The 144,179-nt window shown below is 37.8% G+C and overlaps 2 protein-coding genes across 16 annotated transcripts; one reads left to right on the top strand and one right to left on the bottom strand.

Moving 5' to 3' along the window:
• The first annotated feature begins 23,487 nt into the window (after positions 1 to 23,487).
• Positions 23,488 to 131,721, top strand: EPB41L2 (erythrocyte membrane protein band 4.1 like 2). Of its 15 annotated transcripts, none has more exons than XM_086745859.1 (24): positions 23,488 to 23,572; positions 27,449 to 27,530; positions 67,678 to 68,162; positions 69,527 to 69,736; positions 79,454 to 79,558; positions 85,967 to 86,009; positions 92,188 to 92,263; positions 93,770 to 93,988; positions 94,449 to 94,536; positions 96,158 to 96,310; positions 97,508 to 97,605; positions 101,807 to 101,979; positions 105,771 to 105,949; positions 110,425 to 110,487; positions 113,224 to 113,370; positions 114,750 to 114,854; positions 117,645 to 117,794; positions 118,875 to 118,928; positions 119,137 to 119,697; positions 121,605 to 121,727; positions 122,213 to 122,311; positions 124,445 to 124,525; positions 127,684 to 127,814; positions 130,496 to 131,721. In XM_086745859.1, exons 3-23 carry the CDS (start codon positions 67,692 to 67,694, stop codon positions 127,789 to 127,791), a joined length of 3,306 nt encoding a protein of 1,101 aa, XP_086601985.1. In that variant the 5' UTR covers positions 23,488 to 23,572; positions 27,449 to 27,530; positions 67,678 to 67,691; the 3' UTR covers positions 127,792 to 127,814; positions 130,496 to 131,721. The 15 variants fall into 15 exon arrangements, with proteins under 15 accessions (XP_086601985.1, XP_086601989.1, XP_086601994.1 ...); XM_086745860.1 differs by having other exon boundaries at positions 23,514 to 23,534; XM_086745861.1 differs by lacking the exon at positions 23,488 to 23,572 and adding an exon at positions 24,465 to 24,522.
• Positions 131,722 to 139,552: 7,831 nt separating this feature from the next.
• SMLR1 (small leucine rich protein 1) lies at positions 139,553 to 143,687 on the bottom strand. The gene is made up of 2 exons (XM_010123466.2): positions 143,496 to 143,687; positions 139,553 to 140,263 (listed from the first exon to the last, which is right to left on the bottom strand). Exons 1-2 carry the CDS (start codon positions 143,626 to 143,628, stop codon positions 140,067 to 140,069), a joined length of 330 nt encoding a protein of 109 aa, XP_010121768.2. The 5' UTR covers positions 143,629 to 143,687; the 3' UTR covers positions 139,553 to 140,066.
• Between the last annotated feature and the right edge of the window lie 492 nt (positions 143,688 to 144,179).

Here is a 144,179-nt window from a genome sequence, read left to right as displayed (position 1 = left end):
ATATTATTCCAGATGTGGGTGGGGGAAATACGTATTTACTGACTAAACTGAAAAATCTTGATTCTCAGCTGCCTATCTATCTGTTGTGTTTCTTGCTCTTCTCTCCCCTCTTGCTCTTCTTTCTGTCTCTCCCTTCAGCCACAAGCTTCTTTTTTAGCTCTGGCTTCCTCACCTGCCCAAGCTCCAGGTATTGCACACACATACCATGTGTTTGTCATTGCTGTGCAGGCTTCGTGTCTGGTCTTGCATCTTTTTTTGTCTTTTAACTATGGACTTTTGTAAAGTTAGGGTGTCTAAGGAATAGGGACAGTATTTTTTATGCACATTTGCAGAGCATGAAGTCCAATTTAAAAACCCCCAAATCTTAGCCTTTTATTGCCAGAACATGGTACAGTCCTTCCTGAAGTTCAGATCATCCTCTTACCTCTGCATACATTTCTGGTGCGGGCCTGCCTTTCTCCCTAAGAGCAGCTGAGACATTAGTTCCCAAGAGCTTCTGCCAGTCTAAGATGTGAATGTACTTACCCTGGGACTCTTCACCACTCAAAAAAGACAGGGGCTTCTCTGGAGGGCAATTGTAATTCCCATAATAGGTAAGAGTTGTTCTACAGATGCTCTTCGCTCTCCATGGACAACAGAGATGACCAGGACAACTAGGCTTGTGTCCTGCTTAGGCACATCAGTTAGAAGCCTCAGGTTGGGTGAAATGGATCAAGGCCTGAATTTTGTGATCGCCTGGTTCAGAATTAGGAATAAAGCTTTCTGCTCTGACCCAATATTTCAGGCTCTATCAAAGCTTCTTGGAGCTCAGACAATCATATTCAACATCTGCTCTCTAACTGGAAACACTTGTGTCAAAACAGCATTTCTCAAATGCTATACTAGCCCTCATCCAGTTGGAAGAACCTGGTGATGGCTATGGCTAACACTGCAAAGCTCAAGTGCTCAGAAAACTTCACGCAGTGTAGGTTTTGGGACTCTGCCAAGTTAGAGCCTTCCTAGGAAGAAATAATTAAGCACTGTTTTTTTTATGTTTCACATTAATTTTGAAATTTATTTACCCCTGGTGTTGCTAGGCCTAACTGTGCAAACAATCCCACCCACTGCTTTCAGATCAGTGATCTCTTAAGATGTCTGTTTATATTTAACCAGAAGTGTAAAACAAAAAAAAAAAACAAAACAAAACAAAAAAAAACCAAAAAGAACCCAGTGATGTTCAAAATACCTCTCCTGTGAGCTATTCAGGGAAACAGTAACTTATTGTTTAAAGGAGAAAAGGGTCCCTGACCTAAACAGAAATGAGAGATCTCAGTTCTAACATCATTTTGGCTGCCATTCACCTGAAGCAATGTGATCTGGCATCCAGTTTCCGTCCCTGAAATCTCTTACAGTTATTGAGTCAGTCTGTACGTATTGCTCTGAGGGTATTTGCCATCTCTTTGCTGATGGTAGAGTTTCCTGATCCTCTTCTTGAGGCTCAGGGCTTTAATGTATCAAGTCACAAGGGTGAACCATTTAAAGCTCCCTTATTTACAGTCATTATTTTAATTTACTTTAAGTGAAAGACTTCCCTTGCATGCATATTCTAGTATTATGTCAAAGCATGAAAAAGGAAACAAATACAATTAAACAAAAACACCTAAACACAGTCTGGTTAATGGGGAAAGAGATACATTTTACTTCTCCAGCTTAGCACATTGGTAGGTCTTTAATAGTCAATCTCTTACAGTTCCTATTCAATCCTGCAGGCTTTTTTGCTGAGACACTTTCAATTCACATTCACTCATACCATAGAACTAAATATGCTGCAATAACTGAAAGGGAGGAAACCATTTACATTTCCACTGGTAAATCTGACTTTCAGCCCAGCTTAGAAGAGTGTTTTCAGCACCCCTATTGAAAGGGGTCATTTTATCAGGCATCCAGTCTGTTTCCATAAGCCAGCGTGTGCCCATTACCATGTGTCTGTGAAAGTGGACTAACAGCTGTTTAATACAGTTAGCATAAAGTGAGGAGAGGGTGGGGAAAGTCATCTCCCCAGGGCTCCAGAAGAACTGTAGTTCATTTTGTCTGATCACAGCAGCTATTTGGTCTTACCACAAGAACTTGGAGCCATGTAGGAGAGAAAAAAAAGTCTTATTTTTAATCAGTTTCTGGGTGATTTTCATTTTAAGAGTAGAATGCACCAGACTTGTTTCTATGTAAGAAAATCAATCTACAGGTTAAAAGTCATGAAAGGTGGCTTACACATGTTTTGAAACACTGAAAGGAAGGAGGTCAGGAGAACATTAAAATGCACTCTGTCAAGAACTCTACTTTTGGTGGGCAGCCACAGTATCAATGAATTTTTTGACACATAATTCATACTCAGTTCAAAATATTTCAGTATCAGATATACCTGCGTTCAGTTTTGACCAAGCAGTATGACAACTTCCCATGTAACATAGCATTGTGACATGACTGCTGTCTTTCTTTCTAATTTGCACTGGTTCCTAAAAACTTAATCATCATTATTTTGACCAAAATAGATAAGCATCAAAATTGCAAATAGTAGGCAAATTGAAAATAGCAGACAAACAGTACTGTGGGACATGTAGTTGTCTTTCTGCTGTGTCTTGGCACAGTGGTATCTACAATCCTAAGAATAGCCTTCCTCACAGAGTAGCTGTCTGAGACAGGTAAGCTGCATGGAGATTTTCAAAAAAAGGTGAAATCATACCCAGAAAAATGTTGCTTTATGCTTTTGAGACAGTTAGGAAGGCAATAATATGATCACTCACTTGAGGGGCATTCAGTGAAAGAACTCATGTTTTCCTGCAGTGGTACAATATGGCCAGGACTTGTTCCCTTAATTGAAGAGGAGCAGGGCCAGCAGAATAAGGGGGGAAAGAAGCAAACTGAATTGCCGAAGGAAATTCTGAGTTGCACTTTTGTCAAATCTATGTGTGGATCTACAGCAGATGTTACCAATTATGTACTATATTTGGAGGACTCCAGTGACTCATGGGAAGTACCACTAATGGCAGTTGACTTGTCATATCCATGTCATTAGAATGATAATTAGGGAGATTTCAGAGCAAGTGAAAGTGATTAAATGGAGCTCCCTGACTTCCCATGAGAACTGGCAACCTAAGGGGCCTTTATCCCTTTGATAATAGGTCTGTATGTACTTGATTTTCTAAATGTTGTATGTCTTACTCATTCAGTTTCAGGCTCAGTCAATATGCTGTTTATATTTGCCATCCATTTTTTTCCAAACTTGCATGTTCTACAGTCCAGTTTCTGCCTTACAGCTGAAATTGTTTTCACCCAAGTCTCAAATTACCCAAGTCTCAGAAAAAAGGCTCCATCATTATTCTTAGTGGCTAATATGGTTGGATTTCTCTCGCTGAATCTTGTCTCACTTGGTTTATTTATGACAACGTTGACTTATGATTCTCCTATTTTTCAGCATTGCCTTTGAAGGAGGATTTGTCTTACTCCCTTCACCCCTTTCTGTATACCCTTCATTTCTTACCCTCTTTCTAAAGCACAAATTACCATCTTTATCAAAATCACTCCCAGGTCTTTCTCTCCCTCATATGTGTTTCCTTCTTTCCAAATAAAGATCTCGGTCTGTCTTTGACTGTCAATCTGCCTATGGATGTCTGGCTTTCAGCCCATGTGCAACATCATTAAATGCAGTTCATCCTCTCTCTCTCTCCCTCCATACTCCTTCAGTCATCAGAGGTCACAGCTTCCTGCCAATCAATTAGTACCTATCACACAGGCATTATGTTGGTGTCAAACCTCTCAAAGCTTTTCTCTCAATCTGTCATAAATTGTGTTATGCAGAAGTTAACTTTTTATCTAAGATATAGTCTTGTCACTGCATCCTGTAATGCTGACTATTGAAATTCTTGTCCAGATCTTCACCTTATGTCTCAAGTACTGAAACATCTTTTTTTTTTTTTTTGTGGCCTTGACAAATATAATTTAATTCCCCTACCCAGTAATTTAGAAAGTCTTTGGAAAGGTTTTTTTTTCCAGAATTTCAACTTTGACAACATCCCCTATCTTTAAAGTCTTTCACAGCTTCTGTATTTTAGCAAACAACGTAGGTGTCATGACTTCCATTCTTTATGGTTGATGCCTGCCTTACTTATCTTTTAATTCTGAGAAGGTTGATTTCTTTTTCTGAAATAATTTCTAAGCAGGAGCTATCAGTTGTGCCTGCATAGCTCAAGAAAAGCACAGTCCAGATCTTAACAACCAGTCGTGGGTACTGGAAGCTGCGTGGCTGCATTACCGTGGCCGTACATCTGGATGAATATGTTGTGCCTCTCAGCTGGGTAAAGAGCCCAAAGAAAATACTGAACTAATGAATTTGTTCTGCTTCCAGTGCCATGTTAACTCATTCAGAAGCAGCTCAAATATCTATGCACATCATTACGTTAATACTGTGCAGACACAGAATCCATCTTTTTCTGTTTGGACAAACTTTGTTGTTAGCACCAGCAAAACTACTTTGTTGTTCTCCTTTAAATTGTTATTTGCTATGCTATTACCAGAAAAAAATCCCAAACAACAACAACAATAATCCTTGCAACTGCTGAGCTAGTAATGCACTAAGACAATCTTCTAAGCCGTTTAATGCTTGTCTTATGGCTCCCTTGTTTATATCCCAGCCTATCTATCTCAGATGGAGCTTGTTTTCTTTAAAACAAACAAACAAAAAAACAAACCCAACACGCAACAATAAAAATCTGTCTAATGAAAACTGGACAAGAAAACTCCTTGTTTGTGTGATAAGTACTATCAGTTCAAGCCTTAGCAAAAGAGCCAATATCCCTTTGTAAACCTTTATTTTAAAATCACATTTTAAATTATTAGTACATCACTTCAAAAAGATCCCACAAGAATACTAGTAAATCATATGTTGTATTAGACACATCTTCCTGTAAATACTTACTCCTGATTCTTTTAAAGTATTATTAAAGTTTACTTTTCTCCAAGTATATTTCCTAATGTTGATTTCTGAGTGACTTATTTCATCCTATACTGTTGAAAACGATCCAGTTTAATTACATTAGATGACATGTATGTTGGTGGAAGTCCAGGATGTAAAGCTGTAATAAAATCTGTACCAGAAGGAATCATCCAAAGAATGAGAAAGTCCTTTAAAATTTATTTAAATCTGCTTTTTTGAAAGTGACATTTTTACAGTCTTGCCCTGATTTCCACCATAAAGAAGGAACTGTGTATATTGTCTCTCTACAATGAGGACACTAGAATATTTAATTAGTTCTTTGCAGGCAAAAGGGGCATATGCTTACTGTGATTATGCTGGACACAGATTTGTGTGTGTGTGTGATTCTCCTGTTGCCGGCAAAAGGTGGGTAAATCTCCCTGCTTGTTGCTAAACAGTTACTACGAGACTGCTAACATACTGACAGGAGATGGTAGGTTTTGGAATACCAGGGTAATTTCTGTCAAAAATACTGTCCCCTTAGGATCAGAAAAAAAAACCCAAACACTGTTGCTGTTGTGTTCCTGTTTTCCACCATAGACTGTACATGCCCAACAATGAGTAAAAGTTGAGCACAAATACATTTAACTGAGTTACCTTATTACAGTTTCTTGACTATATTGAAATAGCTGGGTATAAACCAGAAAGTAAAATATCTAAATAAGTTCTTTGGAAAATGTATGTAATGTATTTTTCCTTATTAAAACCTACATTGTGCTAGCTTTTACATGCCTTGTTGATAAGTGTTCACTGTGAGGGTTGCTCTACTCTCCTTACTCAGGGAAAAGGAATTTTTTGCCAGAATTAGGACTTCATGAGCAGGTCCTGTACATTGTGAACCAACACATGGAAAGTCATCAGGAACTGGCTGAACATTGTGCACAGAGGCTGACAATTCTCTTTTTCTCTCCTTGTATATCCTGCCAGCACCTGATTTTTTTTCTTATGTATCTGAAAATTATATTTTAATGCTGCCAAACTGTTTACATATCACTGTCTGCACTGTTAGTGCCAATTTTATGGAAAATAGGTCACAATCTGTATTAATTAACACTGGTTTAAAAAAAAAATCACACCAGTAAAGTTTAAATACTTGCATAAAATATTTGCCTAAAATATGAATGTAAATGTAGACACACAGTAGAATTAAACATTTTTTCTATCCTAGCTAATTTCTGAAAAGATGAGGAGAGTTAAGTCTGGAGCAATATTAATTTTGTCTTTTGGTCCTTTAATAATTCTTTTCCCATAGTTATGATTGGAATTTGTAATGGCAGGGGAGATTCTACCCACAGATAATGTTTCACAGGTTTTACTGCTACCCTAGCACAGAGTCACAACTATTGGAGTTTATTCAGTGCCAAGATGTTGAATTCATGGGATATTTTACTCCTGATGTCGGTAGGGCCTGGATTCTTGCCCTTGTGCTGTGGCTGCACAGGATGAAATTCTATCCACTCTGCAGTAAAAGACAAACTTTCTACTATCTTCAGTCAGGACAGAATTTCACACTTCAGTGGTAACTCAAAATTAATTCCCATTTGGTAGCAGAACCAGTTTAAGACTCATCTCCTAGATCCTTTCCACACTGCAGCTGTGCACATTTGCCCCTGCACCACTAAAGTGGAAGAGATGAGAATGAGAACATTGGAAAAAAATCAATTAACAATACCTTAAAAATTTTAATTTGGAGGTTTTTTCAGCCCCAGTCATTTTAATGAGCCACCTTACCCTAGGGTCCACAGACAGCTCTGTTCACGCGGCTGATGGCGAATGCAAAGCACAATGCAGATTTGATCAGATTTGGAGTAGTAGAACAGAGCCCAGCAACCTGACTTGACTTCAGCTGGCTTTGCTGACAAAGGCAGCGCTACGTGGATCCACAGCCTTTATGTGTAAAGTAGCTTGTACACAATTGGAAAAGAGACACTGTTCTTTTCGTGATATATGGAGAAGAAAGAGAAGTTGAAATTTTAAGTAAGAAGATGGTGCTTGTTGGGTTTTTACTTATTACACTCCTTGGCTATCATGGACAACATAACCAATGATCAGAGAACTATGGTCAAAAGTACTGAGAATATAAAATATTAAAAAATATATTGGACGTGATTTGATCGCCTGGTTTCCTAAGGCACATGTGACAGTGCTGTCAGTCATTGCCCTTTAGCTTTTGAAGTCAGTGACCAATTTCAGCCATATGTGCAAGGGGATAGTGCTCTTAAAGACAATTAACGTCTTATAAGCTTTGTACAAAAACCCCCCACAGTTGGCTAGAAGAGAAAGGAAAATAATTCTTTAGCAGAGGGAAAGGTAGGCTCAGCTCCACTACTGTCCTTTCTGCAGGTTAGCTGCAGTCCATGCTCTCTTTTGTGCAGGGCAGGTGCCACAGAAGGCAGAGGAGGACCTGAGACTCCTGCAGTGGGGAAGGAGATTTCAGGACCACATGACACAGATCTTTAGCAAATCAGACTCTATGAGTTGTGCTGATCAGTGAAACATTTGTTGTTTCCTCAGTAATGGCTACTGAACTTCTCTGACATGAGCACAGTTGAAAGCCCACTAGCTCAGGATTCTTTGTCAATGGAAAGGAACAATTTAATTTTCATTATGAGGTAAAAATAAAACCATTAAAAAAGAAGTAAAGACATAACTTCCTAAACAGCTTGAAGGAAACAGGAGAAAAGACCTCCCTTTTTTTCTGCTTCTTTCTTTACCGGATACAGGGCTCCCAGTGCCCCGGAGCCTAACACCTATGAATGAGTGGAATCTCATAGCCCATTTTTAATTACCGCCTTTATCTGCACTTCTGCAAAACAAACACACAAATTAAAAAGCCTAAAGCTGGGCTTGCACAGGGAAAACCTAGGTGTTCGCAGGACTGAATTCACCACACTTCTCCTCTCTGCTCTGTTTCTCTTTTCTTCATTCTGACTTTTGAATCTACCCTGATGCCCTCATCTGACACAGCAACTACATCAGGGAGAGAGAAAACAGGATAGGCTTTCACTTTTGTCTGGCAGCACAAGCTTGCATTCTGTGCTTTGGAGGTTTTCAGAGGCTCTTTATTCCATGTAATGTTCCTGGAGTGGAGAAGCGTATCTTTTGTTCTTCCTTATAAAGGGATATTTTTATACACAAAGATATACAGTACACTGAATTACAAGAGTTTTTATGTATTGGATTGTGAGGCTTTAACACAGAAATTTCTGATGATTCTTTAATTCCGTCTTATCCAAAGCATTTAACTTCGAAACCTTTCAAGCATAGATGAATCAAAGCCCCAGAATCCATTCAACACATCGACAAATTGTAGTGACATCAAAAAGAATGAGACTCTTAATTTAAACAGATTTCACTCCTAGCATGCTAAACATGCAGCCGCGTATACGTGCTAAGCTGTATGAGCTCGGTGTACATATGTATGTCTTTATAAACTTGCAAGTAATTAAAATGAGGGAGGACAGACGTATATCTTCTCTGCAAACAGAAATAATTATTTTATGTTTATGCCTCTCTCTTGTTGTTTTAAACATAGCTTACGCATTTTTGCTGCAAAACACTACATCCAAAGTGTTGAAGTCTGTATAGGTTTTCTGATTCCTTTAATATCGTTTCCATATTAGATAGCCAGATGGTGGAGAGCGATAATACTCTGTACTAATCACTTAGGAAGTCTACAAAGTGGTGCTTTGAGATTTAGACCCACAGCTACTGCCATCACTCTTTTGATGGGAAGCTGCAGATACTATTCCAACCAATTGAATGTTTTTAAATATATCAACACTGAACAAATTATCTAAACAGGAAAAAGACTGATAAATACCATTCAGTGCTAATGAACAGAGGGTGTTGTCCAAAGGAAATATTGTTTTTACAATTATCAGAAATCAACATGATATTATGCAATAGTATGTATACACATCTGAAAAAATATTTTTGATTCTCTATAGCCATCACAAATAGGAGAGAGCTGTGTATTGCTAAGTTACTTTACAAAGAAAAAGAAAAACTAAGAAGCAGAATAATTATCTCAATTAGTTCCTTAGTGCTTGATTTTTAATTCCACACTGATCTTCTGTTCTGCCAATTTTAAGATTTTCTCTTTCTGACAGATTAATCAGCAGAAACCTTTTTCCTATAGCAATATCCATTTATATACAGGAATACATTTTTGGTTTGTGTTTATTGAAAGTGTTTGTTGAAAGTACTTGGTTTCCTTTCTGAACAATGCATTGTTGATCTGTGGGATGCATTTTATAGGCATGAAATGTCAGATGTGCCCTTTCCTAATGTCATAGATTTTTTCATATGCCTTATTGCTGTGATTTCTACATAAAAAAGGGAAAATATTTTTACCTTTATTGTTAAGCCCTTTATAAAAGCCCACACTGCAGGCTCCACTCCAGGCTGGCAAGCAGAAGCTCTGGAAAAAGAGACTGAGGCAGCACTAATCAGCACTCAAATATGATAAGCAAGCAGACTAAACATGTAAACAAGTCCTGTGCTGAGTGCTTTGTTTTGGTGGCACCGATTGTCATTTCAGTAGAGGAACAAACAACCCACTTCAGTCTATCTGGCTTACTAATTGTAGAGCACTTTAAATGGCAAGGAGAAACACAAAATGATGTTAAGCAGAAAGGTTTGTAATCCACTTCTCAGGACTGGGCTGCTCTAGCAACAATTTTCAAATAGCAGTAATGTTTTACTCTGTCCTTAGGGTAAAATGAGCATCTTCTTTGTCCTAATATTTCTACAGCATTGTACTAATGTTGCAAAGATGGTGGACTTCATAGAATCTACCTACTCAGCATTATTTTTTCAGCACTACTGAAAAAATATTTGCTCAGCATTTCTGAAAATCAGGCTGTTTAATGCTTGAGAACAGAAAACTAAAGATAAAGTCATTATTTAAAAAATAATATTATATCTTCTTATTTCAATGTGTATTTCTCCTCTTATTATGGCTAGTAAAAATAATGTTTTGAATGCCACTATTAAATTGCTAATTTTAATTAGATTTTTTCTCTTATCTTAAATCCCTTACTCTGTATTAGAGGATGTATCATTGCAGATTCATTAGTTATATTACCATGCAATGCGGTATTTCACGATGCTGTCCAATCAGCTTGAAGCCAGAAAGCCTGATTTTAACCTTGAATGACTTCATGGAGTTATTCTTAATACATGCTAATATATTAAAAAAACAAACACTGGGTCATAAATTGTATAAAACTGGCACTCAGCGCATACTACTGTTAGAGTATGCAGTTGTGAAATATACGTGAGAAATAAAGAAAGCAATAAGGAATGTCTTTAAAATGAGGATGGTGCAGGCACTTGGAGAGGAAGAACATGTAAACAAGTGGTGGAAAAGAACAGATGTGTGCTGTTTAGACACACAGGCAACTGGCCTGAGGGAAGTTTGGATTATTGAGCTAACATGGCAAAGGTTCTGTTCACATTTAAATCATAAGAGGTTTTGTGCATGTTGTATGAAGAGTGTTCCTGCTACTTCTCTAAAGAAATATGTCATTTCTTAGGGTACGCCACAGTCATACATATAGCCAATGTTCACTTTGCCTAGAAATTTCCTCAGAAATGCTAGTAAATGCTGCATCTAGTACAAAAATTCAACTGAGATGCAAGTTAAATAAGCCTCTCCAAGATTGCCTCAAGTCAACAGGAAAAAAAAAGCTTCAGTAAGGATAATAACATAAATAGGTGTTACTGGTTTCGCTTCCACAGATACAGCATCCCCATATTAAACCTTTACATTTTTCAGAGAGTAGAGAATACAGTTCAGTGCTGTCATTATTGAATGCAGGTGGTCCTGGATATACTTTTTATTTGTGAGACCAGCTTCCCATGAGAGTTTCACCATAAAAGAAACAACTGATGGAGTAGGAAGAGGAGAAGAAAGAGAGAGGTAGCATCTCCAGACACTCAGATGGAAGTAGTCCAGAGATGCACAGACCACAAAACTCATCTGACTTTCCTGCCTTCCCAGAAGTTACAGTCCTAGTAAAAAAAATAAAATGGACCAAAGAGGAAACTTACAATTTCATCCACACTAGGAGAGAAGAAAGACATTTTGTTTGGTTCTATTTTAAGTCTGTTTGTAAAAAATCATACATAAAGTATGGCAAGCCACCAGAGTACCTAGAGATGGAGAGAATCTATTATATAGGCGTAGCAGCAATTTGTCCATAGTGAAATTAGTGTTAGAGCTGAAGACTGTACAGCAATAGTCAGTAGTACATTGTCACAAAAACTACTCTTCCATATGACTCAGGCTTGCACTCTCTCACTAGCATCAGAATCTTCCCTACCCCTTGTCCCTGCCACATTTTATCACTCTGTTGAAGCTTTAACAGAGAATAAGGATTAAATACAGGGTCCTGCAGCAAGTCAAGACAGGGAAAGGAAGAGAGGGAAGAGGAGGCAGATGAGACAGGTGATGCTGAGTGAGGTGCAAGTTTTAAAAGGAAAAAATGTTTTCTGTAGGGTGGCCTGGCAGGGCCCTGAAGCAGCGGACGGACAAGACTTTCCCCAGCAACTCCAGCTATAGTATTTTCTCCTCTTAAAGAAGGAGAACTTAAGAGGATTTGTTGTTTGCGAGGTATGCAGAACTGTTTGTGTGCGTCTCCATGTGCTGTTAGCAGACTCTTAGGAAGGCATTTGATGACTCTTTCTCCCTGCATGGTCACCCCCCTGTCCTTCCGCAGCCTCCCATCACTCCTCTCTGGGTCTTGCACTTCACACCGCACTGCTTGGCTCCAGCCTTTCGTACTGAACAAGAGAAAACAGTTCAGTGCTGCCATCCTTCTGTAGGGCCTGCGGGTATATTTTGCATTTGTGATGGTGGCTTCCCATGGCAGCTATGCAGAGTAAGACTGTGGACTGATGGAGTGGAAGGAGGGGGAGAGGGGCCACCACCACCCTGGATGCTGGTCACCTGGCACAATAAGACCAGAAGAAGGTCGAGGAGCCCGGCAAAGGACTCTCACAATGCTCCTGATCTTGCCTACAGTAACTTGCCTCTGTCTCACCGCAGAAAAGTGGAGGAAAAGAGACAGTATGATGGTGATGGCTAGCGAAGAGACCCAATAAAACATGAGATTAAAGGAACTCAGTGTGTCCTGTAAATTGCTCCTCCTTTTGAATTAGTCAGGACCACTTTTCAGCAGAGCCACACTTGACAGAGGACTACTAGGAGGCCTTACAAAAACAGAGTGAATGAAGCCTGCAGGAGCGGGGAGGCTGAGACTGTCAGGCTTCCTGTAGGATAGAGGCTGACTGATTTTTCTTTTTTTTTTTTTTTTTTGAGAGAGAGAGGGAGAATAAGTAATGCTGCTAGGCTGGAAGCCAAGCCACTAGAAAAGAGTTGTGGTGCAAAGGGGAATCCAGGCAAAGTCCCTGAACACCTCCGCCTCCTGACAGATTTGTGAGGGGCTGCCATTGTGCAAAGGAACGGCTGAATGCGCCTAGAGATATTTAACTTCCTTTTGCAAGGCTGTGAAAAACTTTAGCTGTAAGGTAAGCATGCAGTATGCTGTATAAAACTCTACCATAAAGTAAGCATAACATTATTTATACATCTTTTTTTTTATAGCTGTCCTAAACAAGGTTCACAGTCCATGAGATTACAGACCAATGCTTGCCACGAGTTAAATTGCATAGGGTCTGCAAACAGTGTATAAATACGCTATATGATACAGCAGAACGTCACTAATCCACAATAACGCAGGGAAGCCCCGGTGCAGATTAGTGGTGTTTGTGGATTACGGCCTGGGAGGGCATTTGAGGGGAAGTCAGCCATGTCTCACTCCAGACTCCCCTCTCAGTAGCGCGGTGAGTCAGGGACAGGAGCTGCGAGGGGCTCCGCTGCAATGCTGGGCTCCAAAGGATGCGACAAGCAACACCGGTTCTGCGATCCCTTCTTTTTCAAAAGTTGTAGTGGGCCTACACCGAACAGAGAATGCACTCCTGGTCTCCCTTGCATCAGTTTAAACATGTAGTACGCACCTGCTGTGCAGACACGTGAAATCAATTAAAGTGAGGTTACTTTGTGCATATGGAATCAGCAAGAAATTCTAACCACAGCTTGCATGGATATGGGTTGGTGTGTGTGCAAGTCAGACCCTGAATGTAAAAATTAGTTTCTGAGACTTTCTGGGCAAAACAGTAGTGATGTAAACAAATACATTGTGTTACTAAGACTCTTTGATATTTTTATACATAATGGCTATTTCCACTCACTCAAAGGACAAAAACGCTGCCTAATTCACATTAATCTAAAACTGCATATGGGATGACCATGTTTCTGACTAATGATACAACTGGTCACATAAATTTTTAACAGTGCAGGACGCTTTTACTTGTATAGAACTGAAATACTGCTGAATGTCATGTGGATAATAATCAAAGTTAGTATCATGAGAAAATATCAGTACATTAACCATTTTGATTAAACATGTTATAAATATATGCAATATTAAAGAATTTGAAATTGAATAACTGGGCCCAACATTTATATTTGTTGCCATTTCTTCCTTTCAAGAAAAAAAAAATGAATAATCCATATTGAGAAAAGAAGAGTGTGAAGCTTTTGGCTTTGGGTCAAGCAAATTTTAAGTTATCTGAAAATCAGGATATTAATCATTTTTGACACAAGGAATCACAGATGTCTTGGCAAGGTCATGGCTATACATGGTATGCTTTTTTAATGCTAAAAAATGACCTGAGGCAAACACTTGAGGTAGATAATTTTAAAGAGATTAGCTCTTCATGATGCACATTTTCCCCTCAGCACTCTGTAAGCTCAAACAATGAGTCTGTGCATTTTGAGTTTATTGACCTTTGTGAATATAGTACTTGAAAACTGGTAACAGATTTCTTTGAAAATCAATGCCAACTGTGAAGCTGTTTGTTATCCACTGTTTTTTTTCTTGAGTGTGATTAATAAAAAAAAAAATCATATGAGTGAAATTGTAAAAAAAAAAAAAATTAATTCCATTCTTTCTGGGAAAAGCAAAATGTAAAAGAGATGGATGTTGTATCTAGATCTCTCAGATATATATACTAATGTAATTCATCACAGACCAAGAAAACTTCTAATAAACAATCCTGATCTTTCCGTGAGAAAAAAAAAACCACTGTGTGGAAATGTAATGTAATGGACAGCTGCCCATAGGGTAGTACAAAACAACCAGCAAGTTAATTTGCTTCTTCAACTTATTTCAATCTAAGCTCTCAAAGGTAAAAGAGTTGACTCACATTGCTGGGCCATACTTCAGTGTAAAACATACAGGATAGAATTCAGGCCCATTGCTGTCAAGAGAGGTTGGTTTTTAATGATGCAGTGAAACTTGGATTTGACCTTTGTTTCTCTTATTACCATTAAAGTCTTACATGGAATAGTGAGAATTAAAGGCATCAACAAAAGTACCAATTTTTCTTTAAAATATATTTTTCTGACACTTATTCTGACGGCAGCACACAGGGCCTTTTCTCAAGGAATTTTCTATAAAGGTATCCAAGCCTAAGTGGCTGCACAGGAAATCTCTTGGGGGCAAAACTAGTTTCTAGTTCTGCAGACAGACAAAAAATATGAACTATGTACCTAAAGGTCTGCAGTTCCGAGGTCTTAGCAACCTTGGGGCAATCAATACAAACATTAAAACCCAGTTATAGGGTAACTTGTCAATAGCCAGGTTCCCCGAATCAGCCATGGTTGCAGTATAGATGGGGCCCCACAAACTATTCAAAGAAAACATTGCAAAAGCTGCTTGCAAAGAAAACATTGCAAATGCTTTAATGATTGCATTAACAGCATTATCTAACACATAATCGATGCTGTGATTGACAACTTTGCAAATCAGATTAGCTTTCCGTCTGCGTGTGAGAGTAGCGTGGCTAGGAATGGAAAATTGCGTGGGCCCCAATTTGTGGCAGATGAACAACAGTCAAAGGTATAAACCAGAAAATCACTGATATTGCAGATTAGTTGTAACAACTAAAACCCAGAGCATATTAAAATCACCCCTGTGATTTTATTCACAACTTGCATCCCATCGCTGCAATGCTGCTCGCATACAGTGAAGGGAAGTTCCCACCCAGTGACATCATAGTTTGGCTACAGCCAGCTACATATTTTTAAAGAGGTCCTGTTTGTTCCATAACTGAACTCTTCACCTTTTGATTATATGTTTTGTTGAGGGGTTAAAGGGAAAAAGGCTGCTAGTAAGTTTGCTTAAACTTGGCGTTCACAAGCTCAGACTTGGGTGGGCTGCATTCCCTCCTCTGGTCACACCCTACCTGAAATCCTTGTATGTTAAATCACGTGAGTAGTTCAGCCTTGATGATTGGGTCATACCCTGGGAAGCAAGTTCAGAGATACTAGAAATGTGTGCTTACAAAAACACACACAATTGTAGAAAAATATGTGGATAAACTAAGAGAGGAGCATTGGGAATGTACTGAGAAAAAGCAGTTATTTGGAAGAAAAAATTATCTCTCAGTCATGATGAAGTGTCACAAAATATACATAACATGCTACACTTCCAGTGCCACATTTTTATGAATAAAAATAAAAGCCCTGCTAATCAGGAAACTTTAAATTATTTTTTCATACTAACACCAACCTGAATATTCCTTTCTTCTTCAGCTGCTACAGATGCATCCCCTATTAATTATATTTTCTTTGCTCTGTGAAGGGCTCACACAAACATCACACAAGCACAGTCACATCCTGAGGGCTAGAATGAAGAAGTTGGGTTGTCACACAAGTACTGGTGTGAGAAAGAGGTATTTCTGTAAATATCTGGATCTTTGTAGCAGTGGAGTGAGTTATCGGTAAGCTTGAAATACTGGAGAAGTTTTATGTCACAGTCAAGTGAAGTGGATTTATTATTACAGTTACAGACACACAGCATCTTTGTGTTTTCCATAGTAGCAATCTCCAAGATGGGATCAGTAGGCAATTTTCTAATGGTCTGTAGATAATTAATAGCATGTTAGTGCTGCTTCCTTGCTTCCAGATACTTGGAGGATTAGCCAGGAAAAGTCAGGAATCTTATTTAAGCACTTGGAATGGGACAGAAATAAGCATCTTAGCTGCCTCTTGTATGCACTGTCCTCGCAGAGAAAGTGAAGGCCAGAACCACAACTGGAACAGTTAGGAACGACTAGGTATTTTCTTAGTTTTCTTTTCTTTTCCATTGGAGCAGTTGCTGTGGCTGTCCCTGTTTGTTCCAGAAATAAAACAGGAGGTGACCCACACCACCAGGATTCTGTGGTCCTCACTACAGCCTGCAGAAACCTGCTTTAGAGGATCCACAGCACATACTCCAAGAAGAGAAGCAGAGCAGATGCTGGATATGTTTTATTTTGAAAATGTTTTAGCTTTCACGGAATAGGTAGGTGGTTGGATATGGTGTCAATTTTGTGTTTTTCCCACTTTACAATTTTAACTTTTTGCCATTGGAAAATTTCAAAACTTAGCAGGAAAATAAAGTCAGTGAGTGGTAGAAACTGAAAACATTTTAGAAAGCAATAGGGAAAGTAAAGGAATGTTCTGTTCAAAGCTCTTGCAGGAATTAGACTTTATTCCTTTACAAGTATTCTGATACATACTCTGATTTGTCTTTCTTGGAGTAATGAGACCAAGACTCCCACACAGAGTTGTGGGATTAACACGTAATTCATCTAATTAACCAAGGCCATTTTCTCTCATTGCGCAATCTGTCACGTTGCAATGCTCTTTCCAAAGCATAGTGAATAGTTTGGCTTCCTACCCTAGGACACTGTAATACGAAAACTTCTGTAAAGAATAATGGTGAGTCTGCTCCTACGAGGTGTTAAGTTTATAATGAGTTACAATCAGCCTCAGTTTCTTTGAATTTAGCTGAGTAGTAAGGTTGCCCACAGCTTGACTTCAGGTTCTTTAGCTGGATGATTCTAGGAATACGTTTGACAGATACTATGCTGGTGACATAAATGTCCATTTTACCATTGAGGATAATGGGACCAGGGTGGGACCTTAGCCTTTTGGGCACAGCTCTAATGGGACTCCAATATAAATAAAAAACATCCCTCCCAGCCTACATTTTTTTCCAAGATTTTATTTATCAGCCCCATGAAAATGCCTTTCAAACATGGTAATTAGCCATAGCTTTTGTCAGCTAAATGAGAGCCCTCTCTCACACAACCCCATCCACTCGCTCTGAAATTGCAAACTAAAAGTCAGACTAAGAAAATCTTTACCCTCAGGAGGAAAACAGATCAGCATCATCAGCATGGCCCTCAGATGTTTTATAGCAACAATTCTTAAAGAAGGATTAGAGATCAGAGCTTATAGAGGCACACAGGAATCTCCTGATGAGGCGATAGCACCTATGCACAACGCTGCACAAAGAACATGTAGGCTCCTTCCTTAAATTATCTTAATGGGATAGCTACAGGATGTGCCTCTGCAAGTTAGATGATTATTATTACTATTATTATTAATGCACAAGTAACCATTTTATCTAATCCTTTTCACACTAACATTGATATCGTAGACAGATAGGATTTTCTTCCAATCCTTTCGTTTATATTCAGCTGTTTTGGCCTCTTTACAAGGTGTTCATTCTCTCATTCCAAATGCTTTTCACTTTATGGCCTTACACCTGGAAGTTGCACTTAGTGTGTATGTGCCAAGTTTATCCATCACAGCCTTTGACTTGATGAAGACAAGCTGTCTCCAGCCAGAGTCCAGAAACTTTCATCAGTACTTAACAGACATTGTGTAAGAATTTAGAATTATCAGCTTTGCAATCGAAATCCCAGATATGCAGCAATCATGTTTTTACTAAGTTAAAAAGACATGCATCCTTTGCTTTTCTTAAAATTACTGTTTTCCCTACAGTTGGTATGGTGGAGCTGTAAAATAAGTAAACTATTTTCTTTCTTAATGGCTTTCATCCTCTACTTTATTGCCACACAATAATGTTTCAACTACATTTCTTGTGGCACAACTGATTTCGAGCCCTGGTTGGCCTGCCAGGTTGGATCTTTCCGTCTGTTGTGGATGTTTGCTCTACAAACAAAATCTAGGTCTTCAGCAACACTTGCCACTTACCCATGCCAATATTTGTTATCCGCTTCACTACCCAGTCTGTAGCAATGCCAAGCAGCAACATCAAGAGAATACAGGCTTTTCACATCAGCAGTCACTTTGAACTCCTAGTTGTTTTTTGCTGTTCAGGGGAATTTATGTTGTGGCATTGATTTTGACACTTACAACACTACAGAATCAAACAAATGGGGAATCTAAAGATAAAAGACAAATATCACCTATGGGTATCAATTTCACGACCAACACATGGTATATTTCCCATGCGATCCTCCCCCTCCCCCTTATCTCCAGCTGAATAGAGAGTTTCAATTCATTGCTTTTACCTTACATCACATACAGCTCATCTTCTGGACTTGTTATTTGGTGTTTTGCCTTTAACACTCCTAACTCTACAACTTCTATTGCTATAAAAGGTGCAAAGGCCCTTCAGGTGTGCCTTTTCTTCCAGAGATAAATGCAAGATTCTTTTCTTTCATGGCATGGTCTGACAATCAACATCTCCTTCTGCAGAGGCTACATGTCCTAACGTGAGGACAATCCTCAAGTCAGTATAGCAGTAACCAGGAAGAATCTTAGCAATTCAGAAGGTGCACTCGCAAGAAAGAGTACTTTAACCAGTAGTGTCTGCAAGATTGGAATCTTAGTAATTCCAGAAGCCCACAATTACATTTATCAGCTCATAGTTACCATATAAGAGCTGTCAGAGTGGGATTGCTGCATTTGTCCTCCCTGTCAGCACCACAGCTGGGATGTGAGAAAACTCGGATGTGAGAAAACAACAATGCTACAGCAATATAACTTGTCTCTTGTTTTGGGCTGTGTCTGATGTGTCAAAACGTGAGGCCAGAGAGAGTCCACTGCACTCTTCTACTGCCAGAAACACAAAGCAGAATCACACATTGAAAAGTACCCAATGGGAAGGGCCATTCCTTGACCAGCAATCAAATGTAGAAGCAACATCCACTCCTGCGATGCCGAAGGGCACCTTTTACATTTCATGCACGTGTATTAATCATGTAACCCTGAGATGCTGCATACAAATCAGATTACTGGGCATAGGAAACCTTGTGTGCCAACAGGTTGAAAATACTGCCTATGAAGAGGGTCTTGATTGATAGTGCAAGTGTATTGCATTAAAATTTCAGGTACAATGAACTTCTTTTCCTAGTGCACATTTTTATGCCATAGCACGTTTTCTATTAATTATGGAAGATATTTTCACATGCTTTCTCAATGCCTTGGAACCTTAGTGGGTGCCAGCAGACAGACCTCTGGACAAAAAAGGAGATACATTTCCTTTCCAGAGAGTAGCCTTCTAGAAGCTTACTCCCATCTATAAGAAAACTTTATGGAAGAAGGAAAGAGATACTATTTCAGGACCAGTTCCTAAACCACTCAGGATTTTACGCATTAAAAAACACATACTAAATAACTGAATACCTAAAGTTAAAGTAAGTAAAAATTAAGTTTAACAGTAGTTATATTATTGTAGTAGGAATAGATTATGCAGTTTCATTGTGTTTGCTTCAGCCACTCCTTGGAACTTTTTTCATTTGTTTCTTCTTCAAAATATCTAAAATTGAGAAATCTTTACATACAAGAAGGCAGCGTGAGTATTTTTCCTTATGCCTTGTTTCCTTCTAACATCAAATGGTTTACAATTGGAAATGAGTATTTTTCCCCTCATTTATTTTCTTCTGTAACGATGCTGATGGCTGATGGCTGTGCCGCCAGGCTGATGTGGACCCTTCGCAGGATGAACGCTGTAAAGGGGGAGTTGCATTAGTGTCATTTAGGTAAAGCCAGGAAGCCTGCTGGCGCAAGAGTTGAGGAAACAGCCATTTTGTCTACAGATTTATAACCTGTACAGACAGCAGCTCCAATATGAGGTTTAAAATTTGCTGTGCTTACATTCAGTTGCATTGCTGCAGTCTTTATTTCAGTTAAACAGTGCTTCGGTTGGATTAGCACTTTCAAGAAATTTTACATATTGAGTGCAACAACAGATGGGTAGCAGTTCTAATCACTGTAGCACCTACACAAAATTTAGATATAAACTCAGAAAAGTGGAAAGAGGGTGAAGGAGAATATTTAAAACTGGATTAGTGGCATTTCTAGTGCAAGAGCATCAGCAATACATCTCCTAAAAATTATCAGACTATGAAAGTCACCACCTGATGTACTGTAGACAGAATGACATCTATTTCATTTGGCTTCCACAGATGTTTCATTCCTCTGCTTATGAAATTGTCTACATCCTTCTACTTCTTAGGCCATGCATGTCCCACAGTAAAATAATTAAGGAAAAGCATACACCAAAAATTGTGTTACATTTTTTATTTTCTAAACATAGCTTTTCAAACCAATGAAACTGCTAGACAATTTACTTTTCAAAAATTGTACATCAGAGGAGGAGAAAAGTTCGTCATAAGGCAGCAGATTTTTCCGGAAACAAATAGCCTAAAACCAGTGTAAGAAGCATCAGCGTAAATAAACCTCTTTTGGGGACACTGTTAACTGTGGTTTTCAACAGAGGTGTCTGAGCCTCTCTGAGGAAAGCAGCAAAAAGAGGCAAGTCTGAAGCAGTGTCTTTTAAGATCTTCCTTAATTTTCTAATCTAGGGAAATTTCACTACAGGCATTTCCACTGGTTTTAGCAACATTTGGAACCTTATTGTAGACAAGATTGTTGCAGGCGCAGCTGTTTTTAGTACTGCGCCAATTAAAACTTGCTCAGGCCAAAGGTATTACATACTGGCAGCCACACAAGTGCTAGCAATAAGAAAAAGCAGTTTGGATGTTGCAAACTCTGGTAGCCTCAGAAAGCTGCATAGACCAAGTGTTTCCCTTTCTGTCTGTAAATTAAGCCTTTAAAAGTAGTAGTTACTGTTTTTAGGTGCTGTATTATTTTCTTGAGGAATTGGGGCATATTCTGCTATTACTCCTTCATGCTTAGAGATGTTAAAGCATCTGAGGAATGAAACAGAGAAGATCATACACAGAGTTTTAGAGACTGTGCTGCATATAAAAAGCATCTAGAGGTAAAACACTAACCCAGTTCGTATTGTACTAATTGTAGTACCTGCTATATCAAAGAAAGAGCCACAGTGACTGGTCTTCCTGAAAAAGAAAAATGATACTACATCTCCTCTTTGAAAGAGTTAAAGGTTTTTTTTAATGCTGTTTTTGAATGTGGAGCAAGAGATACTAAAAATACTTCATTACCTTTAATTAAATTATACACTGTAATAAATAAAACATGAAGGTTACAACGAGCAATATAGCTAGTAAGAATTAAAACTGCTTGTGCACATGCATTATAATTCCTTCTTTAATTATTGGTCCCTAACCTCTTTCACTGGATGCAGAATGAACAATGCTGAATTAAGCACAGATATCTAATACTGCTTGCTCTCTATTCATTGCCGACTCATTGCTTCTCTGTGTGCCTACATTAATTTCCTTTAGCAGCCCTCCCATGAGCTGCAGGGTTGCTTTTAGTTCGGAAGCACTAAGATTAAATAAAAGATATTCATCAGTGTCTAACAGGACTTGATTTCTCGGTCTTACACATTACAAAATATTTACAGAATATTTATGGTATATTGCCTGTTGACTTCATTTTCAGTAGTAAGCTACTCTAAATGAGATCTCAGCATCTGAAGATTGGCATTGTGGAAACACATGCCTCAATCCCTTCCCAAAATCAGATTCAGGCGATGTGGCACACGGCATCACAGAATTTTTTGATAAACTTAGTATCTTACAATTTCTTTATAATTCCGTAAAGAACATTCAGCAGTCTCAGGCATGATCCTGCTCTTTCCCCCCCTCCCATTCTAATTTTCCTCGAAATGGCACAGGAATTACATAGAAAATAACTTTTACTGCACAGCTCTGCTCCGAACTAGAAAAATCTGTTCTGTGAGCTAAAAAACGCATGGCTTAGTGTGCATATGAGGGTGAGGTGGGAAGTCTGTAGTTAACTTTAGGTTATAATGTATAGAAGGGATGAACTGAAGTTGTATAGGCAACATACACTGTGTGCTGGATTTTGCAAATTCAGTATGACTGCATGTAATGTAAACAATTTTCTTAATAAGAAAAGAAAAATATCAAAGCTAAAAAAAGGCCTTGTTTTCTTAACCACACTGTTGTTTTGGTTTTTTTTTTTCTTTTGGTTGGGCTTTGGTTTTTTTACATCTGTTAATACTGCATTTCTCTCCCTGCTTTTTCTTTCCTTCTTGTACCTATATGCACAAATTGCAGGCCAGAGTATCACCTCTTGGTCCAAGATTTGACATACATTTTGTATGCTGGAAGAAAAGTTATACAGAGAATGAAATGGCTAATACATGGTTTAAAGGAGAGCCCAAAGAGCTCGGGTAAGAGAGTTGCCCTTAGGTGGGGAAGGTGCCAAGGGCAGACTCACCACAGCACTCCTGAGGCCTGCAGCTTGTGCAGATGCCCTTGCACTCCATCAGTGCAAGGTTTTTCACACCCAGGCCTTTCAGCAGTCAGCATCCGCAAAGGCATCCAAAAGATCTTTAACAAAGCAGGGAACATCCCCCATCAAAACTGTAGATCATTTGAAAATTCAACTTGTAAGGAGGTCTCCAGCCCAACCTCCTGCGTGGTCAAGGCTGTGTCCACTCGGGTGTGGAACACCCCTGAGGAACCCCCTCCATTGCCCGAACTGTCCTCAGCATGAAAAACCTTTTCCTTACACCCGGCCTGAACCTCTCATTTCATCTCACGCCCGTTGTCCCTCAGCCTTCCACCGTGCCTGGCTGCCTCCTTTCCACCACCTCCCCCACGGGTGCTGTCAACCCCCCAGCGCCATCTCTTCCCCAGGCTGAACCAACAAAGCAGGGAAGCTCCGGCCCGGGCACCCCGGGGCCCCCGCTGAGCCCGCTCCAGCCCCTCCGCGTCCTTCCCGCGTGGGAGGCCCGGCTGGAGGCAGCGGCAGCGCTGAGCCCAGAGGGAAAACCGCCGCCCTCCAGCTGCCGCTGAGCTCCCGCCCCACCACCACCACCGCCGCCCTCCTCCGCAGCCCGGGAGGAGCTCATTCCACCGTAACGCCAACGGATCACGAGCCTGCCAGCAGACACCGCCGCCAGAGCCGCTGCGGGGACAGCCGCACGTACCAACCCGCACGGCCGCAACCCCGCACCTCTGATGGGCAGCGGCCGTTGGAGGTGGCCCGAGGCGGGGGCGAAGCTGCCCGCTTTGACGATTGACGGCTGCCCCGGCCAATGGAAGTGGGGCGGGCAGCCGGCGGGCCGGCTGAGGAGGAGACCGGGGTGGGGCGCGGGGGGGAGCGGGGCGCGGATTGGTCGGGGGGCGTGGCCGGCGGGGGTTTCTCCCGGGCTGGGCTGACGGCCGCGGCTGGGGAACTTCAATTTGGTGTGTGAGCGTGAGTCGCGGCGGCGGTCGTTTGGGCGGCAGGTACCGCTGGGAGCGGGTCTTTGGGGGAGTGTGGCCCGCCGCGAGGCCTCCGGCCGGCGGTGGGGAGCGGGGAGGGTGCCGGGCAACTGCGGGGCGGGGCGGGGAGGGACGGGGGAACGGTGACGGTGCGCCGAAGGGCCGCTTTACCCCGAACCCGTCGGCGTCTTCCCCAGCTCCGCTTGGCCCCGTCCGCCGCGGGATGTGGAGGCCGCGGGTGGGGCCGGGCCGAGCCGGGCGTTTGTCTTATGGGCAGAGCTGCCGCTTCCCTCCCGACCCCGAGCGGCTGCTGGGCGGGAGGTCGGGGGCTGTCAGCGCCGGGGCCGGCCGTGGGAGGAGCGGGGACGGCAGGGGGCGGCAGCGGCCCCGAGGAAGCGTGTCCGGAGTGGTGGCCGCGGCGGGGGGGAGCCTCTTCCCTTCTGCTCGGGCGGGCAGGGGTCTGTGAGGGGGCTGGCTCCTCCCTCCTGGCCGCGGCGGTCCGGGCGCTGCTCCCAGGGAGGGGGGCCGTGCGGAGCGGCTCCTCGCCCCTCAGTTTCAAATCTCGGTGGCGGGGCTTTGCCCGCAGCCGCCGCCCCACGGAGGGGGAAGGGGGGCCGACTCGTCCGGAGCCGCGGGCGACCCGGGCCGTGCTCCCCCGGCGGGGGCTGGCCCCGCGTCCCCTGCGTTTCTGGGTCTCCTGCTTCCTGGTCTGAGGCTGCGAGGCGAGCGAGAGGGGTAATTTTTCCCCAAAAATCTCTCCCGGTTTCTGTGGGTGACTGTCCCGCACCCGTCGTATGAATAGTGCGCGGGCAGAGGAGATTTTCAAATCTTTTTCCCTCTAGGGCACCAGTCCTTATTCTGATAACTTCATCTGTTTGCATCTTGGGCTGTTTCTTTCTTTCAGCTGTCAGTGAGCGACTGCAGCAAAATAAGCTAAATAAGATGCTGCACTGAAGCTGTTGATCAATCATTAGGTAGGGAATGAAATTGAGGGAGAGTGTGCATCCCGAATTTCCTTTCTCTTCAGGATTCGAATAAAAATCAGTGTAGAATTCTATTGTATGCTTTTTATCTGCTATTTTTAAAAAATAGACTACATTTCAAGATATGATGACCTGGCCTCTGTGTGAACATTACACACTGACGTCTTCTTTAAAAAATAAGATGTTATTTATAAATTAAAGTCCAAAGTTCTTTTCCTATTATTGTTCCTTTGTAAGGCTTTGACTACAGTACTGTGAAGTCTGAATGGTCTCAAAACAGCTATTAACACTGTGGTAACACTTTTAGTGCAGCATTTTGCCACAGGTGAAGATCCCACTGAGTTGAAGTTAATCCCTTTTGATGTTAATAGTATTGTGCATGCATGTGTATGACTAGAATGGATTTAAAGGAGGTTGCTGCATGCATGTGTATGACTAGAATGGATTTAAAGGAGGTTGCTGTATGAGTGACTGCTGATTGACATAAAGGGAGTTGGTCTGAGGGTTTGTCATCGTAGTGGTTAAGATTTCCAGAAACTGCTTCTGAAATAAATCACTGCCAGGGAACAAGTAATAGCCAACTAGAGTGTAAACTTCAGGTGCTTTGATACCAGTAACAAGTAGCAAACAGTTCAATTAGGATGTTTTTTCCTTCTTGTAAAGCTGTCTAAGACCCATTTTTAATTAAAAACACATAATTTATAGCTTTTTCATTGACATATAGTGCTTTTCTTAGCTTTACTGCCTCATTTTCCTGTCTGCTAGCATGGGTGCTTCCAGAGTGTTAGAGAAATGCGACAAGCACATAGTTCTGTAAAACTTAGCCTTCAGCAAATTCTCATAAACTTGAATGTTTCCAGACCTGGAGAGTTTGAAGTGCTTCTTCAATAGGAACTATCAATAAAATAAACCAGCATCCTTTGGTGTGATATTTTAAAGTTTCAAACAGCAGATAAATTCAGTCTCAAAGCTACAGAGCCAAGTGGTTATAGAACAGACCCAGTTCAAAATCTGTTTCATGGCATCCTGAGTTACACAGGAATGGCCCTGAAAGGGTATTCAGACGAAGCGTTCTGCTTCAGCTGCTGCTCCTCTCCCTTCCAACAAGTTTCCATTTCTGCTTGCCATGCTGTTTTCTATCTGGTATTAACCTCCATGGTGGGAGGCTGAGCTGCTCTGTCTTGCTTAAATTGCAGTGTTCTGCTGAGTTTGATTATCTTTCAGCTTAGAATATGATCTTCCATGTTTTCAGAGGTTATGGATCTTAAAGTTTATATCAACAGATTGTACCCATGGCAGATGAGCTTGCATTGTAACAGTGTCATTTAGAATGATCTAGAGAAGACTTTGAAAAATATACATATTCTGTGCGCACACATGTTGAAAATGGAGAAGAGGGAGAGTTCAAACTTCTTAACAGCCAGGGCCACGTGGAATAGACTTCCAGGCTTCATTCCTTTGGAATGAAACTTTTGTTCCACTTCTAATTGCAGCAATTGCAGTCAATTCATAAGAAATTTCTAGTTTTATTACCTCTCTTTGATATAACTTGAAAAGTGGGAGCAAAGGCATCTCTCTGAAGCCAGTCTGAGTTGTTGATGTCTGTTAATGGGATTTCAGTGACAAGACTGTGGACTGAATAGCTCCTGTTGAGAGAGGATAACCTGAAGAATAATTGTATTACTGTATCCAGCATGATCTGAATAGTTTAATAAGTGTGTATATAGGCAAAATACGCATTTTGCATGTGGCCACCTCCCGAGTCATCCATTTAAGGATGAAGAACATGGGTCACAGGTGGAGAATGGGAAAGTATTCTGGGAAGTACAGACATTTAAAGGAGGTACTGTGAGTTGTGACGAGTGATAATTTAAACATAAGTTCTCTTTAAGTTGCTATTAAAAAAATCAAACTAGATATATAAACAATGTAAAATGTGTGACAAGGTAATAAAATCTTTCTGTAGTTGGTGCTTATGGGATTCCTTTTTGAATTCTGCATTCACTTTTGGCATTAAACTTTAGAAAGTTGATAATAATAACCTGAAATGATTTAAAAAGTTACAAGAACTGGGAAGCATATTTCGGTACAAAAGATTGATCTATTTAAGGATTCAAAAGGGAGGGAACAAAATTAAATGGTGATCAATGTACCTGTAATGTGGATGAGAGCAGGTAATAGTGGCTTTGGAAGGATTTGGTGGTAGGAAAAGGATTTAAAGGGTTTACATTTTTAATAGTTATGTCTGTAGTATGAAAGAGTACAAGTTTTCTACATTTTAGTTTGCCATGTGTAAATTCCAGTAGGGTAAAAATGATTTTACCAAAGGTTATCGTGTATTTGCCATTAGATATTTTTAAAGCAAGATTGAATGCTTTCCTGAGAAAGACGTACTAATTCAAACGGCAGTTTCATTTGGGATCTGATCTTAAGTTGAGAGGGAGCGAGAACAGGGAAGGTGGGCTTTCTTTCTTGTTGCAGGCAAAATTAACCCAAGAAAAGCAGTGCTGGAAAACTGTCGGTTGTATACTCGCACAGTGGCTGGACACAAGAAAGGGGATGGGAGCAAGAAAAGGGGATGTGGGAGTGTGTGATTGTGTTATAGCCTGGGTTATATGAGAAGTCAAACTGCATCATCTTTCTGGCCTTCTAACTTGAAAGAAAAGACTCCTGTTGACTTTAAAAGCATTAGACTTTGTAATAAACCTCCACATTTCTATTTTTTTTAAAAGAGATTAAATCAAAGTGCAAGTTAAATGATTGTGTATTTTTCTTTTCCTATTTGGAAGGAATGTTCACATCCTAAAAAAGATATTTCTTATTTAAACACAGGTCAACTTTGCTTATCTGGTTTTTTTTATTCACTTGGTGAGATAATTTTTGGTGTCATTTGACTCTAAATTTAACTCTCTTGTAGGTAAAGAAGATACTGTGCTGTTATCCTGTTGTCATAGGTGATTGCATTTTACTAATCTTCAAGACTTGTATTGGAGTTAAAGGTAACTTGTGTTTTTGTTTGTTTTTTTTTTAATATCAGAAAATTCACGATAGGAATGTACTAAATAGGCAGAGTTCTGTGTTCCGTTTCTCAAATATTTTTGCTGTTGATGTGATAAATGTATATGGTTTAAGTTTTTGTTTTTGTAATATTTGTAGTTTTATACAAGAAAGAACATACAGTACTGATACAGTAAATACTTTGATGTGTAGCATATTCTTACATTCTTAATTAAAAAGTTTATGATATAAAATCTTCTGTGAAGGTAATTTTACTAGTGACTTGTTTCCTCCATAGACTTCACTTTGTCTTTGAGTACTTTGTAAAGTTTTACAGACTAAGTGAAGGCCATATCAACAGAATATTGCTTATTTTCTGTTGGGTAGTAAAAAAATAGCCACTCTGTTTGGCTAGTGAAATGATAAAAGTATGTTTTGTTTATGGTATGAGGTTAGACTTGCATGTAATGCAAGTGGGATATCTCAGCAAGAATACATGCCTCTTTATTTTAACAGACTTGGGGAAGAAAAAGTTTGTTTCCATGGCAGTAGTGTCTGATGTTTTAGTGGCACTGGGCGAACACTGCGTTACAGCAACTCTGCAACTGCTGCTACCTGCCCAGCAAGCTATATAGGCATTGTTGACTATAATGTTGAATAGCACTCTGTAATTTCAGTTTTACAGCTTGTGGCTTAGTTTCTTAATTTTATGTTCTTTATGTTGTTTCTTACATCTGACATACTACCTTGAAAATAGAAACAATCAGAAGAAATCCATGGACTTGATAGGTGAAACTTTGAACCACAACAAAACAAAACTCATCCTCTTTCCTTTCTCAATTCTCTTCACCTTTTTGCCTTCTACACTCGTGTACCCTGGGTTTTTTCCTAGTTCTGGAAGAAAGCTGAGTTTGGATCTTTGCTCATTCTTACAAGAGTAGAGGACTCATAAAGGAGAATTTCAGATGCCTACCGTTTGCTCTACACACTGCATCTTCCTTTGATGATGGCATGATGTTTCATGACTGGACTCAAGTATGAGATGCTTTGAAGGCCTCACTTAGATGCTTTGAAGGCCTCACTTAGATGCTTTGAAGGCCTCACTTCTGTTAAATCAGCCTCTTGTATAAAGTCTGGCTGGCTCTGAGTATTCTCAGAAGCAGGTAGTAGTGTTTTGTTGGAGTGGTGTTTTTGGTGGTTTGTTTTTGTTTGTTTGGGTTTTTATCTGATGGAGATAAGGTACTACTGCTGTTCATCTATGTAGTGCTTTTATTAAGAGTAGCTTGGCTCTTCAGATACCTTGTGAAGGAGCATTGCAAGAGGACCCTCTCTTTAAAACTGGAGACTTCTTTGTCAGTGTCTAGGGTGTTAACTGAGTGTTTTACTTGATATTATGTCTAGCATGGTGCTCGTATTTGTCTGTGTCTTGGTTTCTTCTCCCTGGATTCTTTCTGAAGAGGGTGATAGAGCCTGTCTTTTATCTTACTTTGCTGTTACTAAGTGATGCACTGTGTGTGCTCTGTAAGGCCATTTTTAGAAGATGCTGGCATTGAATAGTAAAATAGGGTTAACTAAGGACAGTTTAAAGGGAACTATAGATTGCCTTGATGCTCTGCGTTTGACTCTTCCCTTTTGCTTCTAACATTGTCTATGCGGTTTTCTGTTTGCTAAGCAGTAGTTCTGGAGAACTGCTCTGCAGGAAAAGATGTTCAGTTACCAGAAAATAAAAATAGACTCTAAAAAAGAAATGTGGATTCTCTGAAAGGTCAGTTTCATCTTAAATTGCTTGCACTGATGACAAAGCAGAGTTTAACCAAATATTGTTGTTGAATGACCCTGTAATTAGTAGTGTTGTACAGCTAAATGTAACACCAGATTTTACTGTAAATTACTACTATCCCATTACTGTGGCTTGAGAAGTATTGACTATAACTGTGGTATTCTTTTTAGTGGTCTGGATAAGAATTTGACTACAACATTTTAAGAACATAGTTCTTGTATTTTTAATAACATTCTTTACTACATATTTAAAATGTATGATGTGATCTCTTACCACAATGGAAAATTAGAACAGCTTTTTCTAATTTGAAGTACTCAGTAATCCTGTATATGGGATTTAAAATATATATTCTTATTGCAAGCTTTTGAGTTGGTAATAGGCAGACCTTTAAATTCTGATTGACTCAGCATGTATTCGACTTCTGAAAATCAAATCAAAATTAAAATTTGATGATAAAAACATGCTCTTGAGTTTCTCATTTGTTGAAACATTTTTATTGCATCCAGTTACTCACAAAAACAAGGATTCATTAATAAAATATTTTAGAATATACTGAGTATGTCCTGCAAACTCCTTTGAATTTAAACATTTCCAATTTGGATCTGAAAGTTTTTGTTCAATTTCCCAACACAGTGTCTTGTACTTTGTAGATGCTACTTGTGAACAAACTATTGCTATTTCCTTAGTTGAAAGAAGCTGTTTTATCCCATTTGGCTTACTCTTTTAGAAGTTATACTTAAATGCTGTACTGTAACTGCTGTTGTTCCATCACCAGTCAATTAAAGAAATGTGGCAAAACAGCAAGCCTCATTGTGCTCCTCTTAGAGGACTGGTTTCTTTTTCTTGTATGGCTTTTTGGGTACCTTTCCTGCTAGGATATTGCATTATTGGACCATGAATTTGAAGCAAATACAATGTCTGAAGGAAAAGAGTAGGGAGGGGAAAACCCACAACCAAAACTCAAAAAATGTTGTAGCATAAACTTCATACTTGAGTCCGTGTTTGGTCTTAAGGCTGCTTTGTCCTCTCTGTAGTAAACACTTTTGTATTGCAGTAATCTTTGACAAGATGTTAGCTACATAATGGTCCAAGGCAGCTGCTCGGATCCAGCCTGGGATTGCCAGATATTAATACTGCTACTCCTTTACAAGCCCCAATTGCAAGTGATTTTAGTATTAAACCTGTTTTGGACCTCTAGTTATATCATGTTAATTGACTTAAGCTGTTGGATATTTGGGCTCACTTTCACAGTATGCTTTCTGTACTCTTTATGTGCTTGAGGATGTGTCTTACAGAAAGCTGTTAATGTTTAATGAGATCTGTGCACTTACAGATTTACTTATTTTTCCTCCCCCCCTCCCTGCCTTTAAGTATGATCTTTGCTTACAACATGAGACCATTTAACTTTTTCTGAATATATTGAACTATTTTCATTCAGAAGGGTAAGATACATTTCTAAAGATCGAAATGTATATTCTCAGTCTTTTATTGCTTAATTCCATTCAGCAGAAAAGGTGAAACACATAGCATATTAAAACATAACCTTTTTTTTTGGTCACAGTTTAATTCAGTCCCAGTGCCGTTTCAGAAAGTAAGAATTCTATTTAAGTTCCGTGAGATAACTGCAGAATAGAATAATGACTTACAGCAGAGATCAAATACTTGAGATACTGGGGGAGGGGGGAGTTCACACTATTACCAGCACATTGTTCTTGTACTGTAGCAGAAATGAAACTATATGTAAGTGAATTTGGGAATACTTCAGTTGTGTGTTGTAGGTGAGAAAATGCTCGGAGAAAAGGTGCCTTGTCCATAAAAATGCTCTGTAAAATGACTTACATTGCCAGAGTGATCTATGGTTAAAAACCTCATCCAAACACAAGATTAGATCTTACCACAGAATACAGCAGTGAATAACAGCATTCTGACCTGTGGAGAGTGCCGGTGTGATATATTCCAATAATCAAGTTTTAAGAACGCATATATAACAAATTTAACTGGGTATTCCTGCTTTTGGAAGATGTGAAGGGACTGAAGACAAACTTCTTTGCCACTGCCCCCATACATACCCACGCACATTTGTTCTAGCAAACTTAGTAAAAGATACATAACCCTACATTTACTTTCATCCTCAGACCATTAAAAGCTCAATAATCCTGACAGAATATTTGGAGTCTTAACTAGAGATCAGGTATTAAGTGTGAGACATCTTTCTGGAGGAAAAGTTTGTGCAGTTTTTGCTTTGATATGAAAGGATGATGCTAGAATCATAGAATGGCTAGAGTTGGAAGGGACCTTCAAAGGTCATCTAGTCCAACCCCCCTGCAAGGAGCAGGGACATCCCTGTCTAGATCAGGTTGCTCAGAGCCTCATCCAGCCTGGCCTTGAATGTTTCCAGGGATGGGGCATCCACCACCTCTCTGGGCAACCTGGTCCAGTGTTCTACAACTCTCATTGTAAAAAATTTTTTCCTAATAGCCAATCTAAATCTACCTCCCTCTATTTTAAAACCATTACCCCTTGTCCTATCACAACAGGCCCTACTGAACAGCCTCTCCCCATCTTTCCTGTAGGCCCCCTTGAGGTACTGGAAGACTGCTATCAGGTCTCCGCGGAGCCTCCTCTTCTCCAGGCTGAACAGCCCCTACTCTCTCTCAGCCTGTCCTCATAAGAGAGGTGCTCCAGCCCTCTGATCATCTTTGTGGCCCTCCTCTGGACCTTCTCCAACTGGTCCATGTCCTTCTTGTGTTGGGGGCTCCAGAACTGGACACAGTTCTCCAGGTGGGGTAATACAGAAGCTGCATTACTTCTTGTCTCTGTATGTAATATGGACTTCTGTTCCTTCTGTTTCAGAAAACATGCCAACTTGTTTGAAAGTCTAAATGATTTGTCTCTTTATCTTGGGGAATCATGAGACTTGAAGTACTGGGCTAACAATGAAAAATGTTTTTTTTTTTTGGTTTTTTTTTTTTACTGCCTGCAAATGGATATTTTCAAAAGCCAATGTGGAAAACACAAAATATGCTCTCTATATATTGGGAGCAGATCCACCTCAACCATTTTTTGCTTTTATAAAAAGGCAGCTTCCTAGCATTTTTCAGACCTTTTTTTTTTTAGTTTTTCTTGATTTTTTTTTTTTAGTATTTTTTTTCAGTCTCTTAATTTGCATTTCAAGTCAACACCTACTATGAAGATGGTTGGTTTACTATAAATTTCCGCAGCTGTTGGTGCTGTTTTAGAATACGTTATATGCCTTAGATAAAGAACAAGCCATACACAATATGTAGCAGTGTTAACTTTGGGTCCAGATGAAAACAATTTTTATTGGCTGAACTGGTTAGTTACTGTCATGAGCCCTAATTTTCTGGCTTGACTTGTATCTGTAAAATGTTGAATGATGTAGGAAGATTAATTTGCCTGGTGAAGTACACGTTTTGTTTTTGGGTTTGTGTTTTTTTTTTTTGTGGTTTTTTTTTTTTTGTTTTTAAATCTAAGAAGCTAGTATGTTGCAGTTTATATGTCAAGCTTATTGAAGGTAAAATCAACCTGCTGCTTCCGCGTACTACTGAATGATCTTTGCTTGCTTGCAAAGGATACTCAGTGAAAATCTGTGGATGCTTCCTGTTCAAAAGCTCACGGGGATGTTCTTGCTTTACTTATATTAAAAACAAGTCAGTTTTTCTTTGACTTTTTCGGTTAAATGTTTTAAGACTCCATGTAAGTAGTTACATTAGAGAGACTTTTCTGGAAGTGTTAGTTTTCAAGTTCTAAATAGGTTTTTCTGTTGTGTTGTTCCCAAGGTTAACAACAATATATGATCCTAGGTAGAAAGATCTGTAAATAAGCAGTTAAATTAATTGCACAAGACATAACACAATATATTTTCTAATTTTGTTACACAAATGTGAAAATTGATGATTTTGTGCAGTTAAGTCTTTTTTCCTAGATGCATTCAGATATAGTATTGTTCTCCAATAGTTCAGGAATGTAACTGGTATTTGATTAATTGTGTGGAAATTGGTGTTGTAGAGGCTTGAGTAATTTTCTCACATGACAGAAAAATGTTAGTTTGATTCCTGTATGGAAATAAAGTTGGAAAGCTTTGCAGTGCATAATTTTTATAAAATGAAAGAGAAAAAAATAATAAAATAGCAACTTTGACATCTTTTAACCCAAAACTTCATAAGTGTTAAATATTCTTATTAGAACAGCACAGTTCTGCTACAATGGGAATTCCACCTGTAATGTTTTTCTAGCTGTTTGTTTGCTATTGTCTTGTTTGCAGTTGTCTTTAATGTAAGACAAACCATGCTTTTGCATTGGATATTTGCAAGCTTAAAATTAGTTATTTCTACTTTTCAGTAGCATAAAACAAAATTACAGAAATTTGTTTTCTCTAAACATAGTTTTGCAGAGCCTTATTAGTCTGAAATGGTATGTGGACTACGATGGTATGGAGGGAAAATGTACAACTGTGTAGGAGTGAATTTGAGCTGGAGATACTTGAGACATTTCTGACTATGATTCATTATTTCTTTGGTTTGGTGAGCTTAGAGAGTATGGTATGACTGCTGTACCTTTTGATCATATGTATCTTGTGTGTACAAACTTTTGAAGAGCAAATTTGGCCACAAACTGGATTGTATTTTTTTTTTTCTTTAATAAGCTCAAATTTAGTATTGAAGTAGTGATACCAGTGGGCAACTCTGTGTCCATGGATCATTCAAGGATAGTACTTCTGAACTATTGCTCCTATCACGGCACCTTTAAAACAAGAATGTACTTAGAGATGCTTTTAAAGTTGGAGGCTGAGTATCAGCAGTCTGTATTGTGGTTCCCGTAAGCAACTGAAATTGGGTTTTCATTTATAGCAGTAGATATACTGTTGTGAGTATAATTTCTTTTGTCTCCCCTCCATTTCAGCTTATCCTCTAAAGGCATAGATCCTCGTATTTTCTCTCCCCTTCATCCTTTCAGCTCCAAGCCCTTTGTAACCTTCTCCTCCCCACTTCATTTTCTTCTGTTCTCTTGTCTTTTTTTTTTTGGTCTCCCTTTTGAATTAACTGTAAAGCAAACATTACTGTTGTTTACAAAGTCCTGTACTACTGAAGAACTGAAGAGGGCTTTTGCTCTGCTAGTCATTGCTAAAGAAACATTTGTAATGAGTTGAGAGTGCTCTGATGGTGATACACTGCAAAGGTATGCAAAACTTTTTGTCTCTGCTGTGAGAAGTAAAATGTCACCTGATCCACCGCTGGGATTTTTAAATGCTACCATACTTAAGTATGAAAGGCTGCTTGTTGCTTTATATGAAGGTAATAGCATTCAGGGGTTTAGTGGAAATTAAAGCAGCCTTTTCAGTATTTTTTGTTTAAAAATGGGCAACATAACTATGGCTGCAAATGAGATAATCCAATATAGGCCTTACATAAACATTATTACAGTATAAAGCCTCTTCTCTTGCAACATCAAACTAATCTGAATATGCTCTTATGCAGCATTTCTAACTTTGTTTTGAAAACAGTTGATGCTCCTTTCACTCTGCTAGACTGAGGGAGATGCCTTGTTATCTTTTGAGGAATATCTTCCTTTGCATGAAAAACCTTTCCATTTACTGACCTGTCTCTATGCTTGTAAAGCACTGCCACAAGCGACGCTTACTTTTCAAGAGTATGCAGTCATTCACATGACAAAACTGTCTTTGCTGATACCCTGAAGGGCTAAAATATTCTGCAAAAGTTTTATCAACGAGTGCTTTTCAGCCAAGAGGGCATGTGTACTGTAATCAGTTTTCCAGTTTGATCCTCTGATTTGGTTGTAGTAACTTTTTTGAATCATTTGTATGCTTTGTTGTTTTGCTGTTTTTCTTCAAATCAGACTTGCAAATTTTAGTGTAGAAGTTTTGAGGAACCAAGCAGAAAGATCAAGCTCTTTAAATTCTTAGCTTTCTCTTGCACAGGGAGAAATAATAGCAAAAGTCTCTGATGCATGTGGAGAGCATAGGTACAAGGAGGAATCTAAAGTTGCATAGGTTTTTTTTTTCCCCTGGGTTTTTTTTTCCCCTCTGTTTTGTTTGGTTGGTGTTGTTTTTGTTTTGGTTTGTTTTTTTTTTTTTGTTGTTCCAAATTCACTTGGAGTTTTTTGTTCTGCAGCCTTTTGTACTCTATTAAGATAAGCTCTACTTATTCCACCTGATGGGTAAATGCTGCTAGTCTTTTTCTTCTTACAGCTAGTGGGCTTCATAGCTGTTTGTCTAGCATCACAGTGCAAATGGCGATATTCAAAGGTCTGACTAGCAGCTAGTTCTTGAATAGCATAAAGTAGAAAAAGTGAGAAGTAAAGAGACTTGCAGTGTGATGTAAAGCAATGACTATGCATTATTGTGGTTTTGTGCTCACAAGATATTTCAGTCAGCATAGCAATGTATGATCAGGAGGATGCTGATTTGTTTCCCGTGGATGGTTTTATTTCCTCTTATGTAGGGAATTTTAACTTAAACATTTAACTCTGTCTATAAAATTAAATATGTCTAAAACCTTCACTGACTGTTTTTGCTGTTGACTTAAATTTAAAGAATGTGTAAGAAATACAGGAGTATTAATTAGCAGAACTAATCTACTTATGATAGACTGTCATTGTCTACACTAATATATTTTTAAACTGTGTGACTTCGCAATTAAAAGTTATTGCATCAAAATGGCTAGCTATAGTGACTTTCTAAAATTGCTGCCAGCAGTTTGCACAAGAGAGGGTGTTGAAATATAGCAGTTGACAGGCAGACAAAAAGTACCTTTTTGGGAAGAATTTGTTGTAGTGAAAATTACAATTATTTTACCCCAAAATGCAAAGACAGATGCATTAAGAGATTTCTGGATTTTTTTCTAATTTTTTTTGATGGTCTTATGAGTATTGTGTCTGTTTTGTTCTGTAGCTTACATAAGCATTAGGAGACTAGAGTGTTATTAAATATGAGGTATCTCCTGACCTTTCAGAAAAGGTTGAGATGCCATTATGAGTTCTAAATCAGATCTGCTGAGTTCTTGTAATAAGATACCAAAGACTCTTAATTTTTTTCTTTTCCCCATAGAGTGTCAAGAGAGTTGTAACTTGATTTATGCTTTTGTTTTCTCTTCTTCAAGTCAAGAAACTTAATTAAGGAGCTTAAGCTCTACACAGGCTGCAAATGAACTTCTCTGATGTGTTTTATGATAGATATCTCTAACGCAGCTTACTGAACTTGGTATGTTCTTCAAAAGAAAAAAAATATGGAAGTTGTTATAGTCAGTCCCCTGGGTGAGACCAAAGTGCTTTACATATTGTCTGTATGTGAAGATGTCTGTGTCTAAACTATCACTGCAGCTTTGAAACTGTCCATTAGTGCTCAGATTGGAAGTAGATGGACTACCCCGCTGTGAGTAAATGTGACCTTTTGATTCAGGATGTGACGCTTCTGTTTACATATACAGTGGTTGTGCTCCCTGCTTCCAGTCTGAGAGTTCGCCATGCCCAACAAAGTAAACTGAAACAAATTCTGTGCCCTTGTGACAGGGGTACAGAAGTGATGCCATGAGTTATTCATAGTGTGAGGAATTGGTGGTGCCAGAATTCCAAGATGACTGTCTAAAGCTTTGTTTTCTCAGACTTGTCAGCTGCAACAGTTGAGGTACATTGATAACCAGTGTGAACTAACAGAGTTTGAATACTTGCAAAACCATAATGAATATTTGACTAAAATTGTCGAACTAGCAGTGCAGGAGATAAAATTCATCTGCATCAAACCTCTCTGCATTATCAGAGAATACCTGCAGCAGGCAGAGCCTTTTGATTTGTCCCCGTTGCCTCATATCCTTTCACTAGGTACCACTGTGTAGAGCCTGGCTCTGTTTTCTTTACTACTCCTATCAGGTATTCATACTCTGTGATAAGATCCCTTGACCCCAGGCCTTCTCTTTCCCAGGCTAAACAATCCCAGCTTTCTCAGCCTCTCCTCATATGGCAGATGCTGCAAGCTTTGAACCATCTTTGCTGGACTTGCTCCAGTATGTCCTCAACTCTCTTCTACTGAGTAGCCTAAAACTGGATGAACCTGCATAATGTGCAGCAGGGACATGATGCCAGAAAACAGTCTACTGTGAATCCATAGGCATCTGTTGGGTATGGGAAAGGGTCCTACTGGTTTGTCTAGTAATGCTCTCTTGTATGTTGTCTTTGTACATTCTGCCAGTAATTACTTTGGCACTCCTTATAAGAACACAGATTTGATTCTGAAGACCAGCTTCTAGGCTTGTATCAGGTGTTTCAGATGGTAGTAATAGGGTAGGAGAGGATTAGTCAAAAGAGGATCAATATAGAGAATGGGTTTTACTTTTAAGTATGTATGTGTATGTACATATATGATTTATAAGCTAATGGTTAAAAATAAAGTCACATGATGTAGCTTCTAAAGCAAAGGCAAGAGATTTCTTCCGGTTTGTTTTGCTTTGATCATTATTTATTTGTACAAATATGTCTTGAGAAGACGTCAGATGGGGCTTAAACTCTGTAAGGTGCAGTTGTTAGACTTGGGGCAGTTACAGAAATCTTACAACTGGGAGACAGAAGGTAGTATTTCCAATTTCAGTTGAGAATTCTGATTTACTTTAGCAGGCTTTTTTCCCTCTCTGAAAACTTTTGCCTACTTTTTGCTTCAAGAATAGTTAATACCTCTGGTAAAACTGAGTATTTGTAGACTGCCTTTTGCTGTCAGGCAAGTCTTGCTGCTATACAAATGCCCTCTCTGTTGTTGACTTTTGTTCCAAAAACCATGTCAACTGTTTTGCTGTATCCTCTGTAAGCTTTTAAGTTAACTCAGCTAAATGTATTTTATTTAGCAACTGAAATCTCTGACTGCTTGTTGTGAGTAAAAGGTCTTATTTCCTCCTTTTTTTTTTTTTTTTGCAAATAGGAAAAGATGTTAACTAGCAGGAAAATGTTGCAAATTAGGGAAAATAGAATCACGATCGTTACCTTAGTAACACTTAAGTCGTTTGCTAGGCATCTTTCAGTACATGTACAACTCTTCTCTGTTAGACCTAAATGACAGCTGCTGCTTCTTCTTTGGAAGCTTTATTATGAAAGTAAGAATTTTCTTAAATGCGATAAGATTATTTTTGATGCAGGGTTTTAACATAGTTATTAATACCTCCTTCACATTTGTTCTTCAAGAAGTTCTTTCGAATTTATTGTTAGCTACCCTTAGTTTTTCCTTAACAAAGACTCTTTTGAAATCCTAGCCTTGGTTTGTCTAGTTTTTTACTAGTATCACTTATATGGAATTAAACTAAATTTATTACTAGAATATTGCCATACTGTAGCAATGAAACAGAGTGCCTCAGCACTGTAATGGTGTCTGATTCCCTGACCCATGTATTTTGCTTTTCTACTTACTAGCTTTTTGTTACCTTTTTAAGCATTAGAAGCTATCTATCAACCTATATGTATCTTGTGTTTTAATTAACACCTGTGGCAATGGAAAGTTCGTAGCAAACTTCCTTTCTCCTGATTTTTAACCAAGGGCATGCCATGACTCAAGTGCAAAACCCATAGTCCTTCACAGGTATTTCTTCACTGTTTCAGACCAGGAGAGAATCTACTAGTAGACCACACAGTAGAGTGGGCCTGGCAACAACTGATAAATAAATCTATCCCTCCAATGTGTTTTGAAGTGTTTAATGAGTAGCAGGAGATAAAGACTGTGTTAGATTCCAAAGCTTGTCCTGGTGGTTGTAGTCTGGATTGTTAAGAAAACACATAATATGCTTGATCAAATGAAGCTGAGTATTCCAGACAGAGAATTAATTGAGCTTCTTTTAAATGCAGAAGCTGTGCAGTCTCTTTTTCTGTGACCTTAAACACATGGGAAAGAAGATAGTTTCTAAGCAAAGGGAAAAGGAAATTGTCTCATATTTATTAAATCCTTTTCCTATCAGGAAGTATGCATCAGGATTATATGTTTGGCAAGCAAGAGTACATATTTTGGCACATACTTCTCTCTTTGTAACTTTAACAGCCTGCCAGCATTGCAGGCAACACTAGCAGCAGTCTGTGTCCCAGACAGTTTTGATTATAAATCCCAGTGCCTGCAGTGGGGAAGAAAGCTCCATGGGGATGGGTACTATTTGATCTCCTTGGCTCCTTTTTCTTCCCTACTGCACTGTCAAAAGAGAGGCTAAGGAATAGCTGGAGAAGGCAAGACGATGGTCATGCTGGTAGTAAACCCTCTCTGCATCCTAGTTAAATATCCTGTGAATATTGTCTAAATTTGAGGATGTTCCAGGCTTGTTGTGATGGAACCAGTGGTCTGCAATCTAATTGTATCTGAAAGATCTTCTACAAACCATTGTTTGAGTGCACCAGCCCCCAGAATTACAAATGGCATTGCCTACACAGGCATTCCAGAAATTTTGTATGCAGCCTTTTCTTGCTTATCAAAGGCAAAGTTGATAGTTTTTTCCAATTTTTAGGTATATGGCTAAAACTTTTTTTTAAGTTCCTCTGGGGCCAAACAGTGTTGTAAACTTTAGTCCTCAGTCAGTGATCAGATGTGTATTGATAACTGTGCCATTTGATGCGACAGCGGCTTCCTCATTTGCAGAAGAAAAAGGGCAAAAATAGTTGAGCATAGTTATGTTTTCTGTGAAGACTTTGTGTAATAGTGATGACTATGCTATTAAAATACGTCATTTAGAATAGCTAAGCTAGAACTTCTGAAGCGTGAAGAGAGGCAAATGATGAGAGTAGATGCACTTGTATGGGAAAGATTCTGAGGGAAAGACTGAATGTCCAGTATCATCTGATTTTTCAAGCAGAGTTTAGTACCTTTTTATGCCTTTTTTTTTTTTTGTTAAGAAACCCCAAATTGTTAATATAAATATGTTTAATAAGGTAGCTAGTGTGTTAACACAGTTTGAGTATTTTATGCAAACTTGTTATTCTTCTAAACTGTTTGAATAGAATACAGTTCTGAAATGTTATGGGAACATTCCATCTACAAATACATTTTATCATCACTCTGGAATGAATATGAAATGGAATAACATATGTCTTTTCAATGTATGTCTTCAAGCAAATTTTATTTTATTTAAAACTTGCTTTAAAATGTGTAAAGCTTGCATCTTAAAATCTAGTATATTCCCTTTAATGTTAGTTATTTGGGGAACTGGAGACAAATGTGTAAGCAATATTTTGTATAACTTGTTTGACTGTAAACTGCTTTTATGGACCAGCTAAATACATATTCTGTTTTTGATTAAAATGTGGTGGGGTTTTTTAAGAAATATTTTTAAAGCCAATTGGTTTTTTCAAATACTAAGGAAGTTTTTAGATTTTGAACAGCATCGTAACATAAAATGGAAACTTATCTACTAGTATTCTTTTTAACTTCCTGTAAGCTATATATTGTGGTATATTTTTGTGGCATGTAAACTTCCAATCTACATATTTAGATTTGCAAAATATTTGATAATTACAAATTGTTGGTACTCTTTGCTCAATTTTATCACATATCTGTTAGTCTGTGGTTTGATCTCAAATGTAGGTTTTTAAGCCTGCAACGAGGAAAACTGAAGCTACAAAGAGTAAGACCTTTGATTACTGTGCATATAGAAGCTACTCTCCATGACTTAAAGGAATTGAATTAACACAACAATATATTTGTTTTTCTTCAAGGGAGCACTAAGGTGTTGCCAATAAAAGGACTGTTGAAATAACTGTAGTGTCTTCCATAGTTTCAGTTATACCTACCACATGCCAAGTGTTTTGTATCTTATTGGATAAGACAAAAAATACTATTACTACTTGCCTTAACCATATCATATAGTTCATTCATTTAGTTGATATTACTTAGCAGAAAAGGATTATTATTTTTATGCTATAAAGACAATAGAGACTTAATCTGCAAAATCAACAAACAGAAAGGTTTGATTACATGTTATAATTCCTTTGGCAGCAGTTCTCATTTAGGAAACTTCTGCCACTATATGTGCTTTCTCTGTATCCCCCCTTCCCCTTCCACACAAGAGACTGCTGCTTCAACTTTCTCCACACGTCCTATGAAGACATACATATTGTCCCTTGTTTATTTTAGTTAGCTGTTTAGGTAGCTTCTCCCTAAACCAGGTATGTGAAATAGTTCATTTCAGACATCAGTTGGGAAGATACATCTTAAACCAAAATTATAATGAGTAATTGTAGCCTTACTAGATGGTACCTAACATTCTTCTTCCAAGTATGGAACTGATGTTCATTCAATTTGTTAAATTTTAATTTGGCGTGCACTGCAATGAAAAGCTGAATGAAAGAGCACTGTAAATTTTTCTTTTAGAGGTATCAGTGCAAGATTTAACTGGATGGATATAATAGTTTAAAAAATGGTGCTATCAGTGCAGTAATACACCTGATTGGTGTTCATGAGTGAAAGTAACAATGCTTCTTACTTTAATAACACACAAAAATAACTTGTAAATTATTTTCAAAAATATTTTCAACGTGTGGCATAATTCAGACTAAACTGCAAAGCTCTTAATGACTGACAGATTGTGGAGAATAGTGGAGAATAGTTTTTAACCACTTAAGAATGAATGTATGGTGGAGAAGTCCTAGCAAGTTATAGATACTGCAGATACCAAGAGCAGTATTGAAGGGAAAATGCAGATGTCATACAATAGGTCTTAAAATTTATATAGCCTGAGTCTGTGTAAAACACAGGTAGCTAATGGCAGCAGTTCAGTTGAGTGTAGCTGTAAACAGAGGGACAGCTGTAAAGGGATGAAGAATTTATAGTACAGCTTTGTAGAGTAATTGCAAGCTTAACACAGAAGAATGTCTCCTGAGGCACTTCAGGAGGTTCCAGTGAAATAATTCACTGTAATAATTTAGCTGTAGCTGGAAACAAACTCATTTCTTTTTGTTTTATTTCAGCAGTAGTGTTAGCCTTATTTCCTCCTCTACCCACCCTCACCCCCTGAAAAATGAAGTTGAACTGAAATGCTTAGTTTAAATTAAACCCCTGTGAGAGTTGATAGGAATGATTACATAGAGGTTTGCCAAACAGCTGCTTTTTTTTTTTTTTTTTTTTACCAGAAGTTAGTGTTGGGGGCAAAGTAGTTTTAATGTTTTTGGAAGGAGAACATATAGACCAAGACTGCCTTTGTTACATGCTTTGCTTAGCTGTCTTTTATCACAGAATTGATACGTAGGGTGGGGGGCTGATAAGGGCAGCAAAACCTCAGCCTAAAACAGAAGGATGAGATTCTCAGGGTGGAGTTTCTGTGCTTTGCCTGATTTGGCACAAGATCTGCTTGAATGGCTCAGGGTGCTGACACTGAGCAAGGTCTGCAGCCCGCTCCTCTGCCTATGTCTTGCCCCATCCGGTACTGGCATTTGTTAACTCTCTGTTGTGAGAGGCTGAGGCAGGCTAGAGTGAAGCTTGATTCTTGCAGTGTCCTTGCCTCTGTTTCTATTCTCTTGGCCTATGTTTCTATTCTGTTCTAATCTGGGCAGATTTCTGGGAAGCTGTCAAAGGTTGGAAATTTGGACAGAGAGGAACGAGGAGCACAGTATGAGGGCAGCGGGACTGAAGTCACTGTGCAGTGAGGCTGGGGGGGGCGTCACTGGGGCTTCTAAACTATGGGAGGAAGGATGGAAGTGGGAGCTAGTGCTGCTGCTACAGCAAAAATTAATTAAGACTGGAAAATTTTAGTCTTGTCAGGCTGCTGAGAAGCCTTGAATTTGCACTGCTCTGTCCCTAAACTTTCAAATGAACTAAATGATTAATGGCCTTACTCACATGACTGCCTTTTGACAGAATGGACAAATCTGGAAAAACTAAATATCATCTGTGTTTAAAAGTGTCTTCATGATTTGCTTTTGAAAATGCATTCATAATAAGTGCTATCACATGTCTCTTCTGATAGCTTTGCTTTTCCTTAAAATGTTTCCCTTTAATTGTTCGATGTAACAAGATGCTAGAAACAGAGAAAAGGTTGAAGGAATCTTGACAAGCTTTAGTGTTTCAATAATGTGTACAAAACTTAAATCTAAGGTAACTTGAGAAATGTGGTGCTTGACCTATGATACTGCTCTATCTTGCTGTTGGAATCAGATGAACTAGCCAAACCAGTAAATCCACTGTGTAGAAAACAGTATTCTGGAAAAAGATGTCCTTCAACAAATACTTTATAAATCAAATAAACATGTTAACTAGCATGAAAGTCTTTTAATTTCTTGAAAAAAAGTCAATGCAGTATGACTAGTTTAATACTGGAATAAAAATGGTTGTGTCATGACAACATAAAACTTTTTGTGACTAAAAATTTCACTTCAAGCAAATTTTGCTTCTTCCTGATATTTCTGAAGGTACTAAGTGTTCAACTTTAAAATAGTTTACTTGTTCTATAGTACAACCATTTGAAGATAATTTATCGTTAGTATTCATTGTGCCTGTTGTGGTGAATGGAGTTAAAGCCTATTGGTGGCTGGTCGCAAGCAGTATTTACTAGGGCTCAGTAATGGGACCAGTTTGTTTAATATCTTTGTCAATGGTCTGGACGAAGGGATTGAGTGCACCCTCAATAAGTCTGCAGACAACGGGTGAGAGTTGAGGATAGTAAGGCTCTACAGAAGGATCTGAATTGATGGGCTGAGGCCAATTTTATGAGGTTCAACAAAGCTAAGTGCCGGGTCCTGCACTTGGGTCACAACAACCCCATGCAACGCTACAGGCATGGGGAAGTGTGGCTGGAAAGCTGCCTGGCAAAAAAGGACCTCGGGATGCTGGTCGACAGCCGACTGAATATGAGCCAGTAGTGTGTTCAGATGGCCAAGAAGGCCAGCAGAATCCTGGCTTGCATCAGGAACAGTGTGGCCAGCAGGATCAGGGAAGAGATTGTGGCCCTGTACTTGGCACTGGTGGGGCTGCACCTTGAATACTGTGTGCAGTTTTGGGCCTCTCAGTACAAGAAGGACACTGAGTTGCTGGAGCCTGTCCAGAAAAGGGCAATGAAGCTGGTGAAGGGTCTGGAGCACGAGTCTTATGAGGATCGGCTGAGGGAACTGGAATTGTTCAGTCTGGAGAAGAGGAGGCTGAGGGGAGACCTCATTGCTCTCTACAACTATCTGAAAGGAGGTTGTAGTGAGATGAGTTTGGTCTCTTTTCCCAAGTAACAAGCAATAAGACGAGGAAATGGCCTCAAGTTGCATCAGGGGAGGTTTAGATTGGCTATTAGGACTGGACTGGCTGGGACCATGTTGTTGCTCAAGGGGTAAAGTGCAGTTAATTAGCTAAGCTTTCCTAAGTCTTATATAAATATTTTATGTTTAAGTCCACAGAGAAATTTCTGAAAAACAACATTATATTTCAGATTTAATTTTGAAACTCAAGACTTACATAGAAGTAAAATCTGGCAGTTTCTGGGAGTTTATAGATAACCTGTATTAAATATCTGTCTGAAGTGTATATAGTCAGGTACACAGTCTGGCTGCCATCAGTGCTTTCTGATAGGAAACAATTTACAGATCAGGGAGGTAGCTGGGGCACAAAGTGAAAAAGTTAACAGACTAACAACCAACCAAACCCTGCCATGTTTGAAGAGACACCTGATAGCATAATTTTGCGGATGGGATTGCTGGGGTAGATTTCTATCTTGCTTTGTCTTGTTCAGAATTTACATCTATTATTTGACAAATGGCAGAATTACATTTCCAATGCATGAGTCTCAAATGAGAGTGTTTCTGAATTAGAGATTCTAACCATGGCAAAATCTTGGTGTATTTGCTAATTGAGGCACTGGTGTGCCTGACCTAATTGGGTAGTAAATTCCAGCTTTTGTTCTCAGCCTTTTCTGATTGCTCGGCAGACTTTAAAACTGAACATTGCATGAAAAATTGCTTCTCATCGAGTCTTTTGGAAAATTCAACAATAGTAACCTTTGGAGCCTGAAAAGATTTCCTGTAAAGTATTGGCTTGAATTAAAGTTACTTCAGTTCCTTCAAGTAGTTGTGGTACTCCTCTATTGTTTTACAGGTTTGACACCTAAAAGTGAATGATATAGGGATTTGTAGCTTAGTGAGAAAGTAAGCGGGAGTTTTGCTATATTGGTTTCTTTTTGTTTACAAAGAAATAAGTCCAAGTACAGAATTTTCAGTTATCTGGGAAAAGTCATACTTCATGATATCAAATACTTCTAGAGGTTAAATTAAATCTGTTTAAATGGGGGAATAGACATGATGCTCGTGATACCAGTTCTGATGTGTTTCTTAGACATTTATGTTACACTGGATTTCTTATGGAAGTTACTTACTAACTTGCATTGGAAAAGCAGTTGCATTCAAAGCAAATTTTCTTCTAGCAGCCAAAAATTCACTTCAAGACAAGAAATACCTAAGCATCTGCCTAGCGCACTGGCTGTATTAATTAACTGGAGTGCATTGTATTAAGTGATTGAGTGTCCATGTGAAGGATTAATTATACTCTGACTCATAGTCACATCTTATTGCAATAAACAAGAAGCTTCCTGTGATTTGTCTGGGAATCTTTTCTGGCAAAGTTAGAGAAATACCTAACCTCTCTATGTTGTGAGAATTGCATTGCCATTTTGGTCAGGTATACTGTGGAACACAGCGTATTACAAACCAGGGAGCATTCCAAATGGTCAGCATTTGCAGTTCTTCTGCAATTTTTCACTAGATAAATATGTGAGACTTTGGCAGGATGTACAGTGATGTCTGCCATGTCTCCCACGTAGGTTACCCTGTAGTAGTATATTGCTGCCAAAAGAATGGATGGGTGAGGCCGCTGTAGTTTGCCAAGGACCTTCAATGACTGAGTGCTCATTGATGCTTCTTTAGTTGGATTTCTTAAACTTAGTGGTAGACCACTTCTGGATTTATCTGCATATCCTGACTGAAAATGTTAGCACTGGAAATTTGGTTGCTTTTTTTACTACTATGCTTTTAATTATATCCTCTTTTTAAAATGGAAGAGGTGAGAGAAATTTAAGGAGCAGAGTATTGTGCAGGTATTCTGCATATGGCACAAAAAAAAAAGACAGGATTCAATGATTCAAATTTTATGAGAATTTTTTCAACCATTCAATTTCAACAATTACCAGTTGAAAACTCTTACAGAGTTTAGGATTTATAATTATCTGAATGATTTTCTGACCAATCTTTATTATAATAGAAAATTGTGTGATGTCTCATGTAGGAGGATATTTCCTGAGGAACCCTTGACTAGTTGAGAGAGATAAGACTATGGTACACGTACATCTGTGTGCAAACCCTAAAAATCTGTGTATGCATGCATTTCTTATGTGTGTAGTTTCTGTGGAACTCCTCAGCATCTTAGTAACTACTAATACGTAGAGACAATTCTTGGATTAGCAATGTCTGGATCTCTTAGCACTATCTCATAGCTATTACTGATATTGCTTGCATAACTTGCATTAACCTGGCTTGCTAAATGCGTGCAGGCATATTGGTCTGACTGCTATTTTGCAGCTCCTGATTGTTGCACAGCTTGACGGCTCCCAAGTGTTAGTGTACCTTCTGCAGCTCCACACAGCTCCTACGCTTCCAACGGCAGCTACGCTTTTGGTCTCTCAGCATGAACAGCTATGCTGCTTGTATCAGAGGACCTGTCAGCTACTATGATGATATCAAGATGACATATTTTTCCATGAGCACCTGATTTGCACGAGATACTATTACTATAATTTAATATTACAATTTGAAGTTGTAATTAGCCTGCTGTCTGTGTGAGCATATGTTGAAGTAGACACTAGAACTATCGCTTGAAGACTTTTCTTTGTTTCTACTGTGAAAATAGTATGAAAGACCATGAGACTTCTAGATTTAGCCTATGGATAATCAGAGGAAAGCAACTTGTTTGTTCACAAACTTTCCAGCAGCTCTGTAATGGATCTCTCGTGGCTGATACATGTGACTATGTTGCTTGTAAATTGACTATGCTTGAGTGCACTGATGATAAAATAAATGAGTGGATTATTTCTCACAATAGGCTGTTATGACTGACAGTGATTAAATTATGAGAGACTGCAGAAAGCATTCTTTGACTGGCTAAAAAGAGAGCTGTCTGCTCAAAGGAGCAGAGAAAGTACATTGCGTTTCTGTGTTCCTATTCTGAAAGAGTAAAGTGGTACATAAAGAAGATGCTGAGCACTATGACAGCAATATCATAAGTTAACTGAGTCCTAGTTTCAGTTTTGGTGAGTGTTAGGATGTCTGAATTGTTAGCTACTAAGGACGTGGAATAGGTGCCCTTGGTCATCAAGAACTGAAAGTAAACACATCACCTGTTTCAAAACCTCTGCAAGTGCCATTGAAATATTGGTTTGGTTTGTTCATCTTACTACTTTTTAGGGAAAGTGGCCCCAAAATCTCATTCATTTGTTGTATGAAAAAGCACTTAATATAGTTAGCCCAGAAATTTATACCCATTCACTTTTATATCAGATTTTCTTAATTGTTTACGATTTGTTTCCACTTTATTGTATAGCTCAGGTTTCCTCATCCAGCGGTAGGGGAACTCTGAAAGCTGTTCTAGCTTTTGCTTTACAACAAACAAATGAATGCAATGTGTGTGTTTAGAACATGCTTTTCTTACCTTTATGGTAATATCTCTTTTATTCAGAAGTAATGTGATACAGAATATTCTGTAACTCAAACATATTTAGAGACTTCATTGAGAATTAACATTAATCACCTTAAGGATCTTGAGCTATTTTGATATTTTTATCCTCTTTGCAGAAATAGAATTTGTATTTTATTTTAAGTACTATAATATATAATCTGCTGATTAATACTGACTGTTGTTGTGGTGAATAGTAAAAAAAACCAACCAAACAAACAAACAAACCCTGATGGTTGCCATTCATCCTTTGTTTATAGGCTCTTATTCTCTTCTCCCATGAAACTTACCGAAACAGGACAAATGGAGTTCTGCCCGAAGTGGGGAAATATTGTAGGCTGTTAGTACAGAGTATTACGTGAGCTAGGGAGTAGCCATCTAAGTTGGTTGATATGATTTACCTAGAATAATATTACTGGCATAGATGTGACTTAGTTTGTCATCTCAGTAAGTATTTGTAAATCCTTTTCTTCTACTGCCATGTCTGTTTTTAGCCTAGAAGATGGAGAGAAGCAGAACAGTGCTGGTATGCATTTCTATGCAAAAATTATGCAGGTATTGACTAAAACATAAGAGACTTTCTTCATGGGGAATCACTTTCACAGTGTATTTTCTGTCAGAGTGAATTATCACGTTATGTACAGCTCACTTTATAACAAGCCTTTATCTGCTATTTTGTAGATGCTGTTTTAGTGTCAGGCTTTGTTTAGTGAACTCCGTGTGTTACTTTTTTCTATACTGGTTCTTGTGCAGACTGACACAAGATGTCCCTCCTAAAATGACTGTTTCAATTTATGGGTATATATTCAGTTCAGACTTAATGAAATGATGTGGGTCACAAAAGTACGCAATACAAAACCACAGTGCTGGTTACTGCTTGGGGTGAGCCTGCTAGGCTTGGCACAGCACTCCACATGCTGTGTGTCAGCCTCCATCCCCTCCTGACACCTGACTTTTCAGCTCCTGAAGCAAAATAGTGAAAGAAGAGATGGGCTATGCTGTCTAGCACTTTGCCTTCCCTTTTCTAATGTTCCTTAGAAGTAATATGTGTGTGGCACTTCAGCGAAGCACTGGAGCAGAGCTCTGTTGTGTGGGGAGGGGCTGCCAGCCTTGTGAAGGGTTGTGTTGGTGTCAGTATCTCCGGATATACTGAGGTGACATGAATGGAGAAAGGGAGTATAGCAAGGAAGAAGGAACACTCAACTAACTCTTTTGTCTAAACTGCTTAATGGTATTATTAGATCCACTGATTTTGAAATGTATTTTGATACAATTGTTGGGAAAGATTTAAATTGTGTTGCACATTGCTAGTAAACAGAGACTAATCTATGCAATCTTCTGCACTGTGCAGAGCACTAGAACAGCTAGGTTGTTGATTCTTTTAGCTGTAACTATTTGATCTGAAAAAAAAAAGCCCCAATAAACACTAACAGTAGTGAGAGATTGAGGAAAATATCAATTTAAAACAAAGGGTTGTTGGTGTTCAGTAGAAGTTCATCCTATAGTTACACAGCTCCAATACAAAAGGAGTCACTTGTTTGTGAAGTCTTCTGGCAAGATGGCACTACCATACACACTTGCTTTTAGACAAAATTGTTCCAGTTTTACTCCTATTCTATTCAGCTGCGGAATTTGTACAAAAAGTTTCCTTGGAGGGTTTGTGATCCTGAAGTAGCAAAACACATTGGATTTTCATGTGGGATTTGCATGAAGGGCACTATCTGGGAAATGAGTTAAAAGTTCTACTGAAACTCCACCCTGCTCATTGAGACACTTTCAGAATGGAGAATCTGGTTCAGTAATAGTCTGGTCATTCATTCCTGAAAAGGAACATTGTCTTCAGAGTCTGGTTAGAAGCTGGACCTACCATACTTAAATTAAAAAGCTGGTCACTATTTTATAGAAAGCATGATTAGTTTTGAAATTAGATTTGAGGATAGCGATGCATTTTGTACACACCAAGCCTCTAATCAAGCTAGGTATCCTTGCAAAGTTTTTTTCCTCACTGATGTAGTTTGTGTTCTATGCCATGTTTTGAAAACAAATTTCAACTCCATTCTAAATAGTATGATGCATTAATCACAAATAAAACATAGTTCTTAGCATTCAACATCATAAAGTGACGTTAAGAATAGAAACTCTGTTTCAGTCCATAAAGTAGTCAGTTCTAGTTCTATTTAGAACATAACTCAAAGTTGGCTTCTAACCTTTACTTTATGGTTCCTGGTTATCTTTTTCAGAAAAAATTTCCACTTTATTCCTGAGAGATTAGACTGAATACTTTTAGAAGGGCTACACAGATGTCTCAAACAGCGACTTTGAACTTTTTTGGAAAGAGACTTTACAGAATCTTATGGTCACTTCATTAGTGAACTTGGAGATTTTAACATTTTAAAACCAGCTGCCAGATCTGTGAGCACCTGTGACTAAAGCAACCAAAAGAATTTTAAAAACACAGCAATACAAAGCTATTTCTTTACAAAATTACCTATTTTTATAAACAACATCTAGAAATATTAGATTTTTTTCCATCCACTTAATTTTTAAACATTAAGAGCTTTTCTTGGATCCCTCTCAACAAAGTGCTCAGAATTAGAAGAAGAAAAACTTGCTCCAACACAGCTTCTTGAAATTTGTTTGCATTCCTCTTGTTCTTGCTGCGTTTCCTGAAGGGATTAAACACTAAGTAGAAGAAATATTGCACAGCTTCCAAGAGACTTCAGTATTCTTTCTTTTTCTGCAGGCCTGTAATGCTAGGAATTAATGAGAAGACAAATGGCATTTCTCCCTCTTACGTTTTTTCTTTTGATAATTGATTTTTGTTCCTGCTGGATGTATTTTCATTTACTAAAGGATATACTAAGGATTGGTTAGAGCCGATTCTTAAGATAGTGTCTGGTCAAAATTGAGAAGAAAAAGAATATGATATTTCTGCCACCTTTACATGAGGTCTGCAAACAGTAAAACCTGCTCTGGGTCAAGTAATGCAGAATATATATTTCTGAAACTTTTATATTCATTCTTTGAATTGGGAAATTTATTTCTTAAATAAACGCAGTCCTCGATTGGAGCAAAGACGAGGGATATTATCTGCCTGCTGGGCATGAGCAGATTGCAGCTCTCTGCGTATCTTAACTTGTAGATAGATTAACGTAGCCCGTGCAGCACAGCATGCTGCTTAAACCCTGGCTCAGATTGAGCAGTCATAAAATGGATTGGTGACTTAGGCTATTCATCCCAGCCATGACAGTTTAAAGGAGGTCACTGACTACGTCAACAGAGCGTACAATCCTTTTCTTCTAGATAGGCTTTGCCTTGGGTTTTTTGTCAGGCAGATTCTTTTAGAAGTACTGCCTTCCACTTTCATCTCCATTAATCAGGGCCTGCTCTGGAAGAGATTCTCTGTGAAAGAAGCTCTAGTGTTGGTTTTTGGTGCCTGTAATCTCTTCAGTTAGGGAATGCAGAGGTATTCATAGACTATGGATCATGAACATAATTAGTCCACGTTTCCCAGAACAAGATAATTCAGGAGATGAGAGCAGAAAAATATAGTGATTTATAGCATTCTCAGATTTTATTATCTCTTTGTTTTAAGAGGATTTCTGTCATTTCCCCAATTATTGGGGATGTTGAGAACATTAACTGGAGAATATACGTTATGATGCATGAAAAGGAAGAACTGAATTCCATTTGTTTCAGCTTCCCAGAACATCTTTGTGACATTGGCTATATTGGTTTCCAGCTGCTTTGGGCAGAAACAAATCCCCAATATGAGGTAATAGTATAGTTCTAATTAAATATTAGCTGCAGAAATGCATTCTCTGTTTCATTCATATTAAATATTTGCCTGTGACGTAATTTGTGATTAGTTGAACAGCTTTTAGGTACTACATCTGAATTTTTGTTTTGATCAGTTAGCAGATAAAGGCATTCACATAATTTTGCAGACAGCTTGTTTTGCGTGTTCTCATGTGGATAAGATTTGAAACAAAAATCAAGCTTGTATATTGAATCACTTATGTTCTCCTTGTTCAGGTGAGATGCTAAACTCTGCATGTAAGCCAGGCTTTTGACACAGTTTGACACACTGGCTTTCTAGCAATGGTGATGGAATTAAGAGTGGAAGGCATAGGACTTAATTGATAATCGGGGAGATTCTAAAAAAAGTAAATAAGATTAAGTGAAGGTATAAGAGTGGAGGGAGAAGAAAAGAGGATGAAAGAGATGTTTACACGGGAAACTAATGTGAAGTGAGAAGGGTGTCTGTGTGTTGCGAATAGTGAAGCCCACGCATCACAGCTTTAAACAGCCTTGTTGCTATGTCTTGGGAATTTTAGGGGATCTGTTTCCCATTACAGGGTTACAGAACATTGTGCTCCAGCAGAATTCTTTTTTCACCATTTCCATCGAAATGTCTCTTTATTGTATGGCTGTCTATCTGTATGTATTTTTAAAAGGCTTATCTATGCATCTTAGGATAGGGTAACGCAAGCTTTCAGAATAAGAATTATATAAATAACTTCTCTACTTTTTCAAAATCTTTTTGGATATCTTAGCATACTTTACATTTTATGTGAACTATGGTACAGTATTTTGGTTCATATAACCTTTGTAGGATGAAATTTTTTTTTTTGTCTTTTACAATTTTTATCTGAAGTGTTACAGCACATTTTGTAGATATGTGCAGTCTAAAATCCATTCTCCTTTGTTAAATAAGACAATGAAACATTGTTTTAACTGGCATAAAAATGTATGAGAAATGCTGCAATTTTTCTTTGTGGAAAAAAGACTGCATATTCATTTTGCTTCAAGTATTGAATTGTTTCTGTGTAAATGGTCATGGTGATTAATGAAGTTGCAGGGAATCTTGACGACAGCAATACCTCATAAAAGGAATCTGCCAACACAAAATTCTTTCTTCACCTGATGCGGATGAGAACTTGGTTCATTTGTGCGTAACTGTGGTGAATTCCAATTCTGTTGAATTGGAATGTATAGTTAGTGGTGTCTGTCTCCTGCACACTCAGATTTGAGCTTGGATTTTTAGTGATGTCATACAAGCATGAATTAGCTTGGATTGTGCAACAGGAAAACATTACATCACTTGACAAGAACAAACTTTTAGTTTGTATAATAGTTATTTCAGTGGAAATTGAGCTGGGATTACTTCTGTTCCAGGTTATAACTTTAAAAGCAAAAAAGCTTATTTCATAACTTTTTTTGTAATTTTCATAACTCCCATGTAACTCAGTACTGACACTCTGTACATCTAATACAATTTTTGTGCATGCCTAGAGGATGTAATAAGGTAAACAGAATAAAAAGACTTGTCTCCACTTTTTCTATATGAAGTTTTGAAGTATTTCTGTTGTCTAAAAAAACTAAACTTCTCCTGTGGACTGTCACCCTTGTATTTTTGGAGAGAAGTGACCTCTGGGTTTCAACTGAAAATAAATGAAAGACTATGATGATGTCTCCTTTCCAGTTTTTCTGGGAAGTCCAACTTTTTACCTAATCCATTAGACAACTCAAAGCAAGCATATGTGGCTTAAAAATAATTACATAAATAATTACAAGTGCAAAGGAAGGAGCATTCTGTTCAAATCCTACAATAGAGATGTAGGTCTTGAAACTTGTCATGAAATTAATAAGATTTAATTCATACAAAAATGAAGAAGCTACTCAAAAAGTCTTAAAAGTACTGCCTCTTGTGAGGTATTTGATTGTATAGGAAAGATTTTTAGACTCTTGAAAATAAATTATTCTATGGAAACAGTCTGTCTTAAAGACAATGGGTTTAAGAGTTTTGTTTTTCCCAGTCCTGCACATGTGCATTTGCCCTTTCTTGCACAGATTCTTTTCTGGTTAAATGACTTTACTGGGTAGGATTTTATATGTGAGGGTGGAATTAGAGTTGCTAATTCCACTGTGGCCTAACACTTGAAGGACCAGCACTTGGAGATCTTGTGTTCTGTCCAGTAGCCTCTACAATGTAACTTAGTCTATACTGGGATTCTGGTGTCTTCCCACCCTGCCCCCTTCTTTGGCCTTACTGCAGTTTTTGGCTATTACACAAATCATTACCTTTTTCCTGTTTTGTCTTCAGCGTCTGTTTCCTGTTTTCTCCTTCCTTCCCTGCCTCCGTGCCCCCCCCCCTTTTTTTATTCCTGACTTTTCCTCCAGTGATGTCTTTACTTTCTTTCACTATTAGCTTGTTTTTCCCAAAGGTTGTGGTTTTTTTTTTTCATAATAAGAGGAAGAGAGAATTGAGAACTATAACATCAGTCTTTCCCTTTTACTGTGTTTCTATATCCACACTTGTTATTGAATTTATTAAACATTGATTTGCACATTGTTCATACTGTTTCCCAAAACTCGGGTCTATCATATGGATGTATTTCTGTCATCCTAAGACAGAGACACAGATGTACACACTTTCTAAGTACTAGAAGCTTTCGGTCTTTTATTTGTTGAAGAGCATATGTTTAGGCAGACTTCTTGAAGTCTTTATGTGGACCAGAGATCCAGTTCTTGGTCTCTGACATCCCAGTTTGGGAACTATTGTTCAAGTGATCTTGATTCCTCGGAGAACATGATGTATTTTTAAGTAAGAGTCTGAGTCTCTTTTTGTTAGTGTGTGCTTCCTGTGACTTCCACACAGGAATATGCTCCTGCAAAAAGAGAAGAGTTGTTGACCAATATAGTATGGTCAAGAAAAATGTTTGATCTCTCTATATGCTTATACCAGTTTTTTTTCTCATTGCTTTATATTTCAAAGTACTTCAGAGCTGAGTTCAGAGTAAAGGAAAATTTAGATAGGATGGGGGAAATCCACAACTGTGAGCTCAAACATGGTGTTGGATCTAAGTTTAAATGCGAGAGAAGCATACCCATAGAGAACAGCAGTACAGTTGGGGGTAAATACTCTTTTAAGCGTTTGTTCAGTCTGCACCTAAACGGATGAGCCCAAAAGGAAGCAAAGAAACCCCCAAACCCTTGCAGATTATGAGTTTCATTCAAACAAATAGTCTTTTTGGTGTGGAGTTCATAATGTTGTGCTATATGTGTTTGTGTAATAAAACTGTTAGATGATAAATTACTGTCAACTTGGATTTGTGTTTGCCTAGAACTGTTTCAAAGCTTTGAAGCTTCTCGGGGTATATAGAATAAGAACTGAAAATGTGGCCCAAGGAGGCAGAATAAAGCTTCTACTTAATTTGGCCTGAAAGCTTACTGTAATAACACACCATCCCTATTTGTATGTGGTCATTAAAAGGCTTTTCTGCAATGGGCGAGGCTGCCTTGGTAAACTGCAGTTTGTGATGTATATTTATATGGGAATGTCATTGCAGTCATGGTTTGGCAAGTCATCGTCTGTTTTTCCTTGTCTACAGGACAGTTCTGAATACTCCTCCCCACCCTGCTTTTGGTGTTCACAAATGAATTATTCTTTTGAATCTGTCTTATCTGTCGGCTTTCTGTAACTCTCCAAAGAAAACTTTGTTTAAATAGTTACTCCCTTGGGACTTTCATGCATATCCTGTTATCTGTTTTATATTACAATCTTTCATGCTGGGAATGTCCTTCCAAAGAGCACAAAACAGCTAAAGCACTTAGATGACTAACAAACATGTTAAGTGCTGAAGTCCAGGCACAAAACCAGCATATGAGCATAAAACTCTCTTTTGCTTTTTTTTCCTCCCTGTTAGTATTATTAGACCCGCTTCTGATCTCTAGGGCACTATTTCACTTTTTCTAGCCCAGAGATGTTGCAGTGGTCAAGATGCTAGTGGTGAAGCCGTTGCCATGAAAAGTGGGAAACTTTTAGAAAGTTGCTGATATTTTTCACTCTTCTAATCAAATACCAGCATTCAGAAGAGCCTGTGGGAGTGATGAAGTTTTGACTGCCAATTTTATTTGCTCAGCTAAGAGGCGTCTCTCCTTAGCTGCTTTTTGCTGCTTGGGATTGGCAATGTTACGTTCCCACAGGAGCAGGAGATAATACTTTCCCGAAGAGCAGTATTATCTGTAGTTCCAATACTTCGTTATATATTTGAGTAAACAGAAATAGTAGGAAAATGTTTGCAGTGTCCTGTTTATATATACATATATAAAATTTTAGGTCCTTTATAATTATTCAGGAGGGGGGAAAAAAAAAAACACTGAGCAAATTGGTTCTGCTCTTTCAAGGGAATAGTTCTGTTCTAGTAGCACATGAAAGATTCTGCTAGCTTATGCTAGCTGCAGACATAAAAACTGAAACGCCAACGCAAGACATCTCGAGTAGCTAACCTCTGAGGTTTGGGGAATGTGGGATAGCTGCCAGGGAATATGGGACAGTATTTGTTCATTGCAGCAGCAGTTGTGAATTCTGATGTTTTTAACTATTCTATTTTTTTTTTTTTTTCATAAAATATACTATGCAATTAATAGCCTGGATTTGTGTACTTGCATCTGTGTCAAGATTTCTGTAGGTCCTCCAACAGCTGATTCACATACTGGTAGGAACATATACCCAGCAATGAGACGGCTGCAACTTACCTGCAGAAATCCAGAAATACTTCACCATATAGCTTGAAACTTTGCACTTATTTGGAATTTGGATTAAGCTTATTTAAGATTAATTGTTACTGGTGCCATTTAACCAAGTATTTGAAACTGACTTCATTCTTGGTAGGAAGTGTTAACTATCAATTTCTGTATTTCAACTTGCATCCTAGCTCAGGAAAACTAACAAAAAAAATAGTAGCAGGAGAAGATTCTACACCTGTTACCTGTATTAAAAAAAATATAATTTTAATATAACTTTTTTTCAAGTTTGTTTTCCTCAGTAATGTGCAAACATCAAGCAGTATTGTTAGACTGGCTTGCCAAAGAGAACTGTTCTCTCTATAGTGGTCTCTCTATTTGGCTATAGCAAAAACAATGAAGTGCACTTTAAAGTTGAAATACAGAACTGATGTTGCTGCTGAAAGAAGCACTTCTGTGGCTGTGTTTACACCCTGAAGCTTTGTAAACAACATTTGTCTATTGAACTCTATTCTTGTACATGACAGAGCAAACTGTCTTAATGCATTTGTCAATTGGTTTCTGGCCGTTGTTCCTAAGTTGGATTAGCTGAAATAAAAAGCTAACAGGCATTTTGAATGTGATCTCAGTAGTGTCTGCATCTGTATGATACTCAGCCTCGACATACTGGTGAAATAAAGTTAATTGTTATATCTGCTTATGAAAATTACTCGGAAATATGTTCTATTTGTAGGGGTCTGTGACTAGTGTTCCGCCGAAAGCAGAGAGTAGTTGCCTCTCATTTCTTTTTCTTGATTTTGAATCCTGGTATTAGTTATTTTCCTCTTTTGCATGCTGTTGTACATTTCGTAAACATGTTGGATGGTAATAATTCTCTGTATGACTTCCACTGAAGAGGAAATGGATACTTGTCAAAACAATGATGTGCGTCTGGGATTTCAGCATCCAGGAGCTTTATTACACTGGGGCCTCTCAGTCTGCAGGGGAAAAAAAAAAAAATCTCAGGTCCTAGTACATTATTTTTCAACCTGAGTTGAAAATTGCTTTGATTAATCATGCTATTGTAAGTGCCTTGGCAGCACACTTTATGCAAGAACAAACTTATAACATTAAGTATAAAAATAAACTGTTTTTAGTCTTGCTAATACATTATAGATAGAAAGTGTGAAAGTTGGAAATGAAAAATTTGTAGTGGCATCTAGAAATCAATCGGCTCCAAATCAGAACAAGCTAAATAATCTACAGACCCCAAATAGATTGCACCTTCACCTCCCTCTTCCCTGCCCCTCTCCCTCACCTCCCCTGCCCAGTTTATTTAATAAGAATTGGAAAAAATGAAATGTTTGCCTGTGCTTCAGTGGAATTGTGCATTTGTAGAAACAGACGGTGAGGTGGGATGGGGTGAAAGGAAGAGAATGGGGATTGGGGGGCAACACTGCTCAGAACAAATGATTGCTCACTGCTGTTTTTAGTCTCTAAAATTGTGATTATCGTGAGGGTTTAATGTGAACAGTCAAAACCCACTGTAAACTTGCAATGTTGATTTTAAAGATAGGGCAGAAATTTTTCTCAAACTGTTGTTCTTAGTTTGTTGGACAGATAACTGGAAAAGAGAACTGTCTCTTGACCCATGTTCACTTTCTGGCTGCTGGAATGAATTTGGAACTGAATCCCGGTTTTCCACTGAGCTTGTCCTTCTCTAGCAGTGTCAGGCCTTGGGTGGGGTCACTCTTGTTCAATACAGCTTTTCAGAAAGCCTGTTGGATTCTCATCAGCTTACAACATTTTTCAGCACTGGGGAACAGCACAAAATTAACTTGATAAACAGATTATATATGTGCATATGTACTCTGGAAAAGAGATTTATTGATTGGAATTAACTTGCTCTTCGAGATTTCTTTTTTTTTTTTTTTTTTTTTTAATTCCCCCCCTTGGATATATCAGAGTATTTTTAGATTGAAAATATGGAAGGAACAGATTCCTATTCTCTCTGGATATGGTATAGATAGCACTGAGAGAGCTGCAGGATGTATATTTCCTTAAATGTAATCTCAAAGAAATTTCAATGTGTGCATTGTGACTTGGCTACACGTAGCACTTGAAAGGTATTTCTGTTCTGATTTTGTTGAAAGTTTTGAGTTTGCTTTTTTTTTTCTATGATGAGCTTTACATGTTGCATGGGTACTATTATACAAATTATGCCATTCTCAATTCATTTCATGTAGTTTGGGAAACAGCATTTTCTAATATTATTTTCTGTGTTTTGTTTATACATTTTCAGGCTGCTACCTAGTGTCAGGAGACAAATTTTAACAAAATAGTGTTTGAAGAATTCTTATTTGTTTTCATGTCTTGTCGTGCAGAATTATCTTTCCTTTCTGGAGAGTTGCATCCCTTAAACTGAATTATCCTTTAAAACTAATCCTTATAAGTTGTATTTGGACTGCAGTAACCAAGTTATTCACCAGACAAAACAGAGATGGCGAGCAGCAGGTGTTTTATGAAAAGTTGGGAGCACTTGAGTGCTAGAGAATGGATATGTGGCATTGTGTTGCGTTAGTGGGGGAAAAAAGATTTTGAGAAATAGTCATGTTTCTGTATTCTATTTTGACTTTACAAAGAGCTGAGGAAATTTTCCACGGAATTGCTTTCCATAAATTTGTAAGCATAATAGTTTTATTGTAAAAATATTCTACCTAGACTGCAGACACTCACTTTGCAGTTTTAGACAGAAATATCTTTCTTTGACTCATTTAATTTGCTCTCTGTATCCTTCATTATCTTTTTCTTTGTCTTCACAGCAATCTTCAGAATTACTCTAGTAACTTGTCTCATATCATTTTTTCAAAAGTATCTTTTAAATTCACACCATCCTATGTAGGAACTTGTCAGTGTTTTTCTGGTGAGTTTTGTGTATTCTATATATTTCAAGGAATGATGACACGTTTGCAGTGATTTTCTAGCACTGCAAAAATTACTTCTAGAGACTTGATGGTATTTCAATGTTTATATAAGGACTAAAATGTTTTCCTAGTAATGTAGGTAGGCTACTGTATTTGGGAGGGAAACATTTTATGCTTGCAAATATTCAGCTGCATAATGGCATGGAGGTAATAATGAAGGCTTAAAAAGAAAAAAAAACAACCAAAACAAAACCACAAATCTTCTAATATCTTGAATAGTAACTTCCCTGTCTAGGTAAAAATATGCTTATGAGTATAGCTGCTACCATGGTGTGCCTGGAATTCTCTCAAAACTGGATTTTATAGACATAGAATCCTTTGGGAACACACCATGTTGTACAATTTCTACTCCTGAAGATAAGCTTAGAGGCTATGTTAATATGTGTATGTACTGAGACCCATATGTTCGTGTACACATGTAACTTTAATTTTTATTGTCATGGAGTAGTAATTCACTGTCTGGCTCTGAAGTTATTATTAAAATATGTTATGTTAATACTTATATGAAAACATTCAATTACTTGTCATAACTTGGAAATTACGCTTGAAATTGGAATATGTTGCTGTTGAAAGTTTGACCTTTGAAGTGTGCTACTGATTTTTAGAACTATTATGGCACCATCTGCTGACCAATGCACAGACTGGCAAGGACAGTTTGCTCACCTAGTTCCCTCCTTGCAAATAAGCTTCCCGTTAGGAGGCAGTTGAGGCGGAATCGTAAGGCCAAAGGGGATTTTTAGTTGACTTATGTTTGGAATAAATATTTTTAGCAGGAGATATTATTACAATGGCAAAAGTCTGAATCATAACACAGCTTTAGTTGTCTAGTCACTTGGATTTATCCCATAAGACTCTTCCATAAACTGTGAAGCTTTAAAAGAAATAATCTGGAGGAGTTTTGGCTATATGTGGTATAGGATTGTTCTTGGTCTTCTGTTTATCAATGCGTTACCTTCTAAGCCTACGGAGAAGAGCCGTGACAGCATGAAGTCAGTTCAGGCCCCAGCGCCGGTGGTCTTGTCCCAGCATGGGAAATCGATGGGCTCTGACAGGCTTCTGCCTGTGGTTACTCTTAAGACTCATGAAAAACCAGAGTCTGCATTCTGTGTCTTCAGCCTCTACAGTTAACCTTGATTTTTGTGCACAGTGGTCATCAGGGAAGGAGCAAACCAGGACAGTCCTCCTTGTCACATTCAGTGTGTAAATACTTAGGTTTGGGTGCACTTGCTAGAGATAATTGTAATTGTTTGAAAATAGATGATCAGATTTTGTACATACAAAATGTTTTCCTGTGGGTTCTCTGCTGTAACTTGTGAAAACATGTTCAGTAGTTTGCTAAACTGTTGATCTTTGACTCTAGTCTCAGGAATTCTTTCAGGAATGTGCTTAAAAATGAACTTAATCCAAATTATTAGATTCAATAGTCAAAGTAGGTCTGTTTGTATATACAGTCCTGTGTATGTATAAATACAGGGGAGGATGCAAGTTCCTAGGAAAGAACTGGGGCTTTCTTGAGTTGATGTTTGACTGCAGATCAGTGTTTTATTGGAAGCCATACAATGTAAATGTTGCGGACTGATGTAACTAAGCCAATTTTAGGGATGTTTTTGATTCCTTACGGATCTCAAAGTTGAAAACTGTATTCTTTAGTTGATGACTTATTCCTTTGTGTTGAGAGAGCTCCATGTCTTTGCAAATGTAGTGATCCACCTAAATAATGACTAAAAGGTGAAATTGGATTTACTTTTTGCTTTGTGTGCTAATAGAATATGTGCAGGTTATATTGGCACCTTCAGCAAAATGATGCTGCACAGACCCATGTGATGCCATGAGCTTTCTTGTTTTACATACTGATGATAAAATATAAGTGTTAAAATCTAACAGAAATGTAAAAGAAAGATTTTTCATTAGTGCATTCAGCCTGATTTGGAGTATAAATTATTGTACTCTACAAAAAAATAATTTATTTTTGCTTTTTTAAAATCTTGTGGGGGTAGTACCAAGTTCCTCAGGTATTACCTAGTGGTTAAACCAGACCCTTTTACACTCTGCAAAATATGAATGACTGTTCCAGCTACGATTTTATTACTTTATGGCCTTTACGGCAAGAAATTTTATGTATTGAAACTAGCAAGCATATTGTTTGTAAATGACCTGTCCCAGCCAACTATGACATGCAGAGCTGTCTTCTGTTTGTCAAATCAATAATATGACAAGAAATAGAACACAAAACAAGAAAACTCCCACATAAGTAGTTGAAGTACATATGACCTTGTTTTAGCTTTTCATGTTTTTTTCCCCAGACATTCTTTGCCCTTTTTTTCTTCTTTTATGTCTATGCCCTGTGAGCTTTATTTTTTTGAAGTGCAAGTGTGCACTTAGTTAAATTTTATTAAGATAATGATTTTTAAAAGGAATTAATAATATGGTGATCCAGAAAATTGCACGACTTGCACAGACACCCCTGTTGGCTTTTATTGCACTGAGTTGTAATTGATTTCAATAGAAGTAGAATGATTTTTTTTTTTTTTCTTCTATGACATGATGAGGTTTTGTGAATCATAGTAAACTGGTGGAGATATAGCTATCAAAGTGGTTTTGATTTCTTGAGTTTGCTACAAACTTCAGTGACAAAAGAAACAAGTTTTAGGACTGCCTTTTCCTACTTTTTTTTATACTCAGAAAATAAGTAAAATGAGATCCAGAAATATATGGAAAAAGGATTTGAATTTGTTCACCTCTGATGATGAATAAGTAGTACTATAATGGAAACAATTAAGACGCAGATTATCAACTGCAGTGAAAAAAAGCTTTCTATGGTTTTAGTTTGATGTCAGTAACTTTTCAGGATATCGAATTGTAATCTTGAGCCACTTTTTCTTTCTTTTTTTTTTTTTTATTTTATAAACTTCATGTTTTACTCATTTTGTCTTCCATTTCTGGTTTATCTGTGGCAGCAGGAATCCTTCTGGCCAGACAAGTACACTTCAATAATTTATACTAGGAACTGGAAGACAGGTATCAACCAACTGACAAATCTGTTCCTTTGAGAGGAAAGAGAGTGGCAAGGAAATAATATTGTGTTCTGCCCTACTTTCAGGTGTGGACTCTGGCCAGCGTTAATTTCTCCTCAGTGGATTAAAAAGGGAGAGGAAAGGATGATTAAAGAGGGGAGAGAATAGCTCTTATCTTCAGTTGCTTCCTGGCTGGCACCCTTACTTGAGAAGCTGGTAGAGATATGATTAGGGCAGGACATCTGCTCTCCATAAAAGCAGGAGCTTTTTAAGCAAACTTAATTCCTATTCAGAAATTGCGAGGCTGTTTCAAATATGTTTTGCCCTACTGCTTCCACCTTGGCCCTTGAAGTTTGGGTAGACATTCAATCTACATGAGCCAAGTTTTCAGGAGGATTACAAAAGATACGGATCTTATCACTAGTAGCTTAATGTGCATGGGTTTAATGCCAATTGCAAAATCTGCCAAGATTTTTTTTCTTTTCCTCTTTCCTCAGACCTTGGTAATCCTTCAATTTGAGCATCTCCTTAAGGTTCCTTCTCTGTTGTCCACTCTTGCTGCAAGATTCTCATTCTCCTTTCAAAATGAAATATGGATTTAATATTACCTTGCAATACAAAAGAGGTGAGATAAGGAGAACCATATCCTGCTGCAACTGTTACAGAGCTTAAAAAAAAATAAAGGGGCAAAAATACCTAGTGTGGTTATGCTACATAGTAGGAGTGAATGAGTTTACAATGCTTCCTTAGAGACTGGGGGAAGATAAGATGCAGCTAAAGTTTAGAACTGTAAGTTTTCAACCTAATTTGGTTTATTTCTTCCTGATCTCACTTCTGAGACAAATGCTGTCTGTTTCTTATTTCTGGTTTTTTTTTTTTTCTTTCTGACAAATTGTTGACTGTTAAGACACAGGGCTGGATGGGATCTTGCAAGCTCTTCCCTCTCAAATCAGGAAAAAGCCATTTCCAGATAACCTGGTTACTTGATCTGCTTGACTGTAGTGAAGGTAACATCAGACTTACAACCTGCAACAGAAGACTGTGATTGCAGAGCTCCAGTGTTTTGTCCCTCACTACCTCTGTTTTTCCTGTGAGCTACAAAACTGGAGGGTCTGACAGAGCATTGAAATAGTGAGTAGAACAGAAGGGAGTGCAGGGAAGGGCAGGTAGACCTAATTTTCAGTTTCTCAAGGGATGCCTAATTCTTGTGCCAAAATGAAACTGTAGTAAAAATAAATATATAAAGCTCATGTGCAAGAGAATTTAGATATTTCGGGAAGACTATCCCAAAATAGACACTCTTGGTCAGTGCCCATGTTCAGTAGATTCATTCATCTCTAACAACTCAGAGTCTGCTGGGAGTATAAAGAAATCTACAGGTTTAGCAAAGAGATGTGGATTGTTTTGTAGGTTTTTCCTCTCATGTGTTTGTTCCTCCCCGCCCCCCACCCAGAAAAGCACTGAAGTTACAAGCTTATGGGAAATTGAGCTCATGAAAGAAATCACCTCCTGCTGTGAGCATCAAATGAAGGCATTAATGTGGACAGACCTATTCAGCTAGGGGTTGCAGCAAGTTTCCCTTGCTTCTGCAGTATAAAGCCAAGTTCTCTTTTTAAATATGAATTCAGTTATGAAAATCTTGGACACTCAGACATGTAGAATCTTTCTTGTTTCACAGTGAACAAGTTGGTACCACTCACTGCTATCCTGTCTAAATTTAATCAGTTAAGATGCATAACTTGGTATCCTCAGTTCCTTTGATTGTTAAAACAGTATTATAGGAACATGTTTACAGGGTGATTTTATATTGCGCAGTTCTAAGGAATTTTCTGGAGATGCCTCCTATTTGACTGTATAAACAAAACATTATCTTAATTTCAGGAATGGTATATAACTCATTTTTATTAGTGGGTACACGTATTTCACACACTTCTGCATATTTTGAAAAGCAAAAAATGCATACAGGAAATACAGTGATTTTCCTTTTCCTGTAACTTCTATGAAGATGTGTTTATCAAGTCCTCTAGAATCTTTTTAGCTACTTTCTGAGAAGAAATCAGTTCTTTTCTAGAGATGCATGAGAAAAAATCACCACTATAGCTGTTATCAACAAAACCTCTGTTTTTGCTTTATTAAACAGAGTGGATTGCTATTCTCTGATCAGCAGAAGTTTGGGAATTTTTCTTTGGGGAAAGCTGATTTTGGTTTTCTATATATTGTTCATTTTAATAATAAATTTTCACATTATTATTAAGATACCTACTCTTAGGAAAGAACAGCAGCAATTCTGTATAAAATATGAAGGTGATAGCAAAATGTAATTTCAGTAGTAACAACTTTAAAAATAGTATGGTAATATGTAGCTTGAAATAGCAAATTCTTTAATCTCAACAGCTAGTCAACTGAAACACTGTCTTTCAGAGGCTGTTACCTCTGAGATAAATAATGCTTACATATAATACGCTATCACAACAAACCTGGAAGGTTTTATAAAAACTGAAGGAAATGTTTATGTAACTGTAATATTTAAGCTTGAAATGTATTGAGAAGTCTTAGTGTAGCAGTAAAGATATTAACTTTTCTTTTAATTTCCGTGTCAGTGAATGTTTTGAATGTTTTGGTTTAGGTTGTTACTTTAAATTTCACTAAAAGATAAACAACGTGCAGTTACTTTTGATCTCAAGATGCTTGCTTAATATGAATTTGCCTGTAGATAGTTCATGGCTCCTGTGTCTAAGCTTCTTACTAAGATAACTGTCAAGTTTCTTTCCTTTGTCTCAATATTATCCATCTTTTTTGATAGAAGAGCTTCTCTCTTGTGTATATTTGGACATTCATAAGTTTCCTTATTTTTCTTTCTTCCTCCGCACCCCACCCCCCAAGAACAGCTTAGTTAACTTTATTTCTGGCTATTGATGAATGAGCTTTGCAAACTTAGAGGCAATGTGTTGCTGCCATCTAAACTAGTTTCCAGTTGGCCTCAAGTGCAATTTGAGGTCTTATTGTCCTGGTTTTGGCAGGGATGGAATTAATTTTCCTCTCAGTAGCTGTTGTGTTTTGGATTTCATGTGTGAAGAATGTTGATAAACAACCTGATGATATGAGTTGTTGCTAATGAGACCAAGGGCATTGTCTGGTTTTCCAGGTCTCGCTAATGTGCAGGTACAGGAAGCTGGGAAAGAGATAGACAGAACAGTTGACCCAAACTGGCCAAAGAGTATTGCATGGCATAAACATCATGCTCAGTACATAAGTGGAGGTTGCCCGCGGAGGGGGCATCACTGGTTTTGCTCTCTCTACCTTGCTGGCTTGCTCTCGCTCCTTTGCTTGCTCCTCGATTTTGTTTCTGCAATCCCTGCTCGGGACTGGCTGTATCAGTCATTGGGACATTGGGTGGTGAGAAAATCACGCATTGTTTGTTTTGTATATTTTAGTATCCTTATATTTTGTTATTATTTTAGTTTTTCTGTGCTATTCTAGTAAACTGTCTTCATCTCAACCCCCAAGTTTTCCTTTCTTCCCCTGGGGAGGGGGAGGGTGAGTGAGAAATTATGTGGTGACTGGGGCTAAACCACCACAGTTATGCAAGTTAACTACATCAAGCCTGAACTAGATTACCTTCTTGACTCTTTTCTGGACAGAGGTGGGGGCAGAGCTGTTGAATTCAGCAGGAGCTCTGAACTAATAGCCTCCTGACTCTAATTGCAGGCATTGATGACAATCAATTTTAATGGAGAGGGTCCAATGTTTTAAAGTTATAAATGTGATTGTAACTAACCTGCTAACCTTCAGACCAGACAAACAGACCATCAGTTTAAAACAATTTGTTTGAAAAAGGTTATAAATAAGTACTGATGACTTCTAATGGGATCTAACCATTTCAAACTTTGTTTGTTGGACCCTGGTGTTCTTATTTTTGTTGGCTCACATCAATAAATTGGAAAAAATTATTACGCTTCCAAAGTAACAGAGCAAAACCCAGTGCCACACAGCTAACAAAATTTGTTTATTCTAGTTAATATTTTTTGAGAAATACTAGTTATGTTAAGATTAAAGATTATTATCGTGTATTTTGTTGTTATAGTATTATGATTTGTCTCTAATTTCACTGAAGGAAAAGCAGGCATAAGTGGTGAGAGAGTATGAGTTGTGTATGATTTTATGTTGATTGGTATGAACTTGTGATTAAGAACTCAATCTTGCTTCTAAAAAAAAGTATGCTTCTTAGTGTTATTAGCAATTTAAACAGTATCACTGACTTAAAATTTCTATTTTTTTCTTACACTCAATATTGCACTCACCATGCTTTTTTCCTATTCTTTGGTAAGCTTGCCCTTTCATTTTCCTCCATTCCCACCACTGGCTCACTGGACTGAGATAAGGGAACTGTGAAAATACACCCTTAACTTTAAATGCAACAGATTTGACTATAAACTAAAACTTAAGTGCTAAAGTTGTGACTTCCCATCTAAAATCAATGTCTGCTTCTAGTACTGTGAACTGTGAGCCTACTGGTCGCTTCTTGGCTGAAAATGTATATGTCATAATGAGGACAGAAGAGTTATATAAGGTCTAAGAGTACAGATTTTTTTACTAAGTCTTTTTTAAGACAAGAGTAGCTTTTCTTAATGTAAAAAGGAACAACTAGAAGCATGCACTCTTTTTTTAAAAAGACTATCTGTATAAAACTTGTGTTATATTGGTAAGTGTCACTGAATAGTAAGGGGGTTGTATCTACCAGTTTAACTAGAGAAGGTAGATGATCTTCTGAGTCAACCAAGGAGCCCACTAGAATGAGAACTGAAGTTCTCAGTGAAATAATCCTGGCCGATAACATTAGTTAAATATTGTTTTATTATTATTATATATTATTTATTATAATAAAACAAATGCATTTCAGTGAGCACACTTAAATTTTTATTGAGGAGAAGGAAGCTATTGGTAGACCTGTCTCTCTAGAGTAGTATTTTTTAAAATCTTCATCTGCAGAGCACTAAGTTTTTACCTTACTGGTTTTACTTGAGCTGAGAATTTGAGAAGTAGTATTTCTTTAACCCAAATAAGTTTTAATTTAGAAACTCTTGTAGATTATTACTACAAATTACTGCAAATAATGTATGAGTCAGTAAAAGCAGTGATGTTACATAACAGAACTATTTTTATTGTTGCTTCTTTTAGTGTAAATTGTGACAATGACAACTGAAGTTGGCTCGGAGACTGAAGTAAAGAAAGATTCTGAGCAGCTGGGACCGGACAAAGCCAAGGAGAAGCCTGAAGAAGCATCAGAGACTCCAGAAAATCAGAAGTCCAGGGAAACGTCTACGGAAGAAGCTCAAGATTCTTCCTCTGTCCCAGCACCAACTAGCCAAAGTAGTCCAAGTAGTCAGAAGAAGGAAAAAACTTCATCTGAAAGCAAGGGTATTTCTCGTTTCCTTCCCCCCTGGCTTAAGAAACAAAAATCATACACCTTGGCAGGGACCAAAGATGACACCAAGAAAAGGACCGCAGGGGAAGAACAAGTAGTTGAAGAAAGTGAATGCCGGTCACCAGAGGGGGTGGCTCAGCGAAAAAAGAGCTTAGAAGAAGCAGCAGCTGAAAATCAGCATAATGCTAAAGCACATGACAAAGAAGAAAAGGACTCTGTTAGTAGTGCTGAAACACAGGTACATGTGGGAAGGCTAATGGATGCTTTGGAGTAATTTTAATGAGACCTAATTCATGATTTATGTAGTTCATGTAAGGCTTTGTTAGGATCATATCAGGGAAAAAATGACAGCTACTGTCTGGCCTTTTGTGCAGTTGAGTAGGTATAGTTACAAGTAGCATAGCTGGTTTTAAAGGTTCCTGCTCTGTGGCAGACCATTTTTTACTGCAGTCCTTCTAGATGTCTAATTTTAGTGTAACCTCACATTTTGACATAGTTCAAAGGAACATTGAACTGCATCATTGTGGTAGAAATAAGCACAGATAAGAAGAGAAGCTTCTTAATAAGAATAGCTTTGTCTCTGAAGCCATTGGATCGCACAAGTACCTCCTTAGTAACTTAACCACAACAAATAATAAATGGATTATCTCTGAGGCCTTATGATCTCAATTATTTTTATCCTTTACCTAGAAGCCATGCTTGTGGTCACTGCCCTTATTGATTCATTCCGGTAGGTTGGTGCTCAGTTCCAAGGCAAACGCTGGATTTTTGCAGTGCTCCAGAGTCTTGCTTTTTGAAAAGTTGCATGTCAGTTTTTAACACTCAAACCTCATGTTCTAGGGTGGCAAAGTTGATTAAGGGCACAGAGAATCTTTCATATGAGGAGTAGCTGAGAGAGCTGGTACTGTTCAGCCTGGAGAGGAGAAGGGTTAAAGGGAATCTTATCAATGTGTATAAGTACCTGAAGGGAGGGAATGGAAAGGAGCCACACTCTGCTTTTTGTCACTTAACTGCATGCCACTAAGAAATGGGCACAAACTAAAAATATGAAATTCCATCTCATATCACGAAAGATCTTTTTTACTGTGATGGTGGGTCAAACACTGGAGCAAGTTACCCAGAGAGGTTGTGGAGTCTCCATCTGTGAAGATATTTGAATCCCAACTGGGTTATGGTCCTGGGCACAGTGTTTTAGGTGGCCCTATGGGGATTGGACTAGGTGATCTCAAGAGGTCCCTTCCAACCTCAACCATTCTGTGTTTCTGTATAGATTGAGTTTCATAAACACTGGTTTTTAGTTTTATATAATTCCTGGAGCATCTTGTCAAATTTGGTTTTGTTCGGAAAAAGCTAATTAAACATTTAAAAAACAATCTCATCTCAAGGAAAAAAAATCCACCTTTTATGGTTTGAGAGAAAGAATATCTAATCCCCAAAAGGAAGACTTTTAATGCTTACACTAGTTATTGTGCTTACAGTATATGCATAACTTTAATGAAAGTTTAATGTCTTACTTATTAGTAGCTTATAAAAGAAATTAACAAGTTAAAAATATCCACCTTCCCAAGTTTGAATAATTATTTAACTGTATTTTTTTTATAGCCTGCCAAAGAAGATGGTAAAGAAAGGGAAGTAGAGAAAGTTGCAGAGGAAAAGGAAGAAAAACAAGAAGAAAAAGAAAAAGAGACAAAAGAGGTGCAAACAGCTGAAATTAAACCAGAAAACATTCCTCAGAAGTCTCCCAAGAAAATTAAAACTGTGCAGTGCAAAGTGGTGCTTCTGGATGGCATGGAATACAGCTGTGACCTAGAGGTGAGACACTGAGTCTCAATAGAAAGAGCTCTTTTTCTACAGAGAAAAATAAAATTGCTTTCATTGCACTGTGAGTTTAACAAATATATTTTTGTATACCTAGTGAGCTTGTTACAATGTTGCATTCGCATTGCTATCATTAGGGACCAGTTAACATTTAATTTTAAAAGTCCATCTTCAAGATCTTATCAGTTTATCCTTAAAAATGCACTCTGAGGTACACTAGCAAATAAGATAAAATGCAGTATAAAAATCCTTTCAAAAATGATAATTTGACAGTTCAAACTTCTTTTTTTTCTTTTTTTTAAAGATTAAGAGTTTCGTGAAGGTAGTGTCACATGTACTAATAAAGTCTTGAGTTCATTAACTTAAAAAAATCTCAGCTGGAGAAAGTTAAAAGTTTGCTTCAAAGCAAAATACTCTTACAGGTATAAAAATATATATTTGTATTTAAAGTTATGTTCTAATTCAAAATTTTCATGGCTGTATGGATTGTCTGTTTATAACTGTAAATCTCAGGGTTAGATATTGTGTATATTTGTCTGTTAAATCTGACTTAAGATCACTAACAGAAGGAGGGACTGTGAGCTAAATGGAAAATAGCTTCCTCGTTTTTATGGCTTTAACATGCTTTGAAAATATATGCATATATAGAGGCTTCCCTTAACACAGTTTTTACTGTTTTCCAGTAGTTGTGGTGTAGCTAAACATTGTGCTCTTGAGTGCACACAAGTAGCTGCAAGGTCCACTCACTTCATATTCTTGATCTATTTAGTTAAGATTGGTCTTTCAAAATAATTATTTAGCATTTTAAGTACCAAATTTGATCACTTAAAATGTCTCAGTTCCTTTGATTGTAATTCTTCAGTGCAGCCAGTGGCTAATCCAGCTGAAAAAGTTTTGCTCTCCTTCCTTGGTTTTTCTTTCTTACAGAAGATGTCAACATGAGAGTCCTTGGGGGAAAAAACAATCAGGAAAAATATAAATCTTTTTTGCATTCAGAGTTACAGATATTTTTTTAAAGCCCTGTCATCCCACTGAATAGCTTGTCCATGTGTTTTTCTGGTGTATTTGAACAGACAACGTTATAGTTTTTCTTTAGAAGCGTCTATGATACTCTTTTCTACATAGCGTTCTTACTTCTGTTATTTTATACGTGTACGTTTGTTCCTTTCTTCTCTGTGCACCTGGTAAGTCTGGAAGAGGAAATAATGGCACTCTGAAAGAGTGCACATAATAGATGTGATAAGCACAGGAGGAGGGAAAATAAATTTCCTGACAACTCCAGGTCCAGTTTACATACAAAACTACTCCAGGCATCTTTTTTGTTGTACTAGAGACTCAGAAGTTGTCTGAATACCTTGTGCATACTTCTTAAAGATTTCTGTTGCAGAGTTCCTTGATATCATCACTTGGAGAGAGCAATGAAGAAACCAAGGAACTCTTTGGAAGTTCTGTCTTCAGCCTGTTGTGTCTCGGAGGGCTTTTTTTTTTTTATTAGTAGCTGTGTCACATGCTATGTGAGCCTTCCTTATGCTTCTGGTAACACATGCTTCTTAAAGTAGCTGGTGTTACTTATTTCAGCTTTCTGGATTGGCACCTATCAGTAATTGTGAGTTGCAAAAGTTTTCCTTCAAAGATGATGACCAATACTGAAGTGTTTGACATTCTGAGTGGTTAAGACTGACAGACATCTACATTATTTTTCTTTGAGAGCTTCTTGACTTGTTTTATGCATGGAATATTTAATTATATACAGCAGAATAGTTATTTCCATGCGGTAGGCACTGCTTGCATGGGCATCATAGGTAATAGTTTCTGAGAAGCTGACAGTCCTTCACTGAAGATAAAGCTGGCCAGTAGTCTATCCATAGATTAAGATAAGTTGACTTTTTTGAATGGCCTGATTTAGCTGCTTTAGCATAACAGTTCTGCACTTTAATATTGAAAAACAAAACCGTCTTTTAACAGCCAGTAGTGTTAAATTTGGGGAGAAAATACAGTTTTATCTGCAGATGATTCACATGAATCTTTCTCAAGCATCTTCCTCCCCAACCCCAGCACAACTAGACAGGTTGACTGTCAAGAGCTGGAATACAATTTCCTGAGGTGAAAATGTGACAGTAACCAGTAGACAGGGACAGTATTAGATCGTGGTGTCTTGCTAGCTCTTCTGTTCTTTGATTGATTTTTTTTGTTTTGTTTTTGTTTTTGTTTTGCTTTTGTAGCTGAGTGACAATTGTGAAGATTGTTCTGGGATTTGGTTTGATCATGGAGCTTCACAAGTGTATTGTGAAACACTAATGTAAAATTATTTTCCTGTTTACACAGGAAAAATGAGAGTGCTCTAGAGCTTCTTATCCCTATCCCCTGTAAGCAAGGGTTAATGCTACGTTACTGTATTATTGTCAACTGAAAAGGGCAAGGGTAGAAGTAGGTTTTGCATAAGGGAATTGTGTATTGTGTCACTTAGCTTTTTTTTTTTTTTCTTTTTTTTTCCTCTGGAATCTTCAGAAAAGAGTTGACTCTGAGAGCAAATATTTGTAAGGAACTCTGATGAATCTATGCACTACCTAAAAAAAAGGCACAAATTGTAATGCAATTATAAACTTAGTTATATCAGTACAAAATTTACATGGGTGTGCACTTTATTCTAGCTGGAATTATTGTAGTTTATTTTGAATGGAGTAAGTATATGTGCAAACTTAGCCTGTATTATATGAATAAAATTGGAATTTATTACAATTTAAAATTGAGTTAAAATTAGGCATAACTTCTGCATGACAAGACATTTTCTCAGAATTTTATATTGAGTCAAAACTCTTTTGGCGGGGCGGAAGTACACTTATATTTGACATGCAGAATGCATTGAGAGATGTTTCAGAGTAAACAAAAATCGGTTTCTGTGACAAAATATTTCTGAAAGCTAATTCCTGTGTGTGTCTTTTCTCTAACATATGTCACTTATTTGTGAGTGCCACAGAACAGAAACTGATAGGAGATGCTCAGTTAGAAAAAAAAATAGCTCTAACATGTTGAGATAGCAAGCTTGTATATGAAATTATTTGGAAGGGATCAGGGGGAACAGTTAACTCATGGTGAATCAGCATATTTTTACTGTAATATAGAGACATCTTTGCAAATGACCTTAATTTGATGCTGTTCTTTTGTAGTTCAGAATTTGGCATCAAATGTTGCTGTAAGTGTACAGATATATTTGTACCCTTCTTGTTTCTTTGCCACTTTTATGTTTTGTATATTGATCATTACTTTAACTTATTTTTTGGCAGCCACTTAGTTTTATTTGACAATGGAATTATTTTTTGTGGCTTGTTTTTGCATGTCTTTCTCGTCTCAGGGCATGCCTGACGTGGTTCATGTTTGGCTTCCAACATAAATCACATCTCAGATATTTCTCTTTTTTGAAAGTTACTTTGTAAATTAATTTATCACTTCTGAGAGTAATCTGTTTGTTCTTTTGCCCTTAGAACTCTATTATTTTGCCTTAATAGTTCTTCTGACCGGTGTGAGCTTGCCAGTTTGAATTTTAAGTCAATAATTCTTTTTCTACAGAACTGTTTAAACAGATATTTCAGCTTCTTTTGTGATGATTTCCTTCCTTTTGTCTTATCTATCTTTGCACTTTTATTACTTTGCTTTTGTAGATGCAAATTTGAAAGATCTGGTTTATAGTCTTTCTTCAGTATAGCTTCTCCGGATGAACTTGTCTGAATGCCAATGTAAATACAACATTTAAGGTACTCCACTATTGCTCAGAAAAGGCCATGACCTGTCAGTGTAATGAAGCTAAGCCTTGTACCAGCTGAAACCAATTCCTCAGTTCATTGTAATTTGAAATTCTTACTGTAGTGTTTTGTGATCTTTGATTTTTTTTTTTTTTTTTCAGTGTGATGTGTCCTGCAAAGTGTTTATGCAGCTGAAAAACCCCTGGTACTTCAGACAACTAACAGTCTTGTCATTATTCAACTCATGGGGATGTCGGGAATAGAATAGCTGTGCCTATAGCTATCATAGAATCATAGAATGGTTAGGGTTGGAAGGGACGTTCAAAGGTCATCTAGTCCAACCCCCCTGCAAGGAGCAGGGACATCCCCGACTAGATCAGGTTGCTCAGAGCCTCATCCAGCCTGGCCTTGAACATTTCCAGGGATGGGGCATCCACCGCCTTTCTGGGCAAGCTGGTCCAGTGTTCTATAACTGGCATTGTAAAAAAATTTTTCCTAATTTCCAATCTAAATCTACCCCCCTCTATTTTAAGACCATTACTCCTTGTCCTGTTGCAACAGACCCTACTGAACAGCCTCTCCCCATCTTTCCTGTAGGCCCCCTTGAGGTACTGGAAGGCTGCTATCAGGTCCCTCCGGAGCCTCTTCTGCAGGCTGAACAGCCCCAACTCTCTCAGCCTGTCCTCATAAGCATGACAAGCTATGGCCTAGGTCTGCAGGGTCCATCCAGGAAAGCAGTTATGTGCAGTGAAGGTCCCAGGCCCATCAAGGAGACAGGGCAGAGATGGGCACACCTACAACATCACTCAGATAGGGACTGAAGCCCCCAGGCTGAGTGGAGATGTGTCCCCTGGTCTCTTAGGGGAGGCTGCTCCCAGTCATTGAGGCCTATGAGCACCCCCAGGACCCTGGCAAAAGTAGATTTGCACTGCTCATGTGCTGTCGTTTAGATGTTTATGACTGATTGGCCACTTTGGAGACAGAATATTGGGCTAGATGGACCTTCACTGTTGATGGAATACTGTTGTTCTCAGGCTCTTTTGTTTTATTATGTTTTTCCAAAGGAAAGGGTTCAGGCATTTCTAAAAATGAATGCAAAAAGGAAAAAAAAGCCATAGGGAAATAAACAGATATTGCTCATCTCAAAAAGGTTTGCAAAGTTTTTGAGCCTTGCTAGTGTCAGAGATGGAGAAGGAGGGGTTTTGCCATCCTGTGGAAAGGCAGCTAAGCTAGATGAACATAGACGACTTCCAATAACTGTATTTTACACATGCTTTTTTCAAATTTGTTCAGATGGTTAAATCACCTGGAGATAATCCACAGCTCTCACTCCCATCAGAAGAAACGTGCATCCTTCCCACAAAGGGACAGAGACAATGCCTAGGCCGGGACATGATGACTCATTTCATCCCTTCTGCTAGTGCAGGGCTGGGAAGAAATGTCATCACAGATTTCTTCAGCACATACTGCTAGGGAAAGGAGGAGGTAGGAAGAAGAATATAATGGACTATTTTTCAGTTGGAAGAGGCCTACAATGATCATCTAGTCCAACTGCCTGACCATTTTAACTAAAAGTTAAAGTATGTTATTAAGGGCATTGTCCAAGTGTCTCTTAAACACTGACAGGCTTTGTGCATTGACCACCTCTCTAGGAAGCCTGTTCTAGTGTTTGACCACCCTCTTGGTAAGGAAAAGCTTCCTAATGTCCAGTCTAAACCTCCCCTGGCACAGCTTTGAACCATTCCCATACATCTTATCAGTGAATACTAGGCAGAAAAGATCAGCGTTTTCCTCTCCGCCTTCCCTCCTCAGGAAGCTGCATTGCGGTCACCCCTCAGCCTCCTTCTCTCCAAACTAGACAAGCCCAAAGTCCTCAGCTGCTCCTCACAGGCCATGCCTTTCAGCCCTTTCACCAGCTGTGTTGTCCTCCTCTGGACATGTTCAAGGACCTTCACATCCTTCTTAAATTGTGAGCCCCAGAGCTGCACAGAGTATTTAAGGTGAGGCTGCACCAACGTTGAATACAGCGGGATAATTGCCTCTTTTGACCGGAAGGTTACGCTGTGTTTGATGCCCCCCAGGATGGGGCTTCCCCTCTTGGCTGCCAGGGCACACTGCGGGCTCCTATTGAGCCTGCTGCCAACCAGCACCCCCAGATCCCTTTCTGCAGGGCTGCTCTCCAGCCACTCCTCTCCCAATTTATACTTGTGCCAAGTGTTACTCCATCCCAGGTGCATAATCTGGCAGTTGTTAAGTTAAATGCCACTGATGATTGCCTGATGCTCCAGTCTATCTAGATCCCTCTGCAGGGCCTCTTGTCCCTTGAGAGAGTCAACAGCACCTCCCAGTTTGGTATCATCAGCAAACTTGCTAATGGTACATTCAACTCCTGCATTCAGATCACTCACAAAAGTATTGAATAGAATGGGTAGCCTTGGGGGACATCACTAGTATTTATATTGTATTTGTAGCTGGCTACTCTTTGATAGCCAAACAGATCCATAATATCCTATTTTCATTTCTAACTGTGTAGAAATTTCCATTCTGTATGTCTGCTGCAATTGCTTTGCTCTGGTTTGTTCTTGTGAGAAGGAGGTAAAGAACAGAAACCTTGTTACGCCTGGTTTTATGAAGTGCTTGTATTATAAGGTGGCATCTGCGGTGTCTAAATGGAGTCTTGGAATCAGTGCTGGAATAACCATTTCTATGTTCTCACTTTAAAAAAAAAAAAAAAACATAGGGGCAATACAGAATACTGCTGTTCTGAGTACAGTTGTGTTTTAAACTACTGTGCTCACTTCTCAGCCTCTTTGTGTAGCTAGGCTGAATATGCTCCCCTTCTTGTGGGGGCTGAGTATGGACTTATGCTTTTACTGCCATTTCAGCATTAGAATCTGGAATAAGGAGATTTCCATGTTTTCAGTGCTAATGTTTGCTCTACTGTATACACATATATGTGTGTGTATATACCTATACATAAATACATAACTATGCTTATATATGTAAGTTTAGCGATTATCATTCTACACAGTGGTTGTGACTATCACTTGACACCTTAACCAACTGATAGAAAAAATAGAATCCAGTTTAAAGAGTAATATTAAATGATACAAATGTTGATGCTGACTTCTTAGAGTCCCCTGCTCTTCTATTAAACAACTTCTAATTTCTGAAACCACAACAGTTGTCTTCACTATGTAACTTCACCTCTTGCTTAGAGAAACACTTCTAGGACCATGGGGTTTTCCAGAAAAAATTTATGTTACCATATAATTTAAACTGTATAGTAATGCCTGTCCCCAAAGGGATTGCAAAGAAATTTCACTTTGAAAGTTTGGTTTTGCAAATTAAATGCTTTTGCAGATTTGTAAAACTATATTACAGTATTAAAAAAAAAAAACAACAAAACAAAAAAACAACTAGGAATCTTTTAGTTTTACAAGTAGGATTTTATAATGAGATCCATTGCTAATACTGAGAGACTTCTTATGTTTGCATCCACAGTAGAGGTCTATAAATGTCACTTTCTTTGTATCCTGCTGCTGTCTAGAAGGTATGCTAACATAACTTGGCCTTCATGGCATGGTTGAGTTTTTCCTTATGTGGAGAAGCTATAAACTTACAGAAATATCTTTAAAGATACAGCAGACATTGACAGTGTATCCAAATTCTGAAGTGACTATGACTTCCTAAGAAGAAACCACGCAATATTTTACTGTTATACTTGCAATATATTTCCCCTAAACTTGGCTGCTTTGTGTTTCTCTATGTCAAAGACTTGATATTAACTGTGGTTTTTAGTTTATGAACTTCATGAAAAGCTACATAATTGGCAACTAACTCCAGATATGGATTTCATGATAGCACATATTATTTCTGCACTAATCTGTAGATTTCCTTTATGGAAATATGTATACCTGCAACTTGCCTTTTCAAGGTGTCATCACTGATGCACACAATGATTTAGGGAGAAAAATGGTGTCTATTACTTGCATCTAAGCAAGCTAAGATTCTTCAAACCCTCTCTTGCTTATGCTTTTCCTACTTTTGATTTAGCTCTTTTCTATATAACCAATTTTTTTTTATTTTTTTAAATCAAGCTAAAGGTGAGACTGTCAAGAAAACTAAGTGGTTACTTCAGACTACTAGGGGAAATAGTCATCTGTCTTTCTGAAGAGTAAAATTTTTTAAAGTACCAAATAGACTTAAGTTCCCCAGCTTTTTATTTCAAAAGTGACTCTGACTTCCAAGTTCCACTGCCTTGGTGTGATGCTTGGGCTACGAAGTGCGCTCGTTTTATAAGTGTGGGGTTTTTTTATATTTTCTGATCTTCTTGACTGTAATGTCAAGACTGCGTTGTTCAGCAGACTAAATAAAGCTTTGGATTCTTGGGGAATAAAAAAAAACAATGCCTTCACTATTTGCCCAGTGCATACCTTCTCTTCGCCCCGCTCGCTGCCCTCCCGGCCTTAATGTTCTGTGCCGTGGAGCTGAGCTGCAGGCGAGTGCCGAGCTGGGGCATATTGTGAGCATTCTGCCACTGTCTGCTGGGGACAATGGCTGCAGTGTCACGAGGGCCTACACAGGGGCAGTTGATGGCGTTTCTGTGGAATTGCAGTGGTGTATGGCATCTACTGAAATCTGTAGGATAAGCAAATGCAGAAATTCCTTTAAGCTGCCAGGCCTCAGAAAATGCCATGTTGTGGTCTCGTTGATAAATACCACAAATAGCAGAACAGTCGTGAAGGAGTTGGTTCAAACTGGGAGACTGCATGCCATTCATGTTCAAATCTTAACTGTGGAAAAAAATTCTCATCTTCCCCACCCTGGCATATGTGTTGTGAGCTGTCTGCTCTAAAACTTTGTCTCCTGTCAGCTGCCGTCTCCAGTACAACAAACCTTTTCCCTAAAACCCAGCGCACAGAAATAGGGCCTAGGCCTGCTTTTCATTTCCAGCCTTTGGAAGACATGGGATGCCCTTGTTTACGTTCCCACTTCCAGGTACAGGAAGAACAGATAAAAGCTTCAGGACTAATTACCATTTCAGTAAGCTGTGGTAATACTGCTACAGCAAGCAGCCTTTTTAGGAGTGTGTTAAAATGATCATCAGTCTTTGATTACTACTATAAAGTAGCAGACAGCAATATTGAAACTAACCTCAAATAAAAATGTGGGTTTTTTTTTGTTGTTGTTACTGATTTCCCCAAATATTATTTTTAGGAAAAATAAACTTCTTTAAGACTTATTTTTATCTTTGAGTGTCCAATGGATTTGTTGTGTACTGAGGGAGTTCATAAATCTACAGATAGAAGGCAGTCCTCTTTTTCTTTTTTCTGCCCCTGAAAACTTCTGCAGTATAGACAGCTAGAGATGCTGCTATTGTTCTGCTTACATTTGTATGCTACTTCTGGTCTGATCACTGACTTTTAGTGGTCTGCTTGTTCTTTTTGTCTCTTGAAGATGATAACATGCTTTCTTTCTCTTGGGACTTCGTATCATGTGATTCATAAGTCATTGAGATGTATGCCAAAATGCTTGAAATGCAGAAGTTAACAGAAATTAACACTGTAGCAAGTACATTAATTTTTAGAATATATTAATGTAGAAAAAACTGGCTCACATGAAGTCTTTGTTATTTTAAAAGTAAAGATCCAGAAAAACTAATTTAAGGACCATTCAGTGACATTTAATGGTGCAGAATATTTAAATCACTGTAGGTACTGAATTTTCCTTGTGCATTCAAGTAAACTGTTTTGATTAATTGAAAAAAATGCAAATGTTTTTATTTTTGTCAGTGATATGTATAGCTTTCAAAATATGGTGAACAGTGTATCATAAGAAAGCCACAGCTTTTGTTTTACTGATATTTTAAATTTTCCTAATACTGTCAAATTACAGGACCTGTAATTAAGTATTTTACTGATTTACTCATAGTACTTTTCTTACTTTTTTTTTTTTTCCTTTTTTTCAGAAAAGAGCAAAAGGCCAAGTACTATTTGACAAAGTGTGTGAACATCTCAATTTACTGGAAAAGGATTATTTTGGGCTGTTGTTTTATGAGAATTCAGAACAGAAGGTAAGCTTGTATGAGGATTTTGTTTGTTTGTTTTTCTACACTGCTACTGACTTCAATAGTTTACGTAGGTATATTGTATTAAATGTATACCACTACAAACATTTGAGTAAACTGTTGAAATAAGTCAATTCTAGTCTGCTGTAAACTTGCAACATGCGCAAGATACTGATGTATGTTGATACTTAACAAAATGTCAATTTATTATTTAGAGTGGGGGAATATTTAAAGTATCTGTATTTTTGAGAAAAATAATTGAGTAATTGCCAGGCTTTATAGTAAAGCAGTAAAATAGTGCAGTAAAACAGTATGCCATTCCTGCAAGTGAACATAGGAAATCTTAAATAATATCTTTGTCTTAGAAGTCTGACAACTCCCCAAATTTATGAATACTTTAATTATTTAGGTTTTTTTAAAAAAACAACAAGCAAACCAAACTTTGGATGATAAATAATTAAAAAAATTAGTCTTCTAGCTGACTTTCCAATAACTTTGCTGCCTTTTCTCATGTATGTTTAATAATGCTTTGAAGAGAAACCTGAAGGAAATCTTGCCCCGAAGTCTGTAACTATTAGGCCTTTGAGTTCCTTTTTTTTTTTTTTTTTATTAATTTTAAGCTTAAAGAAAATTTTGGCATTTGTAATGATGAGACTGGCGCTAGCCCATCACTAGTATTGGTTGCTAATTTTAGAAATGAAGTGTTTTGATTATGACTACATTCAGAAGGTTCTCTTAAATATCTTTTGGTAACTTATTTTCAGTTTTCTTTTGCATTTGCTTAGATGTTGGATGGTCGAGCACATCTAGATTGCTGAGCTGAGAAAAACTTTTAATCAGTCAGTGGCATGCATTCCACTAATTACCAAAAGCCAATTTAGCTTTTCCCAGCATCTAAACAGTTAGTTACGAACCGGCTGTAACTTTGTCCATGGACTATAGATATACCTGTAGTTCATTTTCCCTTGTAAAGAAAACAGACTAATAATTACAAATTGAAATGGAAAAAAGTATTTCTTTTTAATCTCGGTATTTGTAGCACAAAACATCATTACATGAGTTCTATACTTATTCTAGAAGCTTTTATTTTTTTTTTCTCATCTTTCTCATGCAACTGTTGTGTTTGAAATTAAATCTAATTTAATAGTCTGAATAAATCTGATTTTCTGACAACCTCCATTGAAATACAGTTGTTTTCTGGAGTTATTTGAGTTGCTGCAAGGCTTTCTGTGCAGCAGTGTGCAAAATACTCAATTGCTCTATATTAAAGATCCCTATATATAAAATGGACTTGAGGTGTTTTTACTCAGATATTTTACTTTTATTATTGATTTGTAAACCATTTCTAGAAATGAGAACTTCTTTGGTGTAGCAATGAAAAGCATGTCAGTTGATCCTCTGAGTCATATAATAATCTTAATTATTATTTGTTATTATCACATGTAGTCCCTTTATTTGTGCTACTCACTACTGAAAATCTGTACTGTACACACACAGCAAAATAACATAAACCAGTCTGCTGGCAAGAGAGGAAAGGTCTAATAGCAGATCTGAGATGCTTGAACTATGTCAGGAAAAAGCGCACTTTAGTAGATACTAGGAGGTGGAATAGGAAGCCTTTGGCTTTTGAAAGTAAAGCAGGAAAGTCTGGATCAACGTACACTTATGTCTTTTACTTTCTTCTTTTTTTTCTTCTTTAATGTGCTTCTAGTTGGACTCAGAGATTACTTGGTATTCCTCTAGTCATGCGAATAAAGGAACAAAGTACCACAACTCAAAAAGAGCCCATCTGTTTTTTCATATATCTTTATCCTTGGAGGTATTAAAAACTTGACTGGATATGAGTCTGAGCAACTAAATCTAATTCAAAGCTGGCTTTGCCTTGAATCACAGTTGGACCAATTATCTCCAGAGGTCCCTTTCAGCCTAAATGAGTCCATCAGCTTCCTGTGCATTGACTATGGAGGTGCTACTGTAGCAACACTCATAAATGAGGTATTTACATAAACTAAGTGCGTATCTGAATAATAGCGTCCCTGTGGTTCAATTATTTATATACCCAGGCTAAGTCTAGCACTCTGCTCAAAAGAAGAGTAGACGACTTGTCACCTGAATTATGGACAGCAGCAGGCATTTGTTTGAAAACTTCTGGAGAAATCTGGTCCAATTAATTATGAAGACTAAAAAACCACAGTTGTTAGATTTTGTCATCTTCACACCAGTAAGTTGCTAGTATTATTTGAAGAAAGATAAAAAAAGTCTTCCCTAGCAGATACACATTTCCCACTTCCTACTTTCTATTGCAGGCTTAAGCTTGATTTTTGGTGAACTGCAGGAACTAAAATATTTTGAATGCCTGTGAGTAACAGTGAAAGAGGGGTTTATTTTAAATATTTCCTGGCTGGATAGTCCATATACTCTGTACCTAAAGTACCATTATGTGGATAGTACTATGCCTCTGGTGCAGCTCTAAGTTGTGATTGCCAGATGAGTGGGAATACTCTTTCGAAGAAAAACTTGAAAACATGGGCTTTGGCATGAACCAGCCACTTGTCTAAGTGGTTACAGTCTTTTATGGGTTGGACGGTCTGTACTGTAACGTGTGCACAGTTGTATAGGCTTTTCTATTTTCACTGTTATTGTCACTCAGGTTACCTGATTCAAAGCTACTGCTTTTGTACAACACCATATTTGGAAGTTCTTACACCAGTTATGGTATAAACATATCCCGATAATGTGAAATTTAGCTACCGTAGTGTCTTAATATGGCGAAATTACTGGTTGCATGCTGAGAGTTCTGCTTCCCCAACTGCCATTTTTTTCATTCTAGTAAGTTTGAAATGGTATAGCTACACAGAATGTGCTCAATAAGATTGGAGCACTCGTTTTTGTTATTAAAGGGATTTTTTTTTTAATACATCGATGAAGACTGTTTAAATTGTTTTCAGTATGTTAAATATTTGTGGTATGTTTTTAATGAATCTTGTACTTCTGTCTTAGGACTTATAAGTGTCTCAACTTTTTTTTTTTTATTTTTTTTTATTTTTTAAAAGTAACATTTCATGGTTTAATTTAATTAATAGATATAAGTGTAGGGGGCTAATCAGTTGTGTTCAGCAACAGCTGCCAAAGAAAGCCTGAAGACTTGGAACTTTCACTGGTGTTAGGGCCTTCTTTTCTCAGCACCTCTGTAGTAAGTTTGAACTCTTTTTCCATCTCGGTACTAGTTCTTTCTGATGTATTTTTTCCTCCTTTATGGCTCTTGCCTCTTCAGATTAAAGTGCCACAAATCTCTGACCTTCAGGACAGTCAGTACTAAATGCTGAATGATGTGTTTTTCTCATTCTTGTGCACTTATCACAGCCATCTATTTATGAGCCAGCTGTGGAACTCGACGGCAGCTGTGGGGTGTGGAAACTGAATACCAGACACTTTTGAATTAGAGCTGTTCCCTAATGCACCATCGGGGTACCATTGGAGGAGGAGTCCCATTAACGTTTCTCTGTGGGTGTTCTGTGCAGCTGGGAGAGATGTTATGTCTTCAAATCAGACTAATTTTTGTTAGCTTTAGTACACATTTTGAAACTGTTTAGGTCAAATTACTCATTAATAATTTCTTTAGTGGTTTAGCAAATGTTAAATTTATTGGTCTAGAGTTTAGTTAGTGGCTTCATTACATTACACCCTCAAAAGTTCGTGAATGCTCCATTCATGCTGTAATTGGTCTGCAGAAGTGTTAGAAAGCTTCTGCTCTTATGTTCTGGGCACCAGCTGGAAATGCTGCTTTTCTGGATTTGTACAAAATACTTTTGTACTGGTAGAGAACATTTTGTTGTTCCTTGACAATTCATTACTTTGTCTCATCTATAACCTTACCATTCACAAATTAAACAAATAGATTTCTGCCTACTGGAGCAAAGTAGCTTGTAAACACTTTGTCTTTTGTTTGGAAAGACAGACCTGTCTATTCTACATTAAGAGGTCTATTTCAGGGTAGATTCTTTCAATAGTGTTTGTTTTATCTGCAATAAAAGGCACAGATGCAAAAAACCCCACCCCTGTAATTATGCATAGAAATAGAATATAAGCATCTGATTTTATTTGAGAGAACAGTAATGAAAGTTGGTGGCAAAGTCTGCTTCCAATAAGCTTACTCCAGGTTTAGAAAATCAGAAAATAAACTGTATAACTTCTGTAAAGAAAGGATTATTCTTCTTATCTTGCAGCATATTCTACATTGTATGTTCTTTTCTCCCACTTTGTAATGATAAAGCACTGAAAGTGACATATACTCAGGAATCCTGGTTTTCTGCTGTAGTAATTCTATACTTATTTACTTTTATTTACTTTAGACTGTATCTAAAATGCAAGAGTTTAAGCTACTTCTGCTTATTTCTGTAATTGGAAAAATATGCTGTGTATAATTTTGGAACGGAATTAATGCCAAAACTGAAATCCTAGGATGATAACTGTCACTGAAGTGAATCTCTGCGAAAATTATTTTAAGACTTCTGTTGTCTTCCAAGCTTTTCCACATCAAGGATCTTCCAACAGATAGCAGGTTTTTTGACTTAAGCAGAATAAATGGTATCCAGACCTTTTGGTGGAGTATTTTATATATCTGCCTTTGTAATGATGTTATGGACTGTGCATCTCTGGAAGAATTATAGTAGTTATGAAATGCAGAGGTCATAGACCTCTTAAAGGAAGAAATGTGAAATTATTGTTTTTTTAAAAAATTACATCTATAAAAATTATTAAAAGATGTTTTTACATTTAATTTTTAAACAGTTTTTTTTTTTTTCTAATATACATGCTGCATCTGTGATGAAATTGACTTGGATCAAGGTCATTTACAACGGGGACCTTAGTATTTTGGGTCATATTCTTGACCCATTTTGAGGCCACATCCTCTGTCAGCAGAGGTGATATACATTAAGGATTTACACTAGTGCAAAAACTTAGTTCCAGATTCTCCTAATCCCTGCAGACCTGTAAAACTGTGACCGAGCATATTTTGTCTCCTTGAAATAAACTTGACTTTGGGTGGAAAAGCCTGTAATAAAGACTGAGGGATATGCTATTGGAAAACAATTGTTGCATCTGGAGTTTGGTACTATAGACTGAAAGGTGAGTCATGTTATACCAGTATCCACTACTTGGCTAGGTTAGGCAAGAAACATCGGTAGAGATATGCCTTTAACAACATCTGCACTGGCACTGAGGGTCCTCTCTGACTTTAAAGCTGCTAACATGCACAGTGGTTTGTGAAAGTCCTTGTCCTTACAAGTTCGTTGCTAATTCTTTCCTACTTTGTACCACTCTGTCTTTGAAATGTGTGAAGTCCTGCTGGCAGAGTGGTTGCTTGCATGTGTGTTTGTTCTGTGTATATACTTATGTGTGTGTATCTGGCCATGGGAAATAAAGGTTTAAACACTGTATAAAGTAAATTCTCAGTAACTGCATTTAAAAGACTTGTGTTTCTAGGCTCTCACTCCATCTATTTTCTAATATCTGTGGGTAAAATTAGTAAATAGGATTGTCCTAGTTACTGATGAATATACATTACTGATTTCTTAGTCTCACTTCCCACAGTTACCTTTTTGGATGACCAGTCACAAAAAAAGTCTCTTTGCACATATCAATAGTAACTTAAATGCTATGAGCTACTTAAGAGGTTGTACAGATTTTTTTTTTTTTTTTTAATTGAAGATAGAACACATTTAATAGTGAGGCATCTAAATATGAAAAACTGACTTCATTTGTATTGCCTAAAATAGAGGTGAGTATCTAGATTTGAACCTTGCCAGTGTATCAGTTTTAACATAATACATGTTCACAGAGAAGTTTTCTTTGGGGAAAGTCAGGGGAAAAAAAGCATGAAATTAGATTAGGTTTTTCCAAGCACCTTTGAATGTTACCAGAACTAAAATGTATATGCTTTAAGACAAATGATGGGAGTAATATATCTCTAGAGCTCAAGAGAAGTATCTTCTTAAGTAACTCTGTATGGGTGTATAAGCACAGGCATGAAGAGATTACATAGCCATTCCTGAAAGGTCTGCTTATGTGTCAATAAAAGGAGTATGAGACAAAATTGCATTTGTCAAATGTAATTTGCTAGACCACCTCCACTTTAAGACTACCCACTTCTCAAAATTACAGGGCATAAATAGTCTAAAACAGTAAGACAACCATGAAGGTGGTGGCATTACAGTTTCATTTATGTGCATGGGTGGGGAGACTTGCTAGCAAATCACAAGTTCAATTTCAGAATTCTCTTGGTTATTTAAAAGTAGAAAAGATGTCTGAACAATGCAAACTTTAACTGCACTGTATGAAATTATTTCATCAACTTTGGTCTGAAATGATTTTAAATGCTGGTTGTGACGTTTTCTGGTTTTTTTTTTTCAGAACTGGCTAGATTCTTCGAAGGAAATTAAGAGACAAATTCGAAGTAAGTACTTCTGTATTCAGTTGTTATTCTCCTTTTATTCCCTCACAGAAATATTTTTCGTAAACTTAGTAGCTTGGATATCAACTAAATTGTGTACTTAGAACATTAAAATAATTTATATCTGATAATGACATATTCCGCCTTAGATTAGAAAGCAAAGCTTCTATTTCTGTCCACTGTCCAAGAAGGAGAGAGAATCACTCAGCCTTGTGTTTTAGAAGTTAATCATTATACCGGCTGCTACTACAGAATTTTCCTGTGTTGTATGTAACTAATAATTGATCTTTCTGCATCCTGAAACAGTAGATGTTTGTCTACTTTGTGCCGATATTTGAGTTATGAGACGGAGAATGTAATTGTCTGAAGATGGTCATGGTTGTTTCTAAGACTCACCTCAATAATACGAAACTATAAAAAGAGAATCAATATGTATTACAGGAAATATTGTTCAATCCTGATAAGTCTAGCATTGGCTTTTCTGATGTATCCATCATTTCCAGAATGGAAATGGAATAGAGAGCACAGTCTTTGAATGTCTCGCTACAAGTACTTTTCAGACTGAATCTGTGTGAGAAGTCTTTCTACTTCTTATACTCAATACACAATGAGTAACTTATTTTACTCTGTTTACATAAAACTCTGTCAAAACTCTTCACTAGCCACGTAGCTTTTGTGGTAGATAGGGGAGTGAATGGAGACTAAATTTAGGAAATACTCTTCATGAGTATACATGTCTCAAAATAAGTAACCACTAAGAAGTGCTAGGCAGCCGTTGCCCTTACTGAAGTTCTTCTCATTGCTATACTCATTTGTGGCCAATGCAGGGTTTTTTTGTTGTTGTTGTTTTTGGTTTTGATAGAGACCTTCTTTTGTTAGTGCCTGATAGGAAATGTAAGTATGGAGGAGTTGATAAATTCTTGTTGTGTTGGAAGTGTAGACATGTAAATCTTATTAAGTTATTTAAGAAACTGACTTTGAACTCTTTGGGCGAATGTGATCCGGTGGGATCCCTTACTAGGAAGATGTGGTTTATATTTTCAGTAAAGAAATAAAAGTTACTGCAGCTTTTTTGGAAACTATTTTTGTGATTTTGAACATACTAATATACTTATGCAAGCAGAGGCCATCCTTTTAATTAAGGAAAAGTTACTGGTATTGTAACTTCTTATTCTGCAGGTCTTCAGTAAAAACCCATTAGTTGTCCAAATACAACAGTTGTTCTGGTTTTAAAATTTGACAAAAGATTGAGGACATTCATACTTTTTGTTATTGTCTTCTGTAGTGATCTGCATGCTATATAGCCTACGGGTAAGTTTCATGAATCTGGAACTGACCTGAAAAATTTTTGGATGCTCTACACAACATATTTTTTTTTAATACTGTGTAGTACATACTACAAAAAATATTTTAAGGGGCTATGATTTTTCATATAGCAAGAAGACCTGCATTTTATATTGGAAATTGAGTCCAGTTTCTTTAATTAGGCATCATGACTGGAATTTTTTCTCTAGTCTGTAGCACTTCAGAGTTGATAGGCATACAAAAATATTCAATTGTAATAAATTTAAGGTACCTGTAAAACCTACTAGTCCATTTGAAAAGAATAAACTAATTTAATTTTCTCTTGTAGAGCACAAATTGAAGCATTAGCATGCTAGGTAAACTTAACTGGACAAATACATTGATCTGAACACACAAAGATGACAAATTTGGAAGTGGAGTTCAGCGTGTCAGTTTGCAACTTAATATTTATAACAATCTCTGTCTCTCTTACATGTGAACAACAGCACTACTCTGCACATTGGGCATGTATATACCACCTGTGACTGGGGAAGATGAAATAAGAATCCTGTAGTCTCCCTCAAGTCGTGTTCTGCATCAGGCTGTCTCTCGCTAAGTCAGAGTCCTAAGGCCTTCTGTGTGATCTCTCATTTGTTCAGGTTGGCCTTTGGCTGGGCAGTGATGTTGGATCTCGGCAATTATCACTGTTACTTTGGCTAATGAACTTGATCCACAAATTACTGGCTCTGTTCTCAGGGCTATGAAGGTGGCAAAGAGCTTGTTTGCTTTCAGCCAGCCTGATCTCTTCAGGAAAATTAATTCTTGACTCTTTTAAACTCATGTAATTGAAAATCCACTGGCATGTGTTAAAACCTCCAGTTAATTAAATCAAGGACAGGTGGGGTAATTACATTTCTGTCACTATCTTCTTGAAAATTGCTACACCTGAAGTGGATTCAGGCTTTTGCAAAATTGAGAACTTTGGCATAGATACAGTGATGGTACAAGCAGTAGCAACTGACCTTGGAATAGTCAAATCCCAGAGTTCACAGAGAGTGTAGTGGTTCACCCTTACATTAAATTTAACTTGAGAATTTATCTGTGTGAGATGTTGTACATGCAGTTTGTATAGAATGCATGATATTTCATGCAGTTGTGTCTGTGGGCATTTTGATTACTCTCTCACTCTGTGTAAGAGGGTTGAATGAGTAAATGTAATAAACCTGGTTTGATGGTAGTGTTAATTGCAGTTGAAGATCAATCCTTTGTCTGCAATTTAAATGCTCACAGTTATACCACAGGTGAAGATTAGTGATGTGAATAGTTTCATCAGTTTTGTGAAGCTTAATTATTTGCTCCTGTTGTTTGTGTGATTGAAGTATATAAAACTGAGTTATAAACCTTCTCACAAATTCTGAAATTTGGATATGGAAGGCTATGATACAGTTAAATATGCATATTTTCAAATTACACAGCAGATCAGATGGTGATAAATTCATAAATACAGTTCTGTGAGAATAATATTGGATGAGTTTAGAATTTTGCAACACGATGTATTTAAAATATTTAAGAATTTTAAACTTTGTATTTAAAGTGCTAAGGGAAGTTAGAATTAATTAAGGAGTAGGCTTGCATTTTAAATGTATGCCTCTGGCTGTCTGATTTTAATGCTAACAAAAAACAGTTAAGCTCAGACATCAAAATATGGAGGTTACTTTATACAGGATCACTTTATTTTATATCCATCTTTTCTATGTGAAGAACTATACATCTGTAAAAGTTGTAGCTAATTTCAATCTAAGCTAATGACACTAGAATCCCATTACAGTTGGTGAAGAGAAATGGCACCCATACCAGGGAAGGGTTGTTCTGCAGAAGTGCTCCTGTATGTCTACTAATTAGAAAGAATGATTTTGCAGTTTGGAGATATCTGAGTTTGTGAGCTGAATCTTGTTAGTCCAGCTAGGGCTGCCTGGACTCTGGAGGCTTTTTAATGTATTTTTGAAAATGTAGACTGGATATACATATATTACTTCTTTAATTTTCTCGAAGGTAACTTAAGCAAAATTATAGAATAAGTAATTTTCTTAATTTTTATGGGGCTTTTTTTACATCTGCCTGTAAGCAGTGTATCTGTCCTAGTCATACAGTACCTGAAAAACATTAGCTGTCACATAAAGGTATCATCAGTAAAAGCCAGGAAGAGCCTTTACTGGGGAAAAAAAACCCCTCACTGATTTCCCAGTTTGAATGGGATTAATCATGTTAATTGTGTGTTGCTAGCTGGTTGGTTATACTGCATTCTTTTTCTCTAAGGATGTGCCTAAAGTTGTCACAGAAGCATTTTTGAGGTAACAAGCTGGCTAGAAAATTTTTTGACATTTCTGTAGCCCATATTATTAAACATCAAAATAGCCTTATCAGGGTCAGAATGCTAAATATCAGCTGAAATATCAGATGTATATATTTATTTTTGTCTTGGCCATTTATTCAAAGCACCAGTAATAGTGTGCATTATTGTGTGAAGACAATTATGTTTGTATGCATCCATTATGTGGCTATAAACAGTATGCTGTAGTGCGAAGTATAAATATAGACTGTGCACATTGTAATATACTTGCTAGTCTATATTCAGAGGATAAATGTGCTTTCAGTAATCAGGCAAAATATAAGGTCACCAACTGCCCAGAAAACATTTAGTAGAAAGTCAACTACAACATTTTTTTCTATGGATTAGCTATGGGAATTAGCATGAGTAGACATAGAAATTTTTCATATAGTTTATAGATTCAGAGGATTTATTCTCTTTTTAGCTTTTTATTACAAAATACAGAAATTTTTTTTTTTTTTTTCAAGTGGTGTCTAGGTCTCCTGGCTACAATGCTTTCTGAAAGCTAACTGTAGAAATGCTGACAATAAAGAGAAATAGATTGAGCAGGAATTCATCTCTGACTAGTTTAACTGCAATTTTAGACCAGGAAAAATTAGTTCGGAAGCATTGTTTCATTCCAGGAAAACTTGAATCTGGTTTAGTATTTGTGTGGAAGGACACATCCTTCATCCATCTTTCCCTGTACCAGAGCCTTGTTAACATGACAACTCCTCCTAAATATATTTTGCGTAGGCATTTTGGCCCAATTGCTTCTCTTCATCAGTTTGCTTCCCTTCATCAGGTGATAGAGTGAGACATATTTTACTCGATTCAGTACTATGTGTATAGCCGATAAATTAGGCTTTCTCATTTAAGGAGTCCTGCCTGATTTTGTAAGCAGAGTTATAATAGTTCTAAGAAATATTTGATAACTGGGAACTTTAAGATATGCTAAAACCCTGACCTCTCAGAAGGAAATGGTGACTTGGCAGCCAGGTGGAGAATGAAGTTCACATTTAAGCAGAAATTGAAGTGCTCCAATGAATACTCATGTCTGAAAACTGAAATAATTTTTGAAATGTTGAAAGACATCAGAAATTTTGACACAGAGCACCTCTTCACCTTTAACAGCTGTGAACCTTTAAAATAGGGGGTTTTTAAGAAAATAGCATTAAACAAAGCTGTCAGCACTCTTTCCTAGCATATTGCAAAAGGCATTTCAGTCTTTTTTTGTTGTTGTTAAAATACACATTTTCAAAGCATGCTTTGATCTGTGTAGGACAGATCTTAAAAATCTTTTACTATTCAAAATTAATCATTAGCAAACTTTATAAAACTATTACCTTTTTAAACTAAAGATTATTTTTGCTAAGTCTTTCACCACAATATTATTTGTATTAAGAGAAAAGGGGCAAGAGGAAGACAAAAATGGCTACTTAGTTGTTTTTATGTTTTGATTTATTTTCTTCATCATTTTTAGCAAATCTACATTGTACTGTTACTTTCTGTATGTTTGGTAAGATATGATAAAGCTCAACTGCATTTGCTTTCAAGCAGCATGCAAAACCAAACTATTAAATTCTTTTCTTAGCTTCTATTTTGGGATTTTCTATTACATATATTTGTCTGCATTGTATTTAATAAAATATGTTTGAATTAGGAAAGTTCTACATTTTGTCAAGTCATTAGTACTTTCCAATGAACATATTCCTTTTGCACGTAGAGTTACAATACTGGTAGAATAACATTTTGAAAATGTGTTTTATTTATTGACGAGTGACTTCAGCTTCCAAATCTTAAAACAAACAAAAAACTAGATCAACGATGAAGAGCAACAATTGATTTGTCAAATTATTAATCTAGTTTTAAGCATGCTTTTCCTTAAAAATGCATATGATGTTAACAATTCTAACATATGAGAATTTAAACTGAAAACATCATTGCTATTATAGTTGCTATGGTATTGTTTCAGAAAAAAATATTTTAAAGGAGGAATGGCTAATGTTTTTTTGCCTTCCATGCATTCTGTATGACTATGAATAATATATGTATTACCATTCTGTTGTATGCAATGCAGACCTCATTTTGACATCTCATGTTCATAGTTATTGTACAGTCTCTCAAACTAACAGTCAGTTTAAACAGGAGGAGACTGTTAGCCTTGGAGGAGTTGGAAATAAACACAAATTCAATGCAAGTGTCTTTGAACACAGAATATCTTAAGTGTTTATGTATTATGGTCCTTTTCAAATTAAAAACTTATTTTGATATTTACATAGCTTATGGCAAAACATTATTTGAAAATGTTTTACATGTTAATCTTTCACTGTATGTATATATGAGCTACTATCTGGTAATGAAAATAATCTATGCTTCATACTAATAGACTGTAAAAAGAGGGGAAAACTTTCTTCAGTATTTCAGTGATCTAAGATTTATGTGACTGCCTAACATTTTTCATTAAGGTTCGTTCTCTGCTTGCTTCAACTTGTTTGAGATTAACAATCAGACATTTCTCATGTTTAGGTTTACCTTGGGTATTCACCTTTAATGTGAAGTTTTATCCTCCTGATCCTTCACAGTTGACTGAAGATATCACTAGGTATGCATAGTTTCTAATTTTAAACATAAAATTACTCTTAGTCTAATTCAAAGGCCATATAAAATGTCTTCCTCAGTTTCTGGATGCTGTTACAGGTTTGGCTATTACTGTAGAACACCACAGATATTCTTATATCAACTGCTTTTTGGAACAGGGTTGAAAAGGCAAAGTGAAATCTTCAGGAATAAACCTGAGAAAGAAGAATTTAATGATAAGCAGGGATATGATTTGGTGGGGAGGTAAGATGCAAATCATCATATTTGAGATAAGCCAGTGCTTTATTGTCAGGCTTTAATATATTAAATGAAGGTGTGAGGGTATTGATGTTAAGAGCAAAGCTCAAGGGATCCAAGGTAATTCAGTAATAATTTAGGCTAGGTTGGTGAAAACATAGTTTTATACATATGCACTAAGTAAAGCCATAAAACATAATAAAACTTGAAAATAATTATCTTCCAAAGTTCTTAGATAGAAAGTACTTAGAATGCAGTGGGTACTAGGCACTTAGAAAGTACCACTGAAAGACTAACATAACTGGTAAATAGAGTGCAGGGAATTGACACTTATTTTTTCAGGAGTAATGGAAAACCTAAGCACTTAGTTTTGGTTTGGAGTTAGCTGACTCTGCTGAGGCAGGATGTATATTATTACACATCAAATCGTATCAGTCTTCTGCACAAAATAAGATAGCTACATAAATGTGTTGTTGATATATTACTGCAAATAATCTAAGACATTTGGTATTTAAAAGAAGCTATCTCTGTTTTCTTTGAGAATTTTCAGTGAGTTGGTTGACTATTCAATTGTGTGTTCAACTGATAAAAGCGTTTTTAGGGTTACAGCTTAAAGCTAAATTCCTTAAAATTTAAGCTTCACTCCTAAAACATTAATTTACATTAAAAATCTGTGCTAGGGTAGGATGTCTACTGATTGTTGACTTACTAAATTTGGTAGAAGACTGCATGCAGTACCTGAAATATTAAATTCTAATACATAGATGGTTTAAGGAAGGAAATTATAGCTTCAGTACTAACCTGATTTCTTTAGTGTATTACATGAGTTGATTATCTCATGAACTGCAAGGGATATAAAAGTTAGAATTTTAAAGCCCAAGGGAAATTTCAAAGGAAATGCGTGGGTTTTTATTTGTAAACCTTGGAGTCTTGCAGGCTAGAATGTGAAATAAAAGCTGACTTAGGAACACCTTTGTTACAAACTAGGTACAGTTTTTCATTCATTTATATTTGAAATCAGAATTTTGCCTGCTCTTCAGGTTATTTATAACAGTAATATTTACTCCTAAAAATGGAAGTAAAATTTAATGTGTGGCAATAATGCTCAAATAGTATAAGGTGTAACAAATTATTAATGCATTGACTTATTTTAAAATGTGCTTATATGAAAAATTATTGATAAATTCTGCCATATCTCTCATAAACTTGCCATTGGTAACACTTTCTCTGTTCTTGTTTTTGTTTGTTTGTTTCCCCTTTCCTTGTCTTGCAGATATTTCTTGTGCCTACAGCTTCGTCAGGATATTGCTTCTGGTCGACTGCCGTGTTCTTTTGTGACTCACGCCCTCCTTGGTTCGTATACCCTGCAGGCTGAGCTGGGTGATCATGACCCGGAGGAGCACCGCAGTGACTATATCAGTGAATTCCAATTTGCACCGAATCAAACTCAAGAAATGGAAGAGAAAGTAGCTGAGCTACACAAAACACACAGGTGTGTCAGATACAGTGGGATTAAATGAAATCATCATGCTTTCTCACATTTATGTCAATTCTCTTTAAAAGTATGCGTAAAACTGCTAAGCTGACATTATTGTTACTTTGGAAATCTTTTGCTATGTAATTAGAACATCTTACTTTCATGTGTTTAAAAATTTCAGTCTGAAAATAGTAGCTTCACTGAGATCTCAGGTGAGAACTTTTGGAGAAAATATTTGTATCTGAGCATACAAATTGTTTTAAGCAACATACAGCTGGAATATTTTGAAAGTGAAGTGGAAATCTCTGCTGAAGGAATATAATATGCTCTGAAAGAACACTTCCCTTTTAGGGAAAAAATGCTATTGATACTTTACAAATGGAGGTTTTTCTGTGTATCTAAATTCCAGGATTCCACCCAGTTTTGATTCTCAATTCTTTTGTCAATAAACTCAAGGCTTATTCAATGGTTTTAGGGGCTTGACTCCAGCACAGGCGGATTCCCAGTTCCTAGAAAATGCTAAGAGACTCTCCATGTATGGAGTGGATTTACATCATGCCAAGGTACTGGAGATTGGTTTGGTTTTGTTTTGTTTTAGGATAGATGTGCTTAGTGTTAAAGAACATAGTATATATATAGATAATTTTACAAATTTCATACCCTCAGTTCTTAGGTATAAGCCTTTTATCTCTTGGTCACAATAATTAGTAAATTTGCAGCTCTAACATCCTTAGAATTTATTTTAAATCAAAGTTTATTTAATGCATAGATGTATATACAGCTTGGAAAGAATATTTTATTAATGAGTGGCTAAATATATTTTAAATGTCAAATTTTTAATGCCAAGGAGACGTGGGACCATAAAGTAAAGGCTAAAAGAATAAGTAATTGTTTTTGTAATACCATGAGAGTTAGAAACAGTGGGGGAGGTCTTGGGGGAGGGTACTTTTTGGTGCTTTTTCCACTCGTCTGGGTAGGTCAAATCAAATTGGCATTTCTAGTAGGATTTTATTAGTTAAAAATGCAACAAACCAAGTAACCAACCCACTTCCGCTCCTTCACACAAATCCAGAGTCTCAAAACATTAGGAAAATTAATGCATTGTAAGCATATCAGTCCTATATTTTAAAAAGAAAACTAAGACTTTTAAATACTAGAGAAACATTGTTTAATTCTGTTTCATATGGAAACAATGTGCACTTGTTTTTGCATTTTTCCATAGACTTCCTGTGTTCTATTAGAAACATTTGGAAAAAATGTACTTAAATTTTTATTCACGTGCATTAACTATATCTGTAACGTTTATTCATTTTTTTTTTAATACAAGGGCAGCGTGGCAATTCAGTCAGTCTGTAGTATTTTAAGAAACATAGATTTTTAGAGTTTTATTGGAGCTTTCTTCTGCCATAGTGAAGTAACTGCAAGCATTAGAACTGTTGTTTGCCAAGACCCACTTGCAGCTGTTAGTTATACCAGTGAAGCAACTTTTTAATGACAGCGTTGGCATTTGATGCAGTTGATTTGTTGTTGGGGAGGACATGAGATTCTGCTGTGTTGTGTAGTGGTACAGTGTATTGAAGCCTTATCAGTAAGGGATTAGTTTTGTAGCCTGTAAAACTTAGATCAAACGCTGTCAGTGGAACAGAATGCTCAGAAATGCAGCCCGCCAGCACTTTGACTAAAATTATTATGTTGACAATTTCAGCCAACTATCCTGTATCTTTACTGGAATAGTAGATGACTGTAAAAGATCACCATGATCACCCACTTGTTCACACTTTCACTCACTGTTTTAAGTTGGAAAAGCCTGTTTTTAATTTTTCTTCTTTCAATATTTGTTGAAATTATTGGTTGCACACTCACCATACCTTTCCTTGTTTGTAAGTTGTTGACTTAGTCCCTGTTGCCAGAATACTGAAGAATTTCCCAGAACTGTGGCATATGCAGTGGCATATGAGTGCCAAAGCCATTACTTAGCATCCAAAGCCTTTCCTGTAAAATTAATATACTTGGCTATCTCTGCTTTAAGAATCTCATTGTCAGTGTCTTTCAGGTTTGAATATGAAACAAATCTCAGTTGCATTATTTCCTCAAGGTATGCCAGCAATAATTACTTGTTTGGAATGTTATTAAACTGATTTTTTTTTTTTTTTTTTTTTTTTGGAATTATCTCACACACGATAGGATTCTGAAGGTGTGGATATCATGCTGGGTGTATGTGCTAATGGACTGCTCATTTACAAAGATAGACTCCGGATCAACCGCTTTGCTTGGCCAAAAATTCTGAAGATTTCCTATAAGCGAAGTAATTTCTACATCAAAGTCAGGCCGGCAGAAGTAAGTAGCACCTTTCTGTCTTGTTTCTTTTATGAGATCACTTCTATCCAGCAACAAGAAAACATCCTCATTTTTTTAACCAGATATCCTCACAGGCTTATGTTGGATTTGAATAGAACTTAAGAACATTTTGTTTTCCTCTTCAGATTCTACTGATAGTATTAAACACTTGTCTTGATTAGTAAATGCAAATAAAGAAGAAAATACATATACTTTTTTTAATAGATGCCATCTTGTAATCTTTTTTCACAAGGAAAGCTAGTTACTTCGGCCATGTTCTTACTGTCTATACAACCTTGCAGTCCTGGCAGGGAACCAGCTTTTTTTAGCTCTTTGGATATAATTGTTCACTAAATGTCAACACATGTAGTTTGTGGCCGTAACCAAAGGCTTGAGCTGCCCTGTAGGATGTTATAACTCTGTTAGCTGCTGTGGAAGTAGTGGATTCAGCTTTCTTTTCAGATAGTTATAAGTTTGTGGGAGTTGCCGAAGGAGGGAAGGGTTACATTTTGAACACATTGTAACTGGAAATTTAACAAAAAAAAAAACCCCAAAATGTCAAACATTAATGCTTTTTTTACATTATACTCTTAAAATATTTAAGGTAGCTTTGAATGTGTGAATAAATAAAACAAAAGACTAAATAAACAAAAGTCTAAATACCAGTAGTACAATACTAATATAGTTTTGTAAATTTTGGAACACAGATGTATTTTTTTTGTGCTCACTGATGCTGCATAGATGTAATATTTTTGCTAAGAAACTATTATATAGTGAAACGGATCAAGTAAGCTTAACACTGCAGTATGGCTTTCAGACTTTTGTTAAATCCAAGGAAAGTGTTCAGCACAACCTGCAGTACAATTACTTCATGCAGTTAAAAAATAAATACATTGGCCAGCTAGTCAGAAAATGAGCAAGGAACACTAAAGTATTATTGGATTTCTCACAAGAGTCATTAGGACATATAGGAAGTGATAATGTGGTTATTACCCATCATGACTAGCCTGCCAAGTATAATTTTATTTAATAAAATTTGAAATAGTGATTTTTTTTTTTTTTTTTTTCTTTTAATCTTATGAAGTCTTATGACAGGAGAATTACAGCTTGTTACAGTAATGGAACTATTTGAACTCTGCCTGCTAGTTAATACCCACCTTAAGGAAATGGGTTAATTTATTTGTGGATTCTTTCCAGCTGGAACAGTTTGAGAGCACTATTGGGTTCAAACTGCCAAACCATCGAGCTGCTAAAAGGTTATGGAAGGTTTGTGTGGAGCACCATACTTTCTTCAGGTAAATGATAATTCTGTGCTTCCCCCACTTCGCCAGGCATGCTCATATCTTTCTTTTAAAGGATATGAGGAAAGTAGAGGAGACTTCCTCTCTTTGCTCCTCATTTCTCTGTCCAGTAACACCTCTTAGAAGACACCCTAAGCATCATTGCCAAATTACCAGTTCTGAAAGTCTGAAGTACAATTAACTGTTTTATTTAAACTTTCAGAGTACTAACAGGATGGAACTAAACCAGTAATCATACGTAAGACTTCCTGAGAGATTGACTTTTCAGAGTGACCTTCTAAAAAGCCACTATACACCTTCACAAGAAGCTTTCAGGGCTGGACAGTAATCTTAATTCACTTTACTTTTCAGAGTATTCTGCTGAATGTAAATGCTTACAGCTGTTTTTTTTTCTTTTTTTATAAATCAGGCTGAGTTCACAGTGATTCTTTGAAGAACAAAGAATCCCTTTAAAAACAGACTACTATTTGTTTATGTAATAATCCATAACTTTCTCTGCATTTTTTCCTCAGAAACTGTTAAACATAGAATTCTGAATTGGTCGTTGAAGCTATAGTCTGTTTGTAAGTGAGCACTTTAACAATAGGCCACAGAGTTTTTTCTTTTTCTACTTCCTTCATTGAAAAGGAATTTTTACAATCTTCACTTGATTTTTACAATAGCACAAACTGCATGAGGGAATGCATGTGCCCCATGCAGCCTAGGAGACGCAGATTTAGATTAAATCTCTTATGCATTGAATAGGCATTGAATCTGAGTTTCTTGCTTCAAATGAGCACAGTAACTAGGATAGGTAAAAGGTAAGTTTTATCCTTCAGTAGTCTGGTTTTTATTTTAAAAAAGCATTGTGTTTTAAGGTAGATGCAATCCTGTTGCTGAATATTACTTCAAGCTGAACACACTTGCTAGACTGAGACCTTCAAAGAACTTGGGGACCATGAGACCTAAGCAGTTATTAGTGGAACTGTCTCATTGAATGGTTTTTAGTATTCAGATTTTCATGAATATATGATTCACATATTCATGAATAGAATATTCTTGAATGCAGCGTTAGAATTTGTGCTGAGATTGGCAATCAGACTAAAAATACTTAATTCAGAAGAATTTATTTTTTTAAATCTTGATCAAAGATTTTTTTTTTCATCTTTGAAAGAATTCATTAGTTAAGTTTATTAAGATACATAGCCCACCATTCTATTCTTCTTTAAAATGTGAAGTCTGCTTTGGCTGGTGATGTCTGTTACCACAAATAGCATGCAGTTCTGTCTGCAATGAAAAGTTTATCAATACTCTTCAAATAACTCATGCAGTGATTTACTTTGCTGGGAAACTATATTACCTGATTTTATAGTAATAAAATGGGCCTGAATAAGGAAAAAAAACCAAAACAAATCTTATGGAAGTTAAAAATCCGAAACTGAGAACTACAATTTGCAAATAGAAAAGTTTTCAAGAGCATTAATATATGCTAGATAATCTTAATACAGAAATTCTGACATAATAAAAATAATTGGATTTTATTCCAATCAGAAGTGACCTTTCCTAACCAGGAATGACATTATAATGAGAATTATGTAACAAATACTTGAACCATTCTGTAAAATCCATATACTCCACTGATGTCATCAGACAGAAAATCCTCAGAACCTCTCATCCTGATTTGAAAACAGTAAAATAAATCCAGTTCTATTTTTCTCCAAAGATAAAAAGCAGACAGCAATTGCTGCAGTCCAAGAGACTGTAGCTCTTTCAGAGCATGTGTGAAGCTTGTGTATGATACTACAGTAAACTGTATTCAATCTAGATGTACATTTTTAGCTTCCAGAATCTTAGTATGCCCTATATAACATTGTAAGATTCCTTATGTTGTCTTTTGCAATGTTTCAGTTTTTATTAGATAATTGCATTAAGATTCATCATCTTATAATGTATGGGAAATTGAGCCAGCATATGAAGTTATTTATAGACATTTTTAATGAACTATATTGAAAATCAGAACCAAAAAGCATTTGTATCAGCTCAACCTTCTAGGATTCCAGTACCATTTTCAAAGAACAATAATCTACTTCAAGAAATGCAGTCAGACTATGTATCTACATTAATCTTTTGCGGTAAGCTTAGTCTGCAACTCTGGATCTTAACCCTGCAGAAAGCTGCCTATGATTCTGCTGTATGATGTTTTATTTGAAACTTACATGATTGTTTCAGTGTCTCCCCGGAATATCTTAAAACGATAAAAGCGCAGTCTTCAGTTATTTTATGTAATTAAGCTTGTAATACAAAAAATCTATTCAAAAGTCCTTAATCAGGAAGTAATTAGTTCTCTTGTTTTTTCCACATTAAAAGATTAAAAGTTTATCTCAGCAGGGTGGAAGATAAAAGTGGCAGTTAATGCTGTAGCCTTGCCAAGACTGGAAAATAAAGAACAGAAAGAACCTTGGAACAACCCTCTTAGCCTTCTTCCTCTTAATGCATAATGCACTCTATCTTGGAAATAATGTGGAGAAATAAATTGTCACAAAGATTGCATAAGTCTGTTTTACAGATGCAATGAAAGTGAAGCTCCAGATACCTGTGATTTTATTACGTAAGTGGCCTTAGTTCAGAAGGGTGGATTAGTCTGTCTTGAATTCTCTTTTCTTTAAGAATATGTTTGAACAGGTTAGGATTCATGTGTGTGCACATGCATTTTAGGCATGCAGGATTGGATCCTTCTGGCTAGTGCTCTGACCAAGCCATAAACATCCTCTCAGAAAAAATGGTAGCTTTCTACCTAGCTCACCATTCTTCTTAAGTATCTGAAAAATCTTCAGTTTTCCTGAAATATCTTTAGAATGAGTGTCAGTTTTCAGAATTCACCACTGGATACTGTCTTAACATATGTTGGATTGGATTCCACTGACACAGATATTCCCTGTGGAAATGCTTCAAAAGAGGAGAACAAAGTCAGCATACTTTTAAGTCTCGCTTGTCCATCTGTGCCATCCTAAATACAAAGGGCACAGTAGTTGCTGGTTCTGCTTGAAAGAAGCCGCTGTTCAGTGAGCTTCTCATTCTTGACAGATCCTCAAGTCAAAAAGCTTTATCTGGAATAGTCTGATGGTTTTATACAGAGAGGGGAATAGGCCATGGAGACTGCCATGCTGGGTGACCATGTATTTGCAGCACTATATTGATCCAGGAAGCAACATCAAAGACCTTTCTAGAGAAACAGAGACTGGGAAAAGTTCCTGCAGTGATGACTGTTTATCCTATCAGCAAGGATGGCACTGGAACAAACGGTACCTTTGGCGTTGAAGCTGATGGCTCAGATTTCCAAAATAAAGTACAAGCAATGAAGGTTAGATGCATAAGAGCTGAAGGAAATACAGGGAGGTAGAGAGAACCTGTCTCTTCAAACTCATGTGATGTCAAAAACTGGTGGAACAAAGCAGAATCCCTCTTAGCAAATTCTACCAAATTGTTACTTGGACTTTCTGACATTGAGTCAAACACTTGGGTATAAACATAGATATCCAGCATTAATAGTACTCATAAATAAATCTCTTTTTCACCCTTTTCATGGTATGCTTTTTTTCCCCTTCCATAAATCCAGCAAACATTAACTTACATAAATCTATAAATGACCTTGTAAATAAACTGGAGTCTGAGTCTAGCCTGTTAAACTTCTTACTGTTGGGCCACAACTCTCCAGCCATCTCAATTTTTTTTTTTTACATGATACAGTCTTCTACGCAGCTTTGAGATGCCATTCCCTGACTTTGAGGAACAGCAGCTGCCATATTGGTACATCAGAATATAGGAAAGGCAATTGAAGTGGGATGTATAGTTTCTACTATGAGTAACATTCTAAAGAGAGAGGTCTGAGAGGTATTCTACATGGACCTATAACGGCCTCAGCTTTCTACAAAAATGACAATTTAACCCAAATAGCACCAAAAGATAAAGATCCAAGACACTTAGTCATACTGTGGAAAATGTGATGGTTATCAGCATCACTTCAACTCCAACTGCAAGTAAATAACATGCATTGTTTTAGAAGTTATTCTCAGAGCATATGGCAGAATCCTTTCTTGGAGTGCACAAACCATGCACGGTAAACTGAAGTTTAAATATAATAAGTAGCTTTACAGTACCTTATTAAATACATGAAATAAAGCCATTTTAACTGACTTTCCTCATACTTACCTTTTAGACTTGTATCACCAGAACAGCCTCCAAAAGCAAAGTTTCTAACCTTGGGTTCCAAGTTCCGCTACAGTGGGCGTACGCAAGCACAGACACGACAGGCTAGCAACCTCATAGACAGACCAGCTCCATATTTTGAGCGCACTTCAAGCAAACGTGTTTCCAGGAGCCTTGATGGAGGTATGAAATTTGACTTATTTTTTCAGTATAATGATTGTTATGTGTTGTCAATCTGATCTGACCAGTATTCTAAAATGTTGATGTTATGGATGGCTGTAACATCAATTGAAATCTATTCATTTCAGTTTCTGATGGGTGATGTGAAGAGTGACCACTTCGGTTACTTGTCAGTTTTAGGTGACCTAAACAGTAAGTCAGGTCACCGCCTAAAATTGTACGGCACTGCTGTGAGTAAGTGGAGGATTTTATATTGGATGCGTAGCATCTGTGTTCGCAACCCATATCTGGTTTATGGGAGAGGCATACGCACTATATGCTGTTGATTAGAATTATTTGGTCAGCAGCATCTTTTGCACTCTGAGTTGGCCTGAGAGTCTCTTTCTATGCCAAACAGAAAAGGCAGAACAAGTTGTTTCTTCGTGTTTTATATAACGGAATCATAGAATGGTTAGGGTTGGAAGAGACCTTCAAAGGTCATCTAGTCCAACCCCCCTGCAAGGAGCAGGGACATCCTCGACTAGGTCAGGTTGCTCAGAGCCTCATCCAGCCTGGCCTTGAAGGTTTCCAGGGATGGGGCTTCCACCACCTCTCTGGGCAACCTGGTCCAGTGTTCTACAACTCGCATTGTAAAAAATGTTTTCCTAATATCCAATCTAAATCTACCCCCCTCTATTTTAAAGCCATTACTCCTTGTCCTATCGCAACAGGCCCTGCTGAACAGCCTCTCCTCATCCTTCTTGTAGGCCCCCTTGAGGTACTGGAAGACCGCTATCAGGTCTCCCCGGAGCCTCCTCTTCTCCAGGCTGAACAGCCCCAACTCCCTCAGCTTGTCCTCATAAGAGAGGTGCTCCAGCCCTCTTATCATCTTCATGGCCCTCCTCTGGACCTTCTCCAACTGGTCCATGTCCTTCTTGTGCTGAGGGCTCCAGAACTGGACACAGTACTCCAGGTGGGGTCTCACCAGGGCAGAGTAGAGGGGGAGAATCACCTCCCTCGACCTGCTGGTCACGCTCCTCTTGATGCAGCCCAGGATGTGGTTGGCCTTCTGGGCTGCAAGCGCGCATTGCTGCCTCATGTTGAGCTTCTCGTCCACCAGCACTCCCAAGTGTTTGTTCAGTGTATTGCCATCCTAGTATACTTGTTAGATACTTCTGTGTTTAGTTAACAATTTTTATGTTTAGGTTGTTTGAATAGCAACATTTTTTTTTGTCATTACTGGTATTTGGTATCTTTGAGCAGAAATACTTTCTAGTTTCCTTTTTTGGAAACAGGCACGCTTTCCAAAGGCAGGTATAGCAGCAGTATGTGTGAGAGATGTAGAAGCACATGTTTTGCTCTAAATAACTTTTGAAGTAATAGAAAGTAGAAAAATTCTTTAGAAAAATTACATGAAGCTTGACTTAGGTTCAGGCATATACAACTTCACTGTCACAGCTCATTTTTATTCTAGTGATGTGAGTTTAGCTACAATTCAGCTGTTAACTTTATTTTGTCCAAAAACCTTTTCTTAGAAGACTTTCACTTCTGCAAATACTAATTCTTCTATACTGGGACAAATGAGTGAACTGTGATACTTGCTTGGGAAACATACAAAGTCTTACCTTCCAAGAACTAAAGTAAAAATAAGAGACAAAAGTGCTTGCACTGGTAGTGTGTGAGTCCTTGTGGCAACCAAAAGACTCATCACCCCATCAGTGTTACTGTCTGAGTCTGGTTAGCTCCTGTACTACGTTTGGTTAGGTACAATTTGGATTCTTGCCAAGTCTTGGAGACTGTATCATCACGCGTTTCAGGGATCCCTTGTGCATCATCTGCAGAATATGGATGTGTATGCATGTGTGTTCAGGCCCAAAATTTCAGTCTTCCAGAACCATCACAGTTAAAATTTTGATCATGATGAAACATTGCTCTTGATTTTCCTTTTTTTTCCTCTTAATTATATTTTGGTCTCATCTTAAATAAAACCAGCTATTCCTGGCAGCATTTAAGGCATCTTGCTGGTGTTGCCATCTGCAGGCTGTAATAGTTTTAAGCTGCATTCCTTCAAAGTCAAACTTAAATGTTGTTCTTTCTTCAGGCAGTAGTCCAGATGCAGGCTCATGCTATGAGTCTGCACTTGAAATGAGAAATTCTGTAGAGGGTGCACTTGCACTCTGCATCTCCTTTGTGAACAGCATGTCTATTGCCATTGTTCTTCCCAAATACCTAGAGCTGCGTATTCATTCTTGTAAGGATTACTCTTGCTCTACTCTTACCTTGCCCTCATGAGAGGGACTGCAGCATGCTGAAGGAATGGGCTGAAAGGAACCTTAGGAAATTCAACAAAAATAAATGCGAAGTCCTGCATCTGAAGAGTAGTAATGCCATATACCAGTACATGCTGGGAGACCAACTGCAGTGAAAGCACCTTTACAGAAAAGGATCTGGGAAATCCTGCTGGACAAGTTGAACATGAGACAACACTGTGTCCCTACAGCAAAGAAGGCCAACTGTATCCTGGGCTGTATTAGCAAGAGCACAGCCAGCATATTAGAATAAATTATTCCTTTCTATTCAGTACTTTGTGAAGACCATATCTAGAGTACTGCGTCTGTCTTTGTGTTCCCCAGTATTAGATGGGCATTGACATAGTGCAATGAGCCCAGTAAGGGCCACTAAGTGGCCAGAGGGCTGGAGGCCCGTGATATATGAGGACTGATTGAGAGAACTGTCATCCTTCAGCTTTGAGAAGAGAAGGCTGTAGTGGGATATTGCTGTCTACAGCTCCCTACAAGGAAGGTACAGAAAAGATGGAGCCATGCTTTTCTCAGATGCCCGGTGATAAGACAATAGGGAGTGCCTGCAAGTTGAGATACAGCAAATTTCAGTTACAAATAAGAATTTTTGTTTTCTTTAAAAAGGCCTTGGATATGCTTAAAACTCAACTGGACAAGCCCCTGAGCAACGTGGTCTAATTGGACTTGCTCTGAGCAGGGAATTGGACTAGCTGACCTCCAGATATTCCCTCCAACCTAATTTATTCTACGATTTGTCAGAAGTTAATTGTGAAACTTGAGGGACATATACCCAAGAAATGCACTCATTTGCCACCCAAGAAAGGATCAGAAACTTAAATTGCAAAACTTACTACTGACAGAGACCCTGAAAGCCTAACATTCCAAATCCCACATTTGCCATTAGCTGACCTTGACTCCTTAGCAGCTTAAGGGGCTCTCTAATGTGGAGCTGAGACTGTTTTTTCTGCAGTTTTGCTAAGGTTCCAGAATAAAAATACTGTGACAGTTATACGCATAGCTATTTCTATATTGCATTAAAACAGTCCTCTCAAAATAGTGAATTTCTGCAAATCATTATTGCCTATTTCTCTCTTTTATTATGGTGATGTACACAGTCACAAGAGCAGTACCTTTAATTTGTCTTCCAAGACTAATCAGAAAGTAAATTAAATACTTGCCTAATATTGTGAAGTTTTTTCCTTCACATAGTAAGTGCACATTATATGACAGGGGTACATGACTGTTCGTAGGTGTGCAATGAGAACCATAGACTTTTTACAAAGCCAAGAAGCTGAAAAATAATGTAATACTCAGTAAATAGCCTGTATTGGTCATTGCTGACATCGCCATAAAATAATTTTGTTTAAGAGCTCTTAAAAACTAAATGTTCCAATTTACCCCAATTATTTATGTATATTATAAATTATAAATATATTATTTATAATTATAAAAATGTCTTTTAAATAATTATATATTATTTATAATTATTGCAAAAAATATTTTGTTCTCTAATAGCTCCCATGGGTGTCTCAGATCAAAGTCTGCTAAGAGACTTCGCTGCTGGAGGGCAGGCTGCTGGAGATAAAATCCTTGACATTGAAGCTGCTGGCCAGGCCAAGTTAAAAGAAGGTGGCAGAGAAGAAGATGGAAGCCCAGTCAAAACTCCACAATTAGAATTGACTCAGGATGGAAAGGTATGGCTGACTTTCACAGCGAAATTATTTGTTCATGTGGTGTGTGTCCATGTGTGGTTATTTAGTGTCTGTCATCTCTGAGTGTCATACAGCACTGGATTAAAATATTAAAGGAAAATCGCCAAGTGCTTTCTGTAGGTTTAACTTAATGTAAGTGTATGTCAGCAAAAGAGAATACAAACTTCTGAAGGGCATTGACCTAGGGTTTCTTTTATTGCTATAAATTTGAATTCTTAGTAAGCTTGCATGAGTTCTTGAAAATAAATGCTTCAAAGGGTAAATACTGTTTTATTAATTTCCTTAGTTTGTTTAGACTTTACAAAAAAATTGTTACTATATCCACAGTTGCGTACATTCTACAAAGTTGAGTATATTATGACTGTGTTTAATTACCATAGGTAACAGTATTGTTTTAGTAGCCATTGTAGAATTATTTCATTCTTTACAAACTTTTGTGTTGATTGATGTGTAGATTGTCGTGAAAAGTTGAGTACTTTGGTCTGCTCCTGTTGCAAACAACCATTTACTTGTCCTGTTTGTTTGAGCTACTGGGGCAATAGGTCAAAAAAATTAAATTTATATCTTTTATGATTTGATGTAAAAATTTCCTTTCAAAGTATCAGCTAAAATATGCTGCTTGATCTCTCTCGGAGATAATTTCTTTTTTTCTTTTTTTTTTTTTTTGACAATTCTCCAGACTTTCTTTCATATTTAAAGACTAATATTTTTTTAAAACATTTTTGCAAGTTAGCAAAAAAAATTAGATTCCTAGGGGGTCTGCTGAGTTTCTCTGTGTGGTTCACATGTTCCCACTGCATTCAAGTGCAGGAAGGGAACAAATGCCAACAGTTGCTTTTTTTTTTTTTGTTTGTTTGCTGGCAAGTTGAAATAATTTTGAATTAGCTTACAGAAAAGGCACACACAGAATTTCTTTATGGGAGAAAAATGGTAAAACAAGTTACTGTGTTCTGACTTTGGGCTTGGTAAAATGGCGATACTCCTTGTTTTCAAATTGGCAGTATCTTTCAATATTTTAACCAAAGAAGAGGGGAAAAAAAAAAAAAGCAGTATTTTGGGAAGTTGTTCCAGGAAGCTATTTAGTAAGGTTTTGTTACACATGCCAATTCTGTGAACAGCTTTCTTTCCCCCCAGCACAGATACTTCTTTTCCTTTCTGGCTCTCTTTAAGTCTTAGAGGAAATGGTTATAAAGCCAAGAATCAAAGTGCCAGTTTGTCTTTCGTGTACTGCACTGTCCCCTGACCTTTCTGCCAAAGCTCTGAATGTCTGTCCTCTTCCATCTGTTGTAAGTAACTATTACAGTTCAAAAGTGCACAGTTCTTTACAGCCTGAGAACAAAACATTCATAATGGGTTCCTTTCATAACCCACAAAAGTAAACAAGTTGTCTGCTTGTAAAACACAAGGGAATTTATATTTTTATTTGGCATTTCTATTGCATTAGTAGAGCTATCCCTGCTTCTAAGTAAAAATTTTCACTAACTAATAATTTCTTTTTTTTTTTCCTTCTTCTTGTGCCTTCAAACTTGCATTTTGTTGTGCTTTCATTTTCCACTGTGCACAGAATTTTTTTCTTCAGTTCACTCACATAGACACATCACCACTACCCATTCATTCTGTGTCTTCCCATCTCACAAACCTGTCACCTGTCCCTGAGGTGGACATGCTTTCAGATATTTCAGAGGAAGATCTCTTTGGGGAGCCCCTCCTTACCATCCCGGACATCTCAGAGTGCAATTCCATGAAAGAAACACCAGATCATAATAAAAACAAAATAGCTTCACCAAATACCTTTGAATCTGTGAGACCCTTAACTAGTCGAGGCTCCCCTGCTGTTGAGGGAAAAATCCATACAAATGACTACAAAAACACTGAGTTGTGTGTCTCATTCAGCTTTATCAGATGCTTTTATTTTAGTTTCCGCTCGCTGCTTGATGAGGATGGTTATATTACTTTTCCTAGCCTTCCTGATGTTTGCATCTCTTTCCTCCCACCTGGCCTTCAGCACTATATTCCCATTACCTCTCCTTCCTTCATCCCCTCTTTTCTCCTTATCTTTGTGCTGCTTCTGTCTGCTTTCCAGTCTATTCCTTTTTCACTCACGTTCTCCCTTCCTCTCGCTCTGTCCTTCTGCTACCTGGAGCCTAAGGGGACTTGTTTTAGTGCCTCTAATGGCAATGACCCGAATGACAAAGCAGAGGAAGAGGAGGTGTGTAATTTTGTTGCTTAAATGTTGACACTTGCACATAGCTTTTATGCTTGTTCTCCTAGAGGCTTGCTCAGTTTTGCATACTTCCTAGTATAGGGATATGTCTATGTATGTGCCTATTATATATATAAATACACACACGTGTGTATCTGTATCTTTCTAATTTTTCTCATTTGTGAAAAATTGCTATTGTGGGATTTGTAGTCTATAGATAGCTGGTGGGTTTTCTGCCTCAATTCCTACAGCATGCATCACTTCATTAGATTCCACAGATACTGAGCTGCAGGTAGAGTTGCTTTATAGTTCAAAATGTTTATGAGCACGTAAATCTGAATACGGAAAGTGCTGTATAAAAATAGATATATTATTACTTGATACTATTTGCAAATTGTGCTACTTGCACTATGAGTTTGTTAAAACGCATGTCTCCTGCGTGCATTGACTGGAATGCACATCTCCAAAGTTCTATTTAGATCTGAAAAGTTAAATTCCTAAAAGCTGAATTCAGAAAACTGTGAATACTTTAAAATCAGTTTTTTTGTTATTCCAGATTTCAGATGTTTCTGCTCTACAAGGATGTGTGCAAAGTTGAGTCTGTCCAAGGCACTTTTTTTTTTAAGTGCTTTGATTAATCTCTAGCAGCAGTTAAGTTGGAGACTGATTTTGTTCATTAGCTGGGATTGCAGGTTCTGTCAGACTTTAATCACTGGAGTCTGAACATTCTTTGAAATAAACTGTTAACATTGCTCTGCATAAGCCTCAGTCACACTAATATGCTGCTCTGATCATCTGGTGTAATTTACAAAATGCTTCCGTTCCTTATATCTGCTGTGCATGTTACAGCAATACTACTAGAAAAAGGTGGTTTATTTTGATCTTCAAAGGAAATATGAAACCAAGTATTATAGAATCAAAAGAGAGGAGGGGCCTGTTCAATGTAACATTTAACAAAGTTTGTTAAACTGATTAAATCAATACAATGTACTTACTAAAGATATGCTAAATATGACATGATGCCATTAAAAACACCAGTCTAAGTTAAAAATAATGAAAAACATTACTTTAATGACTTTCTCAATTTTTATGTAACCTAATTCAATCCATCTCTTGTAACATAAAGTTGCAGAAAACAGAACCCCAAATAAGCGAGAAAGGAATAAAAATGCAGTATGTACCACATTATGTGTGCATTCACACAAAATCCAGAAGGCAACAACATATGCAATAAATAAACCTCCCTTCAAATTTATGTACTTGCGCAGTGTTGACTTCTAAATGCATCTTTTCCTAAGATTAGTAGTTGATATTTGTACCTGTGGAAAGACTGGGAAATGGTTTGCTTTTTGAAGAATGCTGTTCCTTAAGGGATTCAGAATACTTGTAGGTAAGACATAAAGATTAGCTATCACTTCCAACAGAGTGCATTGCAATTTGAGGAAGAGTATATTCACCTAAAAAGGGAGATGGGTGCAAATAATTCGTTCGAAGACAGCAACGCTCTCAAAATAAGACAGTTTGTAAATACAGTATTTAGGTTTTTGACTTGAATCCTAGACTCTTACCAAAATAAATCATGACATTAGATCCCATTTTCCCATCAACTTGTTGCAGAGTTTAAGGCACTTACCATAGAAATTAGGCATATCATTTTTTAAATATTTTTTTTTTACTCATTCTTAAATTTCCATCTGTGAAGACATTGGAAATAAGAGCAAGAAACGGACATAGTGTGACACTTCCATTTTTCATACCGCTTATGCCAAATATTACTTCAGCCATTCTGCAGCAATGTAGGTGAAGGAAGACCAAAGTCGCTTAATAATTTCAACAACATCTGGGGCCGAAACAGTAAAGGTCTGTAAATATAGCACGCTTTGCAGCATTTACAAAGAGATGAAGCCTCTGTGTTATTCTATAAAGTTATGTTAACAGTTCCTTTTCTTGACAATTTGCCATGTGCTCACATAGGTGGAATCTGAAGAGGAGGAAGCACAGCAGAAGGTGCATGGTTGTTTGTTTTTTTTTGTTTTTTTTTTGTTTTTGTTTGGTTTTTTTTTACAATTAAATATGGCTGTAGCTGCCTGCCTTGTTAGCACCCTGAACTTTCTGTGGATTTTATCTGAATAGGGCCTTTTCACCTTGACATTTTATTTGTTACTGAACTGATTCTAAGGGTCCTTTTTATTTACTTGCTAGTACATTTTATGTTCATTTTGAATTTTTTTTTGTATGTGGCTTAATTTCACAGACCAATTCCTTGAGAGTAGACGGGGAAAATATTTATGTCAGACATAGCAATTTAATGTTGGAGGTTTGTATATAATATAAGAAACCCTTTCCCTTCTCACGGGCTGCCAGGCTGCATGGGATTGGGAGGTCACTTGCAGGCTGTTACAGACACAGTGCATGAAGTGCATGGGGGAAAAGCAGCTTGGAAATACTGCATGTTATAATTCTAGTTTCTGAGTTTAAATTAAAAAAAAAAATCCAAACAAACAAAAATACCCCTCATCTTGAATGTACATTTTGTATATTTTTTTGCTAGATGTTTCCAAAGTGGCAACTGGGAATAATAGCCCTATTTAGATAAAGCAAACACAAGGATCCAATGCATAATCCTAAATGGGATTTTTATACATTGCTCCTCCATGTGTGCATCTTCCCTTGAACAAGGCTTCTAGTTTTCACCAGTTTAATCAACCTTTATGAAATACATTATCTGAATAAATTGAGTTAGTAAGGCACAAGCAGTAATAGAAGTAAGGAAAAACTAATTCTGGTTCTGATGCTTGTTGATTCTTAGGAGCTTTAAGAAATGCATGTGAGGATCAGATTTTTAAAGGGAATGTTTAGCTATGCTACTGAAATCTTTGACTTATTTTTTCCCCTTTCAAATGGAAGTAATTCTTGCTTCGTAACGGTTGATTTTCATTGAAGATGAGCAACAGTGAAGGGCTTTGAACAGTATGTTAATGTGTAGTGCTTTGTCACTGAGGTAGAGATTTTTTTATTACAAGAATTTCCATATAGTCTGTTAATCTGGATTATTTTATTGAAGACTATCTGTAGTTATAATCACTGTAATTTAACTTGTGGTTAATAACATAAGCTAGTAACTGAAGAAATTTTTTTTTAATTTTACTGCTGTGTTTAATTTGTTATTCATCCAGATGGGGCTATAAATAATTCCCTTTGTCACAAAAACTGTCTTTTTAAAAATCATTGGCTTTGTTTAGTAATATGGAGATGTATGGATCGCAGTAACCCAACTAATATGTTTTTTGGCTTTTTGCAGCTTTTGATCACTATTGAAACTTTGCTTGTGTATAACTTACTAAAGCACTGAAAGTGTACATGGCATAACTGTGCTTAGATCAAGTCCAAGAAAAGTGCCTTGTGTCAAGCCAAGACAGGTTTTAAAGTGATGACATAATTGTTATGAGCTACAGTTGTGTAATTGAATGCCTTTGGCATAAAGTTTTACTTCACTTAGAAAATACATACTTTAGAGGGACATATTTAATGTCTCATTTGTTAGTCCTAGATTAAAAGTGAGGCATTGGTCCTGTGACAGTGTGAACCTACTGAGTTGCAAGAAGGGCAGAAGTTCTTAGTCTTCAAAGTGCATCTGAGAATATTTGCAGAATTAGGAAATAGATATGCAGCACCAACTGCTACTGGGGCTGAACATGCAAGTGAAAAGAAATTACAAAATAATGACTTTGTATTGGGTTTGGATTTTTCATTACTTAAGATGGGATGTCTTTGTGTTGTGAGCACTGACTATAAAAATCCTAACCAAAATGTTAAAGTGAAATTTCAAAATGTTCTGTTACAAAGTATGTAAAATCTTTGTTCACAACCCAGATGCTTTACCTAAATTGTTCTTTCTGATTACATTATTTTGATAAAACTTCATTAACCATTTTGTCTACATTGATATTATTCCATTTTAATCTTCAGTCTTTTAATTCTGTACTAAAAATCGATTTAAGGCTTAAACTTGAATTTCCCCATAGAATACTGAAAAAATATTCTTGTGTTGGAGTGTGCATAACCAACACAGGCTTTTCTCAAGACCTGGCATGCTGGAAGGAGGACAGGTTATGGAAGCAGAGTGAAATCTGCTCTTCCCATCAAAGCCCAGCATTGTATTTAAAGGATAATGAATTTCCAAGACAGCTAAGCAGATAGATTTTTGCCTACTTACCAGAACAGTTATGTTTTTGCATAGCTCCTGATCTTTGTTTGCTCCTGTGTCTGGTATAAAGTGAAAGACTAGCTTGTAGTTATTTGATCAAAGATGCCACGCTGTGCTGTCCCCTTTGGCACTTGCCTATGTAGGTGCAATTTAGAGAGAACATCTCTTTGGTAGTGTCTGCTGTCAGGTTCTTAAATGTGGAATTGGCAGATAGCGGGCTGTAAGTCTTTAAATCTGATTCTTCCAGTAAGTTTAAGCCTACATGACAAGCGCAATGAGTAGTCCCTCTGAAGTTAAGCGGATGTTACTTGCTTGCATTTTTGGCCTTGTAGTACTGTCTTCATAGAAGTAAGTATTTTTCATACAGCTCGTAATAAAAAGAAAGATGTGGTTGTATAATGCTTTTTGGGTTAAACTATGCCTTCTTACAGATACCTTCAGTAATGTTAGTTGTGCAGTATCCCAAAATGCTTACTTCTGGGCTTACAAATTTTAGATTAAAGCAAGCAACTACTGGAAAGTATTATTGTTTCATAGAGCTAGTAGTTTCATGTTTTGGATGAAAATAGTCCTCGGTTAAGTAACTAGGCACAGCATTATTTTTCTTTTGCCTTAAAATGTGGAAGAAACTGCATGAGTGGCCCTTCATTGCAAAAACAAAACTAAAAAATCTTAGTGCCCTTATAGTCTTAAACTTTTTTTATTTTAAGGCACTCCAAAGAAGAATAGCCCTCCAGATACAAGGCACTTTCCTTGGTTTTGTTTCCTTTTTTTTTTTTTTTTCCAGTTAAGTTTGCTTTTGTTGTCGTGTTTTGTCCTACTTTGTTTTACGTTGTGGGTTGCTAGGACCTGGATAAGACCCAGGACGACTTACTGAAACACCAAGCTAGCATTAGTGAGCTCAAGCGCAATTTCATGGAATCCACACCTGAACCACGCCCAAATGAGTGGGAAAAGCGGCGTATCACACCTCTGTCCCTACAGACACAAGGGGTATGTCACTACAGACGCTTGTCCACGTGCATTTCCATACAACCCTGTATGCAAAACAGTAAATGCAGTTTGTCCTTTAGATTAACACTTTTTTTGGCTAACGTAATATTTGTTTATACTAAGTATACATTAACTTTTTACCACTTACCTTTAGACCTGACTTTAAACAATATGTGGAACTGTATTCTTCTACAAGAATAACTGAGTTAGAATCACTGGAAAAAATGGAGATGATGGCAGTATTTTCTTGTGTGTCAAGGACAGCTTAAATATCACTCTGATTTACACAGATTGATGGAGATAACTTTTCAATGACATTAGAACTTTTCCCTCCTTTTCCTTCTCTTTAACCCTTCATAGCTTGTGCATGAACACACACACAGCCTGTGTGTTGTTTCAGAAGGACCTTACATGATCAGTTAATTTACAGTGTTGACTTTTTTGGGACATATCTAATGTAGTTGTTAAAATTTACTCACCTTAATCTCCAAAAGGTCTGTAAGATGAATTTGCCTACTTTTTTCTCTATACCTCCTTCCTGACTAAACCTTAAAGGAGCAGTTTGGAAAACTATTTTCTACAAATAACATCCTGAATGCTTGTGGCAAGAAAACTACCCAAAAAAATTTCTCTTGCTATTGTGAAACTTTAGTTTTATGAGGAATTATTTGCTGCTTCTTTCATAGAGTAGAAGAGCAAATTGGTTTTCAAAAGCTATCGATTTATCTTCTGTTATCCTTTTCTTCCACTGTTGTTCCTATTACTCCCTCCTAAATGTATTACTGTCCTGTCCCATTAAACTCTTCAGTATTCTCTTCAGTCCCCAGAGAGGTGAACTTTCAATTAAGCTTGCTTGATGCTACCAACTGATTTTTGTTAACAAGACACTATTTCAATAAGATGCTTAAGCAATCTGAACCATGAGTATGTGCATACAGATAATACAGTCACTGACTCTATGGGTCACTTCATTAGTGACTATTTTGTTAATTTATGGTTACTGCCAATAAATTATTCCTCAAATTTCTGAGCAGTACTTGAATATTTCTACACTAGTGATATATGCATAGATACAAATGCTGGTCAAATTCTCAAATGTCTATGACACATTGGTTCATTTAATAGCTATATTTTTGGCTAAAATAGACATTTATGTAAAAGTGTAACTTAATTTTTGTTATGTTGTGGTGTATTTTCTGTGTTGATTTCTTTGTATTGAAGTTGAGACCCCTCCAAGTTCTTTTATCTCTGTATTTTTTTTTCCTCATCTAGTTGTGTTCTGTCACTTTCAGATGGTTTGGTTTTATGTTTTTGTGTAGTGTGTGTCTGTCTCATTGCTTGTTGATTTACACTGGTTTTATAAAATGAAAACCAAATAGAGAAAAGGAGACCACATTTTCCAAGTGAAATCGCTGCCTGGAAAGGAGAAACAGTGGACTGCAATGGCATGGATTGCTGGAGTAAAACCAGAGGAAACCGATAAGGTGGCTGCCCTGAAACCTACTGCCTTTTTGCTTATCTGCTGTGGGCTAGCTTGGGCACTTCTTTCTTTTTCTTCTTCTCTGATGGAGATACCTTTTTCTTTTTTAAAGCCAGTACTGAAAGGAGAAGGTTGAGTTGTAAACCAGGATCTGTGTGTGTGTGTACATATATGAATACCAGCAGCATTCTGCTTAAATGCCAAACTAGCTGTGAAGTTCTGAATGGCTACTTTTTGAAAAGAAAACCAATTTTTCACCAGAAAATTACTCTATTTTATGTGACTAGGATGAGAGCAAAACATGTATTTTCATTCTATGTGGAAATAATTGTCTGCAGTTATTTGACACTTCACACAAGAACTTTTGCTTTACATGTTCTCATTATTCAAATCAATAATGCTGTAGAAGCAGCTTCATTTCAAAGGCAACCTGTTCTTGAGTACCTCCACACTTACGTACCTCTCTTTTTCATCCAGGGGAATAGGGAAGTTTTCTCCCCTGTAAGCTGGCTTAACACCTACGTAGTGAAAAACACTTTATAACCAGTGAGAACACTAGCGGCATAATAGTGATGATGGGTAGCAGTTGTGATGTTGCCTTTTTAACATCACTTTTGGACTATTTTCCACCACCGAGGAATTGGGCCAAAAGTAGGTTGATGTAAAGCTGTCAGTCCTGTTTCAGTAACATATATAAATATGAGGTTTGGGAAACAAAGTGTATTTCCATCCCAAATCATTTGTTGATGGATGTAGACAAGTTTGTGTTCAAGTGTTTTGTTACACCCAATTTATTAACTTGCTGGTATTAGTAGGCTAATACAGTACTCAGTCCTATTTCTGGATTCTGTTTCCTTGCTTGTCTTAGGATAGGTGGACAGTAGACAAGAATAAAGTGGGGATACCACTGCTAATATTCTTTCTTTTCTTCCTTCTTTTGCTCCAGTGAACATATGTGCAAATAAGTAATTTTCTGTTTATGAGAAATGTTATTTTAGGTAAATCTCATTTGTGCCACTGTACTTCTGTATCACCTTACTCCCACAAATGCACAGCATCTGTGACTTAATTATAACAGAAATTGACATGTATGTCACAAATATGTGAAATGTTATGTTATGGATACCCACAACAATTTTTTAATCCATTCCCCCCACTCCCACTGCTTGTAAACAGTATTTCATGTTAGTATATATGACTCTGAACCAGAAGGAACTTGTCAGGAATTTAAACATCTTCACAGGCTGATAAATTATTGTAACTACAGTAATCTGATGAAAAGTGCCAATTCTATCTATAGATTTAACAACTTTTACTAAATACCTCCTCAGGGAACAGGGGTTACATTTTCAAATAAATTGTGTGATTGGGGTTTTCCTTTTACAAGATGAGAAGACCTAAACATTTTAAGGTGGTAAAATGTGAAAAGATAGGTGGTATGTGCCTGTTTTAGAATTATAATACATATGTGGGGGGAGAGAGATGCACACAAGTCTGACATACCACATAAAGATTCCTTTCCCCCCCCCCCCCCCCCCCCCGGCTTTTGATGTGATCTATTAATAGATGAACATTTATTAAGCGTGGTAAATTAGGGAAAGAAAGTGAGGGTGAGGAACACATTCTCTCTGGTGGATGTTGAGTATGTTGCATGGGGGCAGATTTAATAACTTGCATTCACAATAAATTTTCTTAGCCTCCTTTGAAAATATACTTTAAACTTTATTGTAGGGAAAAGATATAGGGGTTCTTTTTCTTTTCCTTCTCTGTTTTTCTGCATGCCATATGTGTTGCATTGTATGCACAGTAGCATGGTGTGACTGATGTCGGTTCAGGTTCTACATTGCTGCTCACGCAGTGAGCCCACGTGGACTGCAGTTGTCTGCATGGCACCTTGGCTTTCCTCTGGCATGTGCTTCTGCCGTGGTTCTCTGTAGTGCCATCTTCTAAGACAGAAATGGATCTTACTGAGTGTTGTCAAAATGTGCGTTCTGTCCATGTCAGGCATTTGTTACATCATTGGCTTTTTATTTTAACTGTTTTTACTTCTAACTTAATATAAGAGCTTGTGGCAAGTAAAGTGGAATAAAAAATTTTAGCCCTTTCAGAGGCGTGTACCCACATGAATTTTAAGTTTGCTTTATCATACAGATTCATAGTACTACAGAAAGTAGACCAGACTATGAACATAATTTATGCTTTAAAGCAATGTACTCGTCTGTTTGACTAAAACTAAGTTTTCCCAGTAGAATGGGAAATGCTTTTTGAAAACACCATTCTTTAAAAGAAATGAATTTGCTTAGGTTAGTAAAGCATTTGAAAAACATAGAAAGATATCTCCTATATTACAAAGAAAACCTCGTTTCAGCATTGTGGGTATGTATTATTCAAAGCAAATGTATTTGACTACTCTGAAGCTCTGAGCCAATTAGGCATTAGAAGGTGTAAAAAATAGACTTTTAAAAGGGAAAAATACCCATAGCAAATACAGAATGACTGCATAAGTAAACTGTTCTGTGTGGAAAATCCATGGAAATGTTAATGTTTGTAAGTTTTACCATCTGATCTGCTTGTTGGAGAGATGCAGCATCAGAGCAGGAGCGTGTGTGGCGGTGACAGCCGTTCTGTCCTGTTCTCACCGCGCCCTACGGGGACCCCGTGCCCCGGCACCATTCCCCCAGCCGAATCCTCTGCCTTGTCGCCTGCCTCTTTTGCCAAACCTTTCCTTTGTCGGTCGCCGTCCGTCACTATTTAATTCTTTCCTTTCTTTCCTTTCCTTTTCTAACTCGTCTAGAGCCTAGAAGAGGAGATCACGTCCATTTTGTTTAGTAAGGAGGGCTTTGGCGCTGGCACCAGAGCGCCCTTCGCCGCCGCCAGCCTGGGGCCAGCAGAGGGCGCTGCGGGGGAGGAGACCGCCGCCTCGGCCGCGCCGCCGCCGCCCCAGGTGCTTCCCCCGCCCGCGCCGCCGGCCTTGGGGCGGTGGGGGCCGGGCAGGGTGTGCGTGGCCCTAGGCGGGTGGGGAGGGGGTAGGCTTCTCTCCGTTCGCCTCGAGAGGTGAGCCCCCGGCGCCCTAAAAATGCCAGAAAGGTGGCCTGCAGCTTACTTCCCCTGGGTCAGAGCCGGTAAGCTGCTCGCTTCTGTTAGCGGGGAGAGAGATCCAGCTAGGGAGCTTAATTCTGTATTAGCAACACTCGAGAAGTATTAATTGGTGCTTGTTTAAGCTTCACCAGGGATGCTGGCTTACAACTCCGTAGGTGCTTTGCTTGGTAAACAGCAATAAAAGCTAGGATTAAGTCACAGATGATGTGTTGATTTTTGTATTCTTACTTTTTGAACTCAAACTTTGCTGCAAACCATTTGCTAAAAATACATTAGATCAAAAACCCTACCTAATACATAATTTACAGTGGGCTTTCTGGAACATCCATCACAGATAATTTTGTTACGGAACAAGTACTAATATAACTGCTTAATCTCATCATTTTGACTCCAAACTGAATCCTAATGGGATCATCTTGGTATTTAGATATTGCTATTCTGACAACATACCACCCTAAACTCTCCCTCTTGTAATCTAGTAAGTACAGACCAAAGATGAACAATTAATAACATCTTACAATAGTCTTTTTTTGTTTTGTATGATGGTAAGCTGATAGTAGAATGCTAAATAATGTTGCTTTGTTTGGTTTTTTTTTTCTGCTTTCCCTTAATATTATTTATTCTTAATTCCTGACTTAACTGAGAGAAATAACTGCCTCAGTAGCATCACTGACCAGTGCATTCATGCTTTCATTTTCAGTCTTTCATAATTAAATACTTATTGCAATTAATAATGTCCATAATTCTTAACTACTTTTGAATGGAATATTTTAATGAAGTGTAAGGAAAGGAGAGCCTTGCAGGGAATACACAGTATCTGTCTAGTATCATGCATATACATTCTTAAAGCTTACTTGGAGGATGTTACACTGTTGAAAAGGGTTATGCATTGATTTTTGTCCTCTGATTGCTTTTTGTTTCACAGAGACATGCTTCCAGAGCAGAAGGGCCTTGTACTGGAGTCAGCGATGCTGATAAGGTTCTACTGATTTTTTTCATAGTTAAATTTGGCTCTAATGCTTCCAATCCATCTTCATTCTTTCTTTCCTTCCTTTTTCAGTTAACCATCACAACCATCTTTTGTCTTCTACATGACACGAACCAGCCATCAGCTAATTTTGTTTCCGTTATTTTAATTTATTCATATACTCTACTTTTGTTTTTCCTCATCCATGTTTTTTGTACAGAGTTCACATGAGACTCTGGACATAGTGGAGGAGAAGAAGCAGGCAGAGGTTGGGATAGAAGAAACACTAGTCGTAGACGAAATCAACAAAGGGAAAATGCAAGTTGCCACTGATGCTGGGGAAACATGTAAGGTGGAGCATCTGTCAAAAAAGGACTCTTCATCATTGCCGTCAGATAGTAGCAGCAGCAGCAGTAGTAGTGAGAGTGAGGATGAAGAGGTGGGAGAATACCAGCCACATCATAGGGCAATAGAGGAAGTCATCAGGGAAGAACAGGAAGAAGAGGAAGATGCAAAAAGGAAAGAACATGAAGAAAAAGTACAGCATGTGGAAGCCACACCAGAAGGCAGTACACTAAATGTACCAGTTGAGCACGCACAAATTACAGCTGAAGATTTGGTCCAGGAAAATGCAGTTACCATAGCTACAGAAGAGAAGAATTTGTCAGAGGAAATTAAGCAAGATTTAGGTGAAGAAAAAGAGGAAGAACAGCTCAAACTCAATGGAGATGTGTCTCATGTTGACATTGATGTTGCACCACAAATAATTTGTTGTTCTGAGGTAAATGGTAGAACAGTTTGACAACTAGATTAAGCAGAGATATTTCTTGGGGTGAAAATATACCTGCCTTTCTTCTTCTCCTATTCCTCCAGCTCTTCAGACATCCAACAAGATTCAGATCATTTGGAAGGGGAAACCACTGATGAGCAGTGAAATTCTGTCTCCTTCAGTTATGGTTTCTGACTTTTTGCTAGAACTGAGTGAGAATCACCAGTAAGGCAAACCTTCCGAAGACTGCCATCTCCTTTTTATCTCCCCCTTATTTTATACGCGCATACATAATGTCTATTTATTATTTACGTATTTCCAATGTTTTAAGTCTTGTCTTGTCTATTTGTCAATTGTTTTTGACACGTCCATGACATGTAATTGTGATTGGAAAACTATTGGCAAATGAAATTAGAAAACACCCGTCACAAATTTTTGTTCCTTTTTTCCCCCCTTGTTACTCACTTCTTTTCTTGTATTTTTTTTTTTCCTTTTAAAAAAAATGTTGTGAATTTATAGATGAGAATATGTATGGGTAGAAATTGCATAGGTGAGAGCACTGCATTGTAAGGGGATGAGACATATGTCACAATCTTACTATGAAGTCTTCTAGTGCAGTCAATATTTAGGAAAGCATGGATGGGTTTCAGTTACAATCAGTTGTTTTAAGCCAAACAAGGTTGACGTGTTCGTTACTTGGCAAACTTTATAAAGAACTAGACAGGGGAAAAAACAAAGCGCAGGGATGAATCTCTGTAAAGTTGGCATGATATGCTGAGTGTTTTGAGAACTGGATGGATTTTTCCTTAGTTGTCTACCTGCTCGTTCTTGTAATGTTGGCAATTTGTTTTCTTTGCACTTAAATTCAAACAACTTACCTTCTTTCTTTTGTTGTCTTTTGCATACGCAAATGTTCTGATTAGTAATGTGAAAGAACTAGTTTGAGACCTTTAGAAGTTGCAGGTGCCCACACCTCCTAAAAACATAGCTAGTTTGGAGGAAAGGGAGAAAGGCTGCTGTGTGTGACAGAAAGAAAGGATTTTTTTTTTCCTTTTTTTTTTTTTTTTTTTTCCTCCTGGGATTCCCCCCCCATGTGTATCCAGAATCAATAGGAGATAGCAACTGATGCATCTGTAAAAATATCAAAAGCCTTTACTAGATATATTGTTTTAAAAGTTACTAAATTTATTGAAAATCTGCTCCAATATGATAAGTCACAAATTCGCTGGATTACAGACCCCTGGTTAATTGCTTTCCTTGTGATATTGCAGGCAACACCATTAGGTGACTCTAAATGGTTAAAATGGCATTTTGGGATTGTTGTCAAAAGAAGCCATTGATTTCCAGAATTATTACATTGAACGTAGGCTGCTTAAAATCCAATTGTTAAAGTTGTTTTTCTGTTCCAGAAGTAGTATGTATTAAAAAGTTAGTTTTACATAATTTTCTTGGAATTTCTGATCCTTATTTGCAGTTTGTCTGAGCAATGATAGGTATTTTCCCAGATTAATTCTAGTATGAAGCTTATCCATCTTAGCTGGCTACCAGCTTCTTCATGCAAACTAAGATTTCCCCCCCTCCCCCCATCCGACCCAGTGGTGCTCTTTTACATTTTTGATACCCGTGTTGCAACTTAGTTTTAGCAGTTGCCTTCTGTGATACGTGCTGTTGACTGAAAGACAGAACTTTGGCAAGGTTATTAGGAGATGAAATTTTCCTACCATGTTATGTAGATACTAAAGGGCTGGTGTATTAGTCTTCCTTTCACTTTGCTTATTTATTGCATGCTTTTTGATTGGGAAGACAGTGGAATACTTCTCTTACTGTTATGATTTTCTTGAGCATTCAGTTGTGTTTTCTTGGTCCACTTTACAAATGTTGTTGTATTTTGAATTGATTAGTTATTTCTTGCATCACAGCCTCCAGTAGTGAAAACAGAGATGGTAACCATTTCAGATGCCACACAGAGAACTGAAATCTCCACTAAAGAAGTTCCAATTGTTCAAACAGAAACTAAGACTATCACATATGAATCTCCACAGGTATGGTGGCTGGGTTATTCTGTTGTTTGCAAGCTGATTTTTATTTCAGTTACTTGTAGATTAAAATAGATAATGTCCAAAAATGCTTTTCAAAAACCTATACTTTTTTTCTAGCAGATAAGATTATACTTTGACTATGCATTAGGTAAATGAAATGTGTGTAGTATAACAGTTCTAAGTGGTTTTTTATTACAAAGACTTAGCTGCTGTCTACAAATGTATAACTGATTTTTAGGTTTGGAAACTTAATTAAAATGTCTCATTGCTCCTGGAAGAAACATGTAACTTTGATCATAAATTTTCCAGAAGAATGAACCATAACAGTTTTTTACATGACTTGGTAAACTTGAATGGCCACTGTTTAGATATCAGTTCTAACGGAACTAAAGAATGTGTTTAGTAAGAAAACTAGCCTTTTCTCTTGTGAAAATAAAGCTTTTAGATGTCAAAATATGAAAACACCATTTTTTTTTTTTTACTTACAGTTTGATGGCAGTGCTGGTGGCAATGCTGGTGTGCTGCTGAGTGCACAGACAATTACATCAGAGTCAATATCTACTACCACAACTACACACATCACAAAGGTAAAATATGATAATGTCTCTCTGAACTAAAAAAAAAAAAAAAAACACCTCAAGCACTCAAAATAGTCTTACATTAAGTTTTTCATGTATCTGCTAATTTATTGAAGAAAGCTGACTTGAAATGCATTGGGTTCATTCTAGGCATTCGTGAGTGTTAATCTTTCTGTACACAGATTTTGAACAGAGGAGCCCAGATGAATAAACAGGACTGTCTGGGAACAGACTGGGGAAAGGGAGAAAAATATCATTAATATTTTTAGTACTTCGTATGGGTTTTATTTCTGTGTTTGACAAATGAGTACGTACCTAGATTTTTAGAGTTTCAGTCCTGTCATCGCTCACTCATACCTTACAGAATCTTTGTTAATGTACCTGATTCATCTGAAGTCCGCAGGAGCTTTGCTAATAGCATCTGTTATAAGGATGAACTGAAACAATGTTTTCTCAGCCTTAGTGTTGATGATCCTTGTGCTATTAGGTTTAGAGCACATTTAAAAGCAGATCATACCACCAGAGTACTTTGCCAAATGTGTTTTAGTGCTGAATTATGTACTCTGCATTCCATGCTTGAAAAGGAAAGAACTCAGTCTTAACAGGACATCACATCTGTTTCAGTGTCATGTAATATTTCATGCCAGAGTATGTTAGAACTACCAAAGTGTGGTGTTGATTATGATTGTTATTATTAATTTATGTAAATATTTATGAAATTTCAGGTGTGCCCCAATGGCACAGTTTGGAACTCTTGAATTTGAACATAGGTTTCCAAGACAATTACAGAAAGCATTGTTTAGGGTGAAGCAAAAGGGAAGAAGGGGGCGTAAGGTGTGAGTTTGGGATTTTTTTTTCCCCCTGAAACAAGAAGTTTCACATCATCACAGAATGGAACAATAATTCACCACTCACTGGATATATATTCAGTATTTATATTCTTAAAATTTAAATATTATTAAAATTGAAAGTTGCATTCACAGAATGACAGTAGAAGGATGATGTTGGAAAGTTGTCAGAGAAGTCACATAAGATAAAGTAAGTTCAGAATTTAAAACGTATGTTTTGTTGTACAGACTAGTCAACAGGTCCTTTTCAGTCTCCTGCTCCCTTTTGGAATCATTAAGCCACCACCATTTTAGGAAAAAGTCTTCATTCAGTAAATTGTGCTACCGCAACTAGAGGCAGCAGAGGGGAAAGTGGACATTTACTTGTCAAGTTCAGATGTCAAATAATGCTGCTTTTTCGAAGGAACCATTAAAGAAAGTGGTTTCAGTCTTGTCTTCTACAAAAAAAAAGATTACTGAGATTACTGTACTGCAGCAGATCTTTATCTTCTCTTACAGACCACTTATCGTCACTTCAAAAGACTGTTTGAATTTTCTGAACTAACTTTCTGTTTTACATCCCAAACTGTTCATTATTGATAAAGGAACCTGACAAAATAGTTTTAATATTCTAGTGGTATTCTTAACAGAATCCTTTCTAATATGGTCAGTGTCTCTTAAGTAGTAGTTTATTCTTTTCTATTATACAGGCTGATTTGTTTTTTAAAAAAAAAAGCATATAATGTTATTTCTGTGAGAATTTTTCTATAAGCTAAAATGTTTTAATCATTAGAGTAAGAAATGAAGAAACAAAGCACAAAATTATTTCCATGAACAATGTGAAATATTTTGAAAATAGCTCACTAAGGCCCATGAATGGCAGAATTGAAAACCAGATCATCTTTGTATTTAATAGCTTAGTATTCTTCAGAGTCTGAGAAGAGGCCCACGATAGATGTGTTGAAATCAAAGAAAAGATTCCTGGAGTTTCCTTGTTGCCAGATTTATGCAGCAGAAGCTAGAATTCCAGTTTGTCTGCATATCTAGATCTGTGCAAGCTTGGGCTCCAGTAGCAGAAGGAATTCTCTATTGCTTGGTTTTTATGAAGTTTAGCAATTGCTGGAATATGACTAACTGCGTAACTGAAAAAGGAAAGGACGATTTACCACTGAGAATATTTACTACTAATTGCAGCTCAGTTACAGAAATATATTTGCTGAACTGCAACAGAAAGGAGTACTTTGTAGCCATGTGGAACAATTACAAGGATGTTTTATTCTTTTTTTTTTTTTTTTTTTTTTTATGCCATCTCTAGATGGTAAAAGGTGGGATATCGGAAACAAGAATTGAGAAGCGCATTGTCATTACTGGAGATGCAGATATTGACCATGATGAGGTGAGTACGTTAGCTTTTAACACTTACAGCATGTTTTTTGTAGTACAGTGAGATCTAGGTTCTATTCAAGAAGCCTGAAATAAGAGAAAAGCAGATAAGTTGAATAAGAGGACATAGAAAGACCCTGAGACTGTTAATTGTGGCAAAGTTGTTAAGCAATTGTGTTTTGTGAATATGAAGCCTTTAAAATGTAACTGAAAGAAAACCAGCATTTTTAACTTTGTATCATAGATCATGTGAATGGGTTTCTTACTGTTTTTAAAGGATTGCTTTTTTTGGAAGAGACTCAATTTGTTTGGAAGGAAAAGCATTACTAAAATAATCTTATTTTGATACATTAATCTGGATAGATGGGAGTCTCTACTGTGTTGTGTCAGCAACATCTGAATGCAGCACTCATTTTGACTGAAAGCTTTGAAATACGTTAAAGCGTAAATTACTCAGACTTGAAAAATAGTTTTTGATTTGTATTTATAGAATTCTGTATAACAAAAGTAATTGTTGATCTGCTGGAATCTTATGTAAGTACCTTTCATCTCTGTTGGTACCAAAGCAGGATTTTAATTTTCTAAGACATTGTAAGGTTAAAATAACTTCTTCCTGCCCAATTTAGAAGACTGAATTCAAGCAGTACACTGGAAAATAATTGAGAAAGTGCAATTATATAATCTTAGTAATGATGATTACACGTTTTTTATTGTTTTTCATCTAAGAAGCTGTAGTAACAAGATCAGCAGTCACTGGATAATACAAATGGAAAAGCCTACCTTCTACATAGAGTTGCAGTGAATTCAGTTCTAACTTTACGAAAGTTACACAAATCAATGTAACAGGATTTAATTCATTTTCTGAATTATAATATACTGAGAGCTCTTGGGGTGTTTAATTTCACATTTTGAATCTGCCTCCAGAAAATGGCTCTTGACAAGTTGAATCTCTTCTTGAACTAGTAATTAAATGACAGGGCTGTTCAGCATCAGGCATGGTTCTTGTCTGCCTTGACTCACCTTCAGTGCACTTCAGACATCTGAAAAGGTCACACAATACCTTTAGTATACCAGACAATGCTTTAGTAAAACTGTTCTCTCAGCCGTTCTTTGTTTTGAGATAAGTGAAGAGTCTGGAGAACAAGTCTCATGAGGAGCCGCTGAGGGAACTGGAATTGTTTAGTCTGGATAAGAGGAGGCTGAGGGGAGACCTTATCGCTCTCTACAACTACCTGAAAGGAGGTTGTAGTGAGGTGGCTGTTGGTCTCTTCTTCCAAGTAACTTGGGATAGGACAAGAGGAAATGGCCTCAAGTTGCATCAGTAGAGGTTTAGATTGGATATTGGGAAAAATTTCTTAAAGGAAAGAGTGGTCAAACATTGGAACAGGCTGCCCAGGGAAGCAGTGGAGTCACCATCCCTGGAGGCATTAAAAAAACCTGTAGACATGGCACTTTGGGACACGGTTTAGTAGGCACAATGGTATTGCATTGACAGTTGGACCTGATGATCTTGGAGGTCTTTTCCAACCGTAATGATTCTATGTTTTTAAGTGGTAATAAAGTAAAAAATTAAACTAAAATAGATAGTACAAATTATTATTTAATCACTTAATTTTAAAGCAGCAGTGGGCAGCTTTTAACAGATTTAAGAACTCTCTACCACTTTTTCTTCAGTGAATGAGGAGCTCTTTAGATGCACAGACTACAAGCTGGATGTTTATTCTTTTGTCTTTTAGTTCCCTATATTGCTATAACAGTGTTAAATAGGAAAATAATATTTTAATATGGAGTTTCAGAATACAAATCCTTGTATAAATTTGAATTTAAGTTAGAGACTTAAGGTTTTTCAGTGTTTATGGTTGGATTTTAAACACTGTTTCTTAAATCTCAACAGCCACTTTATTTTAAATCCTCATTTTTACTAGAGATTACACTTGGCATATTGTAAAAGACTAATAAAACATTGCCAGCATTAATACATCAGCAAACATCGGTATTGTACCAATGCACAGTGTGTGTTCTGTAAATATTTCCTTAATTGGACTTCAAATTCATTGTCGTGTAATAGTTAAGGTGGCTAATGTTGATGTTTCCAGTCTCTCTTCAGAGCTAGTTATTTATTCTCCCACTGACCACCTATGGCTCAGAAAATTCACTTTTCTAAATTAAGATAAACCTTTTTGTTACATTATATTTTTCTTGGTCCTTCTAGTATATTTGGATTTTTTTAATTGTGGTTGATACTGACATGGACAGTTACTTCTTTTTTTTTTCCCTTGTGTTGAGTTCCAACAGTAATACAGCGCATTGAAATAAGATTCAGATCAGGGGAAGGAACAGAAGGTCCCAGGTGCTCTTTCGCCTCTTCTGCCTCAGAGGGTACTCTTATCTGGTTGACTGTAAAGCCTTGTGTAGAACAGAATAGAATATTTCGACTGTAAGGGACCTGCAACAATCATCTAGTCCAACTGCCAGCTGTATATATTGGTACATGTCTTCATCAGATAAAATTTCTTCAAATGTGGAGGAGAGATTATAAGAAACTGAGTAATACTTTCATTTACACTTCCCTGAGTTAAACTAGAGAAAGTTCTCTTAAACTAGTAAAAGGAGAAGAAGGAGATTCTTGTGCTTAGAAAGAAATTTCTGTTACAATCTTCTTCCAGAGTTTCAGTACCATACTTAGTACACATTCCAAAGTATCTTTCCATTTTGTTCATGTTTGATTTTGGGTTTTTTGTTTGGTTGGTTTTGTATTGTGTACATTCTTGTTAAGTCTTAATTTGCCACATCTGTTGCAGTTTAAAAACTTATGGAGTGTAAGAACACTTTTTGTCTCCTGGAATAAGCTAGAAAAGTGGCAGGATAACTTTATGGTTATTTGTTACTTCCTCGAAATTTTGGTAAATATCTAGCATAGTCGGGTTTGTTGTCTCTTTTTTTTGTGTTGGGTTTTGTGTTTTGTGGGTTTGTGGGTTTTGTGTTGGATTTTTTATTTTGGTTTTGGGTTTTGGTTGTTTTTTTTTTTTTTCTTCTGAGCCCTCTCAAGTTCAGGAATTTAGAATTCTGAACAATTGTAACCAAAACTTCCGAAGTTAGTCTCCCATTCTCTGGCCCTGCATAAATGTCCTTTAGATGTTGTTGAATTGCGTCTTTTGAATACGTTTGCAGGCCCTGGCACAGGCAATCAAAGAAGCCAAAGAACAGCACCCTGACATGTCTGTCACAAGAGTGGTGGTGCACAAAGAAACTGAACTTGCTGAGGAAGATGAAGAGTAAAATGAAAAATGCAAATACTTCAGGTAAGCTTATGTTTCTAATTAACATAGGAAAGTGTAGCATCAGTTTTCTGTTGCATTCTGTAATAAAAGGCTTGAAAAATGTGGGGGATCTTTGATATATGCTATTACAAAATGGTGGGTTAAAACAGGCGCTAGTAGTAGACTGTTAGTGTAAGAATTTTTATCTTGAGTCCAATCTGACATAAATTTTAATTGCAAATTTTCCTATATATGTCTCCCAGTTTTGTCACAGTACTTTCATGGTATTTCCTACGATCTTTGGTCAAGTTGTTGTAATTTATATTGAAATGAGTTTGGGCTACTTCTGCAAAACTTGAAGGATGTGTCATATTTTTCTGTTTACCTGTACAATTACAGTCCTTGCCTTACATCTTGCTAAGGGTGCGGGGAGTGAGAGAAAGACTGTGTAGTCTGGTCCCAAGCAGGGCTGAACTACGGCAAGTGGGAGTGTTGGTTCCCATCACTGCACACATCAGCTCTTCTGGGATTTTATCCTGAGCTCAGGTTGCCTGCAGCACTGCATAAAGCAACAGTGTTGAATGCCATGGAGAAGTCCACAAGGATAAGAGTAGGATGCCTGCCTTCTGCCTGCAGACAGAAAGTTTATCCCCCTTCTCCATCAAAGTGGTTCCAGTTGCCTTTCCTGGCCTCATACAGATTGTGCTAGAACTACAATGTTTGTTCTGATTATGTGAGTTTATAAATTACCTTTTGGCCAGTTTTCCTCTGAGCTTGCTGAGAAGCTGGAGGTTTTACAACAGAGTGGAGCTATGTTTGAGCTGCCCCCTGAAAAATTCTTCAGTTTTGGTCAGATTATTCTGTGTTTGGAAAAGGAATGAATAATTTTTGCTCATAACTTTATAAACCAGGAAAACAAGATGAATTAAGTTTTGAAGTTCTAACACTCACGTGGATATTAATGTTACAAAATTATTTTAAAATTATTATTATAACATTATATCATGTTATAAACAGAGGAGGTTGCATGTGAGGGGGGATTGGGGAAAAGTCACCAAAAATTAGGAACTCTGCACAAATCTCTGTATGTTTTTTTTTTTTTCACTGTACCTTTATTTCAGTGTTCAGTTGCATTTGCTTTGTAGCTGTGTTGCCTAGTGACACTGAAAATGGATATAGCATGTATGCTCCAGCTTTGTTTTGAAGGCACATATGAGGACATGTAACTACACTGAGCTGTGAGATAAGGATGTGTGGATGAATCCTCATATCACATAAATGCTCCAGAAGGGCTTGGAAAAATCCACATCACTTTTGAGAGAGCTATTAGTTTGGAGCAAGGAGAATGGCTGTGGTTTAGGTAATTTCACTGGTCCTGTGGTACATAGCAAGAGTAAAAATGCAAGCTCAAGCCATCCTTCTCTTATTTTCAGCATTTACCTAGTAGGATCTAAGGTAGAAAGATACATTGAGACAGCAGAACACATAATTTTGATTTGCGACGATTTACTATTATAATAGTGCTACCGTCACCTTTTTCATTTATTATTGGTCAGTGTGAATTTAAAGGTCTTGGGAGCGAGGATTGCCTGTTCTGTTACATTTGTGCAGAATGTGCCAGTTTCTTCATGCTACCTTAATCCCGAAAAGTATCTTTCAAATCAGTGTTCAGCATAAACTATCCTATATAAGTAATCACAACATCTTTCTTCAAGGGACTGTATCATGGGAGGAAGAAACAATCTTGGCAGGTTTGCACCCTATTTCTACATTAGTGACTACCTGCAAAGTTGATTCTGTTTGTTCGTCAAATATTTAACTACTTTGAAAAAACTTAATTCAGAAAGAAAACATTCTAAGAATTCCTTCTGTCTGCTGAGGGTGATTTTCTGGGTTTTTTTTTTTTAGAAATATATGCATTGTGGAATGGTGTTTGCAATGTATCAGAGTGTGTCAGATGTTCTTGTCTGAGTTTGCCAATTGCTTTACAACTCTTGGTTCAAAATGCTTGTGAGAGAGTGAGAGGATTGATATGAAGACATTTCACCATGCTGCGCTTATTTGAGACCTGGTGACTTGTTTGATTATGCCTTTCAGTTAAACATTAAAAATCCAGTTGTCTAAACACAGGCCACCTGAAATGCCTTGAATATCTTTCTGCAGCTTGGACCATCAAGAGACCTATGCCCTCCTGTAGCAGCAACTGAAGGGCAGGTGGCTCTGCAGAAATGGGTCTAGACAGTTTTGTTTAGGCAATGGAATCATGCCACAAATCTTGATTAGTTGTTTCTAAGGTTACAAAAGCTCTGCCCCAAAGACTATGGCGGTATTGTTTGTGTAGAATTGTTCTCTCTCATAAGTGAGAGATATTACATTCTGAGGAATTATTAATTGAACAAATATCTTCATTTTTAAAATTTATGCACTAGATTGTGGATTAAAATTTTCAGTAAACTGTGCAAGAGGTGACTTTTTGTGACTACTGAAATACCATGAGAATTTGTGGGAGGGGAAAAAATACACTAACGCAAGAAAAGCATTGATACAAACTGAATTACTGTTTACCTTACGATTGAAGGGGGCTTTAGTTAATGCAGCTTTTTTATGAAATAGCCTTCCCCCAAAATGACCTGCATGGGAAAATTACTTCTTGACTCTGATGTGACATTCACATAGTATCCATTATGAATGCTTGTGTAATCGCCCCCTTCTTTTTCTTCCAGAGGTAAAAATGATACTGACCATGATCACGACCATGAAGAACTGTAGTCATTCCAAGTCATCACTACTCTACCGAATTCACCAAGCCTAGCAATGATGACCAGATGTTCAAGACTTAAATGCCAATACCAAACTCCATTTTAACGTCTTTGGTCTATATTCCCTTACAATCTTTCTTGTTTATTTTTTATAACCACTTCTTAACAACCTTAGATTATTTTTTTTTAATGCAGTTTTAGAGGGTGTGATCTTCTTTTGCACAAATACTTGGATTTTTTGAAGCTGATTCTTAATTATATGAAAGTGAACAAAAAAAGTCTGGAAAGCATTGTTCACTGGAGCAGGTGGTAATTGTGCAAGAAGGGAGATCTTAACTAATTTAGATCTAGTTTTTTCCAAGTATTTCAAGTGAAATCTCTTACTGGAGTCATTTACAGATACTTTTTCAGACTATTCAGGTAAATATATGGTATCACATAACAAAGATTTTTATAAAAATGCAACATTTCCTAAAATTTGAAAAAATATATTTCTTTGAATAAATTTTATACTGATATCTCTGTAACTCTTTCTATTCTAAGACTCTCTTCTCTGTGGAACAGAGACTGTGTGGCCGTCTATAGAGGAGAAGGAGTTGCAGACATTTCTTCTGACTGAGCACTGTGTTCTTTTTGCACTTTGGTGCCAATGCTCAACTGTTTGCAGATGTTTTGCTGTCTGCAGCATTCCAGATAAGGAAAGAAGGAAGAACAAAATATCTTTTTCTTCTTCCAAAAAGAGATGATCTAGGCAGCTTAAAACCTTAGTGCTTTTTTTCTTACTGTGTCCAAACTTCAACACTTCCATTATTGAATACATGTGTAGAATGCTTGCTTTCTATTAAACCTCATTGTCTCCATGTTAGAACTGACATTTCTGTTATTGAGATGCGTTGTCTAATGGTTAATGCAGGTTCGTAGGATACTGAGTAAAAGTGCACGAAGGACTCCATTCATAATGTAAGAAGACAGTATCATCATTTCAGACTGCCATTGAGAAAACCTGTTAATTATTTTGAATTTTATTTTTATTTTGTTCTTGCAAGGGGGTTGTTTGTTTTGGGTTTTTTTGCTGTTGACCCTGTGTATAGTTAAAATGCCAAATTAGATTTATAGCAGCTTGAAGTTGTATTAAGTGATATTTTGCTTTCTGTAATTCTGTTATAAAATAAAGTTGTTTATTCTCTGTATGACTTTTGGCACTCAAACGTAAACTTGGAGGATACTTAAAGTGAGCAAGTCAGTTGTAAGAATTGCAATTCTAGAGGCTACAGAACCTTGAAAAGCAGGGATTAGTACCAGTAGTGTCCAGGGTTACCACAGGGGTGGCACAATTATCTGGCTTCTAATACTGATACTAACGTGTGAGTGGTTTTTAGATATCTTCTAATAAGCATCTTGATTTCTGTGGTTCAGAGAAGAAATCTTCAGTTGCCAAAAAGGATGACATTTGGACAGCATAGTGCAAGCCACATTGCCCCTCAGTTTGCAATGGGTTCTACAGAGTTCATTGAGTTGGGATGTACTGTGATCTTCAAGTAACAAAACAGATCATGATACTTCTCAGTACGTTCTTTTTCACTTCTGAGCAACGTGTTTTTGGTGCTATTCTCAGTTTAGATTGCTGCCATCTGTCAGCGTGCTTGCTCAACAGAAATTCCTGTTAGTTTTGGCTTCATATGATTTGGATAACATAAGACAACAATAACCAAGGTGTTGATTTATATATGCATATAGGCGTTCTCAGTTACATCCCACATTACCCTGAAAAATAGCAGATAAGTCTTACCTGCTTTTCTTCAAAAACAGACATTCTGTCTTTCAGAAAGGGGAAGAGAACCCCACACAGCTTAGTCATGTAAGAACACTACCCCAGCACTGTGCCTGAGTAGGGAGGTTGTCAAGGAAGTGGCAAGTTTGGGATATGTAAGTGGAGGTCAAAATGGAGATATATGCATTTAAGGGGATTGAGAGGATTTTTTTTCTTACAAAAGTGTGTGAGAAAAAGCTTTATAAAATCTTTGAGGTATTTTTGATATGACGTAGAATTAGTTGAACTAATTTGGTAGGAGGAAAGTGTATTCAATTCCTTATTGAATTGGATCTTTTTGATTTGTTAGACGCTAGATCAATATTGGTTTTTATTGCAATTGTATTTAATCCTTAAAACTGCAAATATAATATTCTTTAAAACAACGCTACTTTCATGGAGAGCTGTATTTCTTCAAATACTAATCAGAACCTTTTGTCAGGGAAAAATCAATAGTGATTTCAGCAAGCTTAGCCTGTCCCTGGATATCACTTCAATTGATTAAGCATGTACTAATTAAACAGCCATTGTCATGCAGAAAAATTTAGGCCTCAAGTGGGTTCAGTCCTAAAGATAGTCAAGTTTTACAAATTCTGGTTGTATGTAATTATATAAATGTTCTGGAATATTGTGCAATTCTAATGAGTTTTCATTGTTACTTTTTTATAATATATATGTAGCAAAAACTGCAGTCTGCAACAGAGTAAATTGTTCTCAAGGCACTTCACAAGCTGCCTTTAGAATACTTAGGCAATTTCAAATACAATTATAGGCCCATTTAATGAGAAGATATTTCAGTAATTAATTCTACTTAAATACTGAGAAAAGTGAGTCGTGGATCCTACACAAAAAATACTTTTTTTTTTTTTAATCATGATCATCTAAGGGTTCATAATAAATGTTGGAATTGTTCTACAGGTTGTTTCCTAGATTAAGGTTTCATAAAGGACAAGGAAGCAACTCTGATGACATACTGTTTACTAAAAAAGAAATATTGCTCAAAGAGATGAGCAAATATAGTACAAAGTGTTTCTTGAAGTATTCTTCTATTTGACAGCTTAAGCTGAATGGCACCTTTTAGTTTGGCCACAGATGAAATCAACTAGATGGAATAAAATAAGTGAAACACTATGACAGAGGTCAGAGTTTGTGGGGTTTGATAGTGATCAGAATGACAATAAACTGTACCCTTGGCAAGGATGCAGTGGGAGATTCTCAGCTTTTAGGCATGTTAACTGTGGAAGTGGGCACTGTTGACCTGAGCTACACCTCTGGAAGGTGTGAAACTCTCTTGATTTTCAGACTGCTCAGTTGTTTGGGTTTTTTTTTTTTTATACTGCAGTTTCAAAAGATGCTTGGATTAGTAATATTAGTACAAATTACAAGCATTAGCAATGCTACTAATACCTGTAATGTTAATGTATTGCATGAAGGAAATCCTGCAAGAGTTGTTGGGTGTAAGTATATATGAGTGGCTGCACTGGGCCGGGCTCAATGACTGTCACTCCCAGATTCCTGTCTCTGAGGCTACTGGTAGTCACCCAGGAGTGTGTGTAAGAATAAGTACTGTACTAGAAAGTAGTACTTTCCCAAATAGTCTTCCAGCTTTCAGCAATTTTCAAAGACTTACTAGCCTGTCGCTGTTGTATTTATCTGCCTCTGTGGATTGTTGGCTAATTGCTTTTTAAAAAAATTCCTCTAGCACACGTTTTCACCATTCCATACGTCTTGAGGAAAAAAAAAACACCTCCCTTCATTTCTTTTGCACCTGCCTCTGCTAGCTTCCTTTGATAGCACCACTGCAGATACTAGAAGAGACACCTAACAGTCATTCTCTCTTCAGTCATTCCCCAGCCGAAAGCCACAATTCTTTATCATTCATTTCACCTTTCTCTGTACCTTTCCTACTTAAATACTAAGACTTTAAATTCTGTTCTGAGAGGTAAATGGGAAGCAATCACAAACAGGCAGGAAGGTTTTAAACATGCTCACTGGCTGTATATGGAGTAGAATCCTAGCTCCAGGTTATTGCTAGTGCGAGGAAGATAAAGGACTCCTCAGTGTTAACAATAACTGAAGACAAATTATTTCCTTGCAATTACTGTTTTCATAGATGTTTAGAGAATGCTTCTATAATTTATCTTGACAAAGACTTAGTTCTATGGTGTTATTTAAATAAATGTTTTTCCTTTTCAAAGGAATTATGTAAGATACCATGATGTGTTTCATGCTGGTAGCATGAAAACAGAGGTATTTTTTGACTATTCAGTAATGGAACTGAAAACAGCAAGGCCTGAGGATTTTTGTGACATGTTACTGAGTCTTGAATGTCAGATCCTCCTTACATGTTAGCAATTACAGCTCAATAAGCAATTGTGTCAAAGGCATCCAGTGTTTTTCTGTTTTAATTGTCACCTAATATCTGTACAGTATTCTCTTCAGTTTCCATACCACCATTTTACAGTAAATTTCTGTTAGAGTGCTATCACTTTTCAGCATTTTAAATCTCTGTATTCTCAGTCATTTTGTGGAGTCAACAAAATCAATTTTATGTTGTGGTGAGGCTTGCTAAACTTCAATTCTGTATCTTTGCATGTGCTCCCGGCCAGTCTTTTGGGTGGTGAGGGGATGGGCGTTTGGAATTTGGAGGGGGTGTGTTTGTGTTTCCTTTAACCTGTGATCCAAGATCACTGCTTTTCTGTTGGCAGCATCTTTATTAAATGTAAAAAGTCAATTCTTTGCGGCAGCTATCTCAACTTCCCTGCAAAGGGCTGTGTAGGCTGTAGTTAATAAAAGAAGAGGAAAGAATATATTACAGAGAGCATTTAAAGATTTTCTTTAAAGATGTTAATGTCACAGAAGTTTATGTACTCAAGTAAACAATACTTTCACTGGCAAGGCTGAAGAATGTACTCTTTCACTTCAAAGCTGCTGGTCTACTTAGAAACCAAAAATGTGTTATCTAAGGATTGCGTAGGAAAACAGGAACTGTTCCATAGCACAGGATACTGAATCAGTTGGCAGTATGTCCTGTGTGTTGCAAGGATCTATACCAGCTGTTTCTGAGGAAATCATAGGACACTTAAATAGAAAATGATGAAATACCTTTGGAGACATACAGAGCAGAGTTGTGACAGGAGGCCAGTAGGTCAGGCTTATTATGAACCATAACTTTTCTAGGTGAAACAGCTGTAAGCAGAGCTGGATCATTAGAATCAAACTTTCAGATATCTCTCCTTAGGCACCATGTTATACCTTGTTTTAACTTTTGGATGTCTACTATCTGCAGTGTGTTTGATCTTTAACGTTACAGCCTACGGGAATGTGGCACTGAAGAAACCATTACCTGTGTAACCAGGAGAACAGACCTTTTTATCGCTCTTAATAGCATTAAGACCACTTTTCTTAAGAGTCTTTGTGTTACGTCTTGGTCTCTCAATCTCTGTCACATACATATTCTGTCACATACGCACTTCTGACAGTGCGTAATAGCTGTCTCCTCTTTGTTGGTTTTTTTTTTTGTTTTTGTTTTTGGTTTTTTTTTTTAGTGAAACTTAATTACTTTACATAATGCCATAGATATAAGCTTAGAAGCATTAAAAATTGAAAAAGCATCACATTCTTTTCCATCATCACTGCTTTCATGGGATTGTGACAGATCTTTCAATGAGAGGAGCATTATTTTGTTTGCTTAGTGCCAGCACTTGAACTAGAAAAGTGGAGTTCACTAGAGGAAGGAGTAAACTAGTGTTAAGACCTTTTGAGAATCTCTTGCCTTTACAGTCAAGTCTGGATGTACTAGGTATAAAGAAAGTGTAGAAAGTTTGCACTGCTTTGAACTATACTAGACCTGCAAGGGAATGTAAAAGTCCAGGTATGAGAGGAGCTCAGGAAGCAGATGCTCCCTTGTGTCCCGAGTAGCTATGAATGTAAGGTCCACTCAACAGCTGGGTGATAGGGAGCTATTGTGATTTCCTATTTGAGAGCTGCCTTTGGAGTGCTGCTTTCCTTTTGCTCTCTGGAACGCGTCATGTTTGTTGCTAGTCAAATGGAATATGTGGTGTGATGTTTAAGAACAAAAGGACAGCAAGCACACTTGGCTCTTACTGGGAAGAACAAGTTTATGCAAAGAGTAAAGTCAGAAGAAAAACATCTTCAGCCTTTTGATTGTAAGATACTGGGAAAACACTTTGGCATGATCACAGGTAAGGCATCTTTACTCTTACTATACAAGTGTACAGTATAGTAAGAGTATAGCTCTTTCCAAGTAACAAATACTTGGCTCCTCATCTGTTCAGTGCAATATGTCCTATGTTATTTGCATAGAATCATAGAATGGTTAGGGTTGGAAGGGACCTTTAAAGGTCATCTACTCCAGTGCCCCTGCAAGGAGCAGGGATATCTCCAACCAGATCAGGTTGCTCATCCAACCTGGCCTTGAATGTTTCCAGGGCTGGGGCATCCACCACCTCTCTAGGCAACCTGGTACAATGCCTCACCACCCTCATTGTAAAAAGTTTCTTCCTTATATGCAATCTGAATCTACTCTTTTTTAGTTTAAAACCATTGCTCCTTGTCCTGTCAGTAAAGTCCCTATTGAATGGTGTGGTGGGTTGATGCTGGCTGGATGCCAGGTGCACACCAAAGCTGCTCTGTCACCCTCCTTTCTCAGCTGGACAGGGGAGAGAAAACACAATGAAAGGCTCATGGGTTGAGATGTGAACAGGGAGAGAGAACTCACCAGTCACCATCATGGGCAAAACAGACTCGACTCAGGGAAATTAATTTATTGCCAGTTGAATCAGAACAGGGTAATGGGAAATAAAAGCTAAATCTTAAAACACCTTCCCTCCACTCCTCCCTTCCTAGGCTTAACTTCATTCATGATTTCTCTACCTCCTCCTCCCCCTGAGCAGTGCAGGGGGACAAGGAATGGGGGTTGCAGTCAGTCCATCACACGTCTCTCCCGCTCCTTCCTCTTCAGGAGCAGAACTCCTCACACTCTTCCCCTGCTCCGGTGTGGGGTCCCTCCCACAGCAGACAGTTCTCCATGAAATGCTCCAACATGAGTCCTTCCCATGGGCTGCAGTTCTTAAAACTGCTCCAGTGTGGGTCCCTTCCACGAGGTGCAGCCCTTCAGGAACAGACTGCTCCAGCCTGGGTCCCCTTCAGGGCCCTGCCAGCAAACCTGCTCCAGCATGGGTTCCTCTCTCCACAGGTCCTGCCAGGAGCCTCCTCCAGCACAGGCTTCCCACTGGGCCACAGCCTCCTTCAGGCATCCACCTGCCCCGGCGTGGGGCCCTCTGTGGGCTGCAGGTGGATCTCTGCTCCTCCGTGGACCTCCATGGGCTGCAGGGGAACAGCCTGCCAGCCATGGCCTCTGCAGAGGCATCTAACACCATTGCTGATGGGCTCGGCCTTGGCCTGTGGTGGGTCCATCTTGGAGCTGGCTGGCATTGGCTCTATCAGACATGGGGGAAGCTTCCAGCAGCTTCTCGCAGAAGCCACCCCTGTAGTGCCCCCACTACCACAACCTTGCCCTGCAAACCCAATACAAAAGGCCGGTGTAAGGTCTTCCCAGAGCCTCCTCTTCTCCAGGCTGAACAGCCCCAACTCTCTCAGCCTGTCCTCACAGGAGAGGTGCTCCAGCCCTTTGACAAACAGCTGAAATGAAAGGTAATTGTAGACAGCAATTTCTAGCAGATAAGGACAGTAAATATCAGGGACAGTAATGATAGTCACTCCTCATTCTTCATCAGTTTGAGTTTAAACTTGAGAGTCAGAAACAGAGAAGCCAAAAGGCAACAGTATTTTCAGACATTTTGTGTTGCGTTTTTGTGGGCCATCTGCCACAGCCAATCCGAGATGCATTAAAAATCATAATGGGGGAAAAAAAAGATGGTTTTTGTGTGACAAATGTGGTTTTGTTTAGTGAGGGGGGGCCTAAGGTGGTAGCTTCTGTAGGAAACTGCTAGAAGTCGCTCCTCTTTGTTCAGTGGACTCGGCCGGGCCTAGGGCAGACCCACTGCTGGCCAAGGCCGAGCCGATTGGTAGCAGAATGTTCTGTGATAGCACCTCTGCGATAACGTATTTAAGAAGGGGAAAACAGAAAAAAAAAAAAAGAGAGAAGATGTGAAGCAGCTGAGCTGGGGCAGAGGCGCAGAGAGGGAGGCGCAGGCCTCATGGGCCTTGCAGGCCTCACCCTCTGGCCTCTCGCTGGGCAGCCGACTGGGCCCAACTCGACCCGGCTGCAAGATGTGGAGAGGAGATGAGATGGATGATGTGAAGAGATCCTAAGAGTTGTCTGCCAGCCTGTTGTGAAGAACTTTTCTTGTGAGAGGAACAGCTGCAGATGCCAAGGTCAGTTCAGAAGGAGGGGGAGGAGTAATGCGGCTCCTGGCCAAGATTCCCTTGCAGCCTGTGGTGATGATCATGGTGGAGCAGGTTGTCCCTCTGCAGCCCATGGAGGTCCATGGAAGGGCAGAGATCCACTTGGAGCCTGTGAAGGACCCCACACTGAGGGAGGTGGATGCCTGAAGGTGGCTGTGGCCTGTGGAGGGCCCGCTGGGACAGCTGTTCTGGACAGACTACACCCTGTGGAAGAGATGACCCACGCCAGAGCAGTTGCATGAAGGACTGTGGCATATGGGTGGGACCCCACAATGGAGCAGGTGAGGAATGTGAGGAGTTCTTCTCCCAACCATGAAGCAGCGGCGTGAAACAACGCATGATGAACTGACCGCAACCCCCATTCCCTCTTCCCCCCTGTGCCGCTCGGGAGGGGAAGGTGGTAGAGATAATGTTAAGCTCAGGAAGAGGTAGGGGTGGAGGGAGGTTATCTTGTTCTCTGTCCCATTATCCTGCTAGCTTTAGTAATAAATGAATAGTTTTTCCCAAGTCGAGTCTGTTTTGCCCGTAATGGTAACTTTAAGGATTTTCTCCCTGTCCTTATCTCAAACCTCGAGCCGTTTTCTTATATTATCTCCCCCTATTCTCTTGGAGGGTGGGGGGAGTGAGAGAGAGACTGCGTAGTCTGGTCCTGATCGAGGCTGAACTACAACACAAATGACACATACCAAAAAAAAAAATTTCATACTTGTGGGGTTTTTTTTAATTTGAAAAAAAACCCATTTGTCCTTAAACCAAGGATAACAACTCTTTTACAGAATACTGATTGAATATTTTCATGGTTTCAAAATTCAGCATTGTCAGTCAGCAGAGAGAAGTCCTTTTTTTTTTTTTCCCAAAACTGTTAAATTTTGCATCCAAATTCTATGGAAAACATACTTTACAAAACCTACAATCTCTTACAAATTGTACAAGCTAATGAAAAAATGTCAGTTCCCCTTCATCTCCCTTCTCAATTTCCTAGATGTCAGCACTTGATATGAACTTGCTATTTATGCATCTTCAATTTATTGACTGCTCTCATTGTATACACCAGCTCAGCTCTCCCAGGGGCTTGTGATGTAGCTTTCTTCTCAGTGAGCTAGCAAAGGGCTAGTGAGCAAGTTGCTTGCCTTTCCCCTGAATCCTGTGTCATGTAAGGGAACCGATACAGTACATCGCAGGTGGTCTCTGGTGTCTGAAGAGCTGAATAAAGTACTTCTTATTTGGCATCATGTGAGAAAGCAGAACTGTTACAAGACCTTTTTGAATGGCAGCAGCTGTTTCATTTGTATGGCACAGCATTAACTTCTCTCTATTTTCCTCCGTGGTATTTATCTACAACTGGTTATTTTTAAACCTGCGGTGCTGAGTGCTGGGTTTAAGCTTGCTTCCTGAGATGTGAGACTCCCTTAAGTGTCCTTCAGTTCTTGCATTTTTCTGTTTTTGTCTAAATCTCCTGGGTTTCCACCGCTGGCCTTGGTAATTCAGGAGGACCTTTCCGGAGTCTTGTGCCATGGCCAGCTCCTCATTAACTGAAAAATAAACAAGACTAAATTCCATAAGAATGCACTAATTTGCAGTGGTGAATTTTTATAAAGAAAAGGAGCTGGCAGATATTAGCAAGAACTAATGCTATTAAATGGAAGGTGCCTAAGTAGCAGTTTGCTGATGCTCCTACAATAAAGTCTTCCAAGTGTGAGACTGTGCCTACGCCCAGTGAAGCACTGACGCAAACTCCGTTGACACCAACAGAAATACTCTGTTCTCATTTGCCTCCACCAGCTTTCAGTCAGGATAAAATCCTACAAGGGGAGCAGTTGGCTTGTTCTGACAGTTTGTGGGCTGGTTTACAGTAACAGCGCTATGATAGCCTCAGACTGACTGATCCTCCCAATGGTACAATGCCTGTGGTACAAAAAGAACATAAAAATGAGTTATCTGTGCCCCCATAACCTGGCATCTTCAGAACAGGACAGTGCCATCAGAGGCTCAGAGAATATTTGGAGTGGGATGGGGAAACAGAGAAAAGAAAAAAAAAAAAAAAAAAAAAGCAAAAAAAAAAGCAGTTAGCATAAAACACTTGGTCACTGAACATTAACTTCCCTTGTCATCACTACTTGTTCAGGGGAAAGGTATGCTGTTTTGTTTGTTTAGTTGAGTTTTATTTTTAAGGAGTCTTAAAGGGATGATACTAAGGTAGGTTTTCATATATTTACATCTTTCTCTTGCTGCATGGAGAAAAATGAAATGCTTATTTGACAATGAAAGAAGGCAGCCTTGCTTTTAGTAATGCAAGTTTGATTTTTTTTTTTTTTTTTTTTTTAAGAGATCGAAAGAAATAGGCGCCTAAAGCCTGCTGAATTTCTGAGGTTTTGTCAGAGGGGCAGTGTTGGCATTCAAGTGAGTCTGCTGTCAGGCTTAGCTGTGGTTAGCTGTTTTGCTCACCTGATGGTCTTAAGCTGAAGCTGGTTCCCCTTGCCTGTACAGGGAGAGCTGCTCGGGATGATTTGCATGAGCTGGCTGGAGGCCTAAGCAACAGGTTGGACTCTGGCAGTCTCTGATCAAGCAAAAGAAGAGCTTGGAGGCAGAGCTGAGGCTGCAATGCCCGAAGTATTAAGTAGGCAGGAATTCACCTCACATCCCCTTGAGAATTCCAGACAGAACACCTGTGATCTGCAAACTGAGCATCTCCTTCCCTGAGGCATTGAACAGCCAGGTGATTCCCTTCAAGCATCCTTCTCAGTTATGAAAGGGAGAGGTACAGAAGCAATACTCCTTTGGCAAATTACTCTGCCAACTACTTCATTCACTTCTCTCTGAAAGCCTTGATTGCTAATCTCACCATATTTAGGAAACCGTTACTTAAAATCACTGCAAATCCAAAGCTAAAAATTGTGTGCTTTAAAGGAAGCAGGATGTAACATCTGGTTCTGCATATTATTTCCAGACCTGCAGAAAGTGCTGTGGTAGAGGACGTGGGCACTGCAAAAGAGGGCAGGCCTGTTTGGTTCAGCACCTGATCATACAGCATGGATGCAAACATCTGTGGGGTTTTCCAGATGGACTTTTTTGGCTTAAGGAAAGTATTGTCTGAGCCTCGACTAAATACTGAACTGATGGGATCCACAACCCATCTGCTTTTCCTGTTTTGCTTGATCCTAGTCAGAACAGAAAAGCAAGAGCATCACCAGGTAAAAATGAGTTGTTATTATTACTAGTAGTAGTATTTCATAATAACTAATGTCTAACTGCTGCAGATAGACACAGAGGTGATTATTTGCTGAAAGGAGAACCCCCCTGCTTTTATCCAAAATGTAATGCAATAATTTTGTTAGCTTCCATTCTGGTTTTCCCAAGACAACCTTTTACAAGAAAGAGCTCTCAATACTTAGCCTTCCTATTCCCTCATAGATATTGAATCATACGATGTTTTGGCACCACACCATGTTTTTGTTGTTGTCGTTTGTTAGTGTGTGAAAAACTGTCAGTGGTTATAAATTATCATTAGAACAAGGTTGAAGGCAGAACTAGGTTCACCATGTGGAACAGGCTTCCCTAGTTGATTAATTCAGCATCTAAAAAGCACATTTTGATCAGGAAATGTTTGAGTTTTAGCAGCCTGAAGGTAACTTGTGGGGTATGCTTGTATGCAAACATACAAGCATACACCCTTCTTCTCTGTTAAAGCCTCGGGTCTGGAGATGTTATACAAAATAGGAAGTGAATCCATTCTACACATCTGGGTACGTGTGGCCTTTCTTACTTTTAGAACTGTGTTAAATTGCCCAGTTTCCAGAATTTCAGAAGGCTGCAGGATAGAGCAAGCTTAATGAATGTACAAATTACAGTGCTTCATCTGGCATCCAGGTAAGGGTTCTTCCCTAGCCTTGCACTGGTGAGTAAATCTAGTCGCCTGCTGTTGGGCTGATGCACCTTGGGCCAGGTCGGCGTGAGTATATCAGCTTATCTGCAGGACCCTGTGGCGCCGGGAAGCCTAAAATGAGAGCAGCGCACATGTGAATCTGCTGCTGGGACACAAACCTGGAAGGCACAAAGATCATCCCATTAAAAGTGGGTGGTCTGACATACAGGGGTTTCCCTTCTAAAAGATACTCCCTGCCTGCCACACTTGCAACCCAGTGTCTTTTCTGTGCAGGACCAGCCAGGCTCTGTCAGCAGCCTGGGTTTTGCAGCACCCAGGTGCATTGCACTAACTGCATTTACTTGGGTAGGGAAGTTTCTTGTTCGGGTTTTACTCTGAAGATAGATTTCTGAAGTGAATAGAAGCTGATTTTAAAATAGCGAGGGCAACATGGCAAATGTGCATTTAGGTATAAAGTAAAAGCAAAAACGTGCCTTTGAAAGAACAAAGATGTGTATTCGATAACCAACCACTTATAGGGTGTAACTGCAGTTACCTGTCTCACTGAAGACTTGCATGATGAAAGTACAGAGAAAAATGATCTGTACTTTAGCCACCCTATTCTTTCTCTCCATTTTTATTGCCTTTTCTATAGTGTAGAATAGTAAAATCTTCTATAGTATTGTGTGTAAAACTATGGAATTTTAAGTGAGGGTTCAATCCAAGTTCTAAACAAATTACTGTAACATTTTCCAAATAGAAAATGGTCTAAAATGCAGTAGAGCTTCAGAAAATTGTTTATTATCATAGTTCTCCTCAGTTTAGTTAATGATACAAGCCTAACCTGTTGTATGAGAAGGTTAGACTGCCTACCCGGTCATGGCCCCCAAGCCCTGGCTCACCTTCTAACAGCTGGATCCTGAAGTAGGCAATTAGCAGCAGCAGGAGCAGAGCGACGGGCATAAAGATCCCAGCAAAGAGGATCCAGCCAGGCAGCTCCCTCACAAACACCGAAAGTATGTAACTTGCGCTCATTTTCCTCTGCAGCAGCGGTGCTGAGCAAGATCCCTCAGATCTCCAAGTGTGGACCTTATTTATCCTGCTTTCTTCCTTTTTTTCCCGTGCATCCACATTCTGCCCTTTGCTCAGGCTATTATCACTTTTTGGACTTTGGTTTGTTTGTGTAGGCCTGTGATTCCCAGTAGAACTGGAGTTCGCTTGCGAAGTTACTCAACCACGAAGTTTAAAAGTGCCTACTGAAGCAATGCAGGGCTTTGGAACCTTTGGATATGTTGGGCTGGGCAGGGCTCAATGTGTCAGGCTGCTGTCTTTAGAGCAATATGGGTTCTGTCATCTGCTAATGTTGTACAGGCCGTTCTGAATAATAAGCATCCTCTTCCTAGCTATATTGTTAATTTTACAATAGATGCAAAATGCTCACTCAGGGTGAAGACCCTATTACACATACAAGTTAAACCACACAGACATCCGTGGCATCTCTGCTCCGAATAATTTTCAGGCTCTGAAAATTCAGACAAGCAAGCAGCTTTAGATTGTTTCAGACTGAGGCAAGCAGCAAGTGACCA

Source organism: Chlamydotis macqueenii, chromosome 3 (assembly GCF_036417535.1).
Source record: "Chlamydotis macqueenii isolate bChlMac1 chromosome 3, bChlMac1.mat, whole genome shotgun sequence".
Classification (NCBI taxonomy): Eukaryota; Metazoa; Chordata; class Aves; order Otidiformes; family Otididae; genus Chlamydotis; species Chlamydotis macqueenii.
Note: the sequence above shows the minus strand (reverse complement) of the source record. Positions and strands in the feature narration are given on the sequence as shown.

Excerpts from the sequence above, each read along its gene's own strand:
- SMLR1 (XM_010123466.2), bottom strand. The coding sequence starts at position 143,628 with ATGAGCGCAAGTTACATACTTTCGGTGTTTGTGAGGGAGCTGCCTGGC. Across the intron at positions 140,264-143,495 it reads CAGGATCCAGCTGTTAGAAG|TTAATGAGGAGCTGGCCATG; the intron begins GTGAGCCAGGGC and ends TTTATTTTTCAG.
- EPB41L2 (XM_086745873.1), top strand. The coding sequence starts at position 67,692 with ATGACAACTGAAGTTGGCTCGGAGACTGAAGTAAAGAAAGATTCTGAG. Across the intron at positions 86,010-92,187 it reads AATTAAGAGACAAATTCGAA|GTTTACCTTGGGTATTCACC; the intron begins GTAAGTACTTCT and ends TCTCATGTTTAG. Across the intron at positions 97,606-101,806 it reads GAGCACCATACTTTCTTCAG|ACTTGTATCACCAGAACAGC; the intron begins GTAAATGATAAT and ends CTTACCTTTTAG.